Here is a 144,179-nt window from a genome sequence, read left to right as displayed (position 1 = left end):
TAAAAATCCTTGCACTCCATGAATAAAGAGCTATGAGTTACCATTCAAGACCTCATTCTTGAGAAATCTTGAATATAATGAATCATAGAAGTGTGTCAACATTTTAGCACACAGATATCACCTAGGGTTATAATGATACATGATGTATGGAGCTATTATATGTGCAAGATTAGTGAAGTTGGAGATTATGAGATTTGTATGGCATATTAGAAACTCTGTGATGAAGGATTTTTGAAGGATGAATTCAAGATTGTGGAGAGGAAAGGGTTAACACTAACCCTAGATTTTTTGAGAAATTTTTAAAATAGAATGGATAAGGTCTATTTGAGTCAAACTCACAATATGCAATTATGGTTGGAGAATCCACCAGTGGAAATTACAAAGAAGATCATCCATGCTATCACAAGGTATCCCACATTTGAGAAGAAGAAGACCATGAGATAAGGAAATATTTTATTGAGGAAAACACTAAGATCAAGTGGAATGGTTGTAGCATGTCAATATCAAACATCACATATTCATTGATAGAATTTTTTGTACATGTGATAGCACATAAGTTTTACCAGTCAAGCTGACTAAATAGTGTGTCATGTATGGTTGTATACCAAGCCTAGAAGATTGTAAAGAAAGATCATGAATATGATCTTGCCAAGCTCCAATGGTTACAATTGGTAGAGAATATTCTATCAGTCATGAGAGAAAAAAAACTCAATGTGTAATTTTGAATCTTTGATTATGTGCATATTCTTTTATATCCAAAATTCCTTTCCTACTGTTGGCAATGTTGTTTGGGAGCAAGAGAAACTTGTTTCCAAAGAAATAATTGAATATATTAAGAATTTGGGAGACATTTTTTAAAACATTTTGGATGGTTACTTCGATGAGTTCAAGAAGAAGATGAGGAAAAGGACAAGGATTCCTAACTCCTTGGTAAAGAAGTATTACAATGATGTATATTTTATAGTGGACACTAATAAGACATATGTTCAAGCAGTTAAGTTGAGGGTATCCTAGCTCAAACCATTTTCCTACAAAATTGATATCGATGATGTGAGTGCGGAAATCACTACATTTATTGTTGAGGAGATAGATACAAAAGATGAACCCTTTGGAAATATTGAGGAAGCTAAGGCTAGGATAACTATTGATGTGAAGATTTCTTCATCTGATAGGAAGACAAAGAAGATGATAAAAGACCTAGAAGAGAAACTAGGAACATAAGTTGAAGGTGAAGGGCCCTTAATGATTACACAAGGTCTTGTTGAGGACAAAGCAAATGATGATGATGATGCAAAGGAAGAGGAGGAAAGTGCAGAGAAGAAGGGTAAATCCCTAGCACTTGCCTCACCTCAAACTAAGAAGGCCAAAAAAGTCACAATTATTGAGCCTGAGGTGAATAAATTTGTAAAGAAGCTTATATTTAAACCTATCTCTCCTCTTACACAAGTTAGACCAAGGACTAGAGAAGCTATAACAACAGTGTCAAGCCACCTTTGAGAAAAGGAGTTGCAAATATTACCAAACTAGGTGAAGTTTCAAGTGGCACAAGCAGTGCAAAGAGAAAATTGTCAACAACCAAGAGTCAATCTCAATAGATGAGAAGGAAATTCATTGCACCAAAGGATACTGATGAGGAAGATGAAGAAAATAAAAAATTAGATGAACCTAGTCATTGTCGAGTAGTTGTGGATACAAAGCCTAAATCTATTGATGAGGTATGTGACAACATTAGGACCTCTGAAGACTTATCTAGTTTAAATTTTGAAAAGTTTGGAACACTAAGTGTAGCAAATAAGAATAAGGTAGAGGAAGTCATGCTAGATATGATGGCTAAGTTTAAAGCTACACCTATAGAGATAGGTAACACTGTTCTTAATGAGTTGTATAATAGGATTGATGCCAAATGGAAACATGCAATAAAGAATGAAAGGAAGATTAGGGAAGGAGCACTTGCAAACATAATGCTTGTGTTAACAAATATACAAATTACAAAAAAAATGGAAAAGTATAGAAATAGATTTGTTCCCAGGTATAGAGCATTTTTTGTTTTGCAACATAAGATTGAGGATGTTGTAAAACAAAGTGGATTAGTATGGACGAGAATTTTTGTTTTGACCACTAAAAAAGAAACAAATAAGGATGATAAAGGCAAGGGTATTGGAGAAGATGAACTAGATAATGAGCAAGATGTGTATAATGACCTAGACACACTTGAAGAAGCTATCAGATAGAAGGTCAAAGATAGTGAGAAAGACACTATAAAAATAGAATATATTCATACTAATGAAGAAGATATAGGTGTTTCAATCTCTCAAGAGAAGGGTAATGTATCCCTTATTCATTCAACCACACCTAATGCTCTAGTCTTGTAGAAAATAAAGGACTATCCTAAAATAGGTGAGACACCAATTCAATTTGATGATTTCAATGCACAAATCTAATAGACTCAATAACTCCAAGAAACCATATAGGACACTACCATATCATACAACACTATACAATACTATCGAGCAATACTTTTCTAGTATCACATGATACTTCTTATAACTACCATGTGATACTTTCTAGTATCGTGCAATATACCTTTATACTACTGTGCAATAATATCCAATATCTCGTGATATACCTTAATACTACAGTGTGATACTTTACTAGTGTTGCATGAAATAATTTACTATTGTCGTGTGATACTAGAAAGTATCACATGACATTACTTTCTATATTTGTGTGATATTTTTCTAGTATCACCCAATGTTGAACATTTATCACCCAAGATTATAAAGAAATAGCCTGACAAATAATCAGAAGGGGAAATGAGTTAGAAACTCCACAGTAGGGAATATCGAATCCACAATAGTTGAGGAGTAAACACTCAAAAGCATAAGGAAGATCGCATAAATCTAACATCTCAACCATAATATCTAATCCAAGCATCTAATGTAATTATGTGTAAAGCAACATCGCAGTGAACATACATGTGCATAAATCAACTATCTTTGTGAACTAATTAACATAAATCACATGGAAAAATACTCTAAAAAATACGAAGAACCATGTAAGCATCCAACTCCAGAACTGAACATGGAGGAAGGCCAACTATATATGCCAGCCCCCAGTAGTGGTAAAGGTAGCTACACCTCCCAACCATGTGGAACCCGTAGGCCCACTCCCATTATGTTGATGGAGATAGTGATCTAACCACACACACACAATATAGTCACCCATGGCTAATACTCACACCAAAGAGTATAGAGGAGTGAAACCAAGATCATGAGACAATGCAATACAATAGGTCTTGGTCAGACACTCTATGGATCTACCATGTAGGGAGTCTAGTCGAGAGTAGATCACTTGGCATCATGGAGCCTAATCTAAAAACCCAATGGAAACACTCCCTCAAGAGGCCATAGTGTTATATCATCAGATGAACCATGCAGACATTAGGCTCTTATATAAACCAATGAGAAAATACCTTTGAATGAGTCATATAGGTATGTAACATTTTCTTATCTTAGTTAATTAGCCACATATTTATTTAGTTATCACTTATTAGAAAATTCTTCATGTATACCTCACCAGGAACATGACTCAGGGTTATGAGAGAAGCCCCTCCACTGGTCTACCCTACATACCCATGCTCATCACATGATGAGTGCTTGTAGGCAAGCAGTTTCCCAACCCAACCTCAATGAACATAACTCAACTGACACCCAACTGGGAGCTCAGAACTTGCAAGACCTCGATAAGTGCACACTCACATTCTCGTGTGTGGTTACACCAACTACATGATGATCATAAACAACAAAGGTTGGATTAGAAACATATAAAACATAAGTATAACCGATCACTCAACTGGCCTATGTCCGAGAGTACAAATTCGGCATGAATCCCAATAAAATACATCTATGGTCAAATAGATATCCCTACGAATAATTTAGATCCACAACCAACTACGGTGCCAAGAAAACCTAAGAAAGTTAGGCAACATGCAAATTGAGGCAAAAATTAAATATGCCCAAAAACCTCAAAATTAAAAATCATTATGTCATTGGGCACAAAAACCAAAAATATCAAATAAAGTTTGGATTTGGAGCTCATATGTGAAAACAGCCAACATAATAGCTCGAAACCCCAAACCCCCAAGTCCAAAAAGCTACAAATGCTTGTACTCATCCAACCGGGTACTAACATGCAGAAACAGAGGGGAATACTAGTTCTCAGCCTCCAAAAATTTTACTACCAAAAATAGACTTCAAAACATAGCAAAAGCAATAAAATGGGAGAACCCTAGCTCGCAGCCAAAAGGGCTAAAATAGGAATGCATGCAATAAAATAATCGCTCGGTAGTCACCGTCAAAAGTCTTAAAAAATGAAGGCCTCCCCGAGATGGATCTAGCGAGATCAACCTCGCGACAATCTCACACCTATAGCTCCTATAGCAAATAAAATGGTAAATCCTTCAGAGAGGATTTTGGAATTTGCTCTCCAAATTCCTATTTGGCAAGTGATAAGTGAGGAAATAGTTCCCTTTTGGGATATATATTCACTTTTAAAAGTGGAATATAATATTAGGAAATTGACTGGCCCACTAAAACTACCCTTTCTCAACCTAGACAAAATTGGGTAATTCTAATTAAATGGATTTCAACTACAGAAAAGCTGTCAAGAATTAAAATAATTAAATCAAATATAAAATTCCTAAAACTATTAAATCACAATATTCCTTAATAATTTTCACGAAAGATGCAAACCTCTAAATGCACAAACATGCTCATGGGTCTAATCACATAATACAAATGAGTCAGAATTTAATAAATCATCAGAGGGTTTAATTAATCAATTAAATAGGAAATGTCAAACATACAAGGATGACATTGGCTAGGTAAGAATATTCGAATCATTAACTCCATGTGCCACTGTTGGGGATATAAATCTTGCACACTACACAACACGATCAAGTGCAATTGTATATAATAATATAGCCAAAGTGAAATGCATTAAATCACATTAATAACCATTTATTTAATCACATTAAAATAATCTATTTAAATCACTCACTGCATCATAAAACATCCCAACATAAGAATAAGTAAATAACCATAGCATCAAATCAAGTAGCTAAAATCCAAATAAGTCCATCATATAATCATAAACAAAGTATATTTTTGAATACAAAATAACTAGATATCATCATAAAGCATCGTGTCACATCAATAAGCATCATCATGCTAATATGATCAAATTGAACATCATAGCATCTAATATTTATGATCTTGGTAAATCAAAATATAGCATCTGACCATTAGGTCATCTCGAATGTCCTCAAATATGAGTATCAAAGTATCTTTCAAAACCAAAATATAACAAGGTACAAAATGCAAACATGGGAGGCACTAGAAGTGATGCATAATGGTTATTTCGCAAAAACAAGCGGTCTTTTAGATCTAGTTGCCACTTTTTAAGTCTTCAACTCTGCCCATGGTGTAGTATCTCCCGACACCTACCAATATGCCTTATATTTTAAGGTTAAAATAGTAGCACATCATGTATTTTTAGACAACACACTAGGCATGTAACAAACCTAACATGTCACACATGTGAAGATTGATCAACTTTAATGATATGGTATGCCATCTAAGCATTGATTGGCCCTATTAAAAAATTTATTTCGGCCTCCTTACTACCTTTGGGTGGTAGGGACAAAATACTTCCGAAGTGTGAATAAGCATTTGAAATACTTAAGTACCTGATTTCCTTGGTTAACAAATGTTTGATGTCTCCCTCACAAGTCTTTAGATTTTGGAAAATGACATCCCATCTTACTGTAGGGCCCATTTGCCGTTGCACCAAAAGCCATGACTGTTAGTGAACATGGAACACCACATAATTAACCACCTGTGGGCAGGGGAGCACGTCGCATCACCCAACAATCTCCCCCTCGACGCGCATACCAAGTGCTTACGCGGGTCGAGAAGGCACCGGGAAGATTTGAACCCATGACCATGCCAAAACCAGGCTCTGATACCAATTGTAGGGCCCATTTTTCGTTGCACCAAAAGCCATGACTACTAGTGAACATGGAACACCACATAATTAACCACCTGTGGGCAGGGGAGCGCGTCGCATCACCCAACACTTACAAGATAAGGTTATTTCACTCACATTAAAGTGTATTTTCTTCTAGTACTCTCGTATTATGTTATGTATAGAACTTATAATGTGTTCCTTTCTATTTCAGGTTTTGGTTTGCTTCTAATGTGAATATTTAATTCTAATGCATAACCAACCCTAGGAATCAGAACTTGGAGTATGTTAATATGTAGAATAAAATATTCTTTCATTTAAACATGTATTGATTCATGTTTGGTTGTGTAGGTATAATGACTTCTTCATCTGGCACAAATTCTAACATTGGAGAGTTTGAAGAAGTTGAAGGAAAAGTAGGAAATGAAGAATTTCCTGCTAGTAAGTTTGTACAAAAAGGAAAAGGTCCTCCACATGTCAAAGATAGACACCCTGATCAAGCATACTATTAACACTAATGTGAGGGAGTTGAGATAATTACATGAGATTTGGGAAAACCTGAGAGCCTAGAAGAGAAAAAGGAACACATTGGCCTTTCAAGTTACCACCTTTAGACTAGTATAAGTTAGATATTTTCCAAATCCCTTCTAGTTCCCATAGCTTATTGTGTTTTTTGCACAAAATTATAAGTTAGATAATAGGATTATGGTATGGGCAACACATGAACCCTTCACCACTTGTGATACAGATTATGTTGGGATGGCACTCTACATCCTATACTTGGGAGATTCTCATAGATAAAGACAAGAAGATGTCCATATGGAGTATAAGAAAGAAGAATCAAAGGCATGTAGATGGTTGAACACTTGATGGCTAAAGAAACTACAAAGAAAAGTTAGAAAAAGACCACTATCACTCCCTTGGATAGATTTCAAAGAGCCCATCTAGACCTAGATTTTTTACTTGTGCAAGGCCTTTGGGGATAAAAGTGCCAAGTAATTCATTCCTTGGATGTATGATTTCATTTATTTTATTAGAGAAGTGGGCAAATTTTGATTGGCACGCCATCATCTCCAGCCACATCCACCAACAGCTAAAGGGTTGAGAGAGAAATAAATGTTTCTACATGATGTCCTCTATGTTGTGATTATTGGTATGGAATACACCTAGTTTGTGGGGTCTAAAAATTAAAGGTACAATGACACTAAGCTAGAAGGTTCTACTCAATGGGAGTAATACCCTCAATAGCTTTTTGATGCATGTTTTTCTCATTTTCATAACTTGATAATTATTTTGTGGTGGACTGGATGATCAGGATCTCCAGAGATATTGTTGCATGCCTCTCAAAGGGGCCAATGAAGATGATTGAGGAATGGGGTGCTTACTTGATTTAGAACCAAAAGATAACCTACATTTCAGTTGTCAAGTTCACAGGCTAACCTTGCTTACTACTGCAACTTTGTAATAATAGGATTGTCATGTTGGAATTTTGTAGACAAGCACTGGACATACACCATTTGCACAAATGAAGAAGATTGCAGGTGCCCACTTCCCTATCAAATGAAGTGATTATACTTGCATATTGGTTAAGGAAAGAGAAGCGATCAATGAATGGAGTACCTACAATTTTGATAAGTTTTAGTTTACTCAAGTGAGTTTTGATTTGCAAGGGCGAATAAAGAAATCAATGCCCAAGCATGGGGGACATCATATGCCTAGCTTAGAGGATTGTTGGAAAAAATTTCAAGATGGTTTTTAAGTATGATGAAGGAAATAGAACTACCTTAGTGTCAAGAAAATGGCAACCTATTTCTTGCAAACCTTCCTAAAGCACTTCAAAGATGAGGGCAAGATGGAGGCATTGTATATCAAATAGAGGGTAAATAATCCTCTATTTGAAAGACCTTGGAGACCAAAAGAAAAGAGTCATGGGTCTAAGGGTGTCTCTAGTTCCACCCTGAAAGGAGGAGAGATGGTAAATCACATAAAAAATTTGGACGATGAGTAGGAGTTGTAAGTATTGGAACTCCTTGCATAAGTGGTTAAACTTGGCAACCCTTTGATGATGAATGTCAATGAGATTTTTTATGATGGAGAGAAGAAGAACCTTGTTGAGGGAACATAGCTCAAGTCATAAGTTGAGAAAAGGGTGAAAGAGGATTCCAAGACAAGCAAATGTACAGCTAGTCTGATAGGCAGAGGAAGAAATACTCTACAAGAAAGAAGAGGAGCATCTTCGATGGGAAGAAACAAAGAAGAAAGAAGAGGAGGTATGCGAAGAAGAAAGACTCTTCGAAGAGGAAGAACATTCCAAGATAGAAGAAGATCAACTAAAGGCCAAGGAGGAGGCCAAGAAGAAGCAAGAGGCTACAGAGAGAGAAGCCATCAAGAGAACAAAGGAAGTAAACTAGCAACACAGTGTGGCAATGTTATCATCCACACCACCGATGATTGAACTTGGTGGGGTATAGCTAGAGGAGAATAGACTAGAAGTAGTAGTTTTGACAGGGACTCCTAGAAGATCGGCCTTAGAAGAAATGAATAAGAAGAAGGAACTAGCAGCGGCCTTAGAAGAAATGAATAAGAAGAAGGAACTAGCAGCATTAGAGACCACCAACAACATGCAACCGGATTCTAGGACAACTGGCCCGCTCCTTCTCATACCACGGGATTGGGCAATCCTATCCCAATAGAGGAAGAGGTGTAAAAATAATTTACCCTTACCATTGTCGAGTGAGTTAATGGCTGATGCAACTCTACCTTCCGTGAATCCAAAAAGGAGCCAAGACACTCTATAACCTCTGGAGTGGACTGGCAAGGTAGGTTATTACTAGTATCGCAGTTACTCTAGAAGGCTCGGATGAGTCAAATTTGACCTGACAAATTATAACTTACATGATATTCCCTTGGAATGAAGAAATGCAGAGATAGAGTTTAACCTGATTGATGAGGTCTTTCGTGTAGTTTGAGACTGGTATAACTGAGAGGGTAAGAAGAAGAAGGCCTTAAAGGCCAAAAACACCAATCTAAAGGTGCTCCACTTGGATCTGGCGTTGCGCATTTTTGTGGCATAGCCTGTTACATCAACCTTATAAGTTCCAATCTAACTGGGGGAGGTTGATAGTTTTAGGATAATGAAAAAGAAGGCATTGGTGGTAGATGATTGGATATGTGGCCAGCTAGAAAAGGTGAGATGCCTCCTTAAAGAGTCCCTTCTATTATTTTTCAACAGATAAAAATTGTAGGATGCTTGGGCGGGTCCACTATTGAATGGCAGAGAGATAAAGAACAAGTCTCAAGATAGAGAGACACCCTTGATGAAGTTATAGGCATCGGAGAAAGGACCGAGGATATTTAGGACCTGCTAGATGAGTTTTCAAAATTTGTGCAAAAGGCCACATTGGTCCATCGATGGATGGAAAGAAGGTATGCCCCAATTGATTCTTTACTCGCTAAATTTGATGAGTACACGGACAGAATCTCCTCCTCCGCAAAAGATTTTAACAATAAGGTGATGGATGATCTCACCAATTTTATAGTGGATGCTCATGAAGGCGCAAAACTTTCTGAATGCCTGAAGTAAAGCATAAAGGAATTGGACAACCAATTGGAGGATATAAGTGCACACCTTAGTTGTATAAAAAAATTGATGAGGACCTACTCAACAAATTTTTAGGGGCCTTTGAGAGGTTTAAGGCGTCCTATGGGTGATGAGGTTTTTATTCGCCCATCGTGCAATTCTGTCATTCTTTGATCCACGGTGTTCAAAATTCTAGAGCCCAGAGCCTAGTATTATTTATTCATTTATTCTTTATGATAGACAGTGTTGATGTTTTCCTCAAAGTCAGTTGTTTGTCATCCCAGAGTTCCTTGTGAAAGATGGCATACCATAAGTGAGATGGTACAGTCTCATATGAATGTGACAGAGATGAGAGACCACGATCTATGCAAACTACCTTAGGTGCCAACGAAGTATTTAAGGTTGCTTGTATATGGTGGTACCGAAAAAGTGAGACTTGGGCTGCATTTATGGAGTGGGCGGATCGAGGATACTGGATCAGATAGTTTGGGCATACATGCAAGTGGTGATCCTCCTTAGGGTCCGGATCCTCGGATTTCCCTTCCCCTCTTTCTTCTTCTTTTCTCTTCTCTCTCGTTCGGTATACTTATTTAAAGTTGTACAGTTTCCATAGGTAGGGTAGGTTTTTGTATGGATGCAGCTATCTTTCCTACAAACTGTACAATTGATCAATTTTCAAAAAATTGAAAACATCATGGATTTTTTCAAAAATTTCAGCATTTGATCTTCATGATCTGCATAGTTTGTAGTCGAAAACAATTTTTTAAATGGAAAAAATATCAATAAATTTTTGTGAATCCTTAAAAAAAAAGGTTGAACTTTGTTTTGTTGTTAGTGCATTTTGTTTGGAGATTAGCTTGTCCTTTTTGTATAAATAGAAGTTTGTTTGACCCTTCAAGGGTCGGTAAAGTTGATGATTTTGCTATCCATATGCTTGCACTTTGAGTATTTTGCACTTCCAATTCTTAGCTTAATAGTAAGGGCCCGTTTGGCCACGGACATAGGCATGTAATATTGGGAATAGGAATGGCTATTCCAATAACGGCTATTTTTTGGAATGGGTATAAGCTCATTTTAGAGGCAAAATGGGAATATATATTCCTATTCCCTATTCCAAGTGACGAACCAAATAGAAAATAGAAAACGTATTCCAACTTTTCTATTCCTATTCTAGCAACCAAACAAGCTTTAATTGAAGTAAATTTGATGCTTCCTTGGAGCATGGATGTAATTATCACACTAGTGATGCTAGCTCCATTGTAGCTACATTTAGAATAAAATATACATATTGTGCTTCACTCTCAGTGTCCTTTATCTTAGAATGTAGTGACATGTTTCTATTATGTTTATGTTTTCATCATTGGCTTGCATAAATGTATGAATGATATTAATTTTCTACTTGTAATGACTTCATTTTAATGCTTTCATGTATAAATAGTTGTTGACCAACCATGTGTTAAGTTGGTTACTCTCATTCAAGCATGTATTGTTGATGAAAACATAATTAGAAGTAGACTATAGTTAGATGGCCTTAGTTCGCTATTCCATATTTTCTCTTTCTTTGTTAAGTTAATTTTTTGTCTCCCGGATATGATATATTTTGAAGTCCCCAGCATTGTGAAGAATACCAACATAAGCCTTTGAACTTTAAATAGTCACCTCATCCAACTTAGCCAAGCCACTCACGATCAAAACCCAATTACGAGGCTCTTAGGAGTTAGGAGGATTCATCCTCCGATAAGCTCCTCCAAGAAATGTTTGTTGGCACAGCTATGTCTGGTGACTTTTGTTAACCCTATTGGTGTAGTGTGCAAAAAAATTGCATCAACAAATTGTTCCACCTATTTTTTGAATTATGAGATAACTTCTCAACTAGTAACACAATCTCGACTTTGTGAATTCTACACACCTTTCAAAATAAAAATCTCCAAAGACCTAAAAGAAACATTCCTCCCGAACAGGTCAACCTATTCTTTGAAATGTGAGATTAGAAAATTAATTGTAATTGAATGCAATAGCCCACATTAAAAAGTCTCAATAGAGTACAACACAACACCCAACGAAAACAAATCCAAATCTTTAAGATGTTCTAACATCAAACTCTTGGGGTTAATTGAAAAATGAGCTTCTCGCTTGCCTAAAACTCATCTTCAATTTTCTCTTAACCAACGACTTACCTATTCATCAACTCAACAAGTTTAGAGGTATTTTCACATATTACTTTATTGCCTCAATAGTTGGTAGTTTGTACAAGTCTCCTCTACAAGATACCACAAGATTCATTCAATAGACTCATCATAATCACTTCATTACCTCAATAATTGATGGTCTATGCTAGTCTCCTCTACAAACTACCTCAAAATATGTTAATCAATCTAATTGCAAATCAATGTACTGATTCAAAAAATAGCATTTTTTTAAAAGTCTCTTTGATAAATTACCTCAAAATGTGGTGCAAATACCACCTTGCAACATCAATGTTAAGAACCTATCATGAACTCAAGATGAAGATGATCTAATTGTACACTTAGGAACAACCAACTTTTGTAAACTTCCCCATTCCCAATCTTTGTAACCTACCTCAATTTGGTGCTTAGTCAATCAAAAAATCCTTGAATTATTTATGTAGTGCTTCCTAGCCCTTTGATTTTCTCAAAAGTCATTATATACACTCAAAACATATATTTTAAAATATCAACCTTAACTTCCCTTCCAACTCGGCTCTTTTCCTATACATACTACCCATCCAATTCTCCTTGTTTAATTACAACATTTCATTTATTGCACTATGATTTAGTACTTATCCTTTGCGATAAAATTCCTTGTCATCCCTTGTTTAATTGTGGTATTTTTTTTTTATGGTATGCTCCACATATTTCTATTCTCGCTAAAACATAAATAATTGTTCAAATACAATTTTCTAAATGTGACAAAGCCTTCGTACTTTGGTCTCAAGATTCTTTTAATAGTTGATTTGATTCCTTTGCCATGTTTTCCTAGTCAAGTACCTACATATGCTATTCTTTTCATTTTAAATCAAAATGCTTTCTAAATATTCTTTCATTATTATCATCACATACAATAAAACTTGCATATTCAAGCACATTGTCATCTTCATCCTAACATTCTTTATTTAAAGAAGCCTCAAATTCGTCCACAAGTTTTTTATATCAAATGAAACATCACAAATGAAGGATACAATTTCAAATAGTCATTGATGTTTTTTGCATTTATCAAGAAACTAATATGACTAGCTATGTTGTCCTTTCAACCTAAATATCTCATACTAGCAAGGTATTTTTTTGTCAACATGCTCAAGCTTTCTTCTAGATCTTCATCCTTCTTATGACCTTGTCAAAACTACCCAATTTCCTTTCACTTCTTCCAAACTCTTTTTGATATTCACAAATAATTTCTATGCTTGCTCTAAATCCTTGTCTATCATTTTAAAATCCTTCAATTATTTGTATGAGTATTATTATCCATTCATAACTCTTTCTATCTCTTCTAACAATGCTAAACTACACATTTTAACTTTCCTCAATTCTTCTTCTAAAAATTCTTTTTCACAACTTAATTTTTTACTTTGCTTCTTTTTCACTTTCCCAATTTTTCCCATTGAAACAAAGAATCCAAATCTTTCAAAATTAAGATGACAAACCGAGTTTCATACAATGATCTAGTTCTCCTTGAATATTTAGCGACTTCTTTGATATCTTCAAATATTTCTCTATCTTTTGAAAATACAATCAATTGATATGCTAACTCACTATTATTCTTCTTGATTTGATCTAGCTACTCTAACCTTCCCACTAAGATCATCTTGCATTGAAGCACAGTCAACTTCATATTACATTGAGCCCTTGATCTTCCTACTTTGACACTATTTTGATGCAACATTGTAGGAGGCCCCAAAGGAGGACGATCCAACCATTCAACTCTCATAATATGATAGAAATCATAGAGAATACAATAAAACCTAGAAACCATGCTCACAAGATACAAGGTGAAAAACTCTAAAAGGGAAAAACTTAGCCTTAAAGATTCGTCTTTAAAATATAGATTTCCAAAATAAATACAACTCCCATTAAGGCTTCTTACATGTTAAATAATCTCCCAAGATTACAAAAAAATACCTTAACTTATTATGCCCTTTTCCTTTGTACTAAATACTTCTTTCTTTATATCCCTTTGATTTATTCACCTCTATCAATGGTTCTTTCTTTCTTTTTTTGCACTCCTTATTCTCATTCATACAACTACTCTTCTTTCCCTCTAATGTTCAAGATAATTTGTGTCAAACATAGGTCATCCCTAAACTCTAGCTCACATGAAAGATGTAGTCAAGCAAACACACCTAGACTCCAAATTGCATGTGGTAATTTAGGAATGACATAACACCGTGCAGTTCATATCATAGGCTCTACTAGGCCCAATCCACCTTCACTTGTTTCCTCTTTCTAATGTGCATGCCCCTTTGCTAGCACAAACTCCCAAACTTTCATAAAATTCTTCCTTATGTAAACTATTAATAATGTTCCTACTTAGATGCCATAGGTTACCTTTGCAATAACCTCAAATCTCCTAAAACTTGGATCTAACATTCCTCCCAACTAGCTATGTCTATTCTCCAAACTATTCCAACATAATGTAGTAGCTCTCTATGGCGCTCCATAATAACCTATGACACCACCCATTGCCAAAGATTAATCTAAATATTTTGGGTGGTCATGTATCAAAATGTTGGTTAGGTTGTTCCTATCATTCAGTCAACCATTAGTCAAAATTGTATAGCCAATATTTCTTTTATAAACTTTGTATTGTTTCTCCATCAATAGCTTTGTCATTTAAGAACATCCAACAAAAATGCACTCAAATCAAAAGCGGTAAGTAATGTATCTTCTACATGATATTGTCAATATCTTGACAATTAGTTCCAACAAGGGCCACTTGCAATGTAGAAGATTATGTTGTTGAAGTACCAATAATTAATGATTAACACCTTGCTCATTCAATTTTTCTCAATTCTACATGATATCTTCAAGGAAATTTCTGGCGCTAGAAGAGTAACATGGAATAATCGAACCATGAATATTTGCATGTGATGTAAATGGTTAATTATAACTACATAGATAGACGAAGTTTTACATTCGTCGACCATTGTAAGAGCACACTACTTCCATCTAAGGAGAACTTTGTATAATTGTCATTGCCACTACAACCCTTTTCTTTCTAATTTCCTTTCATAAAAATGAGTGAGTTTAGTTTTCCTTATTTTGAAGGAGAAAATTAGCTTCTTGTGTCGCTTAAGTAAATCACAAATTGAAGTCTCTTCTAAGGATCCTCACTAGCAGGCCTGGAATTTGACACTCACCCTTACCTGTCATATGATTTTTCTATGACGGTTTGAGTATTTTAATGTCTTGCATTTTACGCTTCAACAAAATTATTGATTGTCAAATATCTGTTGTGTAGAAATAATTAAAATTTTAAATATTTTATTAGTAATAATATAATATACAAAATGTAAAAAAAAAATTAAAAGTAAAGAGTTTAAATGAATAATAATATACAAATAGAAACTTCTATTTTAACTAAAATTATATAACATTAATAAAAATTTATAAATGTAAAAATCTCAAACAAATTAAAAGAGTTTCTAAATTCATATATTTTACTTTTTTTAAATCTAAATTAATATAAATACATAACAAATCATATAAAACATTTTTAGAATTAGTAAAACAAGTTTTCAAATCATATATTCTTTTTAGAAATATTTTTCATGAGAAATTGAATATTATATAATAGATATAGAAACATATATATTATAAAATAAAATAATTTATGATATGTATTTGTATCATTAAATAAAATACTAAATTGACTATAAAAAATTTTGATGGTTTATTAATAAAGTTAAATGTCATATTTATGGTTTTATAGATATTTAGACTCAATCTATACATTCTTGTAATGTTTTAAATGTTTAGCCCATCATATACAAATTAAAAGTGCAAAAACAACCAACGTGACCATCAAATTCTAGGCCGTAATTGATGTCTTCTATCATCTCCTATCAATATTAATTACAAATAATTGATTCTACTTTCTCCTACATTTCCATTCTTCCAAGCAAGGTCCCAACCTTCCTACCACCAATACTTCTTTGTGTCATGCCATACTTCCCCATGCCATGTCTCCAACCAAAAACTGAGTTTCTGAGCTTCAAGTTGTTGGAAGAAAATAATAATATAAACAGCTAGGAATACCCCTTTCACATGTTAAAACTCTTCTAAAATTAGCTCAATATCACTAAAAAGTGTTCAAATCACAATAAATTACAAGAAATGCTATTAATGTGTTGAGGATGAGAGTTGGAAGAACAAGAGCTACATTGCAGCATATTTTCTGACAAATGGTGGCAAGACAAATTTAACAAACAGAATAAGGATTCTTGAATTTGACATGATAAGGATATTTGAATTCCATATGATATTAGTTGCAGGTAAATTCATTGTAGCTAGTTTGTAGTTGTCCATTTTGTATTGAATATTTGACCAAAAGTTTATCTCAATAATCATTTTCCAAAAGACTTTTTGTCTGCATGTAACCAGTGTTAAAATCTAAGTAAGTTGATAATGAACAATTTATCATAATCGAAGGGGAATTGAGAGAAGAATGGGGAATGAAAAAATGGATACAAGTTTGAATAACCTAAAGAAACAAGCCAGAGAACTAGGTAGTTCTGAGCCAGATTTAGCCAAGCGGGGAGTGTTGACAAATCAACCACAAGAATTTGGGGAAACTATGGAATTTGATGCTACCAATGCTACTGCAACAACTGCAACTCTACCAAACAACATGGATAAGTAATCCATTCGGAACCCTGGGTCTGGAATTTCTTCTGTGCTAGTGATAATAGATGGTTCTTTATTGAACATGCATGGATCTTTTCTACACAAACATGGTTCTCTTTCGAACATGCATGCAATGGAATCTGACTCATTTTATGTGGGGGAGAGCTCCAGGCTTTAAAAAGTTAACAGTTGTCTCCCACGAAGTCATGATCGCCCTGTTCTAGTTATTCCTCCAAAGGCAATGATGGAGGGCATTGAGTACTCAACTAAGCATGCTTTGATATGTAAATTTCTTGGTATTCGAAAATCCTTATCGGCTCTTGAGGGATGGATTCCTCATTCATGACAGGTGGAAGGAGATATGGAGATCATGTTGGTTGGGAATAGTTATTTCTTTTTTGTTTTCTCTTGCATGTCTGATCGGGATCGTGTTTTTGAAGGGGGTCCTTATTTTTACAACCATGTGGGGTTATTTGTTAAACCTTGGAATTCAGGATTTAATTTTGTTGAGGATCTCCCCTTAAATGTGCCAGTGTGGGTTTGCCTGCCATGTCTTCCTCTTGAATTCTGGGGAGAAGACATTCTTCGTCAAATAGTTGCTTTGCTTGGCAAGATGGTTGTGATTGCGCATCAATCCCTTGATAAAAAGGTTCTCTCTTATGCAAGAATCTGTGTTGAAATTGATTTGAATAAACTATTATCAAATTCTATAGAAATTTGTCTTGGGTCTTCTTCCTAGGTGCAGCAATTGGACTATGAATCCCTTCCTTTCCGATGTCAGATATGTCATGAGTATGATCATTTGCAGCACCAATGCCCTTAGGTCTCAGCTTCTAAAGGGACAGATAGCTTTGCTATTGGCAATGATGGTGGTTAATCGAACACTACATGAAAAGGTAAAGCTCAAATGGATAACATAGCTAAGGGGCATGCATAAGCAGATAATGCAAGAAAATGAAAGACTCGATTGAATGATATTGGTCCGGATAAAGATGTCTTTATTCCTGTTTGCCCACATGCTAAAGGGCGTGGTCAAAAAAGGTCCTTCAAAGACCAGCATTCATATCCTGGTTTTAATTGATTTGAGGTGCTGGAAAGTATGGTTTTAGAGGAGGGTATTCCTCCTAGTATCTCATCTAATCTGGTTTGCGATGGGGAAGCTCTACCTCATGATTCTTGTGAAGCATCTCAAATTGTGATTCGTTAGCCAAATGTGCTCCCTATTAGTCCTGAGTTTGGAGCTTTGGTGACTCTTGTGATGCTTCAAAATAATGTTGGTGTTCTGGTGGACTTAGCTCAAGATGTGCTAACATCTAGTAAGGGTAAGGGGTCTCCCTTCCCTTTGGGTTTGCTGCAAAGACCTGTTAAGAGGGTTTCATTTACTCCTCTAAAGAGTGGGCATAAAAAAAACCAAGAGAAGCTCAAATTTATAGGAGATGTGTTGATAGAGTCTAGGGCTGTGAAACCCTTGGATGTGCATTTCCCCCATCCTACTCAGTGATGATCATCCTTGCATGGAATGTTAGGGGGTTGAATAGCATCCCTAGAGAAAAGGCTATTCACAATTTGGTGATTGATCATTCTCTAGACATTTTTGTGTCCAAGAGACTAAGATTTTAGTGGAGTCTATGGACTGATTTGCCTCTAGTATTTGGCCTCGTGGGAAATGCCAGTGTGTTGGGGCTATGGGGACGGTTGGTGGTTTGGCTATCTTTTGGGACCCTTGAAAATTTATCCCCATGGTTGGGTGTCTTCTTGTTCAGCTCTATCTATGGTGGCTTCTTCTATGGATTTTGGTGAGGTGATCTTGATTACTAATGTGTATTCACCTATCGATTTTGTGGGAAAGGTGAAACTCTAAACACATATTCGACATGTTAGAAACTTACATACTTACCATCCTTGGGTGCTCGCATGAGATTTCAATTCAGTTTTAAGTCTAGAAGAGAAGCAAGGTGGGTTGGCCTAGTTAGGGCCTTCATCTAATCTTTTCCGTCAGAATATAGATCTCTTGCATCTTTCTGATATTAAGCCCGCTAATGTTCTCCTTACTTAGAATAATAAAAGGACTAGAGTTTATGCTATCTCATAACATCTTGATAGATTTCTAGAAACTTGCTTTTGGATTAGTAGTGCCCTCACTCCCTCTTCTAACATTCTAGACTAGAGAGGTTTTGATCATTGGCTAATTCAATTTGTTGCTTATGGGGTGATTATTCCTAAAAGTCCTTGTAAGTTTAAACTCATGTGACTTCGGGACTCCTCTTTTTATGATCTTATTTCTAGCTAGTGGAGGGATGGTGCCGCTGCATTTGGTACCGATATGTTTCCTCTTTCAAAAAAACTTCAATATGTCAAAAGGCGGCTCAAGAGATGGAACAGAGATTGTTTTTGGAACCCTCATTCTATGAAGAGGCTCGCTCAGGAGCATCTAGATGCCATTACTAAACCGATTCAGGATCTTGGTTTCTCAGAGGATCTAGGTAAGGTTGAATCCCTTGCTTCTAGAGATGTAGAAGAACGAGAACTCCAGGAGGAAATATTCTAGAAGCAAAAAGCCAAGGTTGATTGACTCCAAGAAGGTGATAGGAACATTGCCTTTTTCCACAAAACTGTGCACTCTCATCGGAATCAAAGCTATATTTCTTCTTTGGTTAATTCTGAAGGTATCCAGTTATCTTCCTTGCCAACTGTGTTCCAGGAGGCTACTCAGTACTTTTCTAACCTCTTCTCTGAGGATTCTCCTCCTATTGATAATGAAGAGCATATTATTTTGTCTTGTATTCCCACCCTTATTTCTCAAGAAATGAATGATTATCTTATGCGCCAAATCGCTTTTTGCTGAGTTGGAGGAAGTGGCTTTGGTATGCCTAAGCTCCTAGTCCTGATGCCTTTCCTATTGAATTCTTTCAAGAATTCTTGGACATCATTAATTAGGATTTGCTAGAAGTTGTTAAGTAATCTTATTCTAGCAAGAAGATGCTTCGAGCACTGAATTCTACTTTCTTAGTTCTTATTCCAAAAAAAGATGGGGCTAATCAATTGGAATTTTTTTCAACCTATTGCTCTATGTAATGTGGCTTACAAAGTTATTACTAAGTTGAATGCTAAGAGACTTAAAAAGTGGTTGCTTACTATTATCTCAGGAAAAAAATGGAGGTTTTTTTACAAGAAGACAAATCTTAGATGGGGTAGCTATTGCTACTGAAGCTATCCACTCTATGGCTAACTCGAGGGAGCAATCTATGTTTATTAAGTTGGATATGGCTAAGTCCTATGATAGAGTCAAATGGAGCTCTCTAAGGAATTTTCTTCTTTCCTTTAGCTTTAGCTCAGAGTGGGTGAGTTGTGTCACTTCTTCCTCTTTCTTTGTTCTTCTTAATGGCCAACCTTCCTAGTTATTTGGTGCTTCTAGGGGTCTCTGCCAGGGTGATCCTCTTTCCCCCTATCTTTTCATTATTATGGATGAGGGTTTGGGCGAACTCATTAAGTACCAGGTGTCCCAAAACTCTATCTAGAGGTGGCCCTTGGGGAATGGTTTACCTTCTCTTTCTCATCTTCAATTTTTTGATGACTCTACTCTTGTGGGAATTGCTCGAGTCAAGGAAGCTAAAGCCTTCCGACATACTTTGGATATTTATTTGATGGCGACAGGCCAAAAAGTTAATGAACACAAATCTTCTATATATTTCTTTAACACTCCTAATCCTATTTAACTAAGGATTGCTAATATCCTTAGGTTTTAGATTGGTTCGCTCCCTTTGACTTATCTTGGCATTCCTATTGTTGTTTCTAGGCAACCATGACTCTTCTAACAGAATTTGATCAACAAGCTTCGGGAGAAGGTATATAATGGGACCCATAGATAGCTTTCTATTATTGCTCATGTTACCCTTTTTCAATTTGGTATTCAGGCTCTTCCTATTTGTAGAAGCACGGTTTAGGTAGCTCCTATTTACTTTCTCAAAGAATTTGATGTTCTTTCACGACAATTCCTTTGGAGTGGTAATTTGAGTAACTCTAAATGGAGTTTGATTAGTTGGGAGACTATTTGTATGCCTAAAAAGGAGGGTGGCATTAGCCTCTAATCTGCTATCTTGAGTAAAAAAGCTTTCGCTGCTAAGCTTTACTAGCAATGGTGCTCTAGACAAAATCATCTCTAGGCTCATATAATTACTCATCAATACTTTAGAGGCATTGAACCTTGGTTTGTTTCCACTCTTGCTCTTAAAGGTCGTGGCTCTATGGTGTGGAATACTCTCAAGATTTGGTGTTCAATTGGTTAAGAGGGGCCTTTTCTAGATATGTAAAGGAGGCTCTAAGGCTTTATTTTGGTCTGATGCTTGGGATGGCAACCCTCCCATCTTTTCCATTTACCCTCATCTTCAAACTCTGTGTGATTCTTTTATTGTTGTTGGATGGGACAAAGTGGCTCATTATAAGACTCCTTATCAACTAAGTCTTGTTGTCGGATATAGATGGAAGTGCCCTTCAAATTGGAGCCTCATGGAGCTTAGAGGCGGACTACCAGAATCTTTCTAGGATTTTGGCTTCTAGGAAGCGATGTTCTCTATTGGGGCCAAATGTTTTAGCTTGGGGCAGTACCCTATTTGGTAAATATTCTATTTCTGTTGGGTAACAGGAGATTACTGGACAACTGTTAGGGGATGTTGAGGTCCCTTGGTGGAAACAAGTTTGGAATAAGTTTTCTTGGTCAAAATGTAATTTCTTCATGTGGTTAGTGGCTCACAACCAGTCTCTTATGTGGGATAATCTTTGTAAATGTGGGCTCCAAGGCCCATCTTTTCATGTGTTATGTGGTAATGGAGAGGAGTCTATCTCTCATCTCTTCGTCCATTCTTCCTTTTCTACCTAGTTATGGCATCTTTGGTGGAGTGCTTGGGGTTGCTCTTGTCTGCATGCTTCCTCCTTGCCAAGTTTTTAGATCACTTGGGGAGTGCCCCCTCCAAGACTTCACCTCTTCAAGCTACACGGATTGCTCGTCCCTCTTTTATTCTTTGGCATATATGGTTGGAGAGGAACCGACGAATCTTTCAAGATGTCCGGATTGGTATCATGCATCTTTGGTGAAAGGTTTCCCACTCTCTTCAAGAAACTATTTAGGCAAAGTGAGAGTTAGATGGAGGTATGGATCCAGGTAATCTTTCTATTTACAAACATCTTAACTTTCATTTTCAGGATGGGTTCTCAGGGGCTACAGACCATTTGTATCATAAAGTTCCAAACCATCCTAAACATCAAGGGAAGAGATAGGGGAACCATGTGGGTCATTGGTCGCCTCCTCCACTCAGAGTTCTCAAAGTCAACACTGATGGTTCTTCTCAAGGGAATCCATGTCTTCTTGGCATTGAGGGTGTGACTTGATGCAACTCTGGAGAAGTTCAATTTCTTTTTTCAGTGCATAAAAGTTGTCATACTAATAAGCTCATGGAGGCTCTGGCCATTTTACGTGTTGTGGAGCAATGTTGTTTGAGGGGATGGCGCAAACTTATCTGTGAATCTGACTCTCAAGTGCTGGTGAATTTGCTTAATTCACAATTGCTTGAGGATGTTAGTTGGCAATTGGCTGCAGTTGTTAATCAAACTCTTCTCTTTTGCACTTCTCTAGAGTATATTAGCTTTAACTACATTCCTCGAGAATGGAACAAAGTTGTTGATTGTTTGGCCAAATAGGCATCTGATCATGTTCAGGATTGGAATATTGTCGATAGAGGGCAGCTTCCCTTAGATCTGTCTCTTGAGTTAGATGACCTTGTTGCTTGGTATAGAGCTCCTTGTTGAGCTCTCCTTTTTGTTTCTCATTTTGTCTTAATAAATTTTTACCCCTCTTTTAGTTCAAAATCAGAGTAAGCCAGCATTCTGCCAAAATGTTTCTGGTATCACGCATTCATTGGTCTCTTGGGATGGTGGCAAAGTAGTTCTATTTGTTACCCTCATTGATAATAACCTTTTGTTCTTAATTTGTATGGTTGTAGTGAGTGTTTCGTTCATTAGTTAGATCGAGTTCTTGAAAAGAAAAAGAGAGACATTGCATTATTGTTTGATCCTTTGAATTTTTCAGTATATGTATCGGAGCTTGCAAAGACCTAGCTGTTTGTATTTCATATTCAAAAGTTGCAAGCGAAAAATTGTCACCGAGTAGATACCTCTTTCCGTAAAATGTGCGCATCGTTACCGTTGAAAATCGGTTGAGGTTTTGTTTTCAAAAAGAGATCCGGTACATTCCTGTAGGGTTTTCAAGGCTGGAAAGAATTAAAACTGATCGAGAATATTCTATATACAAAGCCTTCCTATAATTGGCTTAAAAATATGTCAAAATTGCTGAATAAAAAGGATTGAATATTTTGTGAAAGATATTTTGAACTTAATAGTGGTACCTCTGCAAATTGAAGGCATAATTTTTTAAAAGTTATTGTGAGCCTTTCATTCATTAGCTATCTCGATTCTTGACTGGAAAATAGCAACATACCATTCTTTCTTGGTCCTTTCGATTTTTTAGTGCGAGGATAGAGCTTGTTAAGATTTAGTTACCAACAAGATATTTGAGTTGTTCTTTTGCATCAAACAGTTTAATCTAGAGTGGAACCAAAAAATGCGAACACTAAAAAATATAACGCACATATGCATTTAATTGAATGAAGGTCGGCAAAGGTGTGCAAGAACAGTGTACCGACATCATTTAAAGGATAACGAAATTTATGGTTGGAGTTAAAAACACAGTAAGGACAACCAAAATTTCATGAAGGGTTGAGGAATTTTGTTGCTTTTAACATGTATAATCACAATTGATATTTGTAGCAAAAATCGCTTCAATAAGCAATGCTTCTTTACACAGGCTACACTTTCTAGTTGTAAAGAGTATATTTATACAGATTAGGGCAATGGTAAGGCAATTTCTAGATGAAGGGAATTAATATCCAGGTCGCTATACATGGCCTGGAACAGCAGCAGCGATATATCACAATCAAGCACCGTTAATGTTATCTGATGATTTCATGTCCTTGATAGTACAGAGGAGCAAATCTTCCTCTTTATCCAGTCACAAGACCTCACCAAATGATATAACCAAAGACATACCTGATGCCAGACAAAACCAAAACAATCCAAGGTTAACAAAACTTGCATTCCAACCCCTAAAGTGTGCCATAAAGAATCAATGCGTTCAACAACATTGTTAAATTTTTACGTTACTCTCATGATATTATACACAGGAAAGTATCATTAGATGACATGATCTCAGAAAAGCGAGAATCCCATAGCATGTGTTAATTGTGCTCTGTTTATTTAATACTTGAACATAAAATAATGGCATGACGTAGCAAAAGATGCACAAGACAATAAAAACATGCAACAAACATGATGACTGCTGAGGAGAGCAATATAACATAATGTCAAGTTTCAAATGACAAAATTAAAAGATTCCTTTGTGCAAGAATTTCATCAAAACAGATCCATCGTCAAATTACGACAATGTAGTTGGTCAATCGCATTCGCTCATTCCATGCGAAATTCACAATGGCATGTAAATAGAAAGTAAATGTTACAGTGCATTAAAAAGGAAACACAAAGAACAGTTATTAAAATTGAAACAATATTCCCCAAAGACTCTTAACTAAATGAACAGTTAAAAACAGTGAAACAATATTCCTAAAATATCTACTACCCATCTGATACTATTCAATGTCCTAGTCTTTCAAACAAAATACTAGTGTGCCCCACACACAACACTGCCATGACTAAAACTAAGCTCGTTGAACCATGCCTTGTGTCCAAAGCTTCTGAAGGCAAAAATGAAAGGGAATTCGACTCACTGCCAACTATATGAAGAAACCTCTGGAAAATATTGTTCACAGGAATATCAAAATAAGAGGAATAAAGATTTCAGCCCATGCAATCAGGATATGGCCTAAAACATGCATCTGGAGCTTTCCAACTCTGCAGCATAAGTCCCTCCATAACATTTATGCTTATTTGTTGTCCCATAACCACCACCAATGGTATACCCAGTTTGGTTTGGATGTCGAAAAGGTGTAGGCAAAAGAGGCTTTGGATCCCTCGAGGCACAAGCAGGCAGCTATTGCACATTTAAACATCTAGACTAGGGAAATAGCAGATTGGAGAGAACAGACAATGAATAACAGCAGAAAGAATTCAACAAACAGCTTCAAGCTCTTCCCATCCCCACTCTGAGCTCATATTTAATGCTTATTGCCAGCACAGCTCTTCCTGCAGCATTCTGTCCAGAACGATTTGTCAATGGTGCACACTACATTGCCACAATTACCAAGTCAATAAAACCCTTTTGGGGCCTGCACAAATAACAGAATTATCAAGCTATTAAATAATAAATTTATGCAAACTCTAGGCAAATTAAAAAGAAAATTACTTTGCTGGAAATTTCAAGCCCTGAAGCTAACCTTGGTTAAATGGTTTGATAGCCCTTAAGGTCTTTCCTGTTTCTGAGTTTAGAGCTCAATCAAAGGTAGAGTAGCTGAACCATTTTAGAAATTACCTACCTATTTACAGTGTTAAAAATTGCCCTCTTAACAACAAATATTACCCTATAAAGTTCACAACCTAAAATCTTTCTCTGTAGAGCTCAACTACTACTGCATGAGATAACAGAACATGATGTCCAACAACGTATGGTTCTACTGTATAATATCCTGCACTGCAATTGCCAGAATATCCAAATGGATAAGAACAGCATTCTGGAGGCCACCAACCAATGTCATAAGATAAAGTGGGAAACCCATTTGGCTCATTGAAAGTCTTCTAGTACTTCACTCTGTCCCCAACTTCAAGCAAACTTCTGCGAAGGCTCAGAAATCTTCTCTGTTTAACAACAAAAAATCCAAAACTAAAGCTATTAGATTTCCACAATCCATAAGACATATGATGTAGTTTCTGGAATCGATTGTGTAGGAAATCTTTGAAAATCAACATTTTGAACCACTCCTATGATCCATCATCGGGATGCAAGAGAGTAACAGAAGAAGAATAATTATGCATCCTGATGATGGATCACTGAGTGTGATCCGAAATGTTGATGTTCAAAAAATTCTTAAACAGTCGAATCCAGAAACTACAGCATAAATCACAAACTGTTCAACATATGTTTAAGAATAAAGACTAGTGTCATGAATAACCATAGCCACTTCTTAAAGTACCGACCTCTGCAAACATATTTATAAAGTGCAGTTCACAATTTACAATAGAATACTATGTTCAGTACTATTTACAGATTGAAACATCTGGGGACAAATCCATCTTCCATAGGCATCTTCCAAGCTCTAAAAGAAATCGAAGTGGTATAAGGTAGCATGCAGTTTTGTTTTTCCAAATGTCTTCAATCACATTGTTATGCATTAAATTACTTGTTCAGTTTTCAATTTATGAAGAAAGGAGAATAGAAATTATAGAATGCTTCTTCACGTGGTAGTCAGATAAGGTTGTTTCCCTGAATGGTGGCACCTTGGACCTCTTGATGTGCATTTCATGACCCACCACTAGTAGAACAAAATATTGAAATATGAATATCTTATCCTCTCCTGATCAAAATCCCATGATGCTGAGATTGTGAAAAGATCAAACAGATGACACCAAGGTTCCTTCCCTGTCAAGTTTGTTGAGTTCTGTAGTAGCTGCGAGATAGATTCTACCTGATAACAAATCTGTGCATCGCTTCGTTCTGCTCATGCTGTAAGATATCTATCAAGTTCCTTCACTTGCTGTTGTTCCCTATCATTGTTCAGCTGGTTCTATGTATGCAGTCCTCATCTTTCTTCCTCACAACTGTTCTTCCTTATTGTGTGTGCAGTTGAAATATTCGCAGATAATAAATCTGCCTCAGTTTATTAGCTTCGTCCATCTGGGCTACATTCTTCTTGGCACCTGTCATCTTTGTCATCAGGCCTATTGGCATCCACATAGCAGCGATCTTTGGTGGTTCTGCCAGCTCATTCTCCTTGGTAATGGTTGACATTATTTCATCCGTTAGTTTCCTTTTGATCTAGAGCAGCTTCCTTTATGATTGGTATCTTTTATTCTAGGGGCGAATTTATTATCAGGTGTGAGCTTCAATGTTTTCCTCAATGAATTAATAAAAAACAAAAGAAGCCTTGGAGTCTATAACAGTGGTCGTTTTTATTATCTTTCCTTGTATCGACAGTCTTATAAATGTTCAGATATAATTGTTTTTTCCTTAATATGTGATATAACACCAAAACTGGGTGCTTATGCATGGTCGATTCATGCATATTTTGTGTGAAGCATCTTCACCATGGGAAAAAGGTTTTTGTATCTGTCCGTTAAATTGGATCACACTGCAGGTTCTGAGATTAACGTTTTTTTATCATATGAAAGTATTTTATCTTTGCAATTCTCTTTTTTTTTATTTGATAGTGATCAGTAAGATACTAAGAACGGAGTGTATTTGATGTTTTATCATATCGCTCACTCATTGAGTTTATGATTGAGAAGATACCTGTGCATATCGTGTATCATTCTCAATTGATAACTTCCGATCTAAGTTACCGATGCGTCAGCTCAGGAGGGGGGTTCAGATGCAGATGCAGACTAGTGTGTGGATGTGGCAAGAGGCATGGTGGATGCTAGCAGGAAGCGCCATTGTCTCCTACGGATGCACGCGGGGTGCTCTGGAGAGCATCCAGAGCATCTAGGCGCATCCCATGAGCATCCGGCTGTTTCCACCGCCTAGTCACTTAAGTGACTTAAAAAACATGTGCTCTAAATGGTTTTTTTTGTTTTTTTCCCTTCTATTTGCCTCACAACCCTAAAACAGCCCTAAAAGAGGCCATTCATTGCCCATTCTTCCCATTTTGTTTTCAGCTCTTCTCATTTGGTCTCCATTGTGAAATTCTGAAAGCAAGGTCATTAGTTTTGAAGAGGATCATTCGTAGGATGTCTATTGAGCTTCCACAAAGGACGAATAAGCATCTAAGATAAGTATTCGATCCATTTCATGATTTTTTTTAGTTCTTCATGAATTTTTCAAGTTTTAGGAGAAATTTTTCAAGATATTTTGTTTTTTTTGGTAAAGAAATGAAGTTTTTTTAAACATTTCTAAGTTAACTTTTTCTATTTTCTTATTAGATTCATAGTTTCTATTGTGCAAGAATGGCCACTACTGATAGTCAAAGTTCAGCAGTAGGGCAAGAACGAAGTGATAACTTCAATATTGATGTGGCATCTCCATTATGGAGACGCACCACAAGATTATCACAGGTTTCCGAAGGTGGGTCATACATTTCGAGATGCAATATATGTCATAGTAAACCATTCAACAGCTCATATTCTTGGGACAAAGCTCATTTTATGGGCCCTACTAGTAAAGGAATAGCATTGTGCAAGGGAAGTAAAGATGGAAAAAGGTTGAGCGATGCACAGTTAGCCAGATTCATGAAAGAACTAGAGGCCGCTGATCGTTTAGTGAGCAAATCAAAAACAAGTTTGTACAAACCTTCATCTACAAAGAGCAAAGTGAATGTGCCCATTGATCATGTTGCATCCTCCAAACATCCATTCTTGGAAATGGGAGAGGAGGATGATGAAGTAGAAGTTATTACTCACAAAAGAGGTCCGTTGGATAAAGCATTCAAAATGAAGGCAGGAGAGATTGTTGATGAAGCAATTGCACTTTGCCTTTATGCCAATGGTCTTCCTTTCAATTTAGTAAGATCGCCATATTAGAGGGAAATGGTTGCATCCATCCTTAGAGCACCAGCTGATTACATTAGCCCTGGGTATGAAAAGGTGCGTACTACTCTTTTGCAAAAAGAAAAGATTTCTATAGACAAAGCTCTTCAACCAATTAGGACATCTTGGAAAACTTCCAGCATAACTATTGTATCTGATGGATGGAAAGACACAAGAAACCGACCATTGATAAATGTGATTGCAATGCCCCCCAAAGGAGCAATGTTTTTTAGGGCTATTGATTGTGAAGGACAAGTTAAGGATTCACAATTCATTTCTAGAATTCTTATGGAGGCAATAGAGATGGTGGGTAGTGAGAATGTGGTCTAGGTGGTCACAGATAATGCCATGAATTCTAGGGGTACAAGTGCTTTGGTTGAGTCTCAATATGACCATATTTTTTGGACACCATGCACCGTACACTATCTCAACTTGGTCATGCAAAAAATTGGCACCCAAATAGATTGGGTGAAGCAAATATACCAAGAGCGAGAGGAGATACAAATGTTTGTGACAAACCACCACATGTCACAATCTATATTCAGATCATTCTCCAAGTTGGAGTTGTTGAAGGTAGATTTAAAATTGTAATTATTTAGTTTCATTTATTTATTTATTTTGAATAAGTTTTATACTCATGTTCAATATCAAATTTCTTGTTTATAACTTCGTTTTATATTTGATGTCATATTGCCAACTTGCTTATATGTAGCTGAGACTAGATTTGCATCTCATACTATTGTTCTAAAATGACTCCTCAAGGTGAAATCAGCATTAGTCCAAATGGTTATTTGTAATCAGTGGGCTATATGGAAGGCTTCAAATTCAGAGAGAGCCTTGAAGGTCAAGGGTATGATCTTGGATGAGCATTAGTGGGCTCGTGTGCAATTTGTGTTGGATTTCACCGAGCCTATCATGACTATGCTATGCTTTGCCGATACAAATGCACTTTGCTTGGGGGATGTCTACAATGGCATGGACACCATGGTAGAAAAGGTAAAGCTTTCCATACAAGCACATGAGACTAACCCCACAGAATGTGAAGCCTTGTGCAAAAAGGTGGAGGATATCATTCATCATCATTGGGAGAGAATGACTACCCATTGCACCTCCTTGCATATGCCTTATCTCCAAGGTACTATAGCCAGGAAATACTTGCTATGCCAGATAGAATTGCACCATATGCAGATGAAGAAGTTGCTGTTGGGTGCTACACTACATTTGCAAGACTCTTCCCAGATGATGGAATACACAAAAAGGTGAGGCAAGAATTTGGCTTATTTGCTTTAGGATCAAAACTTACTCCATATGCAATAAAGAACCAAAATGACATGGGAGCTATCACATGGTGGTATGGTCAATCATTCAAGCATCTACAACCTCTTGCAATCAAGTTCCTCTCACAACTAAGTTTTCATTTATTTATTTATTTCTAGCAATTGTATTCTACACTTTAGTGTTTAACATTCTCTAAATTTATTTTCATTTGTATGTTTAATTTTAAAATTTTAAAATTTTATGAACACTATTCAGGTTGTAAGTTCTTCTGCTGAACGGAATTGAAGTACATACTCCTATATCCATTCAATGAAGCACAACCAGTTGGGCTCAAAGAAAGTTGAGGACTTGGTTTATATACATACCAACCTGCGTCTTTTGTCACGTGAGGAGGATGGATACAAGGAAGGGTCAACCAAGCTTTGGGATGTAGCCCCTGAATCTACAAACTTGGATGCAACACTTCAGGATCTTACTGTGATGACGGATGATGATGTTGATAACATCATACCATGTGCATCTAGCACAATTGAAACCATGCACGGTTCAAATGAATTTGCAAGTGTTGTAGCAGAAGGAGATGATGAGAATGTGGAATTTTTTAAGAATCTTTATGATTCTGAATGACTGAATGTAATTTGTGAATCTTGAGCCTTGACTCTTGATTGATCAACATTGAACCATGAACTATGTTTTGATTTTGTAATTCAAATTGCATTGGAATCTTGATGTTTTGATTACTGTTATTTCAATTTGATTATGATAAATTATAATGATTCAATGAATGGTTTATTTTTGTATATTTGATATTTCTTGTATTTTTTTGCATACATTGTCATAAATTATAGTTGACAACTTTACATATATATATATATATATATATATATATATATATATACTTATTTACGGATGCACCCAAACGCATCCAAAATCCCCAAAAAAAAAATCCACGCATCAGCATCAGAACCAGAATTGATAACTTAGCTTCTAATCACTATTTGTTTATAGTATATTGAAATCACCAAAGAATGACAGAGATATTGTAATTGTATTGAGAAGTCAAATAAACGATCGATCTTTCTATGGGCCGGGTTGTTTCCCTTATTGAGGAGGGTTTTTCCTAGGATGATAATTGTGTATTTCATTATTATATTTCTGATTTTTCATTTTTATAATCTGGTTCTAAAAACTCAACATGGTATCATTGCAGGTCTAAAGTAATTTGATCCAAACCAGAAGGTTTTTTTTCTATTTTTTGCACTCAGTTTCTATCTTGTCTAATTATTTTCAGTGTGTGAAAATGGTGAATGGGTTGAAAGTTGAAGATAGGTTAGATGGCTCTTCAAATTTTGCCTCTTGAAAGCCAGGATTCTCATTGCTCTTGAAGAAAATGACCTTTTTGATTATGTAAATTCTGATGTTGCAAAGCCATCTAATGATGCAGAAAAAGTTCAATGGAAGAAGAACAAGATTATGGCTAAAAAGATCATGATTGACTTCGTCAAGGATCATTTGCTTCTTGTTATCTCAAAATTGGAATCAGCCAAAGAAATGTTCAACACTCTTAAGGATTTGTGTGAGTTTAATAATACCAGTAGAGTTCTTGCGTTGAGGCATCAACTGCTGCATGTAAAAATGGAAAGGGGTGATTCAATTGTTTCATACTTCATGAAAATTACAGAATTGAAGGATTGGCTTAGTGAAATTAGTGAGACATTTTCAGACAAAGATCTTGTCATGCTTGTCATGAATGGACTTCCCCATTCTTGGGAATCTTTCATGCAGCCCATTAGTGGAAGAGACGAGCTTCCAAATTTGACAGGCTGAGACAAGATTGCATTCAAGAAGAATTCAGATTGGAAGCAAGAGGTAGTGGTCGTAGAAATCAGCATGAAGACAATCATGTACTTCAAAAAGAAAAGGGAAGAGAGGAAACTTCACGAGGTTTAGAGATAAAAGCTTTCAATATTCTCCAAGCTCCGAGAAAGGAAAAAGGGATTTCTTCAAAATCCAGTGCTTTACATGTGGCAATTCTGGGCACAATGTGAGAGATTTCTATTCTAGACCAAAGACTCAAACTACTGCAACAATTGTAGCAAACTCTTCTCAAAAAAGAGTCAGATGAAAATTCTGAAGGATTTTTATTTGTTTTTGCACTTTCTAGCAATATTCCTACCAACAACAATACATGGTTCATTGACAGTGGTGCATCTCATCACATCACTGGCTACAAGGAACATCTTCTTGACTTACAGGAAAAAGATTCTCATCTTCAAGTCATAATTGGTGATGATGTGAGTTATTCAGTGAAGGGTTGTTGAAGTATGATAGCTATGGTCAGATATATATATATATATATATATATATATATATATATATATTGCTTGAAAACATCTACCATTATATACTCGATCAGAATATCATAACAAATACCAAGTATATTGTCAAATCTGTATTTACAGATTTTAATTGACTAGCAGCAATCATTCCATATCTTTCTTGGTGATTGAATGCGGGTATTAAAACAGATTGAGTCTGATTATATCTCCTCCCTGATCGGCAATCTCATGTAAATTATTATTGTTGTTAAGAAAAATTAATAGATAACCCTGATTAGTGATCAGTTTTGTCGTAGCAATGAATTGGTGCATTCAAAGAGGTATGTCCTGAATGGACATGTCTCCACCGAGTCAAGACTTGTCCATTCATGGACGTGCCCATTCAAAATAATATATATGACTGACCCGATCTGCCTAGAAGATATTGAAATCAATTAATATCCTATCTAGTGCAGATCAAGGATGAAGAGAAATATTCAGACTTACAATATTTAGTATTTATTAATATGATATGTGCATCACATTAACCATTGACATAAGATCAAAATATATATTTTCTGATTGAATTCTGCAAATAAGAATTCATAGATTATGATTCATCCAATTCTAAAATTGAAAAGACATCCATTACTATAATGTGAAATAAATTTAATCTGCGTTTACATGGTATCAGAGCTTTGCTAAGCAAGATCTGATTAAACTTGAGATATCAGATTATTCTCCCTTGATATTACAGTCACATCTCATTCTTCATAATGTCAAGTGTGATCAGATTTGAGGATCATCTTGAAAGTGCAAACAATTTCACATCATGGAAGCTTAGAATTATAATGATACTAAAAGAGAATAAATTCGACTCATTTGTAAAAGAGAATAAGAGAGAACCTGAAAATGACCCAGAGAAAACTCAATGGACCAAGAAAAATGAAAAAGCCATGAAACTTATAGGGTGTGTAATTAGGGATCGTATGGTACCTATATTGGCAAAACTGGAGACTACATACCTTATGTTTAAATCTCTTAGTAGCACATTTGAAATAATAACACAGGCAGAACACTTTCTCTCAAAAGGCAAATCAATCATATAAGCATGAACAAGGGAGAATCTATAAATGCATATTTCATGAGAATTACTGAGCTAAGGGATCAACCATCAACAATTGGATATGAAATTGATACCAAAGAATTAACACTAAGAGTTTTAGGTGACCTACCAAAACTCCTAAAATTTGATCGGTTAAGATTTGACTGTCTACAAGAAGAAACAAGACAGATGACAAAAGCAAACAAACAAAACCTATAGATGAGGATATTCGTGTTTTAAACACAAATTCTCATAAGAATAGAATAAGAATTTCAAAAGAAAGAGAAATTTTCATGGAAAAGGTTCATCCAAGCAGAGAAAAGATATTTCCCAAATTCAATGTTTCAGATGTGATCAATATGGACACTATGTAATCAAATGTCTTAACGGAACAAAGAAACAAGCATCTTTTGCTAAGGTTGGAAAGACAAATATAGAACATGATCTGAGAAATTTATTTTCAACTCAACATTATCAAACCAAGTATCAAACAAATTTAACACTTCAGTGATTGATGGAGCATCAAGGCACATCACAAAGTTCAAAGAACGCCTAGATACTATGGTAGAAGAAACTGATGAAGAAGTAATAATTGGGGATGATTGTGCACATCCAATAAAAGGGGTTGGAACTTGTACCATCAAATTGAAATCAGGCATCTCTATTCAATTCACTAGGGTACTATTTGTACCAGAAATTAAGAGTAATTTAGTATCCATAGCTGTCCTAGAAGAAAATGGATATAGGGTTACCTTCATGGATGGGAAAGTTTTGGCATGGCCAAAGAACTCTACCATAAAGAAAGCTCAAACCATAGGTATAAGGCAAGGATACCTATACAAACTTTGCATAGAGACAAATCAAGGCCTCATCCATGAGACTTCTGACTCAAATGAGATCTAGTATCAAAGATTAGGAGATATTTACTTTCGAGCCCTAACCTCAATGGAAAATTTGCTAACAGGACTACCGAAACTAAACCAAACTCATAATGGGGCATAGTAACACAGGGACGCGTCCCCCCCTCCCTTTTGCCCCATGTCATGGAGATGGGGACACTCTAGGGACTTGGGGACTCCATTCCCCCATCCCCAATGGCACCACCAAATTTGGCCACCTCCACCGAGGATGGGGGGACGTCTATTTGTTGATTTGACTATTTATGTCCAATGTTTGATGTTCCAATTCAATGCACCATTCAACTATTTACTCTTTTGTATCGTTATATCTTATATTGCAATACATATTTTCATTACTAGTATTTTAAGTACCATATTTATAGTATATGTGGACCCATGTCTGGACCCTCCATTGGAGGATTTCTATATTATGTAATTTTTGTGGATGACTTCTCCAAAAAGACCTAGATATACTTCCTCAAGTGTAAAGAGTCAAAGGAAATCCTTAAATGATTTAAGAAATTCAAAGCCTTTGTAGAAAACTCCTTTGGAAAGAGAATTAAAATACTGAGAACAAACAATGGGAAGGAATACACCTCTGAAACTTTTTAAAAATTCTATATGAGTTTTGGGATAAAGAGGGAGTTTATTATACCCTATAATCCTCAACAAAATGGTGTTGTTGAGAGGAAATATAGAACTATTGTAGAAGCTGCAACAGCAATGTTATATGACCAAAACTTACAAACCTCGTTTTGGGCGAAAGTGTAACATCCCGAATTTCCAGCCTTAACTAATAACTATCATATCACAGAACATGGTTACTTTTCCATAATTCATGAGCATGAGAAGGTAGTTATATAGCTAATTTACATGTTCATATGAAAGAGATTAACGGTTATAATCAGATTAACTGAAATACCTTAACTAACAATTGAAGGAGCATTCGATCAACAAATATGATGAATATAATTGCCATTGTAACCAACCGTTACTTAATGGAAAGATAAGTCCTTTTCTATTAAATTCAAATGATGAATACTGAAGAAAATATTTGTATGATCTACATCCAAGTTGTCTACTTTTAACGGATATTTTATTTTTATGTTACTCAAGTTTAGTTTAATATGAATTTACCATGTGACAGTTATGCAAGTCTTGGCATTTGGTGGAGAGGAGAAGCACAGCTAATGGATTAACCTCCCAACCATGGACCCTCAAGTATCCCCACACAATATCTACTAAGAAAAGCCCTCCCTACCTTGGGATCAGGTTTGGGACACCACTGTCCAACCACTGAGCATCCCGGTGTAAGAGTGTCAACCCACCACTCAACTTGACAACAAGACATATATAATGGACTACCATGAGCTAACTAAGTTGAAAACACTTAGATTACCAACATATTTGTTATTGATTGGTCTTTCTCTTATCATGCAAGGATAACCCATGGTTCAATAGTTATCAGTACACTCCCTTCATTTCAACCTTGTTGGTCTTCCTTGATGAATTCCTAAGGTGATTATCTAAGCATTGTATAATCACAACCAATTACATTATGCCTGATCTGGGCTTAACAATAAATTTTTGATGCTTGTAATTCATTCCTGGCTCTTCATAGGAGTGGTGTCTATTATCTCAATGGGCATATAGCAAATATCTTTGTATAAGCTTGCACTGTTTGGATCTTATTCCAAGTTAAGCAACAATTCTGAAAGGAGATGTTATGATAGGTTGTCACAGCTTTGCTTGATCTTGAACGTACTTGTAAAACTTAGAAAAAAATAAAATAAAATAGTTCATTTCAGAGCAAGGCTCTATCTATGATAAAGGTGCCTTCTTAATTCTGGGCTAAGGTTTATGAGTCTCTTATATCAATTGTAAAGAACAAAAGGATAAGCAAAAGTATTGCATGAGCTAGCTGTAGTAATACTTCCTTGAATGCTGAGTCAAACGCTAACCAGTGGCTGGTAGACATAAAACCAGGGTTGTATGAGTAGAGAATATTTGGTGCAACCTCTAACATGACTCATGACATTTTTGTGTGTGTTCTAAACAAGAATGCCTAACACAGTATGGCAAGATATGTGCAAAAGATTTCACATTGAATTGATCACACAACGATGATGTGTGGTTCAATAGTCAAGGCAAATGAAATAGCAATGATATGCGATTATGAGGTAGTATGATGGAATCACAAGCAAAATGAGAATGTGAAAACAATACACATTGAAATGCAGGCAGTATGAAATTGTGATATCACTATATGATGTTTCGAATGTTCTCAATATGAACCATCGCTCAAATTAAAATCTTTCTCACTTGGTTGCATGTGCAGTTACGAGCAAGAAGGTAAAAGGTGGCAAGAAGTTACAAACAAAGAGTTGTCGGCTACATATGTGACAATATTATAAGATTTAAATTGGCCACCTAAGGAAAGGTATAAGGGCTCGATGAAAGAATAAAGAATACGGCTGCTTATGATATAATAAAACAATTGCCAAGGTTGGAAAAATAATTTCATACTAAATGTCTTAATATAAAAATATCATACTATGCCTACCTATACTTGTGTATGTACGTACACACACACACACATATATATATGGGTGATATTCTAACAAACATGTCTAGTGTATACATCATATTTTAAATGGGCATATACGTGTGTCTCATTCAAATTTTCGCATACATTCATATATGTGTATATACATATGCAAGTGTATGTAGATACCATGGTACTATTATATTGAAACATAATAGATATCACAGGAAGCTCTGAGATAAATCCAATTTATAAGGTAGCTCATGGTCATCCATATGATACTCTTGCTTGCCTAGTCATTTATACCTAGCTATGGTGGTTTATGACTCATGCTTATTTTCCCAATGATAGGTGGTGCCCCTGTGCCCAATTCCTTCTCTAGGAATACTTCTCCCCCTCTTCCCCGCATTCCTACAAGTGAGAATTTGTCATGTAACAACATTTTGTTCATCATTTTATGAAGTCAAAATTATCATAACATATGATCATATTAGCCATCCATATCCAATTCATATATTTTCATAACGATTGACCAATATTCAATTTTCCCATGAAAACATAAGGAATAACCAACACTTCATTATCACATGAAACCGTAACAAATAACTAATTTAACCAATCACTCAACTTCGCATGAACCTCAACGACTATAAAGGAACATTTAAAATTGAGACAAAAGTTGGGATGTAACATTCCCTCCCCCTTGTGTTTCATCATCCTCAATGAACTTTGCAATTTTTATCACTAAAAGAATATTCAAAATACAAGATATATATATATAGCATCATGAATTCATCTCATTTCATATTTTAATAAAAATCTAAACCATTATCAAAATCAAGGTCTATCATTCCCTTATCTCAATGCTTTCAGATAAATGCTTACATGATACTATAAAATCAAAAGCAAACATGTGTTCACTTCAATATCACTTTGAATTGGTCATGTTTTTGGATATTCTATTTCATATTTCCTGTCACGCTCATGTAGACACTCACAATATTTTTAGTTCAAGTCCCGTACAAGTAGTTTGTGTAAGAGAAATTTGTTCCTCAATGTTGAATCTTCAAGAGCAAAGTAATCATTCAAAAATTTGCAATTCCTTAACTAACATGCTCTAGATCATAACTTGATCGTAAGTAAATAAATCACTCATACATACTGTCTAATATATGGTAATTATTAAATGAGTAAAATCATCCTTGTAGGCTCGCAAATCACCTGAAAGGGTTAGTGGATCCATGTTTCCATTTATGTGACCCAGGCCTTCATGCCCATCTTATCACAATAATATTTCAATGGAAATAATTAAATCATTACATGATAGAAATATATTTCATCTCTGAAATAATACAAGTTCTACAAGTTCTTCATCTTAATATGGTTAAGCATCCACATTTCATCAATGTAATACAAGTGTGCTCAATGTAAACATAAGCATCCCAATACATCATGATAATGGAATCAACGTAGCATGTGAATTACACAATCTATAACAAGCATCCAAAAAGGTAACCATATGAAAAATCATAATACACCCAATCAAGACCATTCAGGTCATGATACCACATTATCTACATCCCAATCTCCCAACCATTGGATTGCAAGTCCTCAAATGAAAATCTTGAGATGGGAGTGTGGCCCAAACACTTGTATGTTCTATCCACAAAACATTCCAACCGTGGTTCAGACCCAGGGTCCGATCTTTCCACAAAACTTTACATTTCCTTGGGATCCTACCTAGAAATCCCAACCATATGGTGGTTGGTTCCTCTTCCTTATCCATAATCAAGCTCATAATAATATGCTTTGGATAAAATAGGTTTCATGAAATGTCTCATATCAAAAACAAAGTTCATAGAGATGTGTTTCCACAAATTCCATCTTCCCATGAAGGTCCATAAAATGTTTAATAGCATCAATTTATATCATATAACTTGTTTATTTAATACGTTGCATTTCCAATCTATGCACCTATGTGCATACTAATTTAGTTTGATCATTTTATAGCAATTGGGACATAATTCAAATATTTAGATGCAAGTAAAAAAATATTGGCAAGTTCTCCATAATCCACTCCTTTACCATTCAATCAAGTTCCATATTGAAAAACATCACCTTTTAAGCTGAAAAATCACAAGTATCTGAAATAGGTTAGTCATATGTGTCATCTAACATAGGGTTCTTGTCGAGTAAGTAGGTCATCCAGGTATGCTCGCCAATCACTTATAAAGATTAAGGAATCCACTTTCTCTCATGCCCATTTTGTCACCACAATGTTTCAAGGAAAAACTTAAGTCAAACAAAAGTTACGTCCTATCATAAATAAGCATTGGTGGTTTCATCTATTCAAGTGTGCTTACTCCATACAGGAGGACAAAATGTGAGGTATGGCCTTCTCACTAATTAATCATCAGTTTACATCACATAACCAATGACATATATTTATCTCTAGCCACTTCGAGATAATGGTTCATAATTGCAATTCAAGTGTAACAAATGGTTTTTCATAACAAAATAGAATGATCGATAGAGCATTTTCCTCAACTAATACCTGAATTCCTTTTCATGGGACATTAAATGCTTTCAACGATCAATCGAAATAATTTTAAATAATGATTAACAAAAATAACCATAATAATGATTAATTGAAATAATTGTAACATTGATCATCAGAAATAACTATAATAATGACTAATTGAAATAACTGTAACATTGATCAGCAAAAATAACTACAATAACAATTAACTGAAATAATTGTAACATTGATCATCAGAAATAACTACAACAACAATTAACTGAAATAACTGTATCAATGATTAACTAACTCTTCCTACATACAAGTAAATGCTTAACATGAAAAGAAGAACATACAAGTAATATCCGATGAGTCTTTAGTTGGTTGTGTGCAAGCCTCAGCTTTCGGTAAGAGAAGCATTGACTTAAGCTTAACCACCCAACCTCAAACCATACTTATCCCCACACAATCTATTGAATTCATAGTTCCAAGAATCATGGCGATTCATGCGATTCACGCGATTCGGCGATTCGATTCAAGCCAAACGATTTTTTGTGAATCGGTGAATCAAATCAGCGATAAAGGGTTTATGAAATAAGTTACTAAATTTCAAGGGTTTTTTAAATTTTCCGATTCATGGCCGATTCGATTCCGATTCATGGCCGATTCGATTCCGATTCATGGCTGATTCACGATTTGATTCGGCCTTGCCGATTTCGATCCGATTTCAATTCTTGTTACTTTGATTGAATTACAAAGGCCCTCCCTACCCCGGGATTGGGCTTGGGATAGTTTTAGTCCAGCCACCTAAGCATTCCAGTGTTTAGGATGTCCACACAGTTATGGACGGACATGTCTGAACAACTGGCACCACTGACATCAAGTGATCATAGATCGCAAACATGCCTTTAAACGACCTTGGCCAAGGTTTTCTGATAGGTTCAATGACTTGATCACCACCGCTCAACTTGACAACAGGGAAACAATAAAATGGACAAGCATGAGCTATTAAGTGAAATTATTTTGAATGTTATTGTCTCACATCTTAATTTTATTTGTATTTCAATGCAAATTCCATCTCACCTCTTCGCCTTTTTCATGGCTATACAGCTGGTGAGTCCTAGGCGCTCAGATCTTAGAGCAATCAGCTTTGTCTGTTGATTCATGAATGTTATATATTTCCAACTTATCACAATCTGTGATTTGAAAAATGTGTTCTTCAAGACTTGTAGAAAATATCATTTGATACTGATTCCAGTGGCATAAATATATCATGATTTCATAACATGGTTTCTTGGTTTTTATTTTCCATAAACAAACTAACTTAGAGAAGGTCAATCCTATGATGTTAAGTAAAATGATTTGCATCATGTTGTAAACTATAGCTTACTGTTGTATAATTAAAATGCAGTATCAACTAATAAAGAAAACGTATAGCAATACTTGGGTTTCGGTTTACCACATAACCTGATATAATATGGAAGGAAAGATGATGTCTTGTTGGACGCTATGATTCGACTCTTCCTTGACATGATCTTTAGACGCCAAAAACCAGTACAAAATATGTCATGTTTTCAGCAGGAAGATTTATACAAGGCAGAAAAGAGATTGGCAATAGACATAAAGATATATCAGATGGTATTGCAGAGATATCGGGTGGTAGATGGAAGTCGGATGCTTGGAAAATATAGAAGTCGGATGCTTGGTAAATATAGAAGTCGGATGCTTGGTAAATAATATGTCTCCTCCACCTCTCTCTCGACTTCTTAAATAAAAAAGGTAATGTGTCTCCTTGGCTTCTAAGAAGCTGTAACATAAAAGGAATATCTTGGCTCTTGAATGCCAAATAAAAATGTCGAGTGTTACAATCGGTTTCAAGTAAGAAAAAGAAATAAAAAAGATGGAAAAAGATTTGAAGGTTATAAATTGAAAATAATCATGGTTTATATCTATCTACATGCACGTAGATATAATTATGGGGTGACATCATACTATTATAAAAGAAATAATAATATCATAGTGTCATTTTATTCTTATATCTATGTGTATGTACATAGGTATTTATTATAATTATGTGATGGAAAGATCAATCAAAATCCTTTGAGGTACGTATTATATTTTAATTAAATTATTTTATGTTTTAAAATGTTTGCTTAATAGTTCATGCGGGTCCTTCAATTGTATCCTAAAGTTCAAGTCGCTAGGTCCTTACCAAGGCAATTTAAGGTCATACCTGTCATCCTGATGATTGGACTAAGCTAGTATCCCATTCCGTTGATCTCATTTAGCAACGCTTCCCCCCTTCATCTTCTCCTGCAATCACCCATGCAACATTTCCACAATAATAACAAGTTCCATCATAATTTTCATATTAACATTTAAAAGAATTTAATTAACCATGATTCCAAATGCAAGCAACTGCTAAACATCACATGACAAATAATGGATAACGACCATCTTCATTAAACAATCAATACAATGGGTATAAATAACTACCTACTTCACATGATTATGAAAGAAAAAATCCGTTCAATCTAACAGCTATCAATAGATTAAAATTAGGTCAAAATTTGGGATGTGGCATGAAGTCCAAAAATCAATAACAAAATCATAACTACCATTTCATATGAACAGGAATGTAATTGCATAATGGATAGTGCTGAAACTGAGATAAGCATGCAACTGAAAGAAACAACTAGTTACTAGCAAGGTTGAGACCACACCGCATCAAGAGAAGTAGAAACCGGTTTGTATAGTGCAAGTCTAGGCACCTGGACCTAGTGTAATCCTCACTCATTCTATACTGAGAATGACCCTTCATACCTAGAACAAGGCACGTGCACCATTTGGTCCTACCACCTGAGCATCCTGGTATTAGTGTCTTCCAAACAGCCAACTAGGCTATGGATACCTTCCATCAACCTATCTACCAACTGCTAACAACCTGACCTCTAGTAATCACAGCAACAACCATCCCACTTAACCGACCCTGACCAGGGATTTCCAAAGTACACTATGTGCCTGATCACCCACCGCTTGACTTGACAAACAGACTATATTCCAATTATGTTATTTTTCATATTTCTGATTTATCTTTTTGATTTTTGCAGGTTTATTTATCTGTCCAGTTCATATGGACTACACCACTCATCTAAGCCCTTCTTGGCTATCCTGGATGATCTCTGGTGGGATTTCCAGCCTACATTATAAAATATTCAATTATGCAAAGTGAATACTCATCCTTTCTCATTCAACATTATATTTTCAGCTTACCTGCAACAATGTTGGGCCCAAGGTTCAGTGTCAAACCCAGAGCTTTGATACCATATGTAATATCCCAATTTTCCAGCCTTTACTAATAACTAGCATATCATTGAACATGGTTACATTTCCAAAGTCATGAACATGGGAAGGCAGTTATACAGCTCATCTACATGTTTATATGAAAGAGATTAATGGTTATAATCAGTTTAACTGAAATATCTTAACTAACGATTGAAGGAGTATTCAATCAACAAATATGATGAATATAATTGTCATCGTAACTAACAATTACTTAATGGAAAGATGGGTATTTTTCTATTAAGTTCAACTGATCAATACTGAAGAAAATATTTGTAACCGTCACATGATAAATTCGTATTTAACTAAACTTGAATAACATAAAAATAAAATACCTGTTAAAAGTAGATAACTTGGATGCAGATCATATCTCTGTCTTGTGCAAGTCTTGCCATCTAGTGGAGAGGAGAAGCATTCCCAAGGGCTTAACCTCCCAACGGCGAACCCTTAAGTATCCCCGCACAATCTCTATTCAAAAAGGCCCTCCCTACCCTTGGATTACGCTTGGGATACCACTGTCCAATCATTGAGCATCCTGGTGTTAGAGTGTGTTAACCACCCGCTCGAATTGACAAGAAGACCTGTACAATGGACTACCATGAGCTGACTCAATTTAAAACACTTCTATTATTTGCATATTTGTTACTAATTTTTCCTTCTCTTATCTTGCAAGGATAACCCATGGTTCAATAGTTATTAGTACACTCCCTTCATCTCAACCTTGCTAGTTTTCCTTGATGAATTCTTGGGGTGACTGTCTAAGTATTGTATAATCAAAGCCAATTACATTTTGCCCAATCTGGACTAAACAATAAATTCATGATACATGTTATTCATTCCTAGGTCTTTATAAGAGCGTTGTCTCTTATCTTAGAGGGTATATAGCACATACTCATGTATACACTTGCACTGTTTGGATCTTATTCCAAGTTAACCAACAATTCTGAAAGGAGATGTTATGATAGGTTGCCATAGCTTTGCTCGATCTTAAACGTACCTACAAATATTAGACAAAAATTAAATTAAATAGTTCATTTCAAAGCAAGGCTCTATTTATGATAAAGTTGCCTTCTTAATTCTAGGGTAAGGTTTACAAGCTTCTTACATCAATTGTAAAGAACAAAGGATAAGCTGAAGTATTGCATGACTTGGCACTAGTAACGCTTCCTTAAATGCTCAATCAGACTCTAAGCAGTAGCTTGTAGACGTAAAACCAGGGTTGTATGAGCAAAGAAATATTTGGTGCAACCTTTAACATGACTCAGAACACTTTTGTGCTTGTAATCTCAACAAGAATGCCTAAAACAATATGGCAAGATATCTACAAAAGATTTCATAGTGAATTGATCACACAGCGATGATGTCCGGTTCAATAATCAAGGCAAATGAAATAGCAACTATATGCGACTATGAGGTAATATGAAGGAATCACAAGCAAGATGAGATTGTGAAAACAATACATGTTAAAATGCAAGCAGTATGAAATTTTGATATCAGTATGATGTTTCGAATGTTCTCAATATGAACAATCTCTCAAATTAAAATCTTTGTCTCATTCGGTTGCATGTTCGGTTATGAGCGAGAAGGTAAAAGGTGGCAAGGAGTTACAAACAAAGAGCCATTGGCTACATATCTGGCAATATTATAAGATTTAAATTGGCCACCGAAAGAAAGATATAAGGGCCCGATGAAAGAATAAAGAATATGGCTGCTCATGATAAAATAAAACCATTGCCAAGGTTGGAAAAATAATTTCATATTAAATGTCTTAATATAAAAATATCATACTATACCTACCTATACTTGTGTATGCATGTATACATGTGTGTATATATATGAGTGATATTCTAACAAACGTATCTAGTGTATACGTCAGATTTTAAGTGGGCGTATGTGTACGTCTCGTTCGAATCTACACATACATACATATATGTGTATATACATATGCAAGTGTATGTAAATATCATTGTACTGTTATATGGAGGCATGACAAATATCACAAGAAACTCTGAGATCAATTCAATTTTTAAGGTAGCACATTAGTTCTTAGTTTTAATTAACGCTTGGTGATTTTTTCTTTTGTAATACACATATTGACTGGGTTAGCTCATGGTCGTCCATAGTATACTCTTGCTTGCCTAGCTATTTACCCCTAGCCATGGCGATTTAGGACTCATACCTATTTGCCCAATGATAGGTGGGGGGGTTGTGCCCAATTCCTTCTCTGGCAATGCTCCCCCACCCCCCCTCACCACGTTCTTGCAATTGAAAATTTATCATGGTAGCAACATATTGCTCATCATTTTATGAAGTCGAAATTATCATAACATATGACCATATTAGTCATCCATTTCTAATTCATATATCGTCATAACAATAGACCAATATTCCATTTTCCCATCAAAACATAACGAATAACCAAGACTTCAAAACCATGACAAATAACTAATTTAACCAATCACTCAACTTCACATGAAGCCTCAATAGCTATAAAGGAACATTTAAAATTTAACCAAAATTTGGGATGTAACAAAAAGCTTCTAGGACAGCCATCTACATTCAAAATAGATGCCCCCCCTCACACCTGGAAAACAAAACTCCTAAGAAGTTTTTATTAGTTAAAACTTGACATAAGTCACTTAAGAATATTTGGCTGCCTTGTTTACATCCTTGTGCCTAAAAAGAAGAGGTCAAAACTAGAATCTTCTAGAAGGAAACAAATTTTTGTGGGCTATAGTGAAACATCAAAAGCCTAAAGGATATACATACCTAGACAGAGATAAACAGAACTAAGTAGAGATGTCATTTTTGAAGAAGCCATTGCCTTCAAGAGGGTAAAGAGATAGAAATTCAGAAATGAGATAGAAATTCAGGATTCACCTAAAAAATATGGAGGAGGATCCTACTCCTGAGTTTCAAAGGGAGTATCCAAAAGACATCACAAATGAAAAACAAACTGCTCCTAAGATGCAGAAGGGGTCTCAAGAAGAGAGTCCAAATAATAACAACAAAAAGAGACAACTTTGGGCTAGAAGGATGATTGACAAAGCTGAAAACTATGCAGCACCCAAATGAACTTTCAAAGAAAGTAAGAGGCCCAACAAATTCTCAGGTTATGTTGCCTTAATGAGCGAAATCATTAACTCAAAACCTACTAGTGTAACAAAAGATCTCAAGCATCAAGTATGAAAAGATGCTTTGAAAGAGTATCAATCCATTTTGACAAATAATATATGGGCTATAGTACCTAGACATAAAGAGAAATATGTTATCTCTTCCATATGACTCTTCAAAATCAAACATGTTGCAGATGGCTATAGAGAAAAGCACAAAGCACATCTTGTTGCCAGAGGGTTCTCACAAAAGGAAGGTATTGATTATGAAGAGACATTTGCACATGTTGCTCGATATAGTTCTGTTAGAGCAATCATAGCTATTGCAATAGCTAAATGTTGGAAGATCCACCAAATGAATGTGAGGACTACATTTTTAAATGGGACTATTGAAGAAGTCTATCAGAACTCTATCTAGAACAACATGAAGGTTTTGTGATTCATAATGTAGCCTCACATGTATGCAAATTGAAGAAATCCCTATATAGGTTTAAACAGACTCCCCAAATCTAGTATGGAAGAATCGACGACTATCTTATGGGACTAGGGTTTACAAAGAATGATGTAGACCCAAATCATTATTTTAAAGTTATTAAAGGTGATATGTTAATTAATAATAATCCTATATGTTGATGACCTGCTAATTACAAGGGAAGATCACCTTATTGTCCAATGTAAGAAGGATTCGACATGAAGGACTTGGGCATTTTACACTACTTTTTCAGATTGGAAGTCTGGCAAAAATCTAATGGTATTCTTATAAATCAAAAAAAATATACTATTGATCTTCTGAAGGGATTTGGAATGTTAAATTGATGTCTAAACCCATGGAAACCAACTTACATAAGTTGAAAGAGGCAGCAACGAAATCTAGATTTGCAGATCCTACTCTTTATAAACAGATAATTGGATCACTGATGTACCTAGTTAAGGCTAGACAGGATATTTGTTATGTAGTGAATGCTTTGAGCCAGTTTATGTGTGAACTGCGAGAGATACACCTTGTTGTTGCAAAGCATATATATTAAATGTGCATCACATTAACAGTTGACATAAGATCGAAATATATATTTTCTAATTGAATTCTGCAAATAAGAATTCATAGGTTAGGATTTATCCAGCTCTGAAATTGAAAAGACATCCATTACTATAATCCAAAATAAAATTAATCTACATTTACAAGGGTACCGGTTCTACTTTATTAAACTAGATTCTGGAATTCCTCTTCATCTGAGTGATGTATAATTTGTACCTAGCATAAAGAGGAATCTGATTCCATAACAGCATTAGAAGACAAAGGATATCATGTTGCATTTGTTGATGGCAAAGTGTTGGCATGGAAAAGGAACTGCAGTATTCAATCAGCTAGTCAAATTGGAGTCTGCCGTGATAATCTCTACAAGCTTTCATCTCATCCTCTGCGTGCTCTTGCACTTAATACTTCAGACTCAAATGAACTTTGGCACAAGAGGTGTGGGCATCTAAATTTCAGGACCCTGACCTCTATGGAGAAGGTTATAGTTGGTCTCTTGGAGCTGAACCAAAACCATGAAGGGATTTGCTAAGAATGCGCTCTTCATAGCCGTTAGACTAAACAGATTTTTCTTTCATAATCATGTGAAGTAGGTAGTTATTTATATCCGTTGTATTAACTATTTAATGATGATGGTCGTTATCCATTATTTGCCAAGTGATGTATAGCAATTGCTTGATTTTGGAATTATGGTTAATAATTAAATTCTTTTAAATGTTAATATGAAAATTATTATGGAACTTGTTATTATCGTGGAAGTATTGCACGGGTGATTGCAGGAGAAGATGAAGGGGGGAAACATTGTTAAACGGGATCAACGGAATGGGATACTAGCTTAGTCCAATCATCAAGTTGACAGGTATGACCTTAAATTGTCTTGGTAAGGACCTAGCGACTTGAACTTCAAGATACAATTGAAGAACCTGCATGAGCTATTAAGTAAACATTTTAAACAAAATAATAATTTAATTAAAATATAATACGTACCTCAAAGGATTTTGATTGATCTTTCCACCACATAATTATAATAAATACCTATGTACATACACAGATATAAGAATAAAGTGACACCATAATATTATTTTTTTTTTTATAATTGTATGATGTCACCTCATAATTATATCTACATGCATGTAGATAGATATAATCCATAATTATTTTTCGATTTATAACCTTCAAATCTTTTTCCATCTTTGATTATTTTTCTCATTTGAAATCGATTGAAACACTTGGCATATTTATTTGGCGTCCAAGAGCCAAGACATTTCTTTTATGTTACAGCTTCTTGGAAGCTAAAGAGACATAATATCTCTTTTTATTAAGAAGTTGAGAGAGGCAAAAGACATCTTTTTTCTTCAAGCACCCGACTTTCCTCTCATTCTCGATTTCTTTTTCTACCATTCGATACCTTTGCATTTTATAACAATGCCAATCTTGGGTTACAGTCCGCCTTATGTTATTCTTTGCTGAAGTCGTGATTGTATTTCACACTGTGGTTTCGCCTGGAAAGCAATTAGAAGAAGAGCTGATACATTAGCGTCTAGCAAGACTCTAGACATTTCTAGATTATACAAGGTCATGTGATTAATCAAATTCCAAATATTGTTATAATTTCATTAACAATTGTTATTGCATTTTGATTACCATAGTAGTAAGCTGTAATTTATATTCATCACACTTAAGTATCATCAGAGAGTTATTTACAATAAATAATAGTAAAGTATCCATGACATGGAATCATGATTTATTTTTGCCACTGGAAATCAAAATCAAATGATATTTATTTTCTACAAGTCTTAAAGAACATATTCTTTCAAATCATAGATTGTGAAAAGCTGGAAACATATAATATTCATGAATCAGTTGAGAATCAACGGACAAAGCCGATTGCTCTAAGATTCCGAGCACCTAGACTCACCGGCTATGTAGCCATGGAAAAAGTGAAGAGGTGAGATGGAATCTGCAATGACATGGAAGTAAAGTCAAATATGATACAATAAATCTAAATAATTTTATTTAATAGGTCATGCTTGTCCATATTGTTGTTCTTCGTGGTGATCAGGTCAATGAACCCATCAGAAAACCTTGGCCAAGGTCGTTTAAAGGCATGTTTGTCATCTATGATCACTTGATGTTAGTGGTGCCAGTTATTTACACATGTTCATCCATAACTGTGCGGACATTCTAAACACCGGAATGCTTAGGTGGCTGGACTAAAACTATCCCAAGCCCAATCCCAAGGTAGGGAGGGTCTTTCTAATTCAATAGATTGTGTGGGGATAAGTATGGTCCGAGGTTGGGAGGTTAAGCATAAGTCAATGCTTCTTCTCTTACCGAAAGCCGAAGTTTGCACAACCAACTAAAGACTCACCGAATATTACTTCTATGTTTTTCTTCTTTTCATATTAAGCATTTACTTTACTTGTATGTAGGAAAGGAAAGTTAATCGTTATTCCAATTATTACAGTTCATCATTGATACAGTTATTTCAATTAATCGTTATTATAGTTATTTCTGTTGATTATTGTTACAGTTATTTTTAGTTAATCGTTATTCCAAATATTACAATTGATCATTGATACAGTTATTTCAGTTAATCGTTATTATAAGTATTTCAGCTAATCATTGGTAGTTAAAAGCAGTTAATGTCTCATGAAAAGGAATTCAGTTATTTGATTAAGAATTTGTTGGGGAAAACTCTTTATCGAACGTCTTATTTTGTTATGAAAAATCGTTTGTTACACTCTAGGTAAGAATATCAAGAGCACTTTTCATAGTAGTGAAAGTAGAGATAAAGATATTCTAGATTTAATACATTCAGATTTATGTGGTCCAATTTTTGTTGCTTCTCTCAGTGGTTTTTGGTATTATGTTAGATTTAAAGATGATTATTCATGTAATTTAAAGATGATTATTCATGTTAAGTGTTGGATATATTTTCTTAATTCAAAAGAGTCTGATGAGATGTTGTCTCATTCTAAAGAATTCTAGGCACTTGTTGAAAACTCATCTAACAAAAGGATTTAAGATTTTAAGGTTCGATAATGGAGGAGAATGTCTTTGGTATATTTCACGATTACTGTCTTGGTGTTGTGATGAAGAGGGAGTTTGTGTTCCCTATAATCTCCAACAAAATAATGTAGCTGAAAGAAAGAATAAAACAATTATTGAGGCAACAAAGACAATGATTCATGATCAAAGCATTCAAACTTTTCTATCGGATGAGGCATGCAATGCAGCTGTTCATATTCAAAACCATAGTCCTCATCAGTTTCTTGACAACATGAACACTGAAGAAGTTTTTACAAGTATCAAACCAGATATTACTTATTTCAGAAATTTTGGGTGCCCAATTTATATTCATATTTTGGGAGAGAAAAATTCAAAATTAGAACCTTCAGGAAAAAAAGGTATCTTTGTCGGCTACAGTGATTCTTCAAAGACTTTTGGGATTTATATTCTAGGTCAAAGACTAATTGAAATTAGCAGGGATGTTACTTTTGATGAAGATACAACTTGCAAGAAATCTAATGAGTATATTGAAAATGATGAGGAAGGTTTTGAGCGTCCTCAAGATTCAATAATGGCTGATCTAATTCCATGTCCTGAAATTCAGAGGGCGAATGTTGATGTGGATGATTCAGCTGATCTTGTTGATCCTATTGATACTGCAGCAGGTCCAAGTTCTACTTCAACAAACAATAAAAGACCTTTATGAGCCAAAAACATTATGGAAGAAGTTGAACAATATGCAGCACCACATGGCACCTTCAGAGAAAGTAAAAGACCACATAAGTTTTTCGGTTATGTAGCATTAATGAGCCATATTATTGCATCTGAACCTTCCAATGTTGAAGAAGCTTTTAATCAGCAAGCAGGGAAAGATTCCATGATGGAAGAGTATCAGTCAATCATTAAAATGATGTAAAGGATATAGTTCCAAGGCCTAAAGGTATATCAGTAGTTTCTTCTAAGTGGTTGTTTAAGATTAAACATGTTGATGATGGAAGTATAGAAAAATAGAAAGGTGGATTTTTTCTAGAGGTTTTTCACAAAAGGATGTCATGGACTATAAAGAAACCTTTGAGGCTGTAGCTCGTTACACTTCCATTAAAACAATCATTGCTATTGCAGTAGTAAAGGGTGGAAACTTCATCAAATTAATGTAAAACCAACCTTTTTTAATGGAGTATTTGAAGAGGATGTTTACGTTGACCAGCCAGAAGGCTTTGTCATTCACGACAAGGAGTCTCATGTGTGTAAACTAAAAAAGGCCTTATATGGACTTCAGCAAGCCCCTCATGCTTGGTATGAAAGAATTAATCACTATCTTCTACGCTTGGGTTTAATAAGAATGATGCAGATCAAAATCTATATTTCAAGGTAGATGATGACAAAGTGTTGATTTTTGTACTTTACCATGATGGCTTGTTCATTACTGGTGATGATGATTTCATTGTTAAGTGCAAGAAAGAACTTTAGAATTTCAAATGAAAGACTTTTTCTTATTGCATTATTTCCTTAGACTTGAGGTGTAGCAAAGATCAAATGAAATTATTTTAAGTCAAGGTAAATATACAATAGATATTTTGAAAAGATTTGGAACGTTAGAGTGTAAATCTATGATTACTCCTGTTGGTTTCCAAAACCGCAGATTGAAATCCTACAAGTCTTGCCAACTCAATGCTGGGATATCCAACTGGTTATGGCCAACTTGACGGAACTGAACTGTGTGGTCCGAGTTCCTTGCACTTCTGGCTCTGCAAAACCAAGGCAAGTGTACCTGATCCTAAACAAAACACAAACCCAAGATCCTTATAGCAGATCAATTAGAATGTGAATGCAACGAAAGCTTTCCTAATGGCAACAATTATAAAAAACCTTAGTTACCGGATTCGTGCCCTAGAGGCCGGATCCGGATTCGAGTCCGATCCGGATCCGGATTCGTGCCTGGATTCGTGCAGATCCGGGCAGGATCCTTGTTTTACACAGTGGATTCGTCAGGATTCGTGGCCCAAGAATCCTGACGAATCCACTGTGTAAAACAAGGATCCTGCCCGGATCTGCACGAATCCAGGCACGAATCCTCAAGGATCCAGTGTGAATCCTCAAGGATCGACAGGTTTAAGTGAGTCTAAGTTATTTAATATGACTTTTTTAAATATATTTTTTTGCTTTCTAGTGCTAAAATGACCTTTTTATGCATTATATATACTAATAAATGAGAGAAACAAACAAATATATATATATATATATATCTGTTACTAGTTGGGGCTTGGGCAAGATCAGTAATATATATATATATATATATATATATTCACGAATCCTAATCGGGAAAAAAAAAATCACGAATCCACGGATCCGATTCACGTGCCCGAATCGGATTCGTATCCCGAATCGGTAACTAAGTAAAAAACCTTTAAACTTGCAACTGAATATATGATTGTTTTTAAATAAAAGTAATTATTATAGATGATTGCAACAAATGAATATATTAATTCTTCAAAGGAAAGATGTGAAATAATTGCCTGCGTATGGATTGCGAATTATGAAAAATATAAAGACGGGTGCTGAAGAGCGATAGAGTCAGTATTATAAGTTTAAAACATGCAACTTTATAAAATTCTACGCACATCAATTATAAACAATTTAGTAATCAAGATGCGACAGATCAAATATCTAAAATAGTCTAGAATGTATTTTAACTCCTATGGTAAGGAGACAAACTAGACATAGATTCGGAAATAATTAAATATTTCTCAATATCTATGATGTTCGATTTTAAAATGCTATAATTGATCCTATCCACTTAATTACCATATAAATTATTTATAAAATTAAAATAATAATTATAAAGGACAAAACTATATAATATTTTAACTCTAAAGCTTCATGCAAATAAAATAAATATTTCTTAGTGATCATGTCAAAAATAAAATTGCAATGGAGACACTCCTTAGGGATGATCCATCCAATCCAGTTTGACTCTAGAATCGCATAATAATTTATTCAATAATCCACAATCCACAGGCTTAGTTCAAAAAATCATTTCTTTACCAATGAAAGAATATAATACATCAAATGCATAATATGTTGAGTATATAAAATTTTGGAATTGTATATCCTTATTTATAGATTTTAGAAGGGTGTCGGTTGCTTTTGAAGCATTACACCTCTTCATAACAAATTATTGAATAAAAAACTTTAATATAACTTTTACATAAGATAATCAATAATTTGACAATTTTATTTCCTTGTGCCCTCGGAAATAATTAGGATCAATATAAAATATAAATACTACCTAGGTCTTCTATTCTCTAAATCCATGCAAGCTTTCCACCAGCAAGCACATCCTGCAACGAATGCATAATAACATTAGATAAAATTTATGCAAATGATTGGCAATTGACATATAAATTCCATGTTCAGGCGGCTATCCATTATTTCCAAATATCGCTCCTTATTTAAGGTATTGGCAAATATCAAGCAATGAATGGATGATGGGTCAACATTATGACAAGGTTGCACTTATTATTTTCATCCTCCTCTTGCATGCCTGACCACAAATTTAAGGTGATTTGGGTGACCTCCACTTCGATCTTCATTTGATAACTAGCTTCCTCAATTGGTTCACGGTGCACAAGCTCCCTCCTTTTCCGTGAATATCTCCAGACTTGAAAAAATGTTGTTACTGTGTATGAATTTCAAAAAAATGTGTTCTATATCATATTATGATAGTATTAGTTCTACTTTGTTGTGTTAAACTCCTGTTGATATATATGTATATGTGGAACATATATTATTCTTCCTTTCATGCCGTGATTGCTATGGGGCCTTCACCTTTGCGATGATGCTTTAATATTTTGCAGATTTATATAGATGGCACATTTGAAATACAACATGCCTTCGAAATCTTGTTAGTTATATTTTCCAAAATACTTTGATTCCATCATGTTGTGTATCGATAACCCTCTTCTAAGAATTATCAAATTCAATGAGACTCTAATTCTGGAATCAATGATTTACTCTGGTGTGGATTAGGCAGCAACAAAATTGTATTTACATCTGAATACCTTGCACAGACCTGATGATTATTAGCCTTTAGTTGATATATTCTGGAACTATATACATAATTCATCTTGATAACAATTCCCACCAGCCTTTTATCATTGATGGACACGTATATTGCTCAACGATTAAGCCCAAGTATGTTAAGTAGACATTCACTGCAAGGATATATGAAATCAATAATATTTTGCCATTAAACCATCTCTGTCCAACGAGCCCTGCATATAAACATACTCCGGATTCATATTTGTTCATTCTTCAAGATCGAAAATGGAGACTATAATTTTGGGCTCCATCAACTCCTATGGAAGCAAATATGAAAACATTACATAAGGATGTAGTCGTTTCTGATTTAGTTGACCCTACAATATACAAGGAGCTAATTGGATCCTTAATATACTTGGTTAACATAAAACCCAATAAATACATTAAGTTAGTTTATGTGTGAACCAAAACAAATTCATCTGGTGGCAGCCAAACATATCTTGAGATATGTTCATGTTATTATAGGATATGGATTAAAATATTCCTCACGTGTTGAGTTGAACTTACAAGGTTTCTTTGGTTCATATTGGGTAGGGTGTGTACCTGATAGGAAGAGCACTTTAGGGTATTGTTTCAGTCTTGGCTCAGTCATGGTTTCTTGGTGCAGCAGAAAGCAGTTGTGTGTGGCTCAAAGCATAGTTCAAAATAGCGTTGATAAGTGGCCGATAAATCAACTTCTCGCGAGAAGTTTGGAGTGGCAAGAAAATACAAGTTTTTTGTGCCAAAATCTCAGCCAAGAAGTTGGCGATATATCGCCGAGAAGTGGCATACTTCTCCCGAGAAGTTGAAAAAATCTCACGAGCAGCCCAATGAGATACCATTTAGTAGCTCATTTTAAAATTTGCGGCCTTTGGAGGAGAGGAGAAGGGTTTGGTGGAGAGAAATAGTCATTGGAAGCCTTGTAGATTTATTGCAAGTGGATTTGAAGTGGATTCAAAAAGATTTTTGAAGAAAATAGCCATTCAAAAGAGGGTGGTTTTGCACCAAGATTGGATGACATTCAGGAGGAGGGCAGTGAGAGTGAGGACACTTAGGGCACTACAAGTGAGGATATAGAAGAGCAGTCATTGCTAGCGCCAACACCAACTACATCTAGGATGGATATTAAGACACAACTACAACCACAGCCACAATGGACTGCTAAGGTAAGAAGAAGACATAGACTAATTTTATATTGTACTTGACATGTATATTTGTTTATCTTTTTACAATGACAATTTGCTATTTTTAGTTTGCTTCAGACTTCAGAGTCTTTAATTATTGTTGTCAACCATCGATATTCCACATGAGGATGAGATTTTGTTATGTATTGCATTTATATAATATCAAGATCAGCTTTTTTGGTTTGTTTACGCATTTACTAACTCGTTAAATGCATCTCCTTATTGAATTTTGCAAAAAAATGCATTTAAATTAAATTTAAGTCATTTTTTAAATTCCCGATATTTTCCCGAGAAGTTACAGATCTATCTTCGATATTTGCTGAGAAAAGCTTTTTTGCCTTGCCAATAAGTGGCAGAGATGAGATTTTGAACCATGGCTCAAAGTACAACTGAAGTAGAATACATTGCAGTGTGTATGGTTGCAAAAGAAGTTACCTGCCTTCAGTAATTACTTACAAATTTATTTGGACAGCCTTTGGGACCTACATAAATCATGTGTGATAATTGAAGTTGTGTGAAGCTTTATGTGAATCTAATGTCTCATGAGAGGTCAAAACATGTGGAAATCAAATATCATTACTTAAGGAACATGCTCCAAAGAAAAGCCATTAAGCTTAAGTATATTTCTATAAAGGAGCAGTCTGTGGACATTCTTACCAAATCACTTTCAAGAGTGAAGTTTTGCTACTTCTGAGATGAGCTTGGTATAGCGTAAAATGATTCTTTTGTTGAGAGAGAATCTAAGCTTCAATGACTATGCATATTGTTTATGAGTTCTTCTTTATAAGAGAAGTTTGGGGTGCAATCCCTTGTTAATGAATTCTTCTATATGAGAAGTTCAAGGTGCAATCCCTTGTTAATGACTTCTTCTTTCTGAGAGAAGTTCAAGGTGAGATACTTTGACCCATCCTCTACTAGTAGGCATGATGGAGGTTAGAAGTGTGATTTCATGACTCTTGTTATAAGCTACTTTGTTATATTGTTATAAGCTAGAAGAATCCACAGTGAATATTATTATATTGAGATTATAATTTTATTTCATCTATGATGAAACTTACTGTTGACATTCTCTCTTATTGCAGCAAAATGCACTTGTCCTTAGATGGCTCTCTAAGGATCTCTCTCTTGCTGAGAAGTGTTGAGTTATGTCGCAGCTATAAAATAGATTCTACCTAATAACTACAATCACCCAAAAATGGTCATCTAGACTATGAATCCCCTTTCTAGCATTTTTGCATAACTTATCCATTGCTTATCTTTGATCAACTCCTCAAAAATTTAATTCAATTATAACCTATGGTTTGACCACCTTATCCTAAGTCTTTATTTAATTGAAAGAACTTGCTCCCTTTTACTTAAATAAAATCCCCAAATCCCACTTATTCTAAGTGTGCACATGAAAAGCATTATTCCTATTTTAAAAATAAGAGGAAAAGGCATTTTTGTCTACACTTGAATGCATGATTTTCTATGTGAGAGGAATCTTCTATTTTCAAAATAACTTTTTTCTCCTTCGCACCTCTTTTGCCTCTTAAAGTCAACCGTTGATCTTGCTTAGCTAAGATTCTTGTGCACATGGATCACTCAAGATGCATTCTCCACCCTTGATTTGCCTCTTAATCTCAACCGTCCATTTATCTTTAAAAGGGAGGGCTCTCTCCTCATTTTCCAACCTTATGCTTTTGTACTAACATTATGCTGCAGGTTTTCATATGGCTTTTCGAGCACTTGGACCACTCATCACACCCTTGGCATTCTTGCATTGTTGAAGCATCTTGCATCTTATCATAGCATAGTCTTCATCATAGCACAGCTCTTGCATTGTAGCTTAGATCTTTACTTTCTTGCAAGTAGATTAAGCTTTGCTTTCCTTATATTGCATCTCTCATTCTAGAGTAGTTTGAATCTCATTTAGTTTGCATCTTCATTTGAATCTTTCATTCTATGGTGCACCTTGCAAGGGTTGCATAGCTGGGTTCATTTTAGAGCCACTATTTCACAGCTCTTGCATGTCATAGATAGGAAGCTATAAGCCACCTCTTGAGATGCTCTTCATCATGGGTATTCTTGAGAATAAAGGTTTATAGAAATACGTCCACATTTTTTACATACATTTTTGGCACCCACCGTGCGGCTAGACAGCCTTGTCTAGCTCTATTTCTTGCATTTTCGTCACTTTTTCAGCTTGCTGGTTCGGATTTTACTTTTACAGACTAAATTATCATACAATATGTTACCAGTGATTGTACGATACATCTTGTAAAGCAATATGATACAGAGCCAATTAAACTATCATACTGATATTCTGCACTATATTGTATTGCAGTTCTACAAAGTTTCGTATTGTTTGATACAGAGTATCGTATTAGGTAGAAGTATCGCCTATACATACTAGGAAATACTGTACGATACTGTTGCAGCCAAAACTATTGTCCAGTCTATTTCAGTTGCTCATTTCGGGTTCTAGTTTGCATTTTGCATTTCCAAGCATTTGCATTTCGGTTCTCTAGTTTTCTAACAGCTCCTAACAAGTGGTCTTGCGTGGTTATTTTCAGTTTTTGCTAATCAGTTTTGTAATGGCTTATTGCTTGCTTGCTTACTAAGGACATTGCTAAATCAAAAAGGGCTACTAACATTGTTGTAGGCTGCCTAAGAAAAAAAGAAATTGTGTCTTCTATTTCATTTTTATGTGCAGCATATACTATTTGTTTCCTTTTCTTAGGCACATAAAACCCATTAGTAGTGGTTCTTTGTTGTTAGGAGAGTATGCTCTTCACCTTTTACGTGAATCAGAAATCTTGACCCATCATTGAATCAAGAATGTGAGTGGGATACTCCACTCTTTGGTGATTTTAATTAACTTGCTTGACATGTTTGGGGGAAACATTAGGGAGTAGGAGACTATGTTCTTCACCTTTTAGGTGAATCAAAAATCTTGACCTCTTGGTGTGGATCCATGTTGTTAATCTCCTAATGAGATTCATACCTTTAGAGGCCTTGCTATTGGTGGAAAGATACCAATAGGACAACTTGAAGTGGAAACAAGCAAAACTCGGCTAATCTAACCCACTATAATCACAAACCTCTTGACAAAGGCGAAAGCCTTGGGGGGTGTAACACTTGACTTCACTTGGTGAGATTACTTGCAAGACTATGGGACCATGAGGAAATCACTAGGTGGGTATGCTTAAGGTACCCTTGTGGCCGTGAGGTCCATTATTAAATCCCGAATCGAGAACAAGGGGGGTGTTGCAAACTAAACCCTTAATAAACACTTTAGGATTTAGAGGCCATGTAATATCCCCACTATTAGGGTTAGTTTGGGACAAGTAATACCTGCAAAATAATTGTTAGAATCACAATTAAAAAACTAACTCTATTATTCTACCCTCTATATTAACCCCAATTTTAAGGACGTCTCCAAATCGGGCTTCCTAGCTCATAGCTACCTCATCGTCTTCCTGGTAGTGCAGCCCTTAAGATTCTTCTTGGACGGGCATCCTCTATCCAAGGTCAATCACATATGCATATGTTGACATCATCAGAATATTCTGGCACAATGATTCTCAGCCATAGCGAACAATGGAGATCTTAATATCTCACATGCTCTATGCTTCGAGTCTCATTTAATATCCATGGTGTTAACCCCATGAGCTAACACAATATTATCCACAAGTATGATTTATTAATATAAATAAGTTCATAAACATAATTAAACAAATATAATCCAAAAACATACCTTTCTTGCCTTATTCGTTTCCAAGAGTCACAACCTTTCATAATACAAATCCTTTGAAAAGTCACTACACTTCAAAGTTATAATCTTTTCAAAAAGTCACAACACTTCATAAGTAAAATCCTTTGGAAAAGTCCCAATACTTTATAATCACAATATTTTCAAAGAGTCACAACTATTCATAATTATCACCCTTTCGAAGGTTCAGGTCCTTTCAATATCATTGATACCTTTTCAAAAAGTCAATTCCTTATTTTCTTCATATTACTTTCCGTTTCCGTTTTTCCTTTTTGAACTCCTATCTTCTCCTCTTTCCCCTCCCCTCTAAAATAAACTTTTCCCCCCTTTATATCTTAATTTTAAGGAGTCATGTCTATTTTTTAAACATCTCTTGACTTTTCATTAGATTTAGTTAATTCATGTATTATTCTATGTTATATTATTTATTTACTTACTTATTTGTGTTTATTATTATTTGTTATTAAATTTTATTTAGAAAGTTAACATACTTTCTACAATAATGTCTCTTATATTTAATTTCTTTATTTACTCACCGAAATTTTATTATTTTTTAATTATATAAAATATCATACTAAATATTATTTCATTGATAATATAGATTAAATAATTATTATTTCCTAGTTTTATATTTTAATATTAGTTTTAATATAACTTTATTATCATTATTTATTTAATAACATTGCATTATCTAATTATTATTAAAATTGTATCTTAAAATGGGCATATGACAGGCCACCCTTTTAGTCACTCAATATCTTGGTGCAAGGATCGATCCTAGTGGACTACCCGGATCACCCCAAGATTTGACTCGCCATATGTGTCCCTTTGGTTATGTTAATAGAACTTCCACGACAAAGCCAATATCTATTGTGGGCAACCACTTTGTGTGAGGCGAGGGGGCATCAAGTTGTGGCCCAAGGTATTGAGTAATAAACCGTGACCTTTACGTAGATATTGTTTGGAGTGTTTTCGAATGAACTAGACCCGTGGAAATCAATTGAACATACACATGATGGTAGTTTTCATAGGGATTTTTCTTTAAAATCTCCTAAGTGTTTGTATTGGCAAGGTTGTTTTGTCCCTTTTTTTCTTCAAGACATGTGTTTGTGCCACAATTGCTTTCATAAATACTAAATTGCTGTTACAAACTGAAATACACTCTACTACAGCTGTTACATTGCTTGAACAAGTGGAAAATTGAGTCAAAACATAGGTCCCTTAAGCAAGAAATCACAAACGTTGTCTTTGTTGAACTTTTATCATATTACCTATCTGAGAAGTATCATACAATACTTCTAGACTCGCAAAGTGTCATACTATCATACAAATTTTGTCATACAGTTGTTTTGCATTTTATCATTCTACTTCCTGAAAACTATCATACTGCTATAAATTTTCGTCCAACTATACTACAAACTATTGTACAAAACTTGTTGCTTAACTTCTATCGCACTGGTTCTTGCACTCTGTCGCCTGAACTTGTTGTTTGCTCAAATTTGACATTGCCTGCGTTCTAGCTAATTTAGAGGTAGTCCATACTTGGTCATAATGCGTTCCTAGGCTGAAATCTACATGTTTGGCTGCACTCTAGGTTGATAAAGATCACCTTAGCTCTTTGGATACACACTTGATTTAAGAGATTGTTCACTTGTCATTTCTGCTTACTCCATCTATTTTTCTATTTGGGCTTCTTGCCTAGCTCCTGGCTTGAGTCACTAGTGTCATAAGCTGCTTGGACACTTTTGACAAGCTATCTCTCATTGCTACCCCTCTCTTGACAAGTGAACATCTTGATTTTCTAAGTTTGAACTCCAAACGCTTTGTGTTATCTCATCAAGCTAAAGACTAAGCTATTACATGTCGATTTCAACTAGGGTTCAATTTGGTGAAGGTAGTCGTACTTCTTTTAGCTTTGAGAAATTACCTTATCCTACTAGACATTCACGTAAGCAACCGTTTGAAGGTGAACCTATTTTTGACAAGGTTGAGGAAGATAAGTCCGCCACTTGGTATGATCCACTTAGCCATTTTGGTAGTTCTTTTAATAACCCGCTTGATACTCCTAGAGCTGAAAATGACGTGTCTTTTACCATGAATCTGGAAGAGAGAAGTCATCGCTTAGATAGCTACTTTCCTTACAGGAGAGAAAAAATTGAGAAGGGAAAGAGAGCTTACCAAGATGAACAAGAAAGGTTAGAACAAGAAAGACTTGAACAAGTGAGACACATAACTTCTAAAGTGACTGCCCATATCTATGATGAAAACAATGCTCATGCTTTTAATGCTTATAGTTTTGAAGGTCGTCACACAATAACTTTTGAAAATCATACTACTAATGCCACTTATAGCAATCCTTTTGCAATCTATGCTAACTTTGGCAACAATACCCATCCAAGAACCCCAAGATCACATATTGAGGGATATGTATCACCACCTAGACGCTCCTATCAAGGACAACCTTCACATCATGAGAGTGAAGTAGACAACAATATGACTAGTGAAGAGCACATCAAATTTCAACAAGATGATTACTATCAAAGACCTATGCTTAAGGCCTTGGAACAAAATCTAGATCAATATTTTCAATACATGACTTTTAGAGGTTGGAAATTACCCGATGACTTCAATATCCAAAGGATAATCCGAAAGAGAGAACCCATAGAAAGTGAGAGCTTGAAGAAAGAAGTCCAAGAGTTATGAAATGAGTTTGCATGCATGAAGATGGAAAAGGAGAAACCTCAAACTTCATTTATTGAAACCATATGTACGCTACCTTTTGACAAAAGTCTTTATATGATGCCTTTTCCAAGGGAGGTGGAAGTTCCTAAATATGACAAGTATGATAACAATGGGGATCCACACGACCATGTTAGACAATTTTACGCACTTAGCATGGACTTTATGCATGAAGACACGTACCTCATGAGGCTATTTCCAAGAAGCTTGAATGGACAAGCCATGGAGTGGTTCACAAAAATCTCTCCTCCTCTTAGGTCTTTTGATGAGCTTGCAAAATGATTTTTTCAACATTACTCATACAACATACAACACCCCATAACTATGCTTAACTTATGAAACATTAAACAAAAACAAGGGGAACCTTTTGTCACGTATTTGCAAAGATGGAGAAGATTATGCTCTAGGTATCCTCGACAAATCCCCGAAAAATGAAAAAATTGATATCTTCATTAGCACTCTTATACCCGAGCTACATTATGATCTTAGGAAACAAGTGTTTCTCACATTCAATGACATGATTGAGAGTGTGTATCATATTAAGGATGTTGCTATCAAGAAAGGTGAATAGTCCTAAACAAGGATAAAAATGGCAAATGGTAAGGACAAAGGGAAACCTTGGAATAAGAATAAGTTTGTTGTTAACAATGGGGTTGATGCACCTAAGACCAAGGAGCTTGCTTTCAACTTAGCGAATGCTATCTTAGCTACAAAACAACAAGAGGTTACAAAAACAAATGATTCAAGCAAAACTCAAGCTTATGACAAACCTAAGTTTACTCGTCCTCCTAAGTCTAAGCGTAACTTCACTCCATTGGCTAATTCATTTGATGTGATCTTAAAGACATTTGATAATAAGATCACTGCTTTACTAGACAACTCAATCCTATGACCCCGCAGTTAAACCTTCATGGTGGAGGGATGATCACTTTTGCAACTATCATAGGAACAAGGGTCATAATACTGATAATTATCTTAAGCTTAGTGACATCAGACAAGATCTCATTGATGAATAAAAGGTTAGCCTCGATGGGTTGGTTAAGAACTCGGATCACAAAGTTTTCAAACACCTCTTCCAAAGTATGAACAAGGAGAGACATCCAACGCAAACAAGAAAAACATTGGCGCAAAAACAAACTACACATACACAAACGCTGACAATGTTATACATGTGCTTGAACCCGTTGGTGAAGAAAGCGTCTAAATGATAAAGCCTAAAATTAATGAGAAACCTAACTATGATATGGATGATGAAAGGCCTAAAGTGATCTTGAGAACTCTAGAATCTTTGCAACACTTCGATGACAATAGACCTATGGTTTCACTTAGGGTTGCGGATTCCAATTCCTCCTATGGTGAAACGCTAAACATTGTTACTAGGGATCAATCCAAAGTTATCCTTAAGGTTGTTGATAATCCCAAACAAGCTAATGCTAAACAAGTGGGGTCCTCCTCGAATGCTAAGTCTACTTATGATCTTGTGGACCAATTGCAACATACTCCCTCTCAAATTTCTATTTTCGAGTTGCTAGAGTTATCTCCTTTGCACAAGGAGATCCTAGAAAAGGCTTTACGCGTGGCCAGTGTTCCCACCAACATTGATGCAGATAAGTTCCAAGCTATGGTTAATCACATTTCTACTCCACATTACCTAACATTTGCAGAAGAAGATGATAAAGTGCTTAGCCACCTCCATAACCTTGCATGGCACATTAAAGTCCACATCTATCGTACCCAAGTCAGACGAGTGTTGATAGACAATGGTGCAAGGTTAAATATTCTCTTTTAATGTTGTTCAACAATTGGGTCCTTTTGAATTGTCCATTGACGAAAGATGCAAGAATACAATCAAAGCTTATGATGAAGTTGAACACTCTAACGTTATCATTGTGCTTCCTATTCGAGTCGGTCCTGTGGAAAAAGATGTGGTATTACAAGTTCTTGACATCCCACTTGCATACAACATTTTGTTAGGTAAAGCTTGGATACACAACATGCAAGCCGTTCCATCAACTTTCCATCGATGCATTAAGTTCCCCTTCAATGGTACTAAAGTCTTGATTCTTGAGGATAATACTATGTTAATAAACACGCTTATTGTTGTTGAGTCCCTAGTTCCAAATAACAGAATTGCTAATGAAATTAGATCCTCACTCGCTGACTATGAGCAAAAGCTAAAAAAGATGAGCATTGGTGTAGGAGAATATACCTTATATTCTATTGCTACATTGCCAATTTCTCCACACTCTCATGGGAAACTGTCTGAACACATGAAGCTCTCATCCTCAGCTATGAATATTTGTGGCACATTGTCCAATCCTCGGTCCCGTTAGAAGATGAAAAATAAGAGCAAGCTATTAGGGATTGGATATATAGAGAAGACAACCTCGTTGATGAGGTTGTACTTACTACACCCATTTCTCCCAAGAAGTATGAAAAAGGCTATTAGTTTCTCACAAAGATGGGTTACCCAGGACATGGACCTTTGAATGATAATAAACGCGCTCTTGCTGAACCCATGAGTCATACCAATGGTCACAGAAGTAAAGACAACTAGATTGGGTTATGGGGTTGATGACAGTCTTCCTGTTTATGATGAAGAACTCCCTACAGCTAATGATTCAAAGAATTAGATTCAACCTATAGCTACTACTATTCCAGAAGATGATTTAATCCCTTCTACCTCCATCCTTTGGGGTGAAGACAAGCTACCTAATGATCACACTGCTAAGGCTTCCACTTCTAGACAGCTTTAGTTTGATGAGCCTAACATAGAGGATCCTAATGGAGAATGAATCGGAGGAAATATTGTTCGCCTTATAGCTCGTAATCAAAGTTGCGAGTGAAATGAATATGAATGGGATTCTCTTTTTATCACATCTCACAAAGTTGGAATAGATGTTGTACACGCCTATACTAGCCAAACCAACCTCGTTGACGAGTCTTCGTAGGGTTTGCCGAGTTGAACTCTCAACTTGATCTAGTGGACCACATTAATTTTCCTAGATCTTATCCTGATTTGGGTATCTTTGAAGATTTCCCTTTAGGTCCTAACTCTCTTGTCACTAGAGACAATTCCTTTCATATCAATAACCTAGAACCTTCCACTTCATTATCCCTTGTGCACCCCGACAACGGTGATTGGTCTATACGAAATCACCGCCCTGAATTACCATCTTTTCAAAACGACTATGAGGTCGCTTGTTACATAAATGTTATTGAGCACGTAGTCTCCTCCAATAGTGAGCTAGCTATCAATATGACTAAGTCAAATATCGAATACCTTACTCACAAATTGAAAAGAAAAATGAAAAAAAGGAGTTCTAACAGTGAAAACCACTTTGTGGTGGTGTTAGAGCGCCGAAAAATAGTAAAAATAAAGATGTATCTGAGGGTGGAAACCTCTTTGAGATGCTCGAAGATGAGGTACTTGGTAGTCTGCCTAGCTATTCTCAAGATAGGTCATCAGTATTGATTGAGCCTACATAGCCTATCAACTTTGGTACAGAAGAGTCTCCAAAGATTAAACATCTAGCCCAATCACTGTCAGTTGAAGAAAAAGAACAACTCACTCAATTTTTCCATGAAAAGAAAATCAACTTCGCTTGGACATATGCAAACATGCACGGTCTTGACACTATTTTAATCATGCATCACCTTTCTATAGCTCTTGGTGTCAAGCCTATTAAGCAAAAATTGAGGAAAATGCATCTGCATGTTGCCCTATTAGTTAAAACTGAATTAGAGAAGCTTCTAAGCACCAAATTTATAAGAGCTATAGACTATACTGAATGGATATCCAATATTGTACTTGTTTTAAAACATGACAAGTCCATTTGAATTTGCACCGACTTTCAAGATCTAAATAAGGCTTCCCCTAAGGATGAATTTCCACTCCCAAACATTGATATGATAGTGTACATAATTGTGGGTTATGAAATGTATTCCTTGATGGAGGATTCTTGGGCTATAACCAAATAAAAATAGCTTCAAAAGATCAAGAAAAGACTTCTTTCACTTGCGCATTGGGTATCTTTTGCTGGAATGTCATGTTGTTTGGGCTTAAGAATGCTAGTACTACCTATCAACGAGCTATGACAACCATTTTCCATAATATGATGCACAAAAACATGGACGATTATGTAGACAACATCTTAGCTAAGTCTAAACAAAGAAATACTCATTTGGATGACTTGAGTTTGATATTGGACTGTATGGAGCAATTTCAGCTTAGGTTCAATCCTAAGAAATGTGCTTTCGGTGTTACCTCTAGAAAACTGCTAGGCTACATCATATCTACTAAGGGCATTGAAGTTGATCCTGAGAAAGTACAAGCTATAATGGAAATGCCACCTCCTAGAAACATAAGTCAATTAAGAAATCTTCAAGGACGTCTACAATCTATTAGGAGGTTTATTTCTCAGGTGGTCGATAGATCGCAACCATTCAATAAGAATCTGCATAAGTGATCTACATGTGTATGGAATGGAGAATGTGAAAAGAATCTCAATCGGATTAAGGAATATTTGGCCAAACCTCCAACCCTTATGCCTCCTTTTCCAGGGAAGCCTTTGATCTTATACATTTCAGCTACAACTACTTCTCTAGGGGCATTACTAGCACAGTATGATAAGAATGGAAAGGAGCGCTATATATTATATCAACAAAACCTTAGTTACTTTTGAGATCAATTACAATAATATTGAGAATGGTTGTCTTCATGTTGTATTTGCATCCCAAAAGCTGCAACATTACATGCTAGGTCATACTACACATTTGATTGCAAAAATTGATCCTCTTAAGTACCTCCTAAGTAAAGAAAACTTGCTAAATGGATGATGATTCTATGTATGTCGAATGTAAAGCCATTAAAGGACAAGCTATTGCAGACCAACTTGATGATTTCCCACTCCAAGATAATTCTCCCATGCAGATAGACTTCCCAGATTCACCTATTATGTATGTTATAGAAAGGACTTGGAAAATGTTCTTCGATGGATCCCATACTCAAACTGTTGTTGGTGCTAGCATTTTGTTCATTACACCTCATGGCTATATAATTCCTAAGCCTTACAAATTGTTGTTCCCTTGCACAAATAATATAGCAGAATATGAGGCTCTCACAAATGATATCAAACCGGCTAATGAATGGAGAATTACCAAGCTACACATTTAGGGAGACTCACAACTTATCATAAATCAGATCAACAATGACTATCAAACCAAGGATGACAAGTTGATTCCATATAAGAAAGTGGTTGATACTCTACAAAACTACTTCATCTTTGTCACCTTTCAACAAATTCCTAGGGATGAAAACAAGACTGCAAATGCTATGGCTACTTTGGCATCTATTTTACAATTGCAAGAACATGAATCTCAGTTCGAATTCCTGGTGGAAGAGCTACATTACCCCACCTATGATTCCCCTGACAACCGAGTCATTTGCACTGTCATTGGTCATGACTCTTCTTGCTATACTACCATTTACTCCTACATCTGAGACCAAATTGTTCCTGATAACCTCACTTGGAATGAAAAATGCCAACTCATTCGCAATGCTTCCCATTATACCCTCATTTCTAGTGACTTATATATAGGCAGGGTCTAGATGGAATGCTCCTTAGGTGCTTAGAGACAAATGAGTCTAGATGGGCATTAGCTGAAGTCTATGACAGCATTTGCAGGTCTCACTCTTATGGCCTTGCGCTTGCTTGAAAACTGCTTAGGGCTGGTTACTATTCGCCTTCTATGCAAGCATATGTCATGTGTTATGCTAAGTCCTATAAAAAGTGTCAACTACATGGTAATTTGATTCATGCTCCTGGATGTGAATTGATATCCTCCATCACGCATTGGTCTTTTCAGCAATGGGCCTTTGCTCTAGTTGGCAAAATACATCCTAGCTCTTCAAGTGGACACAAGTTTATTATCACTGCTACAGAATACTTTCACTAAATGGGTTGAAGTTGTTCCACTTCCTGCCACTACAAGAAAGCATGTTGCTTTGTTCATATTGAGACATATCATTTGTCACTATGGCAGTCCCTCCTTTATAGTCACTGATAAGGGAGAACAATACAAGAACAAGGACCTTAGACAAGAAGTTCAAAATTAAACAACATTGGTCCTCTATCTACTACCCTCAAGGGAATGGTCAAGTTGAGGCTTCAAACAAGACATTGCTGAAAATACTGCATAGAACCATATAGAACCGTACATAAATCTAGGAGAAATTGGCATCTGCAGATCAATCTTGCACTATGGGCTTATAGGACTAGCATACGCACACCTATTGGAGCTACACCTTTTGCTCTAGTTTATGGTTTTGAGGTTGGTTTACCTTTAGAGGTTGAGATTCCTTCCTTGAGAGTCTCTTTGAAAGGGCTAATTACTAATGAAGATTATAGAGCTATGAAAATACATGAGCTTGAGGTCCTAGATGAATGTCGTAAGGTTGTTTTTTATGATATGAGAGCATATCAAAAATGAATGTCTACTAGCTACAATAAGAAATTTCATCCTAGGGAACTTCAAGTGGGGTGATCTTGTACTTAGAGAAAATCCAAAAAATCAATAGAATAGAGAACAAAAGAGCAAGTTCGAATCTAATTGGTTGGATCCCCACATGGTCATTATTGCATTTGGATCCGGCACTTATGAGCTCTCTACACCTAAGGCAGAACAGCTCCTCAAGCCCATCAACAAACTTCACTTGAAGAAATTTTATGCTTAGTGCTCTTGTTACTCAATGCTTGTACGTATCTTATGATCGTGAAAAAATCCAAAAAAATGATATATGACGCTGAAAAAATCCTAAAAAGTAGAAAATGTCCTAAAAAAATGATCATCTTAATGAAAACCTAGCAATAGGCACTTTGATGTATCACCAAAAAAATCGAATATCGCAAAAATACAAAAAAAATCATAAAAAGTCTTGGAAAAAAGAAAATCCTGGCAAGTGGTGAAAACCTAGAAACAAGCGCTAGTTAAGACCCTTGCACCTATGTCTATCAGCATTTTGCTTTGCACTCACGATCCATTCATCTCTTGCTTTTTGCCTCACCTAGCTTGGAACTAACCCTTGTCTACGTCTAGGGGGCACGAACTGTATAAGCTTATCAAGGTCCCCTAGTTGAGTTGGTGTTTCTTTGGCAGCTCGCTAAAAAGTGTTTTTCAACACTTCCCTTGACATTGAGTGTTTCTTAACACTTATCGAACACTTTAGCTATAGTCTAAGATGTTGCAATGCTTTTCATTAGCAGACTTGAGTCCTAAGGAGACAGTCATGTGACTTCCACACACGCACTGAAATACTAAAACTGGCTGAGATTTGTTGGCTTAATTTTTCTGTGTTGTCTATGATGATTCCTTTGTTGAGTGTTCCCTCCCTAATAGTCTCTCAAGGATGTCATGGACTAGACGACTGAGGGCATGGGGGATGTTTTATTTTGCTTTCTGCATGTGGGTATACCTTGTTGATATTGGGTGTCCTAAGAATCTTGCTTGTCCTACTTGATACTTAGGATCTTTCAGGTATCATGCTTGACTATTTTTTGCACGTGTGCGCCTATGGTCATCTCGATATTTTGTCTCGATGCGAGGATAATCTTGCTATACTAAACCTAGGGAGTCTAAATGCACCGTCATCTTGACCTTTATGTCTTTGCTGCATAGGTCGGGTTCCCACATTTCTATCCAATATAGATCATATTCATATCCTCATAGTTAACAGTAGTGATGATTGTATGATCTTCTGATGTCCCTAATAAGGCTCGATGATAAAAAATAAGACCTACCTATATAACCCTTGCAATTGCACCTTTGCATACTAGTTTGCATTTTAGGGTTCATTATAGCTTAGTTTTGCATTTGAATGTTGAGAGTCTTCTTTAACTTCTATTGACATGTCAGCTAACTACGTTCATCTTCTCTCGTTTCTCCTTGATCATATCTTGTCATCTCCTTTTGGCTTGTGCTCGCCTCTTTGCTATCCTATCATCACAAGGGGTTAATCTCATAATCACATCTAATCTATCCAAATGCTAAGTTTTCAAATCATGAGCTAAACATATGAGAGAGAAAACATCAATACATCCATGAGCATATCAACATAAGATGAGCATACCTGAACATGAGCATAAATATCAACATCACAAGGAAACATAAACATAAGTGTTGAAACATAGAAATGCATCCATCACATGAGCATATAAAAGAGACTAGTACACAATGCTAATCTGAAATCCAGAATCTCATATGTATAAATGGTGGAATATCAAGTATACATCCAACATAAGTACCAAATATGGATAAATGTCTCTCGATAATACATCAAAACAATCACAAGGACATAGAGCCCAAGGACCTAAGACTAACTCCCTCCCTCGTGAGTCTGATGTCGTTGAGGGGGAGACACCTAAGTCCTATCAGGTGGCTCCGTTGCTCCCTCTGATCTCCCAGCCCGCTCTAAGCAATCAAGGAGTCCCTGTCCTAGAGGCACAATAGCTATGTACAATGTATAGTAATAAGCAGCTCTCGCACCATGGCGATCCGCCTCTCGCCTCATTATATCTCTCTCCCTCCTGTACTCCTCACTACAAACGCGCTCATCTATGAGGCTGATTGAAATATACCTGTGACACAAGATTTATACGTTAGCATTGCTATCAATAAGGCTAAGTAAACATGACAAATAACAAGATGGTCAACAAACTCACTAGATCTCTGTGGCATAGAACTCAAAGGATGCGGTACACATCCTCCAGTGTGATAGTGGCCTCTCCGATGGGAAGATGAATGGCATAGAACTCAAAGGATGCAGTACACATCCTCCAGTGTGATAGTGGCCTCTCTGATGGGAAGATGAAAGGTGTTATGCTCCCTATGTCACCTCTCTGCCAATGCTGTCAGTAGACCAAGGTTTGCCTGGATATGGGGCAACTGCAATAAACCTCCCAAACCCATGGATGTCAATATAGCTCTCTCCGCATCATCTAGCTGGGGCACAAGCCTCAATCCCACCGCCTCAAGTGCCCTAATCAACAGTGTTGGAAACACCTCCTACATAGCAAAAACACACAAACGTGTCAATATCTATTAGATGAGAATTAGAATGAAACCAGAAAGGCCACAACTCAGCTACTCAAGCAAGCAACTAAGTCCTAACTTCAACCAATGATACAAATTCTACATAAACTTCATTAAGTGGCCGAACAAGTATCGTATGATACTTTCTTTTATACCCATACAATACTTTCTTCTAGTACGATACTTCATCTAGTATCGTACAATAAATGGGTGCATCCAATATAACAATGCTCATAATAGGGATACAATACAATCTAGGTGCCAGAAATATCGTACGATGGTTTTTTAAACTATGATACAATACTTTCTAAAGTATCGTATGATATGTTTTGTAATCCTAATAAAACCCTAGAAAAACATGATAAAATGCTCAAAATAAATCAAAAGAAATGCTCGGATGACGGATACTTACTACTGGACTGTATTGTGTAGGTCGATTGTGCAGCCGGTTGCGCTCAAATTGGTGTCTCGATCGGAACTCTCCTCTAGGCCATCGTTCTCTCTCTCTCTATGCTCTAAGCTCTCAAAATCAAATAAGACAAATGATTTAAAATGACCCCTTCGACCCCTCACATAACCTTTTGACCTAATTTTTGAGCTCCTCAAACTTGCGCAAAAACTGTACCCCTACCTAATTTTGACGACCCGGAGCCATTTTCGAGATCAAAATCAAAATCCAAGTTCATCTTGTTGGTCAAAATCACATTTTAAGATTTCTTCCTTCTTTTATGCAATTGGCTGACTTTATAAGGCTTAATCTTTAAATCCTTCTAAGGTAATCATCATTTCTTCATCATTTGTGCTCTCTTCTACTCTTCTCATTCACTCCATTTCATTTCATTTCACCTATCTTCTTGCTTTGACCTCATTCTTATGCTTTACCTTTTTTGATCAAACTCAGTCAAACTGGGGCATCTCTTCATTGCTTGTTGGTCACTCTTTGGTTTTACTCACTTATTTGTCATCATAGACTTCACTTTATCTCGATTAGATCAAATCTAGCTCATTTATGCGTCTCCTCTATCTTATTTCAAATTCGATCCCAAGGGGGCAAGATTATTCTATCATTGCTGCAAATTGTCTTTTTTGCTATGGCTATCTATTTGCTCTTGATCTATCTACTTGCTTTGGCTACTTTGCTTGACATATCAGTGCTCGTCTCGAGTATTGATATTGTTTATCTTTCTCCTAATGTTCAGTTTTGTTGCTAATTGATTGTGCATTTAGGATCTTCTATCTCTCTATGCTTTGCTCTTTGAAGTTACATCTCTCTATCACCTGCTATCTTGTTGTCTTCATTCTTTGACGTAATGTGTTCCCATATCGATTACACATTAGTCAAAGAGAGGCAAATGTAATCACCCAAAAATGGTCATCTAGACTATGAACCCCCTTTCTAGTAATTTATCCATTGTTTATCTTTGATCAAACCCACAAAAATCTATTTATTCGATTATAACCTATGGTTTGACCACCTTATACTAAGTCTTTATTTAATTGAAAAAAAAACTTGCTCCCTTCTAATTAAATAAAATCCTCAATCCCACTTCTTCTAAGTGTGCACATAAAAAGCATTATTCCTATTTTAAAAATAAGAGGAAAAGGCATTTTTGTCTACACTTGAATGCACAATTTTCTATGTGACAGAAATCTTCTATTTTCAAAATAAATTTAATTCTCCTCCACACATCTTTTGCCTCTTAAAGTCAATCATTGATCTTGCTTAGGTGAGATTCTTGTGCACATGGATCACTTAAGATGCATTCTCCACCCTTGATTAAGCCTCTTTTGCCTCTTAATCTCAACGGTCCATTTATCTTTAAAAGGGAGGGCTCTCTCCTCATTCACTAGCCTTATGCTTTTGTACTAACGTTATGCTGCAGGTTTTCATATATAGCATTTGGAGCACTTGGAGCACTCATCACACTCTTGGCATTCTTGCATCATTGAAGCATCTTGCATCTTATCATAGCATAGTCTTCATCATAGCATAGCTCTTGCATTGTAGCTTAGATCTTTACTTTCTTGCAAGTAAATTAAGCTTTACTTTCCTTGTATTGCATCTCTCATCCTAGACTAGCTTGCATCTAATTTAGCTTGCATCTTCATTTGAATATTCCATTCTATGGTGCACCTTGCAAGGGTTGCATAGCTAGGTTCATTTGAGAGCCATCATTTTATAGCTCTTGCACGTCATAGATGGAAGCTATAAGCCACCTCTTGAGATGTTCTTTATCATGGGTATTCTTGAGAATAAGAATTATTAAAAGTATGTCCACATTTTTGACATACAATAACAAATCTTTGCACTATTTGATTCTTATCGTGCCATTAGATATTTCTCAAGTTCCTTCAGTCGTTGTTGTTCTCTATCATTGTTCAATTGGTTTTGTGTGTACACAATCCTCATCTTTCTTCCTCTTGAACTCATCTTCCTTATCGTGTGTGCAACTAAAATGTTCCCAGATATATATTTTCCTTAATAAATTAGCTTTGTACATCTGGGTTGCGTTCTTCTTAGCACCTGTCATCTCTGTCATCATGCTTATTTGGCATCCATGTAGGAGTGATCTTCAATGGTTTTGTCAGCTAGTTCTCCTTGGTAACGGTTGACATTACTTTATTTGTTACTTTCCTTTTGATCGAGAACAGCTGCCTTTACGATTGGTACCTTTTATTTTAGTGGAGGATATTTTTTATCGAGAGTGAGCTTCAACATTTTCCTCAATGAATAAATAAAAAATAAAAGAAGCCTTGAAGTCTATAATGGTGGTTGATTTCATTATCTTTGCTTGTATCAACAATCTTATAAATGTTTGTAAAAGATATAATTGTTTTTTCTTTAATATGTGATATAATGCCAAAACTGGGCACACGTGGTCAATTCATGCGTATTTTGTGTGAAGCAGCTTCACCTTGGGAAAAGGGTTTTTGTATATGTTTGTTAAAGTGGATCATACCGCAGGTTCTGAGATTAGCATTTTTTATCATACAAAAGTTTTTTTTCTCTGAGATTCTCATTATTATTTAATAGCAATCAATAAGAATGAGTGTATTTGATGGTTTTATCATATCTACTCACTCATTAAGTTTATGATTAAGAAGATACTTGTGTGTATCGTGTATCATTCTTAGTTGATTATTTAAACTTCTTATCATTGTTTGGTTACAGTATATTTAAATCATCAAATAATGACAAAGATATTGTAATTGTTTTCAGAAGTCAAATAAAGATTAGATCTTTCTGTGGGCTGGGTTGTTTCCCTCATTGAAGATAGTTTTCCCCAGGATAATAGTTGTCTTTCATTATTCTATTTATGATTTTTCATTCTTATATTCTGGTTCTAAAAGCTCAACAAAGTTGACCATGGATAAGCTCAATGGTTGATTTGATTTTTTGGTAATCATGAGGGTCCGTACATTTGTGTATTGAAGTTGATTTTTAAACCATACTAGATGAGAAGCTATCAGAAGATGTGGCAGTAGAGTACTTCTTTTTGGGTTTTTCAGAAATATGCAGAAAGCAGAGGGAAATGGGTTTAGAAATTCTACTCTAATCTTAAGGGTGTTGACAACAACAAATAGTGCTTAGATGGACAAATTTCAAAACAACTAAACTCTGCTTCGCTAAGGAAAACTACAACTGCGCGAGAACTAGTGCAATCTTCAAGGGGCTATGTAGATTATTTTCATATCACAATGAACACCATCAAACAAACAACACACATTAAATGACAGAAGTTAAGCATAAATAAAAGTGAGGTTCAAGATAACTATGCACAATGACTTACAATCAAACCGTCAAAGGAGTGTTGATGTGAGCTTTGTTCCACTCATAATTCCAGGACTATGTGAGTCGGAGTCGGACTCATCTAGTCCAAGCCAAAGCCCACCAAACTGAGCCACATTGCCTCTGACCTTGGACTCGACAGAGTCCACATGGACTTGCTGAGTCCCGAGCTTAGGACTCTCACTGGCAGCAGCACACATAAGGTGCAAAAATAAAATAAAATAAAAAGGTTTAAGGATTTGTTTTTTCTTTGTCTAACATCTATTTAACCTAAAATGGTCATTACATCCTTTGCTAACGCTTGTGATAGAGAGAAAAGAATTAGAGAGGAGTATTGAGGTTTTAGGAAAGAAATTAGCAAACCGATTGGCTCTCCCATATTGATTGCTGATTATTTGTGCAACTTTGTAGCTTGCATTTTAGCATTGAGAGGAGCTAAAGGAAGCATTTGGAGACTTCTACAAATTTACTTGTGTTTCCGTTGTTTGTACAAATTTGAAGAGGTAAGTAACAAGTTGCATTTCTTTATGTTGTTTTGTAAATTGTTTTCATTCATAATTTTTACTTTCCATTTTGTTTACATTTGTTTTAGTCTCTACTTCTAGTATCTACTATTTAGATTTATTCAAATTTATCTTGATGACAAACTTGATAAGTAAGAAGGAAGAAGGTTCTACAATTTAAAAATCTGATTTGATGCTAATTTTTTTCTATTTATAATATATTCATATTGCAGCAACAGCCAAATTTCATTGATATCATGACTTAGGGTGAGCCTTGCGGAAGTGGAACTAGGGCTCCATATGACCCTGATGCAAACCCAACTGCAATAACAAGAAATAGGGGTTGGAAACATGCCATCCTAGGCCACAAAAAAGGAGTTGTTATATGTTGGCATTGCGGTGTAACATATAACGAGAGAGGCATAAATAGATTGAAGTATCACCTAGCACATATACCTAGGCATGATGCTAAAAAATGCAAAAAAAATCCCAAAATGTTATGCGAGACATGCAAGCTCTTCTAGAGAAAAAATGGAGAAAAGGGAATTGAAAAAGAAGCAACAAGAAGAAATGGCACAGCTAGCTCAAGAGGGATCTTCTAGTTTTCGTTCTCCATTATCTCCTACTCCACCTACTACTGTTGCTGCTTCTACAAGTGTGACCATTGTGCCTCGCATTCGTAAGAAAAGATCGACACTTGATTTCATCACTGTTCCACACACGGTTCCAAGTGCACAACCATCGCTTGAGAGTATGGGTTGAAACAAGGAGAAGCATGACAATGCAAAATTGGCACTTGAAGACTTCTTCATCTGCAACAACATTTCATTCAATGCAGCAAGATACTTATTTATTTAATTTATATGTCTTACTTCTCTTGCTTTCAAGAGACAATAATATGCTTATTTTGTTTATTTTAATTTGTTTTCAAATTTAATAGTAGTATACTAATTTGTTTAAATTTTATTTAATTTTTTTTAGGTCCCCTTATTGGCAAATTGTAATAGATGTTATTGTTTGTGGTCTGAGGTTCAAAGCCCCTAATGCTAATCAGTTAGGAGGCCCTATTTTGACCCAAAAAGGGTGGCTGATGTAGAAGGTGCAATTCAATAGCAGCGTGAGGTGTCGAAGATGAAGGGTTGCACCAGCATGACTAATGGTTGGACTAATAGAACGAGTAGAACACTACTCAACTTTCTTGTCTCCTCATTAGGTAATTGTAGACATTAGAAATTTAAAAGTAGAACTTGTACTTAGAAATTTAGAATCTTGATTAAGTGATTAAGTTTTTAAATTATGAATTAGTGATTGATCATTGACCATTATACTAATTTGTTTCTTTTTCCTCAAGTGCCACAGTTTTTTTGAAATCAATTGATGCCACAAGAAAAACAAAGAATGTTGAATATCTTTGTGAGGTAATGGATGAAGTGATAAAAGACGTGGGTAAGGAGAATGAGGTGCAAATAGTTACAGATAATGTAGCAAACTATGTTGTTGCAGGTAAGCTTCTTATGGAGAGACAGCCTCGCTAATTTTGGACTCCTTGTGCTGCTCACTACATTGACCTCATGTTAGAAGATCTTGGTAAACTCCCTTGGATAAAAACAATTGTAGCGTAGGAAAAAAGTCTATGAAAATTCATATATAGTCATACATGGGTTCTCAACCTTATGAGGAAATACAGAAATCAAAAGGAGTTGTCTCGTCCTGGGGTCACTAGATTTGCAACCAATTTTCTCACATTGCAATCCTTGCTTAACTCAAAGGAAGGTTTCTGAAGCATGTTTGTGAGGAGTGGATATCATCATCATATGCAAAGACCATTGCAGGGACTAATACAGCTGATCGCATTTTTTATGAAGCTTCCTTTTGGACACCGGTCGCTAAGATTGTGAAGGTTATTTTCCTTTTAGTCCTCATTTCAACCTTTTTGTTTATGAAATTATGTTATAAATTAGTGTTCATTTTCAAAAACAAAACTTAAAGCTGATTGTTTCTCTTTCAAATTTCATAATGAATGCAGTTCATAGAGTTGCTTGTTGTTCTCCTATGAATTGTTGATGGAGAGAAGCCTTCAATGGGATACAGTTATGAAGGCATGGATAGGGTGAAGGAGGCCATTCGCTCTATTTTTGCAAGGAATCATGATAGGTATGGGCCTATATGAGATGTCATTGATAGGCAATGGCACAATCTACTTCACAGCCTATACATGCAATTGCCTGCTTCCTTAATCCGGCATACCAATTCAGCTCACATTTCAAGGCCAATGATGAGGTGTGGAGTGGCTTCTATGATGTTGTAGAGAGAATGTCACCTGATTCAAGAGTTGGAACAAGTGTAATCCAGGAGATTGAGATATTTTAATAAAAGCTCAACGGGACTTATTTACACAAGAGTTGTGCAAAAAATATAGGACAAAACTGAAGCCTAGAGAAAATCTATGATTCTACATCTTAATTTCTGATTCTATTACCATTCTAAATTAATAAAGTCAAATTTATTGAATTGATTTAAAATTTTCTTGTTTCAAATGCATGGTGGGAGATGTTTGGCACTAAGGTGGCAATTTACAAAGGATTGTAACTCGCATCTTGAACCAGCCATCTAGTGCAGTAGCATGCGAACACAATTGGAGTCTATTTGAGCATATACACTCGAAGAAGTGCAATAGGTTGGCAGTACAAAAATTGAATCATCTTGTCTTTGTTCACTACAACCTTCACCTTTGCCATAGACAAATCCAAGGCACCGATACATCACCGATTGTATTAGAGACTGTTGATCCACATGCAGAGTGGAACAAAGAGATTGTTGATCATGTCTTTGATGATGAAGATGTGGAGTGGGTTGATCAAGTGGATCAAGAGGGAGAGGCAGTAGCGCTGGCAGTCAAAGAGGCTAGAGCGCAAGGAGATCTAGTGTAGGACCCTGAGGCTAGGAGTGATGGATCCGAGTCTGATGATGAGGGTCATGTGGATGAGGATGAAGATGAGGATGAGGATGCCCTTGAGGTTCAGTCTCAGACTCAGGCAGAGAAGATGGCTCTAGAGTCTTCCATGACTTATCTTAGGCGTACTCGTAGGAGGACATAGGCTACTATGAGCCTTAGTCTTCTACAATCTAGCTATTATTTTGATATATGTTTTGAACTTTTGATTCCATGGATTTCATAATCCATAAATATTGTAGACATTTGACACTGCAATGACACTATGTTTGTAAATTTATATTATGTTGTTCAGTTTTTTTCCTTCAGAAATTCGCTTTTATACTTGTGTGATCTATGCAAAGTTGTGTATGTGTATTACGTAGCTTCTATTTATCTCAATTATTGTGTATTTGATGTTAATTGACTACAAGATGCATGAAAAAATCTTTAAATCCTTTAAAAATTTAGAACTTTATGAGTTTTTCGATTTTTCGAGTCCTTGCCGAGTTTGGTCGCCAAGTCCGAGTCCGAGCCCAATTTTGACTTTCCAAGTCAAAGGTGAGTCCAAGTCCCATAACTATGGTTCCACTATAACATGTAGAATCAAATACCCAATGTTTCAAGATGAAACATAATCTACTCAACCCTCTCTTGATATAAGGTCATCTCTCATGCTAAGCTTGGAAAGAAAGATCATGAAGTGACTTCAAGGTTCCATTAATTGTGGATACTCCCTCAATGTTATTTGTTGGTAATTACTTAAAAAAAATTCGCTATTCATTCAATGATGTCAACTCGTGCACTTTTAAAAATTTGGCTTCACAATGTGCAATGAAAATATATCCAATTTTTCCACTTCAATTTCTACTTGTACTTTACTATGAATGCAAGGAAGTATGGATGACTTGGACTCTACTAGATGTAGCTTTATTAGCAGCTCCATCCACCTAGAACAAGCTTCTAAGGAATACGCAAATCATTTTCAGATCCATATCTTCCCCTTAATCCCATCAAATGGATGTAAACTAAAGGTTGCTAGTGGCCCGAATTTGTCGAGTCAATTATGTAAATATCCACAATTATTTTCATTCAACTAACCACTTCAACATGAAATAAAATCCTAATCTAAGCGAGATATGCAAAGAACCATACAATACTCCAAAATGGTCATATATCCACCATGAAGACCAACAATGAATAGAGAACAATTTGGTAATACTTTGGCACCATTTCTCCAACATAAACTTTCTTATAAACCATGTGAGCAAGCCTTAATATAGGGAGCTCAATTACAATGAATGGTCAAGATTAATTTAAAACCAAAGGCCAAGATTAAACCACATTAGTCCTAATTAAGGTTTCCATAACCATAGCTACAAATACTAAATCCTCACCCAATTACAATCAGGCAACACCATGTGGACCAATTAGAAAATTACATCACCTTCCTATGCCAATGAGAAAATAGATCAGGCATAACCATTTGATAAGATGCAGCAACAAATGGGCCAGTAAAAAAATTGCAATATTTTGTAGGCCAATGATAAGAGAGGTTAGGTAGAAGCATGTAGAAGCAGACAAAGTCACCATTTAAAGAGCCAATAAGATAATGTCACTTGTATTTGCACAAGCCATCTTTGAGAATATCTTTGATTTGTCATTTTCCTTCTTTTGATAGATTCAATGAATCTAGACACAATATGATAAAGTTCTTCCACTAGGACACTTGGCACGTTCTCATTGATTTAGGATATGGCTGCCACCTCATCATTTTTTAACGTGCAAGACAAAACACCTCTTGTAAATAGTTGTGAAGTTTTAAATGATAATTTCAATAAGACTTAGAAAATTATCACAAACTTGCTATTTTTAATTTCTAATAACAAAATTTAATTGAGTAATGCAAATTGAAATCTCATCTATTATCATCAAATTGATTTGCAACCAATAATAATCATCAGCACATAAAACGTTGTTATTTTCCTTAAAATCGATGCTAATTATTTAAATTAAAGGACTCCTTGAATAAGTTAATCTGAATGGGCTCCCCATTGGTTGAAATTAATTTATATTTTTTGCAGAATCGAGGGCCTTGGAATAATTCATTCAATGTATGGCCCTTTGCAACTTCAAATTGATTGGAAAATATTTTGATTTATTGTCATTATGATTTATTTTCCATTAATTTCAATTGTCCATTTCTTAAAATCAATGTCATTTGTACAAATTAAATGCCACAATGGATGAATTAATTAATTCATATTTAAAATCAATCCATATTTTGCAAAATCAAGGTAAGTTTAATCTCATCTCAATTTAAAACCAATTTTCATTTTGCAAAATCAAGGCGAACTTGGGTCTTAATTTAAAATTGATCTTTAATTTTTTAAAGAGATGCAAATTAAGTCTTATCAAAGTTTGAAATTAATTTTCATCCCAACTAATGTCATTAAAATCAATCTCCCTTTGCTTAATATTATTAACTATTTAGTCCAAAGCCCAATGCAAGTAATGCAAGGTTTAATTACATTAAATGTTCATCTTGTAATGGTAAATTAGAATTTTAATCCCTAATCGTGCATTATCTCTTTCTTTGCTTATTCAATCATAAGATGAGAAGGTGCTCCATCAATCTTTAATTTGAGATGAGGAGAGGTTTAATCCCTCTTTGCCATGGTATGAAGAAGAGTCTCATCTCGATTTATGAGGAACCAAGAGTAGACTCATCTCCATTAGCTAGGAATGAAGAAGAGTCTCAGCTCCCTTTGTGAGGAACGAAGAAGAGTCCCATCTCCATTTGCTGGGAATGAAGAAGAGTCTCAGCTCCCTTTGCTAGGAACAAAGAAGAGTCCCATCTCCATTTGCTAGGAATGAAGAAGAGTCTCGGCTCCATTTCACTTAGGCAAATTTAACTCAAGATTTTATTTCAATTTCTCACTTCTAGACTTAACCAAATTTTTTGATATTTTCTCCATTTTGACAACTAGCCAATTTTTCTCAAATTTTGACACCTAGTCAAATATTGCCATTTTTGCTCATTTTTTCCATTTAACACTCTATAGAGGCTTCCTACATCCTAGAATGTTACGAACCCTGCTATACTACCTAGATCTAGCAACGGAAGAGGGGATCCCCATTTCTAATGTGGCGATGGTGTGAAAACCTCACAACAAGTATGAACCATGGAATTCATCAAACACCATCACACTCTCCATTGTTATCAAAGTACTTTATTTAACAAATCTAATCTACATGAAAAATAGGAGAACAAGCAAGCTTTAAGACACATCAAATGATCACCAAACTCCAATGAAAATTATATTGTCTCAATAGCTCTTAACAACAATGTCAAAGATCCATTGCTTACAAATGAGAAATGAGGCCTTTATATAGGTCCTCTATTACAAGGGGAGGCAAAGATCAAAACAATATCCAATGGCCCACATTATGCCACCTCAACCCCAATTAGGATTAGGGTAAAAAGAGAATTTATAATTAATGAGGGGGTCCATACAAACCAATCAAAAATAAAACCTCTATCCAAGTGAGTAATAGATTATTCTTGATTCCATTCCTTGATTGTAGAAGTTTGACTTGAAGAACTTTAACTCGCTGGTAGAGATGACTGGTTTCCATATCAATCTGATGGATGCCATGTAAGCTTGGGTATTTTCTAACCACGCCATTTTGTTACCCAAATTCAACTTTGATTACTTCCTTGACCTTTTTCGTCCTTCCATGCGTCTACTTGGGAATTCATCTTCCTGAAATGGAATGGACTCTTGTAATGATGATTTTGTCATTCCAAAATTTCTCCACACAAAATTGCTTGATCATGGCCTAGTCTTTCGAAGGAAAATCAAGATGTTACATTCTTCCTTCTTATATCTGCACTTGAACTGTGATCTTTGAAGTCCTGAACCCTATATGTTTTGAACTAGGTAGCTTGAAACTCAAGTGTCTTCAACACTACAACTGGAGCTCTAGAACTTGAATATCGTCCTTGATCATGCAGAATTGGAATTCTTCCTCCTACAGGATGAAATAATCTACATAAGAATCACATAAAAGAAATCTTGTCATATTTTCTCTCTCTAAAACTCTCTCCAATATTCTTTTGTCCTATTCTCTAATTCCTCAAACCATCTACAAATCCACCTCTCTAGAAAGAAATTTCATCTCTTAAGAAATTCCATCTTCAAAATTCTTGAGCCCTTATCCTCTCTCTCCGCAAATCACATTCTCTTTCTTCTCTCATGGGTACACATTTGATTCATTTGACTTCCAAAAAATCAATTTATTTTCCAATTTTGCCACTTTTTTTGTTTTTTATTAATTAAATATTAAATATTATTCAATATTTTAATTCACTTTAGATTTTAATCCAAAAATCATTTTATCTTTCAGTTTGGCATTTTTTCACCTCTTCGGTTACTTTTCAAACTAATTAATTAAATAGTAAATATTAAACTTAACATTTAACCAATTTTCAATGTTATTTCCCAAAAAAAAAAAAAACTTATTTTCAACTTCAACTTACCTATTTCAACTTAGAGTTTAATTTTGTCCTTGACATTTCATCCTAGGCCCAAATCATTTGTCGTTGTGAAATTTGAAACTTTTGACCCATTTTGACTCACCATTTAAATTTGGACACAATCAAATGATTTGCACCTCTATCCCAATTTTTCTTCCCCCTCAACAATTTTTTGAATTTTTTTATTGATCATTCTAAAGTTTTAATGTTTTCCATGACTCACATTTTCTAGGGTGAAGGATCATTATTTTATTTGTAATTTAAAAACTTTCCATGCCCATATTTGTATTGGTCTCAAGGCTTACATCATAGATTTCTTTCCAAGCCAAAATTTTCTTCACCGATGCTAAAATGTGTGCTTGGGGCACGCTATGGGTTCTACGACGAACACCTCATTTTCAACTCTCCCTAATTAGAATTTGCACTTGGGCATAGTTTGACCAAAGGTGTGGAGTCTTTCACTTCGTTTTATCCTTCATTTATGTAGAATAGCACTCAAGCGCATTTTGGCATTGGCTATGGATTTTCTTTCCAAGTAAAAATATTGTTGCTTCTTGGTCTTAGTGCATTCAACCCCAACTTACGGGTGGTTTGGGAATTATTGATCCTAAAACCCAAGGGTTGTGTCTTGTTGCGAAATGGCTTATTAGAGCAGCAAAGGGAGATGAGCTTTGGAAAATACTTGTTTGTAATGAGATTTGTCAAGCTACAGCTAAATAATAAATGGCAATCTATCAGCTGGTCTGATAAAATTATTATGTCTCCTTGCTTTAAATTCAAAGCCTCTTTTCCTTTGCAGTCCATCTAGAAGGCTTGGCACCAAATTTGTCACTTTCTTCATTGGAATGGTTCTTCACTCCAACATGGATTTAGCTTTGCTTCATCTTCAATATGGTGGAACAAACTCGTTAACTATCATAATCAGCTGCTTGCTGTTTGCTTTCCTAAATATGCTTATTATTTGTATAAGAAAGGTGTGCGACAATTTAAAAGACATACAAGATTTTAATCTTTTGACTGGTCTTCATGGCTGAAAATCAGTGAACAATTTGGGCTGAATGCTAAGTTTAAAACTTTTCTTATAGTTGTGCAATCATCGGTTCCCCCTGAGTTAGTCATGAAAATATGTACTCCTAGAGATTGCTACTTTTTTAAAGACTGGAAATGACTGGCTACTTCTCATTTTCAGCATTTATATTCAGTCTTTGCCTTCTTGAGGTTACTTCCTCATCTTAACCATAAATGGAAATATTCTGCTAGAAGATAGAACAAAATGACTGCACAAATATGGAGATCCAAAACTACACCCAATTGTTAGCTTGGAAAGTTGCATCATGTTGTGAGGTTTTCATACCATCGCCCCAAAACTTTGGGGACCCCCCCTTTTTCGGGCAGGCCTTGGCAATTTTTGCGGGTGTTGTAAGTCTTTTGTTGCCTTGTGAATTTTCGGAGTTCTCTAGAGGTTTTGAATTTGGTAATTTTACACCTTGGACGTCTTGGTCTCTACGAGGGATTCAGTTTATTTTCACCTGGTGCTAAACTTGATTTTCCTGAACATGTAATTTTGCCCTTAGGCCAAACAAAATTTAACAACATTTTTTCGATGGTTAAAATAATATCTGGCAGGACAAATTTGCAAATTTTGGACTCAGATGGATTTTTGAAAATTTGATATAATTGTATAAACTTGAGCATTTTCAAAATGAATTTGTGGACTTAGTTGTTTCTTTGATGGTGAAAAGAAATTTTTTGATGGTGAAATTGAATTTTTAATGAAATTGAATTGCCAAATAAGGATTTATTTTAATTGCAAATTGAAATTGTATAGCAAAAAATTGAAATTGGATTGAAGTGCAAAATTTGATTAAGTTGATATTAAATTGCCTAGAGGGGGATTTTGAAATTTTAAAAGTAAGTGAAATTGAAATTAAAATCATATTTTTGAGCTAAGTGTTTGTAATTTGAAAATTTAATTTGGCCCCCTTTCTGTGTTAAATTCAATGTATTTTAAGGCCTAAGAGCTATGAAATTCAAGATAAATTATTGGATCCACAATGGGGAAGGTTTAAAGCTATATTTGAGGCCTACATGACTTTTTTTTTAAATTTCAATTTTAGGGCTTATGGTAATTTCGGATTTGGCTAATTTAAACCCCTTATTTAATTTAAAATTCCCTCCAGTGCAAGTAGGCCCTATTCAAGGAGTCAAAAGTTTGTATAAGAAGAGGCCCCTCTTCATTTCTCATTCCAACTTCTTCCATTCTGTGGAGCAGCAAATTTGTTTGGAGGGGGAGCATGGTTGATTGTGAAGTCTGATTTTCCGATTTTTGACAGCAATTTTCTGCCCTAGCTAGGTGAACTTTGCAGGCAGCAATTCTGATTTTTAGGGGCAATTTTCTGCCCTAGTTGGCCGAAATTTGTAGTATGGCAGAGTTTTAAAGTGCAGACCCAAATTTGCAGCAGAGATGCAATTTTAAAGGCAGAATTTTGGAGGTTGGCGAATTTTGCTTGGATGGTTTGCGATTTCTTCCTAGGGCAATGATTTTCTGCCCTAGTTGGGCGATTTTGAAGGTCTGAAATTGGTTAAAAGGCAGCAAGGTTGTCTTGGAAAGTCTGATTTTTGTAGAGTTGGGCGAATTTCACAAGGGGTTACAATTTGCATGAGATCTGATTTTGCATATTGGAGAATTTTCAAGAGAGACAAGGTTGGTGAATTTTGATTTTTGCTAGAAATTCATTATTTGCAAGGAGGACTGAATTTTCTGAGATTAGATCTGAACTTGAAGAGGCCCGATTATTGGTAGAAGGCAGATTTAAGGTAAGATTCTCATTCATTTTTAGAAGTGATTATTGGATATAAAGGCGGATTTTATTCCTTGTTCTTGCTTGGTCCATTTCCCTTATCTTCTTCTTGCACTATTCATCCACCACTTCATCATCTCCGTTGATAGGCTGAAGCTGGGAGATATAATTGTAGATTTCATGATAAGACACTTGGAGAGGCAAAAATAAGCTAGACCACCCTAGGATTGAAGTTGGGAGATATAAGTGTAGTCCATCCTAAGGTAACGAATAGGCAAAAATAAGTGATAGTCCCACTCCTAAGATTGAAGTTTGGAGATTGATAAGTGTAAAGATAGGATTTGGAAAGGCAGAAATACGCTAGATTCCATCGATAGAAAGAAGTTTGGAAATTGATAAATGTAGTCCATATCATTTAGAACGAAGAGGCAGAAATAAGTGTTTAGGATGGTAGATGTTAGTGCAAGCAAAAACCCAAAGGGAACGAATACCAAAAAGGACAAGGAAGACATGATACCTTAGACCACCTTCTTCTTGTAAGTGAGGCGAGTAAGCAACACCAACAATCGGCATGGTGAAAATGGTATAGTCGAAAGGCATGACAATGGTAATGATGGATCAGGCAGCCAAGTTCTTTCAGGATAATCAAGATGCTTACTTCATTCATCTAAGGTAGAATTGGTTACATGAAGGCAAGAAGGGAGTTACCAAGCCGTCAAAGCTCACCCAGTTAGATTTCAAATCGGAGTATGGTGACCTTATTGTGCTTCTCAGTCAGATCATGGGGATGGCTCAAAGAATGCAATTCAAGAACTAGATGTACTATTTTATTGATGAAATTGAAAATGGAAAGAGAAAATTTGATTGGGCTAGAATTATAAGTGGAAATTTAGAGTTGCAACTTAGGGCAGTGCAAAATCAAAAGCAATTCTATATGGGTTTCTACCTCTTTTATTTGATTTAGAGGCGGTGAAAATTGAAAAATGAATCTCAAGGAAGAGTGAATTTCAAGGAAGAGCAAATTTGGAGGAAGTGATTTGAAAATATTTGAGGCTAGGCAAGGCTTGGCTATTCATGTAAACCAAATTTGAATAGGAAGGTTAGAAAAGACTAGGAAGGTTAAGGAAGGCAAGGATAATGAAGGAGGAAAGCGAGACAAAAGGTTGAAAGAGGTCAAGTTCGATTTCAAGGTGGTGGCCAATATTACAATAATAAATAAGACGTCTATTATTAGTTAATGGTTATCTTGTAAATATCTTTAGCTTTAATTTGCTTTCGTTTTTTGCTTTCTCTGGAATAGAATGTTTCTATTCTTTACGATCGTTTCCTAAGGAAACATCGTCTCATTCTTTTGTATAAATTGACCTTTCGGTCTCTGTTAATAACAAGCAAGTATTTACCAATTACCTCGTAATATGGTATCAGAGATAAATGCTTAAATTTTTTTGTTAAAATTTATAATTTCTTCTTGAAATTATTTGTTTAAATTTTTCCAAAATTATTTCAGCTATTTTCTCCAAAAACCCGCCTAGGTTTTTCTGTCTAGAGAAATTCTGAACTCGGGTCTACAAATTGCATGAAAATCGTGGTCGTTTTGTACCATTCTCAGCAAATCGCGATTTTTTTTTACACTCCATTTTCGCATCTTCAGCCTGCACCCGCGCGATTTGGAGGCTCTTGTTGTAGTTGCAGGGGTTTATAACAACCGCGCGACTAGCAGACTCGCGTTTTTGGGGTGAAAATCTGCATGTTTCTGTATCAAATCTTCATGCTCTTAGCCATCTCAGTCTGTCATCGTGCTCTGGGAAGCAGATTCGACCATTTTTTATCAAGAAATCTGAAGTTTTTTCAAGCTTTTTTCAGCTAGGGCCATTTTTTTTCAAAACCCTAATTTTTGGGGTCGAAAACATATTTTGTTTGCAGATTCTTTGTGGGTTTTTCGAGAGCTCAACTGGGTTGTCGTCCGTTTTTTCTGGGTGCCTCGATTTTTGTGCCTCAATTTTCGAGCCAACGGATTTAGAAAACGACAGCAAATTCCTTCTGGGTTTTTCAAGCTCTCTTCTGGGTCATTCTCTAATTCTTCTGGGTCTTCCGTATTTTTTTCTCGAAGAACGTGCCTTCACAAATTTTCACAGTTTTTCATTGAAAAATGTGCCATGGCATCTCTGACAAATATTCTGCTCGAGCATAATTCCAAATTCAATGGTCGCAATTATGAAACTTGGAAGCAACGCATCATCGCAATCTTTGAATATCGAAACACCGATCAACTTGTTCTGGGTGTTAAGCAGCGTCCGACTTCTCCAGGTCCTGATCAAGATAAATGGGATCTGAACAATCGAGAGGCAGTAATGCTTCTCAAACTCTCCGTAGCTGATGACCAGCTTTCTCAGATTCCATCCGGCAAGACAGCGACCGAAATCTGGACACATCTCAAAGGTCTTCATGAGACTTCCGACAAGAGCAGAGCCTTCTTTCTGAAAAACACTCTGTTTTCTATTGTCATGGATGAGCACACCTCGCTCCAGGCACACCTGAATCGGATTCAGGAAATCCGTGATCAGTTACTTGCCATCGATCGCAAGATGGAGGAAGAGGATATTGTGGTAATCACTCTTCGGAGTTTACCAAATTCCTATGAGCATTTTATCGAGACTCTCAACATCACATCTACTGGTGTTGATCTAAAGTTCACTGATCTCTGCACCCTGCTACTTCAGCAAGATCAGTGGAAACAACAGTTTGGTAGCAGCTCCAATTCCACCTCCACTGAGCAAGCCTTTGTTGCGAAATCCTTTCAGAAGGATAAGGGCAAGTTTCAGAAACCATCTCAGCAGAAGTCTTTTGCTCCAGCATCCGATGGTACCAAAAAGAAGAACATTCAATGCAACTATTGCCACAAGTATGGTCACATGAAGGTTGCATGTCGGAAACGCTTAGCTGCCCAGTCTAAGCAATCAGGTTCGCAACCCAAAGCGAACAGTGCAGAGCACACTGAGCAGGCAAAATCTGCCTTTTATGCCTTCATGGCTAAAAGTCTCGCAGATCATGTGCAATCATCTGCCTGGTACATTGATTCAGGTGCCTCTCGACATTTCACTCACCGCAGAGACTCGTTTACTGACTACCAGCCTTATTAAGATTCTGTTATCTTTGGTGGTGGAGAAGAGTACACAGTTGTTGGTAAAGGCAACATTCAAATTCAGTCTGTTGGGAGGAAGCTCATATTCCTTGATGTGTACTACGTTCCAGGGATGGAACTAAATCTACTCTAGGTCAGTCAGTTGCTGAGACATTCTCCACACTTGGCAGTCACCTTCAGTTCACATCAGTGCACCATCACTGATCGGGCGACTAAGTCTATTGTTGCAGTTGGTCTTGAGGATCATGGTCTTTTCAGACTTACTGATTCTGGTGATTCTCAGGACTTAGCTATGGCTGCTCGGCGATCTTCCATCAGCACACTTTGGCATCAGCGATATGGGCACTTAAATGTGCATTATCTCTCACAACTTGCTCGGGATGAGCTTGTTCTTGGTTTGCCAGAGATTCAAACCCAACACCTTGGAGTTTGTGACGCATGTCAGGCTAGGAAGCAACATCGCACACCTTTCCCCAGTGTCGATTCCTGGCGAGCTTCTCAAGTCCTTCAGCTTGTTCATGCTGATATCTGCGGCCCTATGGCCACTCCTTCTGTTCTTGGGTACAAATATTTTCTGTTGTTTGTAGATGATTTCAGTAGAAAAATGTGGGTGTATTTCCTTAAAAAGAAATCCGATGCATTTACTGTATTTCAGAAGTTTAAACCCTTAGTTGAAAAAGAGTCTGGGAAATCTATTATTACTCTTAGATCAGACAATGGGGGGGAATTTTGTTCTAATGTTTTCTCCAGCTTCTTGGATACACATGGCATCCAACGCCAGTTCACCACACCCCACACGCCACAACAGAACAGTGTAGTTGAACGTCGGAACAAGACAATCACCGAGATGGCTCGTTCCATGCTCGAACACAAACATGTTCTGAAGCATTTTTGGGCAAAAGCAGTTAACACTGCAGTTTATCTGTTGAACCGGTCACCCACAGTGGCGGTCAAAGGTAAAACTCCGGAAGAGGCCTGGTCAGGTCGCAAGCCCAGAATCAGTCACCTAAAGGTTTTCGGCTCTCTTGCTTTTGTTTGGATCCCTGATGCTTCACGCACCAAGTTGGATGCCAAAAGTCAGAAACTGATGCTTGCTGGATATAGCAGTCTTCACAAAGCCTACCGCCTTATTGATGTTGAGACATCTTGTCTCATATACAGCCGCGATGTAGTCTTTGATGAGCAGCGAGGACCATTCATGCCTGTTTCTCTTGTTCCTGATCCAGTAAACCAGCCTATGCAAGTTCATGATTTGGGAGTTCGGCTTGCATTAGGTCCACCTGATGGGAGGGCTCCAGTAGCTCCTCCAGCTCCAGTCCTGCTAGTGATACCTGTACAGACACCTTCGGCTTCTCCTGCAGGATCACCTCGTTTTGAAGATGCTTCACCTGAGTTTGATCCAGATTCTTCTGATCAAGATCCTGCTGATCAAGCATCTCCTAGTACTATTGTTGGTCATTCTCCTCTCCGGCCTAAGTGGTGGACTAAGACACTTGTTGATCTTCATGATGATGAGCTCATTGATGGGAGAACTGCTCGGAAAAAGAGCAAAACTACAGATTCTGTTAACTTTGCTCTTATGGCCAACATTCACAGTGTGTTTGAACCTCAAACATATTCCGAGGCTAAAGGAATTCCAGAGTGGGAACAGGCCATGCAATCTGAACACCAGAGCCTGCTGAAGAACAACACTTGGGTCCTTTCTGATCTTCCCCCAGGGAAGAAACTCATTAGCTGCAAATGGGTCTACAAAATCAAATACAAATCAGATGGTACTTTGGATAAGTACAACGCTCGTTTAGTGGCAAAGGGATTTTCTCAGCGTCAGGGCATTGATTATGAGGAGACCTTTGCTCCTACTGCAAAGATGAGCACCATCAGATTAGTCCTAGCCATGGCAGCACAGTTTGGCTGGAAGGTCCATCAAATGGACGTAAAGAGTGCTTTCCTAAATGGTGATCTCCATGAAGAGGTCTACATGACGCAGCCTCCTGGTTTCAAGGTTGTTGGTAAAGCCCATCAAGTTCTCAGATTGGTAAAAGCTCTCTATGGTTTGAAGCAGGCCCCTCGGGAATGGTACATCAAGATTGATACGTACCTCAGTGATCGAGGCTTCAAGAGGAGTTCTTCAGACTCAAATCTATACATCAAGACTACTGACAGTGACATCATCCTTCTGGTTATCTATGTGGATGATCTAATCATCACTGGCAATTCAGCATCTTTGATTCAGGGAATCAAACAACACTTATGCCAGTCTTTTGATATGACTGACCTTGGGCTCATGCATTATTGCTTAGCTGTTGAAGTTTGGCAACAGTCTTCTGGTATATTCATCTCTCAATCCAAATATGATAGGGCCTTGTTAGACAAATTCCGAATGCAGGATTGCAAACCTGCATCTACACCTATGGAGAAAGGTCTCAAGTTATCAGCCAAGTCTGATTCTCCTTCCGTTGATGATACTATGTATAGGCAACTAGTAGGCAGCCTCATCTACCTATCTGCTACTAGGCCTGATATCAGCTTCGCAGTCAACTATATTTCACGCTTTATGACAGCTCCTAAGGCTGATCATTGGATGGAAGCAAAGCGTGTGCTTCGTTATGTGAAGGGCACTTCTGATTATGGACTTCTATATTCTCGGAGTTCTAATCCTAAACTCAGTGGGTTCACAGATTCAGATTGGGCAGGCTCTGTTGATAATAAAAAGTCAACATCTGGATATGTGTTCAGTTTGGGATCCGGTGCAGTCACATGGACCAGCAAGAAGCAGTAGGCAGTTTCTCTCTCTTCTACAGAGGCTGAATACAGAGGGACTGTTAAGGCAGGATGTGAAGCTGTCTGGCTTCGTCGGATGCTTGGGGATATGCAGATGTCACCAGCAGGACCAACTACTCTGTTTGTTGATAACAAAGGCGTTATCAAGTTAGCACGGAATCCAGTCTTCCATGAACGAACCAAGCATGTGGATGTTCATTGTCATTACATACGACAGCTGGTTGAAGACGGGACTATAGATCTGCAGTATGTTCCTACCACAGATCAGACTGCAGACATTCTCACCAAGCCTCTTGGTCCTGATAAGTTTGTCAAATTCAGAGGACAGCTTGGTCTGTTAGATAGATTAACCATTAAAGGAGGGTATTACAATAATAGATAAGACGTCTATTATTAGTTAATGGTTATCTTGTAAATATCTTTAGCTTTAGTTTGCTTTCGTTTTTTGCTTTCTCTGGAATAGAATGTTTCTATTCTTTACGATCGTTTCTTAAGAAAACATTATCTCATTCTTTTGTATAAATTGACCTTTCGGTCTCTGTTAATAACAAGCAAGTATTTACCAATTACCTCGTAATAGCCAAGAGCAAGACTCTCAAACTGCAAGGAGGTTCACATCTGAGCAAGCCATCGAGGCTAAGGCAAGATTACCCCAAGTGCATGGAGACCTCACCCTTTCAAGGTCAGAACATCAAGTACAAGCAAGTTCAAGCGGTGATGAGAAAGTTTCTAAGGATGAGCTCAAGCATCCAAAGGCTTCACCTTATCTCAGAGATTAAATAAATTTATAAGATAAGGTTGATGAGGTAGCAATTTCCTGTGCATGTAATCAAATCATGCCAAGTGTCCTATGTTCTCATTGGCTGACAAATTATTGTAATTTTCTCATTGGCCCACAAAGTTGGTGCCCTCATGTAATTGGTTGAATGATGGTAACCCTACTTAGGGTTTATAAGCTTTAATCTTGGCCCTTGATTTTGCCTCTTAATCTTGGCCACTCGTAATTTTGAGCCTCTATATAAGGCCATTTTGTTTTCATTTGTAAAGGAGAGTTATGTTGGAGAATTGTTGCCAAAATACTATCAAAATTGTTCTTTATTCATTGTTGTGGCCTGCATGGTGGATATAGATGAACATTTTGGTGTATTTGCATGTTTCTTCTCATCTCTCAAATTAAAGTAGGATTTCATTTCATGTTGTTAGAGTAGAAGTAGATGGCTAGTTGTATGGTGATGTTAGTGAATGTTTGATAGGGATCTATATACTAGGCCACTAGCATCCTAGCAGCTTGTTAGGAAGCCTTGTGTAGTAATCTAGTCTGATCGCTCCCAAGTTCTACTTACATTTCATCTTTCCACTTGTACTTCAAGTTGGGTTGGAAGATAGGTGTTAGTGTGAAAATCCTAAGAGTATCCCTTAGAATCATTGCACCAATGGAGGTAGTGTCACTGGCAAGCTTTCATTTGGTTGGATCCCCGTCCATTTGCTACTTTCTTCATTCATAGGAGTAGTAGTAGAGCAGTAAGCAATTAGTGGTAAGAGTAGTTGAAAGTGAAAGTGATCAAGGAGAAAAGAACAAGTCAAACAAAGCGAAGTACCACCAAGTTATCTTCAAATGAATAACGTAAGCCTGCCTACATGATTAACCAGCAAATCACATTAATATCACTGAGTTAGTATCCACAAGTGTAAGGAACCTTGGAGTTTTCTAATATTCTTCATGGGTATTTACTTTTCAAGAGAGGGTTGAGTGTTTGATATTCAAGCAAAGTGAAGTACCACCAAGTTATCTTCAAATGAATAACGTAAGCCCGCCTACGTAATTAACCAGCAAATCACATTAATATAACTGAGTTAGTATCCACAAGTGTAAGGAACCTTGGAGTTTTCTCATGTTCTTCATGGGTATTTACTTATCAAGTATTCAATTGCTATATGTTATGTAGTGGTATAAAACTGACATCAACACATCACAAGCTGGCTATTAGAGATAAACTAAAATTCATCAAAGTTCAACCTGCCACTTGCCCCTATTGTTCATGCATCTACAATATGAGACATATATTTTGGGACTGCCCAGTTGTTAAAAAGCAATGAAGTGCTATTTTCAAAAACCTTTCAGCTATTTTCAATCATAAGCTGAACTAGAAGGAGGATCTACTTGGCCTTGCGTTACATGATGATATCATTGCTGATTCAGTTAGACAAGCCATTGTAAGACGTATATGGAAGTCTAGATGCTCCGCTATGTTCTCAAGTAATCATTCTCAGGAAACTGGGAATCTAGTGCTTTAACATAATTTTTCAGGTTGCTTTTTTGTACTCACAGCTTCCAGTATTGGCTAAGAAAAATGCTTTGGCAGCAAGACAGCTTCAGCAGATTCGGGATCAAACGTATGGGCTTCAAAACACCTGCAATATGAAATTTTGTAATTTATTTCAGGTATGTAATATTGTTGTCACTTGTTTTATATTGTGTTCTAGTTACGTTAAAAGAGTGTAAGAATTGTCCTTCAATTATGTATTTAACTTGCCATTTGATGGGCTGGCGTTAGTTTTGCTATGTATTATATTTACCTCTTGATGGTCTGAGTTATGTACAGAATCCTTGGCTTTACTGCTTAGTTATATAGTGAAATATAATTCTATTCAGCTACCTCTTGGTAGCTTATTCTTCTTAAAGATTTGCTTTGTTCAATATAAAAGAATTCCTCCATACGTTTAAAAAAAACGGGTTGAGCGCATATAGAAACTAGTGCTGATGTAGCCATATAGTGGGGCATGCCAACCTGAGATTTATTCAGATATGTTCTGAATTTCTTCTTCCTTTATTCCAAGTGAGTCTTGTCTTGTGCATGGAATTCGTGATGATTTTCTTTACACTTAACAAGTCATCTTTAACAGATTTCTCAAGATGTGATCATGAAGAAATGATTAGTCCATTGAGCCTTTCCAGCTGGAAGTCCTGTTAATGCTGCCAAGTATGAATCCCATCCGTTCACAATGGTGTATGAGTCACTTTCATGCCTTCTGATTTTAGGTTTTACACCAAGCATGAGCCTTGATGCCATCAATCCCATCCATTCACAATGGTGCATGAGTCACTTTCATGCCTTCTAATTTTAGGTTTTACACCAAGCATGAGCCTTGATGCCATCAAAGAGTTGATATGAACCAAGAATGAATGGCATCCATTGCTACATTTTCCACCGTGAACTCCTCTTTTGACAATATCTAGGAGCATCTTGAATGAGAAACGCGAAAGGCATTCTCCAGCCAAACTAAAATAGCAAGCACCTGCCAAACTATCTGTGCTTGAACCTATTGAATCCTGGTGGACAACTTCCTTTTGCAAATCCATGACTTCATAAAGATTGTGCCTTCAGCGAATTCAAGACTTGGTTATTTAATCATTTGGGGAGCTCCTTAAAGGCCAACAAAGGACTGCATTGGAATGCTTGTTGAGTGCCTTTGGAGCTTGGAGATTTGCCAAGGATGATAGCACTTGGGTAATTCTTGCCAGTTTCATGCTGGGCTCATTTAGGCTTGTATCAAGGATTTGCAGAATTCCCATGCTTTTCAGCTTTTCATTCTTGTGCATTTGATGCTATTGAGCAATGTCCTGGCCTTGTGGGGACATTTTGAACCAAGGCCCTTTTCTTTGACCTATGGAAAGAGCTTCAAGAGTCACAAAATTATGTTTTGCTTTATTCCTTGCTTGAGTTGTTCCATGCGATGGAACCCTAATTTTAGCCACAGATGTCAAAGGGCTCCGTAAGCAAGACCTGATTGTAAACGTAACTATTATCAATGTCAAAAGATGATTCTGAAAATTCTGATGTGTGAGCAAATTTGAGATCTGAAGGGCACCTAATAGTATATAAGGGATAGTGGGAGATTTAAGAAAATAATTATTATTGTTATTGATTCAATGATTCTAGAGACAAGCAAAATCATGTCAATAGCAGCGTTCATGTCAGCAGCAAACAGAAAATTACATGATTAAGGTTTCATTCTCCAAAAACAACATGGGATCATACCTAAGGACCACATATCTTCCCACAATAACATAATATCATGCCCCTTCTACATTCATGTTGACATTTATCGAGAAACCATATTTATACCTCATTCAATCAGCTGCTATCACAAAATTGAATATTTAATAGGTGTTTTGACACAATTGGAGTAACAGATTCATCAAAGGAGGCATCTGACTGTCATACAAGTCATAGAAAATGTTGTGAGAGCTTGACTTCTTTCACTTGTCATACCACAAACCTGAGATCAACACCAGACCAGCTTTCACGGCAAGTACTAGCAGTTTGTAATGGTATAGTTCCACCTCTACAGCCTGTGACTCCTGTTAGCGTGTAACAAAGCCTACCTCCCCTATTCGAAACACGCAGAAATTCCACTCCAGCATGGTGTATTCCCCAGTTTGATGACACACTACAAAACAACTCAGCCTCTCTTCATTCGCATATAATAAAGTGACTAAACACCAGAATTGTATCTCTTCAGCTGCTAAAATACTTGAAACTTATTGCTGTTCTCCATCATAAACTCTTCATATTAAGTCCACTGATAATTTGGTAGGCACTGAAATGAACTTCCTCCATATGCATTGGTTTGGGTTTGCATCCAAGCAATGAGTCCAAGGATTTCACCCGAGACAGGGAGTCACTAGTAACCAAGAAGAGTTGTTTTCAGAAACCAAATTTGCATACCGTCTCCAGTAGCGAAATCCACCACAGAGGAATGAATAAACTTGAAATTTTAAAATTGGAAGGTGTATATCTGAAGCTCCAAAAGGGTTGTGACTATTCAGTTCAAGTAGTCTGGATTCCGAGAGTTCAGTCACACAGTGATCCAGAGAATTACAAAAGAGATGCTGCAAATGCTCCGTGGCCAGGGATTCCTAGACTGTGGTTAATAGATGAACGTCATTGGAGGACTATGACATGAAAAGAGATAGTGGTCACAATCAAAAGGAAGGGTTCAATATATAATTTTAGAAAGTACATGAATGGTTTCTAAAGTTGAACATCTAAGTCTATCAATAACAGATATACAAAGCAACCATTTCTTTTATCATATCCAACAATGACTATGAGACGCTACACTAGGAGATCATGGTGGAAATAGGCCCAAGCACCAGCGTTATTAAGCAAAACTCTCATCCAACAGAAGAACGTCATTCAGCAAAAGTCCATAAGGCTTATTACAAACCCGCAGAAGTGGTGAACGGAACCTATCAAACACAAAGAGGGCAACGATGAGTGTCCAGTGTTGAATCAATATATAAAACAGCAACAGCAAACATGATCTCATCGCTTTCTGTCTGAAATTCAATTCAGATACAATACAGTGCCAGTTATTATTATTAGAAGTCCATATCATGAACCTTGGCAGAGAATACAAACATATCGTACTCTAAATAGATTACTGAAGACGGACATTCAAAACAATGGAGGCACACTCTCGATCGCTTGGAGGATGCTTGAAAGGCTTGTAAGATGCATGGGCATTTGAAGTGTAGGATAAATAGGACTCAAAAAGGGAAGCACTACAAGGGTAAAAATAATGTGCGTAATACTATTGAAGAACCAAATCCAAAAAAGAAACAAGTAATCCTTTATCTTTGTCAGCGGCTCGATGGGAGGTTAAAAATGCAAATATGAAAAGACTCCTTCCAGAATACTTGACTCTATTTATTGATTGGTAGATTAATCTAATTAATTAACCGCTGATGACAAAATAAATTATATAATTTTGAAATTTACATTTACTAAAATAGGATTATCTGCTCTTTTGAAAAGATGCAATGGTTGAGGAAATGCCTCTACATTTGCCTATAAATAAAGCAGAAAAAAGAGCAATTGGGAAGAAATGCAATCAATATAAATATAAAATATTACAAGGACAAGCATCATAAGAAAGATGCAGATCTGTAAGGAGAAATAAGGAGTAAAACTGCTAAGTTGCCAGTTCGGATTCGGGTTCAAGATTTGGGTTCGAAGTTCGTTCAAGATTTTTTTGGGGTGGGTTTGAATTGGTTTTGGACTCATCCGTACAAAAACATATCTTTTATATATGTATGCATGTATGTATGTATGTGTATATGTATGCAGCAGAAAATAAGTTCATACACCACTATGCTAATAGTAAAGCAACATAGCAATTTACACCACCATATATATATAAATATATATATATATATATATATATATTAGTGTTTTAGTCCTAATAGCATTTGTTCTCTTTGTAGCCTTTTTTGTGGTCTATTTTAGGGTTGGAGGATTGGATTGACTAAGATGGACCAGAAAAACTTAAACAAAGTAAAAAAATTCCATTTTTTGGTAAAATTCAGCCTGGGAACTGCTGCAGATTTGGCAATTTGCCATAGAAACTGCAAAATTTGTGTTGGGTTCGTCTAACAGAATTTGGACAGACTTTTGCAAGAATATGATAAGGACCGGACTCTGGGCTTGCCAAGGAAGAATTTGGTAACATAGTAAAAGATATGACATGTAACGTAAAATCAAATATTATATTTTAATGATCAATAAAATGCCCCTTTGGTCTATTTTTACTTGAGGCAAAGAGATTACAATTATGACGTTGATTTGTCCTTTATGATCAATAAAAAGATTATTGAATTATTCCGACAAGGCTTTCTTTTGCAGTGGGTATTTTCTGCATTTTATGTTCAGCAAACAGAGATGGTGTGAAATATACACGTGTTTCCTTGTCTCTTGCTATTCAGACTTCCCACCTGAGGCGCTAAAATCCCTCTGGCTAACATAGAATTGCATAGAGCTCAGGAGTTATTGATGATATTTTGGATAAATATTGTCTCATAAAATTGTATGTAATAGTCTTCATTGTGATTGACTCTGTTGCCCGAATGAGCGAAGGCACTAGTCATTTAAATCATTGGAATATAATTATCAGATCTATAGTTGAAGTCAGAAATTTATATACTTCCTTCTTGCAAGCGCCTAATCAATTATTGATTGTTAAGATTGTAGCTTCAGTCCGATGAATTGACCTAAAGATAATTGCTTTGTGGTTATTGGGAAATCATCATTTAGACAAATATATCTACTTAAATATATACATTCTATCTATCTATCCATCTATCTATCTATCTATATATATATATATATATATATATATATATATATATATATATTATCTAATGATGATTAACCATAGAGACATGTCACTTCAGGAGACATGTCTCCTCTCATATTTATAAGTCAAATCTGCATTTGGAACACACTAATTTGATGGCAGTGTTATTACATTTGCAGAAACCAATCCATGTTACTCAACTGCAAATGTAACAAAAGAAGAATTGGAGACTGCTATATGTAATGGGAAGCAGAAGGGGAAGAGCAGATCATTTACGCAGTAAAAATTATTGCAGTATGACAGCATCCAATCACCATTTTAGGGGAGACAATTGACAGCCACTTCAGAGAGAGAGGAAAGCGGAATGGACAGAGACGGAAGAACATTAAGAGATAAAATTGGTTGTATGTTTGATAGTTCCGAAATCAACATGAAAGGAAGATTGCAAAATCAAAACACAGTCAGCCAGCTATATCATCATTAAAAGAGAGAGACCATTATCTGGAACGGAATCAGCATCCAGTCAACCATTAATAAAATTAGGTGAATAGCAAAGACATTAAGGAGTGTGCACCGTTGTAAAACGAAAGATAAGGAAAAACATCGAAAGATAATCATCTGGGCAGATGATAGGACTGTAAAAGAGCACAGAGAAAAGACCACAGGTATAGAGTGCCCAACAGCAAATAGGATTAATGGGAATAAGAACCCAGTCAGTGGCACCAAACAAATTTAAAGCGCACACCCAGTAAACATGGAGAATATACTCATATATGTAATACTGTCAGTAATGTATAGGGCATCAGCAAGAAGACTACTGTGGATTTGGCACCTTAACAGAGGCTATCAATTCAGCAAAGAATCATTACAAGCATCAACCTTAATCTACAGAGAAATGAGAACGGGCCCATTGGCGTTGATTGCAAGTGATGTGGAAGATCACTTATGCGATATTTCCACCTATTATGAGCATATACATGGGAGGCACTGTGACATAATACAAGTTCAATACTTGGGATTAATGCTTATCTCTGTAGCTCAAAGAGTAATCGGAGACCATTGAGAAAGAAAGGCAATACATTTACTAAGTCGGTATAATAAAAGAAAGATACATGGAACCAAAGACATAATTAGGAAAGAAAAGCCCGCATCTTAATCAGCGATCCAGATCATCAAATCACAGTCCATCAAACATACAAATCCATATGCAACAGCAGAAGAAATAAATGTATATATACTCCACAGTATCATTGACTGGAGGAGAGGAAGGGATGCGCGATAACAAGAAGTCATATACTTAGAAAAGATGATCAAATCATTTGTACAAAGAAAAGATAGACTAAGCAACTAGCAGGGGTAAATTAGTGGAGGAAACAGTGATACAACTACACTATAAACATTAAGTCTGGAACACCTATAACCAATTAAGGAAGGAAATTACAAATGGGTAGTCAATTCAACAGAATCCTTACTAAGATCCATCAGTATCAAACATATCGCATTCACATATAAGGAAAATATAAGGAATAAAAATTACCTTCAGAATTAGTATCACATCATTTGCCATATTAAAGTAATATTCGCAACAACCAGAATATATATTTCAGATCAGAATCTTTCATATTCTCCTTCACATCAGGCAGGATTTTAAAGGCCACCCCATTCGAATATCACTATGGAAGGATTGATCCAAGCATATCTATTTTGGGATGCATTTTCGAGGCTTTGATTTGCAAGATTATAACGATAGGAAGGGCATTGATTTGGAGAAAAATGTCGTTTAAAATGAATAAGAATAGGGACAGTTCGTACAATACAACCATTCATTAGTATGAGGTGCATCATAACTAAAATGGATGGATTGATAGCTCATTAATAATCAATTTATGTAAATAGATTGATTATGAAGGTTTTAAGCCGTCAGAAGCTGCGAGTAGCAGATACAAATATCTATATTATTGGCAGATCGATCAAAGCATAAATAACATTGGCAGCAATGTATGCAAAGCAGAGGCTCACCTGTCTCTTGACTCAAATTCTTAAAGCCTACATATACAAGGAATGACAATTATGTGCCCCAAGAAATGTGGTCACATGAACCTCCATAATCATAGAACGGGCAGAAAATGAATTTGGTGAAAAGGTTTCAATTTCAGATTAGTGCAAATGGTAGGCTGTTGTATGCCCTGCCAATGCTTGATTGGAAGTTGTTGAAAAATGTTCTCCTGGCAAACATCTATGCATAAGTGGGCAAGTGGGACAAGGCTCAAAAGAAACCAGATGCATAGGCAAAGTTGGAGAGTTAGGCTTGGAAGATGAAGTCAGCATGACAGTTTCCAGATTGAATATGTCCTCAAAACTAAAATCGAGTTTATCTTTAAAAGCGTGGCAAGGAAACTAGTTGTAAGAATTGCAAAACGATTTCTGCATTACAAATAAGAACATTGTTCTTGTAGTATTGGTGATGAGTATAATAGGGCAATGAATATAATTTTTTAATAATTCAGAACACAAGAAAATTGTAAAGATGCGGTGCGTTTTATATCTCAAGAATGTGAAATCAATTGATTGTGGTATGCTACAACCACTATGAAATATATGAAGGTTTGATTTCAAATAGACTAAGGCTCTGAGATCTGTTCAACAGAAAGAAGGTTGTCATATTTGATACGATGCAAAATTACTCATTGAAGTCTGTGGGAATTTTACATTGTGGGGGGGTGAATAATTACCTTAACCAATTTTCCATTCCCATTCAAAGCATTTTTTTGATTTGATACATATGGACCTTCATTGGAGAAATTAATATCAAGGATGTTGATGTATAGATAAATATTTATTATTCTTAAGTATTACATTTATCTACTCATTATAGTCTCTCTCTCATTTGTATTTCTATATGTACTATATGAGCTATTTTCCTTAATCTTTTCATTTGTATCTGAAGATGAACTTGTAGGAAAAGATGAATGGTACATTAGCTATATTGTGCAGACTCAATCTCATGACAGTAGCTCCATAGAAGTTGTGATCTATAATTCATTAGTCATCTGATGATCAAGCTAGATAAAGCAACGTAGGAGCTCAGAAGATTGATACTCAAAAGGAGTCTGAAAAATACATGTGTCTGACTGCATGATTTTGATGGGCCTACCCCTATGTACATCATGAGGAAATAACGACATCAATAGAAAGTCGGAAGATTGGTATCAGATTCAGAGGGAATTCAACAAGCATCCTTAGGCAAAGAGAGCTTCTAAAGGAGTAACTAGAGGACCTGACCTCCCAAGATCGTTGTTCAAAAGGAGAATTTTGAGGTGCGATCCCTTGTTTGAAGTAGAATTCTTTGTAATCTCCTCTATGAGAGAGAAGTTCGAGGTAAAAACCTTTGTTCCACCCTCTAGGAGCAGCTATGGTGGGTCCACCCTCTTGCTTGGTTCATGGTGGATATCATGTGAGTTACTACATGATGTTGTTGTGATGTCGTGAAAGGTGACAATCTTTCATTTAATATATGTGTGAGGCCTCTATTGTAAGGTGACTATTTAATAGCTTGACCATGTTATCATGATAGACTTCATTAAGTTGTCCTGGAATTTACTGGTAATAATGTTAACAAAATGTATCATGATCAACTACATTAAATATTTGTCCCGGAATGAGCCAAAAATCATGATATTGTGGTTGTTGTGTTGTATTCTTGATCCATTGTCATGATAGACTACATTAACTTCCTGTCTCGAACTGTGTTGGAAGTCATGACAATAAGTAAATCATGATAGTCCTGGATTGAGCCGAAAACCATGAGATCGAGACTGACTATCTGATCAAATATGTTTGTGTCCCGGAATGTATCAGAAATCAGATAGTATATATTCTAAAAAGGGATATAATTGTATATAAGCAATTTTTTATGCAAACTTGAATATGAGATTATTAAGATTGAGAAAGTGATCATATCCTCCCTTGCTAAGAGGGAGTGTTAAAGTAATAACTTTGGTTGGATCTAATATCAATATATGTATATGCTTAATTTACTTCACATACTAATATCTCATGCTATTCAATACCTTATGATCATGCCCTGATCAAACTGTATATATTAATATATATACTGTAATAGTTCCTTTCATGTATCAAGCATTGATTCATGATATTAATGATACTATATTTGTTGTTCTTGTTATGTTTTCTATTAGACTATATTCAGTTGTTGTCCCGAAGTGTCGAAGATTAGATAACGCACATCTTTCTAAGATATAACATATTCTTTTGGTAGGGATCAAGGATTTGATGCCAATGCACATACCAAAAGAATATAAGTATGATGAACATCATATGATTGATAATTCTTATTGATTCATACTTCAGTTTATATTGAAAGATAATATCTAAGTTGATAGATATATGTTGATATGCCATTCAGGAATATTATATTGAGATCATATCTCCCCATATGCTTGAGAGAGCATAATGTGTTCTATATCAATCCTCTCTAGCTAAGAGGGAGTGTTAAGATTGTAGCTTCGGTCGGATTGAATTGACCTAAAAATAATTCTTTTGTGGTTATTGTGAAATCATGATTTAGAGAAATATATCTACTTATATATGATATTATATAAAATATATATACATGATATATATATATATATATAGTGTTGTTAATATATTATCTAATGATGATTAACCAAAGAGACATGTGTTGGAAACAATTCTTCAAATTGTATGTTGTCATTGATGTTACACAAATGTCAGTATTAACCGAGCAATATCGGTATTATCAAAGTAGTTGGGCAATGAAGGGTATTCATGATCAACCGAGCAGTGGGGCAATGAAGGACTCTCGGTATTAACCAAGCACTTTGTTGATGCGAGTTTTGTGTCACTACATAACATATTAGTAATTGGATGCTTGATACAGAATATCAAATACACAATTCCTCTCTTGAAAAGTTATCTCTCATGGGACATGAGTATAACTCCAATGTTCCTTACACCGTTGGATACTCGCTCAGTTTTATCAATGTGATTTGCTGGTAATCACATAGGCGGCCTTACGTTTTCTTGTTTGAGAAAAATTTGGATCTTGGTGAGAAAATGGAGATGGTGGTTCGGTGTGAATGCTAGATGATGTTGATGGCGCGATGATGGCAATGTAGGGTGAATGGCGATGGAAGGTGAGAATACCGATGATTTGGTTTACTTCTCTAACTAACCTCTTCTAAGCATGAAATTTGGCTGCTCAACTACTCCTACTCCTAAGAATGGAAGGTTAGCAGATGGACGGGGATCGAATCTAATGAAGGCTAACCAGCGGCCCTACCTCCATAGACGCAACGCTTCAAAGGAAAGTAAACTAGATCACCACACAAAGCCTCCCAATCTTAATTGCTTTAGTGTAAGCCTCAGTTAGCGTTGTAGGAGCAGGATTCGCCATCCTTGTGAACATAGCCGTCTGGCTGTCTAAGGCACTGTAGTATGCTTCCAATGCACCCGCCTCTGTTATTGTGTAAGGAGCTTGCAATCTCGTGTAAGCCTTATGGAAACGATCATTGAAGGAACTTATTGACTCTTTATCACGTCTCCTGATGTCCACAAACATTCTATGTAACTCCAGTGGTGTGGTGGGCATACCAAACTTTGCAATAAAGGCTTCCCTGAGTTGAACCCATCCCGTTATTGATGATGCTGGCAAATTGACAAACCAGTAATATGGTTCCTCACTCAATGAATAGGGGAAAAGCCTACATGCAACATCTTCTTCTTGAATTCTTCTGTTGCATAATGCCTCTTGAAACACTTTGATATGCTCTTCTGCTGTGCGGTTAGGGTTATTGACAAAAAACTTGGAGCAAAAAACCTCAGGATTCTTAGGTAGATCATGGTACTGTTGGAATGAAATGGGTGAAGCATTGTTTTGAATCCATGGTGGTTGAGCCATTGTTGGTTGATTGGCTTGAACTTGAACTTGAAATTGAACTGGCGAATTAACCAAAGCTTGGATTGTTTGACCACTTGAGGAGCTAGCTAAGTTTGAGATATCAGCTACCTGATGATTCCTTGACCTTTTGGGAGATTCTAACACAAGTAAGTCTTCTTCTTGGTGTGGTGTATTTCTCAATATCCTCTGTCTCTTATCCGATATCAATCTCTCAAATCTTTCAGGGGAAAAAGATCCAATCTTTCTATCCAGCTTGAATATAGTTCAGACCCGACTCAAGTGATTCTCTAATTCGAGTTTTCTTTGATAATAGCTTGAGCTTGTCTTTGCGCCTTTCTTTCTCTCTCAAGCTTCCTTTCCAATTCTCTTTGGCGTTCCAACTTCCTTTGAATTCTCCTTTCAATAGCTCTTGCTTTCCTTTCTTCTTGATTCAATACTTCAATGGTGTCCAAATACTCTCTGGTGTTTTCACTTTCCTCCCAAGCAATTGAGCCCAAACTGGCTACAAGGTGATCTTGAAGTGTTCTCCAAGTTGCTCTAGGTTGATTTGATCTAGGAAGCACCATTCTTCTTCATACTTATCTTGAAAGTTTCTCAAAAGGGAAAATTTCTTGCCCTCCTTCTAGCGCCAGATAATGTTGATGCGAGTTTTGTGTCACTACATAACATATTAGTAATTGGATGCTTGATACGGAATATCAAATACACAATTCCTCTCTTGAAAAGTTATCTCTCATGGGACATGAGTATAACTCCAATGTTCCTTACACCGTTGGATACTCGCTCAGTTTTATCAATGTGATTTGCTGGTAATCACGTAGGCGGCCTTACGTTTTCTTGTTTGAGAAAAATTTGGATCTTGTTGAGAAAATGGAGATGGTGGTTCAGTGTGAATGCTAGATGATGTTGATGGTGCGATGATGGCAATGTAGGGTGAATGGTGATGGAAGGTGAGAATGCCGATGTTTTGGTTTACTTCTCTAACTAACCTCTTCTAAGCATGAAATTTGGCTACTCAACTACTCCTACTCCTAAGAATGGAAGGTTAGTAGATGGACGGGGATCGAATCTAATGAAGGCTAACCAACGGCCCTACCTCCATAGATGCAACGCTTCAAAGGAAAGTAAACTAGATCACCACACAAAGCCTCCCAACCAGCCGCTAGGATGCTAGTGGCCTAGTGTTGACCCCTATCAAACATCTACCAAAGCTACCATGCAACTATCCATTTTATTTTACTCTTACTCTAACAACTTGAAATGAAATTGCTTCAACTTGAAAAGAAAATTTAACTATGTGGAAGTAGAAAACATGCAATAACACCCAATGTTCTTAGTCAACATGCAATGAAAAAGAGAGCACTTTGGTATTATTTTCGCAACAATTTCTCCAACCCCCCCCCTTTACAAATGAGAGCCAATGGCCTTATATAGAGGTCCAAAATACAATGGACGGTAGAGATCAAAACAAGATCGACGATCCAGATTGGATCCAAAAACCCTAATTAGGGTTGCCACCCCATCGGCCAATGAGAAGATGCCACCTCATCAATGGACCAATGAAAAAAGTGCAAAAGTGGCAACCAATGAGAAGGCACCAAAATAGTGGCCAATCAGAAACAAACACTTGTCCTATTCTAGAAGAAAGAGAAAGTTGCCACTTGGGCTTACATAAGATGATCTTCTAATATAATTCTTCCTTTTTCTTTTGTTCTTTTAGCTAAGGCAATGAACTTAGCCTTTCGTTAACTTCTTCCATAGGAGGACAAGGTGTGTGCTTCGCTCGGAGTTCTGCTGACTTTGCCACGCTGTTTGCTGCTTGTAGTATCCTTTCGTGATCCTTCTCATATTCCTTTGCAAACCCAATAAAAGCATTGAGTGAGGAAAGGGTGTTCAGATGTTTCCTTTTGACGGCAGCCTTTCCTAACTCATCCAATCTCGATCCAAATCCTGTCTCACTGACATCCTCCTCTCTAATACCCTCAAAATCAAGCGCCACCCCATCGTCGCTCATCATGGTCGAAATGGAAGTGTCGATGCTTGGGCCGTGTTGTGCAATCTCATCATGAATTTCTTCAAGTGTTCTGAATCTGGTAGTCAATGCGACATACCAAGATTCAACTATGCTCAATCCTCTCTCATCAACCAACCGGGCTCTTTCCAAATATGCCTCCGGTAGCCTAATGAACGCCTGCAGCCTAGGAATAACCAAATCCTTGATGGGAAGAAAATTCTTCCATTCCTCTTCAAATAATCTGAATTTGTTTCTAACAGTCACCAATGACTGGAATGTTGAGATGAAGGAGGGCAAGAAATTTCGCCCATCTTGGATTGTATCATAGATCCAATCCCTTACTTCATGTAACTGAGCTGATACCTCTTCTGAATTGCTCCCGCTGTCTTGAAGAAGGGCTGCCTGATGCAGCTGTTGGATTGGCTAGCAATCTCTCCAATATTTGTTTTCGGCCTCCAACTTTACTATCCTTTCGTTTGCCTTCCTCAATCTTTCTCTGATTGATGCTATGCCTTCCTGAACCTCCTCACATTCCATATCATCTGTATTTCTTCCCAAATTATGTTCTACTATTTCGTACTCCCGGGCTGCAATCTCATCCGCTGCCTTATTGACTGTTGGTATAGCAATCTGAACCCTTCGGTGACCATCACTGTCGCTTCTGATTACCCTTGCCACCGTATTTGCCATCTGTTTTTGGTTCTCGCTATCATCCTTTTCTATTAGTCCTTGGATATCATCAACTGCGTGAGCCATTACCACCTCGCCTCTCGGCATAAGCATTTGCCTTAACCATAGTGGTGCAGTGCATCTCCCCAAATCCGGATTCGGTTCGACCAACAAAGCATCACCAACGGCCTTAGACGCCTGACTTATCTCTTCAATATCAATCGGCCCATCTTCTTCTCTACTAGTTTCTGCCATATTTCCTTGCTGGTTCTCCGAGAGATGGGAGTACTTCGTACTTTCACTGTAGCCACTTGATTCCGAATCAGAGCTCACCTCCACTGCGGCCCCTTTATCACTCGAATTGACCTCTTGGCTTCTAGCCTTAGTTATACTCTCCCTTGACGGCGCTGCCCGCTGTCTCTTGGCTGGAGGTTCCGAACGTTCTTGGCTTTTCTCTACCTCCAAAGCCCTCTTCTTGCTATTTCTAACTGTCTCCGATTGCCGGCCACTTCCTTCACCCTTCTGTTTGATTGATTCTACTAGACCTTCCTTCGGTTTCATCATCTCATAAGTAAGGAGAACCTTTTGTCTTTGTAGCTTTCTCAACTTGGCATTATACCACGACTCGGTATGCATACAATCTAGCAATTAAGTAAAACAGATAGGATCCCATGTAGAATTGCCTTTGGTTTTGAACTGTTCTAAGTTGCAATTCTAAATTTTCATATGATCCTAGCCCAATCAAATTTTCCTTTTCCCTTTTTAATTTCATCAATGAAGAAGTACATCCAGTTTTCGAATTGCATAGCTTGAGCTAGGCCCATGATCCGGTTGAGAAGAACAATGAGATCGCCATATTCCGGCTTGAAATCTGCCACTGTAAGCCTTGTTGATTTGTTAACTCCTTTCCTTCCTTCGTGTATCCAATTCCGCTTTAGATGTGAGAAGTAGGGCTCTTGGTTACCTTGAAATGATTTGGCCGCCTGATCCACCATTACAACTGTCATGCCCTTGCTCTGGGGAATATTAAATGTCTCTTCAATTGCTTGTTCGCCAATGTTGGCCAACACTCTCTTCCCTTCGCCAAAAATGATGGATTTACTGTCTAGATCAAATCTGGATGCACACTCCATAATCAATTCCGGACAAGGCAAAGTAGGAGGAAAAGCTGCTGCATGTACAATTCCGCTCTTGTATATCCTCTTTGCCAAGGGGGATTGTCCTTCCTTTAGTCTGTCCCTCATCCGTATCATGTCCACTGTAGCGATATTAGTATCGGTTATTTTCTTCATTTTCGAGAAGAAGGAAGTTTTGGGCGTCATATCCTCTTTGTCTTTCTTAGCGTTTGCCCGCTTGGGATTCTTACTTCCACTATCATCCTCCATGCTCGTCGCCCTATTACGGGATGGTAGAGTGGTGGACCAAAAGGCAAGAAGAACCAAGTAGTGCAATTCTTAGAAAAGAGCGAAAGAATGGATGTCAGCTTAAGCACTCCTTGCAACTCTAGATGATGACTTTCACCTTAACTAATAATCTTACAGCAACTTTTCGGAACCCGGGATATGACATCAAAGAATTACAAATCCCTTTGCAAATTAGAAAACAAAGCCTCTAAGCTTATCCAACACTTGCCTTCTATGCAAAAATCAAACTTTCATATGTATCTCTTCTCCCAACAAAATTGCCCAAATCTGATATAAAAATTGCAGCCCCTCTAGAAAATCAGAATTTTGTCTTCCACAAATTTCAGCCCTCACAAAATTCGGCTCCCACAAAATTTGGCTAAGCATGAAAAAAAATCTGCCCTTCCACAAAATTCGCCCAAGCAAAGAAGGAGCAAAATCTGTAAAATCTGCCACCTAGGGCACAAATCGCAGCCCACAAAGTGGAGCAAAAATCCCCAAAAACGCAAAAAATCTGGCCCTTAGACAAATCGCCCAACAATGGCAATGGAGAAATTGCCCAAAAATCGCCAAAAAACTGCCTTCCACCAATTTCGCCCAAGTCTAGAAATCTGCCCTTGCTTCAAATTCGCCCAAGCATGAGGAGCAAATGAATTGATGAAAATGAAATGGGAGGGGACTCCCTTTATAGCAGCTTTCACCTTCCTCCCAGGCTGGCCGACTTGGTCCTATAGAGGAAAAAAAAAAAAAAAAAAACCAAAATTAAAGCTAAGTTAGTGGCCCATTTTAAATACTTTGCCAAAATTTTAATTTTCTAAAATGAAAACTGCACTTTTAATTTACTAATTAACCACAAATTGCAAAACGAAATTGAATGGTGCCTTGGGGATGCTAAAAATTTCTATTTAATGAGGGTTTGCTAATTAATACATCCTTGAAGTTGAATTTTGGCTAACCAAAAGCCATTTCTTAATATTAATTTACCAATTTCATTAAATACCAAAAGCTTTCAAGGCAAATTTAATCTATTAAAACCAATTTTTGCAATTTTCCTCTAAATCGATTTTGCTAAATAATTAAAATTTTATGACAAAAAATAAAATTGCCTCTAGAGTAAAAATCGATTTTGCAATTTAACTTCATCTTACAAAATTAAATTCTATTTCACCAAAAAAAATAAGATTTTCCAAGAACCTAAGTCTAACGAAAAATTTCTTTATTTGAAAATCATTCAAATTTACAATTAAATCCAAATTTTCAAAAGAAATCGTCTAAGTACAAAATTCACACTCTTATCCTGCCAAGTTGAAATCAATTTTGAACTTATTCGGCCTAAGGATAGAACTGATAGCTCTGGAAAATCAAGTTGAAACCGGGTGAAAAATACATCTAACCTTCTCCACTGGCCCTAAAGGCGATTAAAAAGGGGGTCCCCAAGATTTTGGGGCGATGTGTGAAAACCTCACAACACACTTCCAGTATTAACCAAGTGGTTAGGCATCAAAGGAATCACTGTGTTAACCGAGTGATTAATCCCAATATTGACCAAGTATCAACAGATTACACGACTAGTTGGATGTTTAATGGTTATTTGAAAAGGTATTCAAACCGACTTGACAAAGCTTATAATATATAAGAGAGATCAAGAAGTGTAATGAAATGTGAAATGATGTGGAACAAGATGGATATGTGATCGAAGAGCAAGCAAGTGTAGAAGATAAGCAGCAAAGAATATTCTGATCATTAAGGATCCAAAGGTCAAGCAAAAACAGAAAATTGAATCTGCAAAAGAAGTTGCTTCATAAATCAGGTCAAATTACTGTTACCTTCTAACCATTGTAGCAATGAAGAAATCTCCTAACAGAGCTGACTTAACAGTTAGATTGTAAATCCTTTAACACGGTGACATTTCAAAATTGAAGTGTTCGAAGACCTCTAACCAAGCCACTCCTAACAGGGTGATCTAAATCCTCTAACAAGGTCATACTTTACAGTATGTATTGTAACCTTTAATAGGGTTGGCTCCTAACAGAGCTCACTTCAAAAAAGTGAAAAATATTATAACTAGTTGCGGGTTTTCCCAAATTGGATTTCCACGTTAAATCTTGGTGTCATCTATGTTCATGTTATTTGTTTTATGCTTTATGTTTCTGCAACTAAGTTACTAAAGGTTAAAACAGATTAATAATCATAAGACTACTTTGTTAACCAAGTTACAACAAGAACTTAGTTTTTAACCGAGTTGGGTAAAGAATTGAATTATCAGTGAAAAGTGTGATTTGACATCTAGCCCTCCCCTCTCAGTGACTCTCTTCATTTCCAACAATTGGTATCAGAGCATTTGGTGCTTGCAGGAAAGGTTTCAAAGACCTAAGTGAAAGATCAAGATGTCATACAGAAGGGAGATTTCCAAGTTTAACTGAGAAAACTTTTCAGCATGGCAGGAATTGATAAAGCTACACCTATCAAGCATTTGAGATATTGGTCTATTCTACTTGGAAAACAGATATGTGCCACCACCTAAACCTATGACTGTGGAACAGATGAAAGAGGCAAAATATCACAATATAATGATGATTGATAAAGCTTCCTCTCTCAACTATTATGAATTTGATAAAGTTAAAGATTATCCAACTGCATTTGAAATGTGGGAAAAAGTGCAAAAAGTCTACGGAGGTGATAAAAATGTGCAAAGAGCCAAGGCAGAAACTTTAAGAGGCAAGTTTGATCAAATGAAAATGAAAGAAGGTGAGAACATTGTCCAATATAGTAAAAGAATCAAAAAAAAGTGTGACTGCAATCAGAGCTGTAGGAGGAAAAATAATTGATGAAACAGTGGTCAACAAGGTACTAAGAACTCTTCTTCCTATTTATGCAATTAGAGTTTCAGCGATTCAAGAGATGAGATGCAATTCCAAAAAATGATATAACCTTGGATGCACTTGTGGGAAGATTGACTGCTTTTGAATTGTATAACTTTGATAACTATGTTCCTAATCCTAGCAACTTTGAATCTGCATTCAAAGCCAAACTAAATCTTGGTAAAAAATGAGCAAACTCAAAAGGCAAACAGGTTGATAGTGAAGAAGAAGATGATATTGATGATGATCTTAAAGTCCTTGAAGCCCTACTTGTAAAAAGATTACCAAAAGGGAAAGGTAAATTTAAAGGCAAAGTTCCATTGATTTGTTACTCATATGAAAAGGTTGGTCATATTGCTGCAAGATGTCCAAACAAAGAAGAGAAAGATGAGAGAAGAAATAACAGGTTCAAAAGCAAGAAAGACTTCAAGAACTACAAGGACTACAAAGACAAAGGTAAGAAATCTTGAGATGTATTAGATTTCCACAATCCATGCTAATGCTTTCAAATTTATGCATTTGATTGTGTAAGTTTTTTTACATCAACATTTCGGATCATACTACATGATCCATCATCAGGATGCTAGAGAGAAAAGAACATGTAGTATGATCCGAAACGTTGATGTAAAAAAACTTACACAATCAAATCTAGAAATTTGAAAGCATAAGAAATCTTGTTACATTACTAAAGATTCTGATAGTGATGATAATAAAGAAGTAGTCTATATTGCTATTAAGGATGAATCTAATAATGAGGAAAATGAAAAGATGGAACTTATTTCTCCTGTTAGCAAAAATGATACATGGATCATAGATAGTGGTTGTTCTCATCGCGACTGGTGACAAAACTAAGTTTGAACATTTAGAACACTATGATGGTGGAAGTGTTAGGTTTGGAAACAGTGAACCATGTTATGTAAAAGGAAAGGATTCATAGAATTAACTGAAAGAATCAAATGTGGCAATGCCTACTCAGTTGAAGGACTAAGACACAATCTACTTAGTGTGGCACAGCTAAACAATATAGGATATAGAATTCATGAATGGCAAAGCTAAGCTATTGGATGGTAAAGGAAACCTGGTTGGGACTAGCAATCAGACAAAAGGTAACTTGTTTTACCTAGATCTTACTGTAAATACATGTTTATTGGCACAAATAGAAAAAAGTTGGCTATGGAATAAAAGGATGTGTCATGTTAACGTTGATAACCTGGTTACCATAAGCAAGAACAAAAGAGTAAGAGGCATACCAAATCTGAAGAAACCTGAGATGACCATCTGTAAACAATGTCAAATTGGAAAGATGAGTAAAATAAGTTTTAGAAGTAAGACTTATAATTCTGAAGAAGTTTTGGAACTAGTTCATACAGATCTTTGTGGACCAATAGGTATAGAAAGCTACTATAGAGACATATACTTCATTCTATTTGTTGATGACTATTCAAAAATGATAACAGTATTGTGTTTAAAAGATAAATCTGATGCTTTTCAAAAGTTCAAATGTTATTTGGCTAGAGTTGAGAAAGAAACAGGAAAGAATCTGAAATGTCTGAGATAAGATAGAGGAGGTGAATTCATCTCAAATGAATTCAATGAATTCTGCAATGAGAAGAGGAATCAAAAGACAGGTATCAGCACTTGAGCACCAAAGCAAAATGGTATAGCAAAAAGAAGGAATAGATCCATCATGGAGTGTGCACTAACACTAATGATTGAGAAAAATGTTGCACCAAAATACTGGAGAGAAGCAATCAGCGCAACAATTCATAGACTAAACCGAGTTCAACTGAAGAAAGGTATAGACAAAACACCTTATGAATTATGGTATGGGTATAAGCCTAATGTTTGTTGTTTCAAAGTATTTGGAAGTAAATGTTATATCTTGAACGATATAAGGAAAGGAAAGCTTGATGCAAAAAGTGATGAAGGTATATTCCTAGGTTACTCCAATAAAAGTAAGGCATACAAATGCTTGAATCTTGCTACTCACAAAATTATAAAAAGTGCACATCTGAAGATTTATGAGTCTACCAAAAGAAGTGAAGAACAGAACAGCAAAGAGCCTGAAGACTATAGAAAGTTTGTTTATTATAAGGAGGAACTTGAGACTTTACCATAAACAATTGGAGTTGAGCAACAGCAAAGTGCACCTACCAAGTCACTTGCAGTGCAACCCGAGTCATAGACAATACAACCCGAGTTGCAGTCAATTCAGATAATGCAACCCGAGTCACAGGCAATACAACCCGAGTTACAATTAGGTCAGCCAGAGGAACCCGAGCAAAAGGCAAAAGATCACAAGCATGGAGAACCAAGTGAACCTAGTTCAGAAAACAAGAAGGAAAGAACCAAAACTTGCAAAATACGTCAGAAGACATCATGCACTTGAACTGATAATTAGAGAAGAGACAGATGGCATACTGACAAGGAACAAATTAAAAGGTACATGCTTGCTTAGTGAATTTAAACCTAGATCTGTAAAAGATGCTTTAGAAAATGAAGGTTGGATAGAGGCAATGAATAAAAAAATTGAGCAAACAGAAAAGAATAATACCCGGTCTCTTGTACCTAGACTTGAGGATAAGAATGAGATTGGTTCAAAATGGATATTCAAAAATAAGTTAAATGAGAAAGGAGAAGTAACAAGAAACAAGGCAAGGCTAGTATGCAAAGGTTATACACAAGAAGAAGGTATTGACTATGGAGAAACATTTGCCCTTGTTGCAAGACTTGAAGGAATCAGAATACTACTAGCTTATGTTGCACATAAAGGATTCAAAGTTTATCAGATGGAAGTAAAATCAGCTTTCTTTGAAATGTCTATGTTTAGAGAGATAAAATTCTTTGTTGGCCTACAAGTTCATCAAATGAAGGATGGCATATACATCACTTAGTCAAAGTACATCAAGGAAACATTGAAAGCATTTGGAATGGAAGATTCCAAACCAATTGGAACACCTATGTCTACTAGACATAAAATGTCAAAGAATGATGATTCGAAGGAGGCAAATCAGACTACCTACAAATCACTGATTGGGAAACTTCAATATTGTTGTCGGTAAACATTGTGTAGCCAATGGGGTGGTGTCGTCGGTAGATTTTGTACTTTGTAGCCAACATCATCAGTAAATAGTTTGTAGCGGACATATTATGTAGCCGAGGGACTCCTTCGGGAAGGTTCGGTAGAAAGTATTTATACCCTGTCTGGGATCATTATAAATCATCTTATCGCATCCTATCTTATTTGATGCTCTATATGTAACCTGTTGGCATATGCGAATAAAAGAGTACTGTTGTTGTTGTTCGTGTTCATTATCTGTGTGCATTTCTTAATTAATCTATGTGGTAAACATTTGGCACCACTGCCCCATGAACCTGGAAGGTGGGAGGAATGAAGATTAATGCCAAATCAGCTTAACAAGGATCGAAACAAGGTCAAGGGAAAGGATGGAATCCGTACTGCACAAGAAAATTTAATTCTGACACAGCAAGCCAAACACAGAAGGAGGTTTCAGAGGATTGCCGACAGACACAGAAGCACAGAAGAATTGGAGGAGACTCGACAGCGAGTGGAGTTGGTGGAAAAAGCAAGGGAGGAGTTTTTGAATTTGTATTCGCTAGGGGAAGAGAATCCAGACGGAAGAGAATCGACTCGCACGACTTGGAGTGCCGAGGGAACACAAGCATGGAGTGAACTATTCGTCCAGGATACACTTCCGCTGGGGGCAACTTCAGAAGATCCTTCTTCACCAAGGTTCACAGCTATTGAGACCGCCAGTGTAGGGGAGCAAACCGCCAGTGTTGGAGAGCAGACCACCGGTGTGGGAGAGCAGACCGCCAATGTGCGAGAACAGTCCGCTGGTGTGGGAGTGCAGACCACCAGTGTGGGAGAACAGTCCGCTGGTGTGGGAGTGCAGACCGTCGGTGTGGGAGTACAATCCGTCGGTGTGGGAGAACAGTCTGCCGATGTGGGATTGCAAATCGCCGGTGTGGAAGTGCAAAGCCACGGTGTGGGAGTGAACAGGGCCAATGTTGCAAGACCAAACAACAACTGTGCACAAAACCCAGTAGTGATGGCAGGACCAAAGGAAAAGTTACCGAAATTTGATGGTGATGGTACGGCCAATCCGATCCGACACTGTAAAACATGCGAAACGATTTGGAGGGCAAATGGCATAACAGATACAAACGAATGGGTGCGGCAATTTCTGGCAACCCTACGGGGTGTTGCAATTGACTGGTTCGCCAATGCAGATCCCCAGAACTTAACCACTTGGGACAACCTTACAAAGGAGTTTACTACCGATTTTCAACTGTTGTGTGACGACAGCGAAATTGTCGCAGAGATATACAATACGAAGCAAGGGAAGAATGAAACTATCCGTGTCTACACCAGGAAATTAAAAGATTTGATAATTAAAATGGAAAATAAGCCAACAAATGGATTGCAGAAAAGATGGTTCGTGGAAGGCCTACGCCCGAAGTTGCGGAAGAAGATGAAAATTGTGCCGCGTCATCATACATAGAAGCATACAACAGAGTGATGAGCTTGGAAAGCAAGCAAAGGACGAAAAAGAAGAAGAATAGTTCCTCTAACTCAAATGATGACGCGTCCTCGGGAAAGGATAGTAGTGATGATGAAAACAGTAGCAAGAAGGTCCGCACCCTACAGAAAGACATGATCTGTATGATGAAGGAATTTAAAAACATGCAGAAGGAGACATAGGGAAGCGAGCTATGGTGCACGGAATGTAAGACGGAAGGTCATACTAAAGGGCTTGTCCAAAGAACCAATTTTGCGAGATTTGCCAGATCATGGGACATTCCATAAAAGAATGTCTCTTCAACATGAAAACCAGAGGACCTCAACAGGTGTTTCTAGCACAGGCAGCTTCCACATCAGGAGGGAACGGAAATGCAAACATTGATGGTGCCACTTCAGGTGGGTACAGGAATAATAGTAGAGGGCAAAACAACTATAACAATGTGAACAATAACAATAACAATGGCAACTAAAGTCGAATTCAGTATGTTGCAAACGGATGGCCGATTGTTCAATGCCGAGCATGTAATTTGTGGGGTCATTTTGCACGGGATTGTACAACAGCAAACACACCGAAATTATTATGCAGATGGTGCGAACCCGGCGACCGTGAAGATGCCAAGTGCCCAAAATTATTGTCGGAACAAATGAAGAGGAGGTTCTGGCAATTACACAGAGGCAAGCAAAGGTGTACCCCAACCCGGCGGAAGAAAAGAGGAAATTGGGGGAAGCGAGGGCGGAAATTGAAAAGGCATCACAAGCGGAGACATCTCAGTTGACAAACACCACCAGCACACCGGCAAGGAACTCCGTGGAACAAAACATCATACGGCAGATCTTACAAATGGAGGTACGGATCAAAATAAGTGACCTTCTCTTCATAATGCCCCAATTATGGACGGCCATTCTGAATTATACACCATTTCCGAAAGCAACGGAGGACACAAGAAAGGACAGCAATGAAGCGACGGCAACAAACCCAATGCTTCTGGCACTCATAATGGGAAGGCATCCAACAGTTGTCGAGATGGGAATTTTGGGAAATGTTTTGACAAACAATTGTCAACGGAGGGTCCGGCGTGAATGTGTTACCGGAGGATACTTAGAAGAAGTTGGGAAAGCCGATGTTGTGGCCACCTACATTCCAGTTGCTCACGACAGACCAGCACGGGATTAAACCGTTGGGAACCTTGAGGGCACAACCGGTAACTATTGGAACGCAACCATTTTTATTGGACTTCGTGGTCATTCCATTGAGAAGAAAAGGATATGATGCTATTCTGGGATAGAATTGGTTAGTGCAAGCAAAAGTAAAACATGATTGGAAACGAAATGCCCTATTAATGGAATGCGGAGGCAAAAGATTCATAATTGACCTACACACACAAATGGTAGGAGAGGAGGCAGTGTCCTCAGACTCGGAAGGTGAAAGTGAAAATGACGACGAAGGAAAGAAGAGAATAGAACCGGACGAAGGAGTATTGAAACTAGAAGGAGGATTGAATGACGACAACCTAGACTCGGTGAATGGCCTTTTCCACTGGCAGATAGAAGACTACGAACTTTCTGAGCTGTAATATGTTAAGGGTCAACGAAGGTGAGAAAAAAGAGGAAAATGAATGTCTGAAGGAATTCAGAGAAGTAGAAGAAGGAAAGGCGGTTACGGCTGAAACTGAAGAGAAGAACATACAGTCTGAACCCAGAAAAAAGAAAAATCCCACCATCCGGTACACGGTAAACAGACCGCACCGAAAGAAAAGAATGCATCACACCATAAAATTAGTTGAAGGGTGCCGACAACAGGGAAATAATCTAGATACATGACAACCACAGACACAGTGGGCGACAGAGGTGACACAGAACAGACGTAAGGCGTGGCATGATAAGCATCTCAAACTCAACAGGTTTCAGCCGAGGCAGTTGGTCCTGAAGTATGACGGGCGGAATGAGATTAAGCCAAGAAAGTTTAAGGTCAGATGGGTCAGACCATACCAGATCTGAGAGGTCAACGACAATGGAGCGATAAAGTTGTGGATGTTGGACGGGCAAGAGGTACCTTAGGCAGTCAACGGATCCAAATTGAAAATATACCGTGCCAGGAAGACTTCGTCGCCATCGCCGTCGCAGAATGACCAAATAACTCCCTTGTCATTGTCGTTATAAAACAGCGATGCCTCGAGGCAAAATTGAGGTGATGTATATTTATTTGTTTTCCGTGGGCACAACCCGTGAACAGCTGCTCCGCAGGCTTGCTGTCCCACGGGTGGTCCCGCGGACCCCTTTCCGTGGGGTTGATGTCCCACGAACCCAAGGCTTCCCCGTGGAGGGCTTCTCGCGGGCTTCTATTCTTTTCCGCGTTCTAATTCCCGCAGGCCTAATACACTTTCCGACTATTGTTCCGCAGGTGTTTTTCTGATTTCCGCGAACTTCTTTTTCATTTCAGCATTTGTGTTCATCTTTCGCGTGCTCTTCTTCCCTTCTCCTACGATCACTGTTTATTGCCGAGTGTTCATCCATGGAGGTTCTTTTGCTGTGGACTTCTTCTACCTTCCGTGGGTGTTGGTTTCCCACCTTTCACGTACGTCATTTAATCCCTTCTTCCATGGACTCTATATGATTGCCAACCTTCCATGGGTAGGCCTGTTTTCGTTGGGGTCTCTTACCTTCCCGTGGAAGTCTTTTTGTCAAGTATCTGGTTCTTCCACAGATCATCCTGGTATCCCCACGGCTTAATTTGTTGTTTTCCGCTGACAAGGGACGAGCAGCAAGTGATTAGGTAGGCGCAGGAGTTTGTGATGGGGACTTCCATTTTCTAGTGGGCATAGAGGAATTCATAAATAAGTTGCAAACAATCAAGACGCAAAAGAAGGGTGACAGGTGATTTGCTATAAAAAAAAATTTTAAAAACGACGACAGATCGAAATAGTTTAAAATGACTAATGTATGATGCCGAAGGCAACGGAAAAACATCAACAATTGCCAAAGAGTGTGGACTCGGAAGAAAATGAAAAAAATGATGTTTTATGTGGCTTCGAAAGTGCTAATTTGGTCTTGGCAGCGAGGGGCGCTGCCCCTCAACCCCGCCCTATATCGCAACAGGGAGCGTGCCTGAGGCGCTGCCCCAGGACCCCCCGGGGGCACTGCCCCTCGACCCTACTGGGAGCGATGCCCCCTAGACCCCCAGTCGCTACAGTTATCAGTCGTGGGAAGTGTGACCAGTTGATGAGACCTAGAGTTGTTGCAGGCATGGAGTGTCTGTGTACTAGAGGCACTTGGAGTAGGTGTTGGATGTGAGGCTCTCTTGGTGGATGCATAGAGAGCTTGGAAGGAGTTGATCATCCAGTTAAAGGCAGTACAGCGACACTTAGCTCAGTGAACCCAAAGTTGGAAGCAAAGAAAGCAGCACGAGTGGCTATCAAGGTCAGCTTGATTAAGGAGACAATATTGTCTTAGCAGAGGCTACAAATGCAGCGTGGGTTGGAGACCAGTTTGGTGCAGGCACGAGATGAATGTGAAAGTGGTGTGACAGAATCAAATCTATCTTGTTAGTCAGTTAATGTATTTTGTTTTATTAATCTCTCTCAGATACTTTGTAATTGTCGTCCGGAGACGACTTTTTCTTTTAGGGGGGATAATGTCGTCGGTAAACATTGTGTAGCCGACGAGGTGGTGTCGTCGGTAGATTTTATACTTTGTAGCCGACGTCGTCGATAAATAGTTTGTAGCGGACATAATATGTAGCCAACGGATTCCTTCGGGAAGGTTCAACAGAAAGTATTTATACCCCGTCTGGGATGATTGTAAATCATCTTATCGCATCCTATCTTATCTGATGCTTTGTATGTAACCTGTTGGCATATGCAAATAAAAGAGAACTGTTGTTGTTGTTCGTGTTCATTATCTGTGTGCATTTCTTAATTAATCTATGTGGTAAACAAATATGTAGTACACACCAAACCTGATATTGCATTGGCAGTCAGCATAGTTGCAAGGTTTTCTGCAAATCCTAAAGAAAATCACATGATGGTAGTAAAAAGGATTTTGAGGTACCTAAAAGGAACTGAAGAATATGGTTTATGGTATAAGAAAGGAGGAAACCTTGAGTTAAGAACCCTCACAGATGCAAATTGGCAAGAAGCATTGATGATAAAAAAAGCACCAATGGAGGAGCATTCTTTCTTGGAAAGAGATTAGTATCTTGGACAAGCAAGAAGCAAAATTGCATTTCTCAATCAATAGTAGAAGCAGAGTATGTTGTTGCAGCAGTTAATTGTTCTAACACAATATGGATCAAGCAATTATTGTCAAGAATGAAGGAGGAAATCAAGGAACCAGTGGTTATCTATAGTGATAACACAAGTGCAATCAATATATTCAAAAACCCTATGATACACACAAAGACAAAACACATTGCAATCAAGAACATTACCTGAAGGAATTGGTTTAAGACAAAGAGGTGAGATTGGAATATGTGAACACCAAGGAGTGGATAGCAGACATATTTACTAAGGCATTACCTAAGGATGCATTTATGCATCTAAGAGGTAAACTAGAGGTATTCCCCTATTTGATGCTCACTAAAGCACAAGATGGTCATGCATCAACCAAGTTTCATTGAAGATCTATCAAGTTGATGCAGATTGTCACACTTCAAGTCTGAAATGCAATATATTGCATATGAATCAGTACACAAGGTACATAGTAACTTCAAAGTATATATCCTTTGGCATTTGATGTCAAAGAGGGAGAGTTTTAGTATCTTAGAAGAAGTATACAGATGATGGAATATACAACAAAAAGGGAGCATAATGACAAATGTACACAGCAAAATGATGACAGGGAGAATTCATTTGGAAGCAGCAGAGACAAATCCAGGCTGAATTGATAAGAATTAGAATCAAACTAAGAATATTATCTAATTGCTCATACTTTTATCATTGTATGTTGACATGTTGTGTTGCCATCAATTGCAAAGAGGGAGATTGTTGGAAACAATTCTTCAAATTGTATGTTGTCATTGATGTTACACAAATGTTAGTATTAACCAAGTAAAATCAATATTAACGGCTCAGTCAAGCAATGAAGGGTATTTAGTATCAACCGAGAAGTCGGGCAATGAAGGACTTTCAGTATTAACCAAGCACTTTCAATATTAACCGAGCGGTCGAGCATCAAAGGAATCACAGTGTTAATCGAGTGATTAATCCTAGTATTGACCGAGTATCAGCAGATTGCACTGGTCAATTAATTAATTAATTGAGGCCGACTAGTTGGATGTTTAATGGTTATTTGATAGACTACATTCAGTTGTTGTCTTGGAGTGCCAGAGATCAAATAATGCACATCTTTCTAAGATATAACATATTCTTTTGGTAGGCATCAAGGATTTGACGCCAGTGCACAAACCAAAAGAATATAGCATGATGAATATCATATGATTGACAATTCTTGTTGATTCATACTGCGGATTATATTGAAAGATAACATCTAAGTTGATGGATATATCTTGATATGCCATTTAGGAATATCATATTGAGATGATATCTCCCCATATGCTTGAGAGAGCATAATGTGTTCTATAACAATCCTCTCTAGCTAAGAGGGGGTGTTAAGATTGTAGCTTCAGTCGGATTGAATTGACCTAAAGATAATTCTTTTGTGATTATTGGGAAATCATGATTTAGACAAATATATATACTTATATATTATATACATTATATTATATATATGGTTATATATATTATTGTTAATATATTATCTAATGATGATTAACCATAGAGATATGCCTCTTCAAGAGATGTGTTTATAAGTCAAATCTGCATTTGGAACACACCAATTTGATGGCAGTGTTATTACATTTGCAAAAAGCAATCCATGTTACTCAACATTGATAACCTTACATAAATATTCAATCATTTCAAGCACTCACAATACTTTATTTGATGGAGTTTGAGGATTTTGCCAACCAAGTATAAATTCGCTATAGAAAAGTTTTGAACTAGGTGATCAAGTTTGGAGTGAAGGTTTACCCACCTAGGTGTAGCGAGGCCTAAAGTGTAGGGGAATTTGGATTATTCTCATTCGTTGGTGAGAACTAATTGAGAAATCCTATCGAAAAAGTGGTAGGCTCTTCGATTTCCACTCTGTGGTTTTGGGAACCAACACCGTGCAAATTTTCTCGCTTCCTTGATCAGGCTTTGTCATCTTTCACTTTTTCTGACCGTTGTTGAATTAACACCAATATCATCTTCAACTCAAGTGCATACAGACCCCTACAAGAGATTTTTTTTTTTTAAATCTTCTATTACACTCAAAATTGCCACATTCAAATTCTCTAACTTGAATTGAGAAAAATATTTCTATGTTGAAACTTAGATACAGAGAACCAAAGTCCAGTTGAGACAGCCAAACTATCACTTCTCAATTGAAAATAAAGAAAACCTAAGATACTAGAGCTAGAGCCACTACAAAAGCTAGAACCAGAAAAGGCCACGCGGACAAAAAGACAGCGGTTTCCCATTAACAATCAGGCGATATGAGAAATGGTCACAATAGAACCCAATCTAATAAACCAGGGCTCCTCATATGAGATTCCATTGGTACCACAAATGTTCAGCAATCTGAAATTACAAAATCGGAAGCTTTAGACAAAATATAAAAAATGGGGATACAAAGGTACAGTTGATTTCATAAGGTCGTATGGAATCACACCTGGTCTTGGCCAGGAGATGTGTGCATAACCTATGATATATTGGTGAAACCTATGTGCCACAGCTCACAAACATGGTCCACCTGTCACCTTCATGCCCAAAACTAAAACCCTAATCGCCAACTGTTGGTTTTTTATGTGCAGCACCTGCAAAGATGGTAATCTCCAAAACCTCTAAAATCCCCAAGACCTGCATTTTCTGTTCTTTGTATTTGTGCAAAGGGTTCTCTGTATTTGTGAGCTCTCTTGCATTGAAAATGAGACGCCTCTAAATCATGCATCAGGAACTTGCAACACGAATATTTTACTATTGATCACTATAAGTTTGATCACAGTTCTATCAAAGATTACATTGAAGCTTAGCCGAAGACAAATTAGCAATCCTATTGGCTTTTCAAACTTGTTTTATCACTGATAAAGTTAGTCCTCTACTATAGTTGCATGGCAGGAACTAGAAAAAGTATGAAAAGTGAAGAATTTTCACCTTTATTGCCATAGACTGTTTCTTTTGCTCTAGTTGGCAAGTTTTAAGTAGGGACTCACAATTACTTGGTAAGCTTATTGCCCAAAGATTTTCCGATTTTTTTTTCCCGAAAAAATCCCCCAAAGTTTTGGGCTAGTGACTCTCGGAGAGTTTGTCTATGAGTTTTTAAACTATGGATGAAATTAACTCTAGACTGAAAGACCCTTAGAGATGCTTTTAGCAAATATGAAAGCGATGCATCTTGTCCAAACATACATAATAGATTAAAAACTAATGGTATTTGCTATGGATTTTGTACAAACATACATAATGAATAAAGAACTAATGGTATAAATTTAAAAACTACAAGGATCCTATATGGCAGTGAAATGTTGTGATGTTTAATTGACAAACCTATTTTTGTTGTTGCCTTCTTCAGTTAAGTTAGCTGTTTCTCATTTATTGTACATCCTCTGTATGTCAATAAGTTTTGTATGTAGCCTTACATGGCTTGTGAGAAACATTCCCGCTCCTAAAAGCCAAAGCTCTTTTACAACTGACAAGAAAACGATACCTTGAGAATACAATTTCAAAAGATAATATGCCCAGAAAACTTGCATTTTCATTATTTTGAACACATCAGGTCATATGGCCACTGAGTATCACAACTTTGCATGTTGGCAGATCTAGCAAGAGGCCATACCTAGGAGGCTGCCAGCTCACGCATGGATTTGTAGAAAGCTCGTTACTACATAGGTTTATGTTTACTGTTGTTTTATCTAGGATTTGCAACAATCTGCTTAAGAAGACAAGTCATTCTTGATGCCATGAAACTATTGGCACTCATTTTCAAGAATTCCATGTTTAACAATCTCCGAGGTAACAGCAAGAGAGACAGTCAAATATTCAAAGGTTTTTGAAAATTGGAAATGGCATACCTGGTGGTACTGAAGTGTCAAGTACAATAGCCAACTTCTCGATGTTGCAGAGACTATGCTCCTTCTACTCCCCTGCGTCATGCATAACCAATATTCTGCATCTGTCTGGACTCTGCACAACCCATTCTAACTTGGAGCAAAGTTACTCTCTATTTGTGGATGCGAATTGACATCAACAAGGAAAGCATGCACCTTGTTATTCAACTCAATCCAACTGCATCCGGGATTCTTTTTTACATTGTTGTCTTTCATCATCTTTCTCATCTTTCTTATACCATCCCATTTCCCTGTGGCGGCATAAATGTTTGACAGAAGAACATAGTTTGCAGCATTCTCGGATTCCAGATTAATCAGTTGTTCTGCTGCCCGCTCTCCTAGCTTTATATTGCCATGTAACCTACAAGCGCTAAGCAAAGACCTCCAAACAGCTATAGGTTTCGTGGACATTGTGTTGATTAAGTCTTCTGCCTCATCCAAGTGTCCAGCACGGCCAAGAAGATCCACCATACAGCAATAGTGATCCACTCTGGGCACAAGATCATATTTTATATTCATGCTATAAAAATAATGAGAGCCAGCATCCACTAAACCTGAATGGCAGCATGCAGACAGCACACCGACAAAGGTTACATGGTTTGGCTTTATGCCTAATGTTTCCATTTGTTTAAAGAGTTGCAGGGCTTCCTTGCTATAACCATGCATAGCATACCCCACAATCATTGCAGTCCAAGACACAACGTCCTGCCTAGACATTTTCTCAAAAACTTTCCATGCATCTTCTATTGTTCCACATTTAGCATACATGTCTACAAGAGCACTCCCCACAAAGACATTAGATTGAAATCCGTTTCTAATTATGTACTCATGAAGCATCCTACCTGGTTGCAAAGTTGCCAAGTTCGCACATGCTGGGAGAACAGTAGCAAACACACCAGGGTCTAAACTTATCCCGGAATACTGCATTTGATAAAAAAGACGCAAGGCTTCGTCAAAACGTTCAATCTGTACATACCCTGCAATAATTGAAGTCCACGAAACCACGTTTCGTACAGGCATTTTATCAAACACATCGCGTGCATCACTCAAACTCCTGCATTTAACATACATATCTATAAGTGCACTCCCAACAAAAATGTTCAACTCAAGTCCACTTCTTCTTATTTCCTCGTGGGCCTCCTTTCCTTGCTGGAGATCTCCCAACTTTGCAAACACGGGCAAAACAGAAGCAAATGTAAACTCGTTCAATTGAAAGCCTACCCTCTGCATTTCATAATAGAGCTTCACAGCATCCTCGCAAAACTCATCTCTGGCATAGGCTGCTATCATGGTAGTCCAAGAAACGTCACTTCGTTCCGACATTTCATCAAACACTTGGCGTGCCTCTAGTAGACTGCCAAATTTGGCATAGATAGAGATAAGCTTGTTCCTCCACGAAATATGTGGACTGATTCCATTACAGATCATGTGGGCATGTACCTGTCTCGCTTCTGACACGGATTTTTTTATGAGACATCTCTGCAAGAAACTTGCATAGTCTGATTGAATTCCTAAAACTTCTAGGTAGTTTTTGAGCGGTGTTACCCTGCTATCGCCGATGGAATTTGCGTATGATGATTTTGTTTTGAGAGCAACTACTTGAAGTCCTATGTTGGAGTTGAAAATAGATGGACAGCTCTGAAACATTTTGATTTTTGTGCGTTCAAAATGAAAATGTCGTATGCATTTTTTCCTGCTCAATGCTTCCTTCATTATCAGCGATGGCAGCCGATGCCATCCTCTTCACTAAACTGGAGAATTTCGAAGTTCTTCCATGTTCCATTATGAGGGCTGTTTTGCTGTTTGTGCTTAGCCCTGCCTGAAATTATTGGCGCCCACATTTTTTAATGCATTAGTGAAACATATAATAACAACAGCAATAATGTTATTAGTCCCTGCCTTAAGGTCTCTAATTACTTTTGAAAACCAAAATCAATCTATTGCCAATGTTTAAAAATATTATTTTTTAATTAATTTATTAACATTAATTCTTAATTTTTGATTGGCTGCTCTCTATTTTTCTAAGGGTAAAATAGATTTATCGATAGCAAAAATTATCAGAAATTAATTTCTGGAAACTTCTTCACTATCACCGCCTCAAAGGCACAATGGCCAACCATATTATGTAAGAGATAAAGTTGTTCTTTCCTATAGTTTTAATTCCATAACCGCAGTCTTCCATTACAAGCAATTACAGCCAAAACAATTGCGTCCAAATTGTAGACAGTCATGGCAATTTCAAAAATATAAACATTAACACCAGAATCAAACATTACCACGCAAATTTCAGAAATATAGACATTAACACCAGAATCAGACATCACCGAACAAATAAGAGGATTTTCCCCAAAGATCACTACATCCCCAACATATATGGCACCACCACGCCTTTCCACAACCTGGGTATTGTTGAATGAGCTTCTTACATGAAACCCTTTTGTCCCCTGCATAGATAGAAGTCGTTGTGTGGGCCATTGCTACTCAGGAAAATGGGATAAGGAGTTAGGAAATGCAAGCAAATCCCGACCTAAGTGCCACCGAAACATATACACAAATTTTGTACAAGGATACTAGTTGTCAATGCACTAGGTGTGTTTATCACAGCAACTCTGCCTTGCTTAATCAATAGCATTTTTATTCTAGTGAACCCTCTGCTAAGTCATCATCATTAATGTTAGACTCCAAATCGTGGTGCAAAGACATAGAACTAAGTTGCAGCACAAACAAATTCCCCTGGCCTATAGGCTCAACATGCCCATTCCACGATCTTCAAAAAAATGGTGAAACCCCCTATCACATTGGTAAGCTATTATATGTGCATGCACAACCATCAAGTTCAAAAAAAATGGTGAAATCTCTATTACATTGCTTAGCTATTATGCATTGCAATGCAACTCCAAATCAACAACTAAATGTCTTTGTAATTTTAGCATCATCATCCCGAAGCTTGGTATTGGTCAAAATGAGTTGGGAGGGGAGGTAGAACAAAAGTGTGTGTAATAGATGGTGCACTTCATTCCAAAACAACCATTAAAACTTAATCCAAAACTGTTGAAATCTCAATTTCCCCTCTTCTTCTTTAATTCTCCATCACCTACTGGTTCACAGAGACTCTGCTAATTCTGTCTTTTCTCCCAAATTAAAATTGCTTTTATTAATGTTTTGTGTGCTCGTCTTTCTCTGAGATAAATAGCTCTCATATCAGAAATGTCTCTACCAAAAAGGCCTTAAAAAACCTTCATTTAAATGTGCAATCAAACCTTAAAGAAAACGTCCTGAAGAGATCATTAAAACATCGATGAAGAAATATGACAAATAATGTCCAAAGAAATGCCATGATATGGGGTTATTGAGACATGTGGCTATCTAGCCAACTAAAACGTATAATCTTCTATCTTTTAACATAGCAAGACAAAGCAAATACAAAGAATTCATCAGATAAATTCCATTGATGAAAGAATGAAAATTAAAAGAGGAGAGGCATGTCTATTTCCTTCATTTTCTTTCATACTACTTTTGTTTTATGTCTAAATTTTGATTATGATACCATACTTATTTATGATGTTTTGTTTAGAGTTGTTTGTATTTATTATTTATATTGTAATTGTTTTTCTTTTATTTATTTTTTTAAATCTTATAAAATCTATTTCTTAATTAGTTTATCATTCTTAAATCATTTTAATAAATTTTGGATAAGTAGATTTGTTTCACTAAAGAAATGGTCTTTAAAAGATTATATGTATGTAGACTATGTTTGAATCTTAGAAGTAAAAATTGTGTCTTATTTTTCTTTTATTAATTTCTAGCATTATAAGCAACTATAAATGAAGTTGAAATGCACTGAAGTTAGGGGTGAGGTGTTATTAAAATTGTATTCAAAAGAGATGTGTTTAAAATAGATACAATTTATTACTAAAATTCATTTTTCCTTTTTCTTTGGCAAATAAGAGAAATAGGACTCATAGGACAATCTAACTTTTTCCATAAGTTTTTTTGGTTTTGATTAATTTTGAAATTACAATTAGTTTTTATTATTAATTTATATTTATTTTTGCTGACTATTTTTCATTTGAATCTATTTTTATCATAGTGTCCAAAACAAAAACAAAAACAAAATAAATTTATATAAAAATCAAAGTCAAAATCCATTCTTCATTAAGGAATAGAAGACTATGTTATATGCAAAAATTGAGAACTATGTTCTGGTTAATAGAAGATTGATCTATGACAACTTGCATATACATTTTCAAAATAACAATGGACCTCAATTATCTGGATACTTAATAGTTTTGTCATTGAAATTCTAGATAAGGTAGCGTTATGATTTTATATTTTATATTTCTAATTATTTTATAGCTTTAATTTTAATTCAATTTAAATGAATATAAGTTATATTTCATTTTATATATGAACCTCCCAATTCCTTTGTGGTGATATGAGCTCTAATTGAATTTAATGTTCCAATTCAACTAGCCAAAACAAACCTAAGATGACAAAACAAATAATTTTCTACCCTTCTCAACTAAAACCTTAAACTAGTCAATTGGTCATGTACATAGTTATTGAAGAACTTACCTTTACTCTTTATTTCTAAATATGAATTTCAATAGCACAAGGCAGGGACTCAAGCTCTTCCAGAGCTCTTGTTCATTAAAGATTTTATATATCTTGATTTTTGGAGGGATGAAATGAGGTTTATTTCTTTTTATATTTTAAAATTTATTTACCATCAGAGTTGATAATTAACTTATTATGTCAATTTATATGTGTTGAAAATGGAATACATCACCCTCATCTCTAGGAACAAGTAGGTTTGCATTGCTATACTCTTACTTGGTGAGCTAAGGTGATCAAAACAATTAGATTGATATAAGACATGTTTTAAGATTTAAATGAAATATTATGTAAAATGTATCCTCAACTTGAACTTATACTTATATCATATACATTGTCAAGTCGACTTGAATATAACTTATAACAATAATACTTCATCTCTTCAATCAGCTAGAACCAAAAAGCAAATCCATTAAACTCAATATGCCAAAACAAGAAAATACTTTGTTAGCTGACCCTGCTTGGTAAACACTAAAATTAAAATGATTTTCCTGTGTCAACCAAGTAAACTGGGTTGACACTGCAACTTTCTAAGCTTTCTTTGGTAATCAAGTGAGCTTGGTTAATGCTAGTTCCATCCAACTTTTCCTTTGTTAACCAAGTGAGTTCGGTTAACACTCAACTTTTGTGAACTTCTCTTCGAAACCCAAGTGAACTTGGTAGACCACTATCTTCTGAACTTGGCAAACACTGGAATGCTCAACAGACACAGGAAACTATCTTCATTGCCTGAGTGAGCTAAGCATACACTAGCTGGTAAATATATGACATTTTGGGTAACATCAAAGACAATATACAATTGATCAATTGTTTTCAACAAGAATACCTAGTGACAAATACAAATTTGAATAGAAAGAAGACAATGGAAGTAGAGGAAGAGGTAACTACACTATAGGTAGTTATATTGGTTACTCTAGGAATAACAAGAACAAGAAGAGAGAAGATAGATCTTGGTTAACATAACATATTTTAAATGTGGTGAAGAATGACATAGGGATTTTGAATGTACATTTTCTAGTAAAAAAGTGGAAAGTAGTAGCAGAAATGCTTTGATAAAGTAAGAATATATTGATGCACCTAATGAACCTGAGAGAGGAGAGAACCTAATGATGAGAAGAGCTTTGTGGAATAATCAATTGGATAATGAACATATTTTGAGGAAAAGTCTCTTTAAGATTAGATTTAAGATTGATGATAAATATTGCAAAGTGATTATCAATAGTGGTCATTCTGAAAATTTGGCATCTGACGAATTGGTAACTAAGCTGAAATTGTAGAAATTGGAGCACCCTAATCCTTATTGCTTTGATTGAATTGAGGATGAACATAAATCCCTAGTAAGTGAATGATGCCTCATGAAATTTAAGATTGGAAATTACTTTGATGAAGTTTTGTATAATGGCATGCCTATGGACTATTGTCATATACTTTTGGGAAGACCTTGGTAGTATGATATGAATTCTTTGCATGATGGTAGATTGAATCAATATACTATTTGGGCTAATAGGAAGAAACAAGTATTGTTGCCTTTTTTTTAGAAATGTGAGGAAAGTCATTGTACTTATGTAAGAGTTTGTTTGGTTGAGGGAAATCAGTTTGTGAAAGATACCAAAAAACAAAATGTTTTCTTTGCTTTGACTCCTAGAAAGACTGAGAAACAAGATGAACTTGAGCATGCACATGAGGTTAGATCTTTGTTGGCTAAATTTCAAGATATTATTTCTCATAATGTTTGCAATGGATTTCCCCCTATGAAAATTATAAGTCATTGTATGGATTTGATACCTAGAGCTAATTTTCCTAATAAAGCATAGCATAGACTAACAGCCACTAAAAATGAAGAATTGAATAGACAAGTACAAGAATTGCATGAGAAAGGTTTGATCATAGAAATTTTGAGTCATTGTGTAGTATCTATTGTAGTAGCACCTAAGAAGAATGGAGATTAGAGAATGTGCACTAATTCTAGAGCTATAAACAAGCTAATAATGAAGCATAGGTTTCCTTCGCCTAGGATGGATGACATTATGGATACATTGAGTGGAGAAAAGTATTTTAGAAAGATTGATTCAAAAAGTGGCTACAATCATATTTAATTAGAGAAGGAGATGAATGGAAAAATGATTTTAAGGCTATTTGTATGAGTTTTTGGTTATTCCCTTTGGTTAAACTAATTCACCTAATACTTTTATGAGGTTGGTGAATGAGGTGTTTCCCCAACTAATAATGTTAGTAACATATGTGAAAGAGTCATATCATTTTTTATGTTGTCATTAATGTCAAGTCTTAATTGGTTAGACATTATGCTAATTCAATAGAGTGTCATATCATTTGATTGATGAAGAGGATTTGAAGAAAGTATATGATGATGTAAGTGTTGATAAGTGTATAGTACTTAATGGGTACTTGAATGAGTTAGACTCTGATAGTACAATGTTGATTTTATTATTTTACATGATTTGATTAAGTGTTGAGATCGTGTATAAGAAAGATAGTTTGGTTAGTGAATGAAGGACCACATGTTAAACTGAGCTACTATACTTCTTGTATATGTAGTTATATGTTGTGTTGTATATGTGCTAGTGTTTGTGAATGTATGTTTGTGTTTGTTCACTTGGATTTGCGATGTGGTAGCACCAATTCATTTTGGTCTCCATGATGGTAGTCCAAAAATACCCTTCTTTACAATTCTTATGTATCTTTCTTCCACTGTGTCATAATTCTACTTCCTTTAGGGAATGATGAAATTTAATTTGGAATAATATTCTTATATTGTTGTTGGAAACAATTCTTCAAATTTTATTTTGTCATTAATGTTACACAAATGTCAATATTAACTGAGCAATTGAGGACTTGCAATATTAACCAAGCATATTTAATGTTGACTTAGTAGTCAAGTAATAAAGGGCATCCAGTGTTAACCGAGCAGTCGGGCAATGAAGGATATCTAGCTTTGAATTGTTAACTGATTGGTCGAGAATCAAAGGACCTCTAGTGTTAACCAAGTGATTAATCTTAGTTTTGACCGAGTGACAACAAAATACACTTGTCTAATAATTAGCTGACTGAGGCTTGAATATGAAGAAGATAGGACCTATCCTCAACCCAAATTCCCAAAAGGAATGATCCATATTGATTAACCACAAGGAAGTGATCAATGCACAAATGGGTTAAGCAATGGAGAATAGGAAGAAAGGAGGAGACCCTATAATCTTGGTATGGAAAAGTATGTACTTGAAATTTGAAATGAATAGAAGACAAATACTAACCTCAAAATAGAGAAAATCTGGAAAATGTTGATTTCTGATGTTTATGTACAAATTCAAAGAATTATGTAACTTGTTCTAGACTGGAATGTCGAGGTGGAGAAAACTTAGAAAAATTTTGTCTTTTTGAATGTAGGTCAACCTCGACCTAGATAGTGGCACACAATCTTACCCTAGGATACAATTGTGCCCCAAAAATTTGAACTTGACTTGCACTACTCTAATGAAATTTTTGTTCGCAGATCTCACAAGTTCGATGAAAAGGGTATCAAATCTACAATTTAATTTGTTGTTCCACACCTATATCTACAAGAAAAAGGGTTTGTTTGTTTGGAATGGGGACCCCAGTTTGGAATCAACCTTGAAATATAATTGAAATCACAATATGAATAAACAAAGTAAATGAAACTATTCACCTTGCTTATATTGAATCCTTGTGGAGGCTTCGAATCCTTGAATCTACAAGTACGGGTGCTCCAAATAAATGTAGGAATGTATGTAGAATGTCTCAAATCAATGACATTATATCTTCAACACCAATCTTGAATGAGTCTTTTCATAGAAAAAGGCTTAGATGAATGTGGATGGGCTCCATAGAGATTGAATCTTTCAATGGCTAACAATGGACCTCCTTGAATTGGATCTTAGATGCTTGAATGCTTGAATACTTAATGGATAGTAGATCTTCACTTCATAGAATAATGGATGCGTAAGATAAATCGTAGATCATAGTTCCTAGAAAAGTAGATGTCAAAATGAGGGAAGAGGGCTTCCTTATATAGAGATCTAAGGCACAAACTTCTAGAGAAGGCTGACATAGGAGCATTAAATCCCAATTAATCTTAACCCCTATAAATGGTTCTAGATTAAATGCAATTTAAGAGTGTACCATTCTGAAACTCAAAACAACCGACTTAAAAGCAGGAAAATGAAACTTTCTAAAGCTTGATATCCTGAAACCTCCATAAATTGAAAATTGGACCTAGGGTTAGGGACGAGGTCAACCCTACCCTAGGTTAGGGTTGAGGTCATCCTTGACCTAGGCCAAGGTTGAGGTCAACCTTGACCTTGACCTAAAGGTTTTCCTTGACCCAGAAAGTCAAAGTCCTCAGTTTCATAGAGAAAGTTGTCAAAAATAGGCTAGAAATAGAGAGAGTAGAATAGGGGAAAGACAACTAGATCCATGCAAAGACGTATTCAAGGTGCTTGACATGACTACAAACCACTTACTCTAAGGGCTAAACACTCTTAACATGGAAATGCTTTCATTTTAAGATGTTACATTTAGCCTCCACTTTAGAAAGAGTATGGACTCAATGCAAACTCTTGGTAAAGTAGATCGTAATGAAAAGATAATCTTATTAAAATCAAAGAGACAAAAAGATCCTCAATGCCCCAGAGACTCAAGTCTTCATCAACTCCAAGATCACAATAAGAGAGACATCCCTAAAAAAAGAGAAAAAAGGGAAAGAGTGTGATTATCTCAGCCAATGAAAATTTATGTCCCATTGTGAACCACACAAGAAAATTGCACAACTAGAAAGATAGAATTGAAGTGCCTAGTGAATGTGGCTACTCACTTCAACCCATGAAGGATTTACCCTCAAGAATATTGTATTCTGTAAGAGTAAAACCAAAAAGAGATCCAATCTTAGGGACACCTTCGACCTTAAGGGATAAAAAATTTTGAAAGTGGAGGGATCAAGAGATCCTAATTACTAATCCAAAAAGGGACAAAAAATAGATTCTTGAAAAATAATATATGTGTATCAAAAAGTGTGTGTGCAATAGGTGAGAAAAGTGTATGCCCCCGCATTAAAGTCATTGCTAACACTTTAATAGGAGTAATGACTTTGATCGAAACATTAAAAACTCCACTAATTACATTTCCACTATGGGATGACCCCAGACGAAGACAAATCAAGGGAAATACCATATAAATATATAGAGAACATAGAAGGGACCTACTATGGGGTTAGTATGATCATAAGATAATATATATGATATTATTGCAAATGAATTGACAACATTCCCCAAAGAAAGTAGAACTACAATCACAAAGGAGGAAAGATCACATAAGAGACACAAAGAAGAATGTTTTCAGACCATGACCTAGAGAATCAGTGCTATCAAGTCATGGATCTAAGAAGATTACAAAAGGAAACATGTATGAACAATAGCATAGGTACAACATAACATGAAACAATATATGAAAGAATAGAGATACATATAGAGGAAGAGTACAACAAGTTTGATTCCTTTATCACCTTATACCAATAGAGCAACAAGGATCGTATAAAAGAATCTAACAACATCAAACACATCATAGGAGAAGCACAATACAATAGACAAACACACCAAAACGGCTACTATGAAGGACTAGCTAATCAAGCACATCGTCGACTCTCCCCATCTTGTTGTATATCATTTAGGGAAGGTGGGTAACTCGTAAGAGGGACTATATCCAACATAGTAGGAATGATAGCCAGTTCCAAACAAGGATCCTCTTAAGAATCATTATGTTCGATAATAGGTGTAAGTATCAATTATGAAGAAAGTGTATCAGGTAAATCAATGTCAATGTCAATAGTTTCATATTGATCATCAACATTAATAAGAGTATCTTCCTCATTTAGATTAATAAAAGTAGGATCTAAGATACAAATAGAATCATCAAAATAAAGCATCTTAACATCATTATTAGTAACAACTTCATCAAGCACATCATGCATAGTTGTATCTGAAGAAGGTAATGTTTTACAAGCTTCAACTTGAGCATGACACTTCTTACAATGTTCATTAGCAGATTGATTACATTTTTTCTTATTTGAAATGTGTTGAGAACTAGGAGGAATTATTACTGGATCCTTCACAAGTTCTATTGGAGGATTAATAGGATTATTAGCAGACTGACAAGCCACTAGAGGATCTTGATTAATAGTTGTAGAAGCCATAGATAAAGGAGGTATGGAAGGTGTAGGCAAAAGACCATGATTAAGATCCATAGGAGGTAAATTTAACTCAAGAATCTTATGATTAGGTTGAGAAGGACATGAATTAGGTAATGAAGCCCAAAAGAAGTCAAGTGTAGCACAATCTTTGGGCCTAGAAGTATGATATAAACTATGATTAACTATCTTCACTTCATCATAATAAACAAAATTAAGACATTTATGAACAGGTGAAGTAACAACATGCATGGAATTTAACCATGACAAACCAAGCTTAACTTGAAACTGATTAGAAGTAGGAACAACAACAAAGGTAGTGTTCACAATTTTTCCACAAAGTTCAACCAGTAAATCAATAGAACCAAATGATGGATAAAGAAAACCATTACAAGTTTGAATCCACACATCAGATGTATCATAAAAATCACATTTCAATCCTTTCATAAAAATATTTTCCTCTATAATAACATTGAGCAAGTATGTAGGATCAACAAGACAACCACAAGTGGGTATCTAAGAAATCTTAGCATAAATATATAGGGGACCATCAAGGGCTTTAATAGTCTTAGAATCATCAAAGATAATCAAAAGTTCCTGAGGTCATTTTATCTTAGTTTGTTGTCAAGGTTTAGGTTGAGGCTTCTTTAGGCTTAGGTTTCAATTGAGGTTAAGCTAAAACTTGAGATTGAAGCTGAGGTTGAGGTGGAGATATAGATTGAACCACATGCTCCACTTGATTAACAACCTGAATAAGATCATCCATCTTTGAATCATACACAATATCCATTAAAGATGGCTAAGCAATAGTATTAGTATCATGTTGTAGGTAAAGGATTCATATAGATTTGAAGATTTTGATTAGGAGGAAAAAAAAAATTATTCCCACTACCATCAAAATTATCAACAAATAAAGCATTAGAATCAATTAAGTCTTGAACCTTATGTTTTAAAGAATAACATTTCTCAGTATCATGACCATTCTAACAATGATATCGACAAAAAGCTTTAGAATCAAAATTAGAGGTCTAATAATGAAGGTAAGCTTTGATACCACTTGATGAAGGGCCACACCACCCTACCAACTCATAACCAAAAATGCCACAATATGAAGACAAGAGATGACAAAATGTTTCAAACAATTTTATTATACTTGAAAATCCAATATTAATTACAATAACATTTCTACAAGATCCCTCAAGATCCAATCCAAGCCCAAGCTAGTCCAGATCCACACTCTAGTAGAAACCTCTGAGATCTCAACTTGTGCTCACAAGCCACCAAGCAACCTCCTTATTTCTAAACCGTAGTCACTATCCCTTCTCCAACTTTATCCAAGATCCAAGTGTAAACTGCCTCACATTCGGCACTCTGTCTACACACTCACAACTCCATCACAATCTTGCTGTAAACTACCTCACATTCGGTGATCTATCCACAGACTCAGGAAAACTCACTCTTCACTTCCTCCTTCTCTTTCACACCTTGAAGCCTTCACACCTTCCAACTTTCACACCTTGAAGTTTTTTCTTCCAAAGCTTTACCTTCCATAGCTTATACTTCTCGAGCTTCTCCTTCTCGAGCTTGATTAGAAATGCTCATGTGCCTTGCTTAAATAAGCACTTACCACCCCATGCATGACTTATCCACAACCTTCTAGAATTCCTCCTACACAATATCCACAACCTTCTACAACTTCCATAACCTTCTACAATATCCATAACTTTCTAGAATTCCACCAACACACCTCGATAAATGGAATGACAACCATTTTTTTATTTTTTATTTTTTTATTTTTTAACTTTTCTATTTTATGCCACCTATGCACCTCAAAAATAGGAATTCCTCTTTTTCTCCTTTTTTTTCTATTTTCTATTTTTTTCTTTCTATTTTCATCACTTTCTCTCTCCTCCAGTTTTTTTTTTTTTTTTTTAATTTTAATTTTTCATTTTCCCATGTGAGATGCTCCTGCATCAGAATCAAAATTAGAGGTCATCATAGTAGGTAAAAGAGGTCAAATAGGAGGTAAAGTAATGATATTAGCAATTAACAACCTATTCATAATAGAATGTATAGATTCAGAAAGAGGAGTAAACGTACAATTTAATTGAAAAGCAGTGGATGCAGAAGTGGCATTGTGAGATGCAACAACAACTTGATCAGCAACTGGACATAGTTATTGAATTTTTGAAATTTATTTGAATTAGTAGAAGCATCACTTTTATCAATAGGAATAGGAGCCATTGGAGTGGTTCTCTCAAATTGACTCACTTGTAATTGATAATGATAAAACGTTGCACAAAGTTGTTGAAAAGAGGTAAATTCAGTAAGCAATATCTTATCTCTAATACCCTCTTGCAAATTTAAAATAAATATACATTGAATATCAATATTAGGAACATGATAGGAAATGTGAGGATGTAAATGATTAAATCTACAAATAAATTTAGTTGAATTTTCCTTAGAACTTTGTTTACAATGCATCAAATCAGTCAAAGATACTTGTGAGCCAATGTTGTTTTGAAATTTTTGAATAAAAGCACTAGCAAGTTGTGGAAATGAATTAATAGAATAAGGAGTCAAGGAACAAAACCATTGTAATGCCTTGTCATGAAAAGTTTGAGCAAGCAACTTAGCTAAAATCCTATGGTCATGAGCACAATCACTACAAAGGATTTAAAATGTTTTAACATGATGAATAAGGTCTCCCTTACCATTGTAATTCTCAAGACGAGGCATATCAGCTTGCTGAGGAATAGGAGTATGAATGATATCTTGAGACAAAGGACTTCCCATGTCACAAGTAGGAATACTAAACTTGTTTTGAGTCAAGGTAGCAAGTTTTTGTTGTAAAGATGACACGGTTTGAGCCAAATTGATAATTGTTGAATCATTAGAAGAAATGGGAGAACTAGCAACATTAGAAACACTAGGTAAAGTGTATGAAGCTATAGGAATAGAAGACACAATTGGAGGAACACTAGGAACTACAGTTGGCATAGGATTGGAATAAGTAAAAGGAACATTATGATAAGAAGGTTGTGATATAAAAAGGGATATAGGAGGAACACTCATAGAGGGAACTGCCATAGTCACCAAAGAAGGAGTATAGTTAGGAACACTAGGGAAAGGAATAGAAGAAGGTTCTACACTAGTGACAAGAGGAAACAACGCTAAATCTTGAGCTTCTTGAGCTAAAGGTTTAAAATTGGAATGCACAAGGTGAGTAATTATTAGCATGAATGCTGATGATACTACTTTTGGGGAGTATCCTAAGCATTAGAGAATTTTGATATGTTGCATTCATGACCATGTTTGTCATTTATGTCAACATAGTAGTGTTTCTGTAGAGACTGGAAGTATAGAAGTCATAGATCTTATGTTGCATAGTAACTAAGTAAGGGTTAAGTGATGCGTAGTTAAGGAAATGTTCCTGAGAGTGTCCTGATGACGTGGTTAAGAGGATGAAGTCTAAGTCAAAGATGTATGATGGTTGTGTTTGAGTTATTGTGAGCAACGCAGAACCAAAGCATCTATTTGGTAGTTTCCAATGTTTGCATTGTATCTTTTAGCCAAGATATAATGAGGTGATGAATAGTCATCCAGTGATAGAGAACACTCAGTTGATGATGTTAGCAAGTGTGCAAGACCTAGAGTCACACGTGTAAAGTTTTATATAGACTTTGAGCCGACAGTGCTATTGTAATTATAATTAATTATATATCTTATTTTAATTAATTGGAAAAGCCTTAAGGCTGACTTAAGGAATTATTATGAAGGTGTGGTATAAAGGAAAGATTTTTTCCTTATTTGTGAAAGTATCAAGTATCTATTGTACATTATATTTGCAAAGTGCGAAAAGGAGTAGAGTGTTGATTGAATGTGTGTAAGCAATCCAAGGGATTATTGGATGCACAGTTTGTGATCTGGTTACAAGATCAAAAGGAGAAGAAGTTTGATTGACAAGACAAAGATAAAGAAAGGAAGTACAATTCATTTCTATTATTCTACAAGGAATAATACAAAGATCATTTGGACAATGAGTTCATTGGTCTTTCCCTTGAAGCTATCTGGGTAGTGGGTCCAGTTGTCTTCCACAACTCCTAACAGGGTTGGCACAACTCCTAATAGGGTTGAAATCTCCTAATAGTGATTCAAAGTCTCCTAACAGGAACTCATATATATACTAAATGTTGTAACAGACTCCTTGATGACGGGCCAAACCACCCGTACCAACTCACAACCAAAAATGCAATAATATGGAGACAAGAGAGATGACAAAATGCTTCATAAAACTTCCATTAATACCTGAAATTCATTAGAATATTCTCCAAATGGAAAAACTCCAAATTCTTACAATATAAGAGAGATTGCTCGCTAAGAGCTTCTACAAGAAATTACATCCGAAGAGCTTCTACTTGAAGAGCTTGTCTTGAAGAGCTTCTATTTCTCCAACTTCCATTAGAAGAGCTTCCATTTCTTGAACTTGATTACAAACGATTATAAGCCTTGCTTAAATAGGCACTTCTAACCCAAGACATTACAAACACAAGCAATGTGGGATAAAAGGTAAATACAACTACCTTTAAATAAATATTAAATTCCCACCCAAATACAACTAAGCACCCAACAAATATTAAATGCATGGTTTAAGGAACTTTCCAAAAACTTCTAAGATGCCACCTACACACCTCGATTAATGGAATGACAACTATTTTTATTATTTTCTATTTATGCCACCCATGCACCTTGAAAATAGAAATTCCTCTTTTCTCCTTTTTTTTTTTCCTATTTTTTTATTATTTTCCTTCCATTTTCGTCACTTTCTCTCTCCTCCATGATTTTTTTTTTTTTTTTTTTAATTTTAATTTTTTTCTCTCTTTTTTTTTTTTTTTTCTAATAATTTAATTTTCCCATGCAAGATGCTCCTGCATCAGAATGCATCACTCCTAATAGGGTCTATCCTCTGATAAGGAATATTTATATTAGTACATCATCTTGTGGGTATGATCCCCACCGAGGTTTTCCCTAGTTAACATATTTGGTGTTATTGTGTATGAGTATCTTGTTGTAGTTTTAGTTTACATTACTCATATGGTTAAGATTGTTTAAAGTTTTTATTGGTGATAATATTCATATAACCGATTTATAACCCCGCACCCTCCCCCCCCTCTCTTAGTTATATCAATGGACTATATATTATCACAATTGGTATCAAAGCATCAAGTCCTTGAAGGAGAAGCTTAATAGATTTGGGAGATTGATGGTGAATCTTTTTAGAAAAGATAGTCCTAGATTTGATGGGGCCAACTATGAAAATTGGAAGGAGAAGATCAAGACTCATCTATTGTGCATGGGTCCGAGATATTGGATCTTGACAAAGGAAAAGAAGAAGATTGTTAAAGAATAAAAGCTAGAAGATTGTAGTGAGGTAGAAAGAGATATGTTCATGTGTAACATGAGAGAAAGATAAGCTCTATTATCAGCCCTTTCAGAGAATGAATACAATCAGGTAAAGTCACTTGAAACATCTCATGAAATTTGGAAAGCATTAGAATCTACTTTTGAAGGTGATGATCATGCTAAAAGAATGAGGTTACAAAGTTGGAAATGTGCATATCAAGATGCTAAAATGATGGAAGATGAATCTATAAGAAGTTATATTGGTAGAATATCAGAAATGGTTGCATGAATTTGATCTCATGCTGGAACCAAATATGATGATTAAATCATATGGAATATTTTGAAAACTTTATCACCACCATTCAAACCTATAGCTTAGATGGTACAACTAGTGATGCCTTACACTAAGGATTTCACCAAGAAAACTTTGCTTGGTAGATTGGAATTAGAGATGTGAGATAATCTGGTGAACTTGCAAGAGTCAAAACAATATTTAGTGCCCTAAACATTCGACCTAATTTGACAAGGAGTGCAAGCACCTATGGAGATTTTGTTGGTAGCAACAGAGCTAATGAGGACAAGAAGATAGAGGAAGGAATACCCCTTCTGGTGAGAAGAGAAAAAGATGGTAAGAAAATCTTTAAGTGTTGGATTTGAAATGAATTTGGTCATTATGCATCTAAATGTCCTAAGAGAGAGAAAAGGTATAAAGGAAAGTTTAATCCTAGAGGAGACAAAGATAAAAATTGTTTATATGCAAATGAGGATGAAGAATCTGATGAAAAAGGTCAAAGTGAAAGTGATGATGAATTAGAATTTGTGGCTATCAAGGAAGATGATCTTGATAGAGAAATTAGAGAAGAAAGAGCCCTAGTTACCCAAGTGGAAAATAAATCTTATTGGATAATTGATAGTGGTTGTTCACATCACATGACTAGTGATATGAATAAGTTTTTTAAGTTCAAGAATCATGATGGAGGAATTGTTAGAGTTGGTAACAATGCAACCTATCATAATACAAGAATTGGATCCATTACTCTTGATGGTAAAACTAACACTGATGATGTATATTTTGTTGATGGTTTGAAGTATAACTTGTTGAGTGTTGGATAGTTGGTGGACAGAGATTATCAGTTGTAGTTTACTAAGAAGACCTACACTATCAAAGACATAGATGGTAAGATGATTGGAACTAGCACTAGATCCAGAGGTAATGTATTGAAGTTGAATCCTACTAAGATAACATGTTTGGTAGCAAAAGTTGATAATAGTTGGTTGTGGCATAGAAGATTTTGTCACATAAAATTTAATAATATTGTGAAGGTTAGTAGTACATTAGAAGTGAGAGATTTGCCTAAGATTATTAAGCCTACTAACATTGTATGCAAGGAATGTATTTTGGCTAAGCAGAGGAAAGCATATTTTCCTAGCAAGAAGTTCACTACCATAGAGAAGTTGGAAATTGCTCACATAGATCTGAGTGGTCTTGCAAGAACCAGAGGATTCTATGGTGAAAGGTATTTTATGATTTTTGTTGATGATTTCACTAGAATGATGTAGGTGACATTTCTTAAAGAGAAACCAGAAGCTTTTGAGAAGTTCAAGATATTTAAGAATAGAGTTGAGAATGAATTTGGTGTTAAGATTAAATGTTTGAGCTCTAATAGAGGAGGAGAATTTACCTCTACAGAATTTAACATATTATGTGAAGAAAATGGAATCAAAAGACAACTATCTGCACCTAGAACACCTGAGAAAAATGGGATTCCTGAGAGAAGAAATAAATCTATAGCAGAGGTAGCTAGAGCGATGCTATTTGAGAATGATGTTTCGAAGACATTCTAGAGAGAAGTAGTGAATATAATAGTGTATACTCCGAATAGAGTATAGATCAGAAAAGGTATGGGCAAGACACCTTATGAACTATGGTTTGGACATTCACCATCAGTCAAATATTCTAGAATATTTGGGAGAAAATTTTATATTAAGAGAGACGATGATATTGGTAAGTTTGATCCAAGAAGCGATGAAGGTATATTTCTTGGCTACTCTTTGAAAATAAAGGCTTATAGATGCTTTAACTGTAGAACTAAGATAATAGTTGAGTGCACAAATGTAAGAATTGATGAGAAGTTTGGAACCAAAGAAAAGAAGATAGATTATAATTTAGATGAAGAATTGGATAACTCTAGAATTGTTAGACAAAATCTTGAAGTTTTCCTTATGACTAACAATGACTTGGAGAATGATGTGCAAATTATTGAACAAGGAGAAGAGCAGAGATCTGAACCCAGAGAAGAGATAAGAGTTGAGATGTCAAATTCTATCGCTAACATAAATCTAACAAGGAATCACCCTCCCAAGTAGATAATTGGAAGTAAGGATAGAGGAGTAATGACAAGGGACAAAGTAAATGAAGAGATATGTTTAATATCTCAAGTTGGACCAAAATGCACAGATGAACTAGTCAAGGATAATCATAGGATCCAAGTGATGAATGAAGAATTGGATCAGATAGTTAAGAATGACACATGGGAATTAGTTCTTAGACCAAAAGACAAGAATGTGATAGGAACTAAATGGGTTTTCAAGAATAAGATGGATGAATAAGGAGAAGTTGTGAGAAATAAGACCACACTTGTTTGTAAAGGTTATTCACAACAAGAAGGCATTGATTATGAGGAAACATATGTTGGAAATATATATGGAGTAACTGAGCGGGGGGGTGGGTGAATCACTTTAAAAAAAACAAATCCACAGATCCCTTAGATGTCTTATAAAACTAGTTATTGCTGTCAAGCAGTAGCCACACAGAAAAATGTTGTAACTCGATAGATGTATGTTAACTTATTAAGCATTCACAAAGATTTAACATGCGTGCATAAAAGAAATAACATCAACACAAGAGACACTAGATTTAACATGGAAACCCAATATGAGAAAAACCACCAAGTAACTAGCTACTAATTTTCACTCTTCTGAAATGAGCCCTATTAGGAGCCAACCCTATTATAGGTTACAATACACATTTTTAGGTGTGACCTTGTTAGAAGATTTAATCACCTTGCTAGGAGTGGCCTTGCTAGAGGACTTAAGAATAATTCAATAGAATTGTCCACCTTGTTAGAGGATTTACAAAATGGCTATTAAACCAACTCTGTTAAGAGATTTAGGAATCAGTGCTACAATGATGAAAAAGTAACAATGAAGTGACCTAAATGAGATGCAACTAAACTTTGTTGTTACAGATATCTATTCTGCTTCACTAGATCCTCTTTGATTGAATACAACTTTGCTACTCCTCAAGGATATTTTATCCTTCTTCAAAATTCTCTCACACTTTCTTCTTCACACAATCAACTCACTTGCATGCTCGTTCATTACAATTTAGAATTCACAACTTGACCTTTTATTTATACCTTACAAATTGTCAAGTTGGCTCATTTACAAGTTACAATTACCAATAATCATTACATTAGTCGGCTGCAAACATTACATGAAACAATTAAACTTTATTTCCAAAAATAATGAAATCCTTCATTGGCTGACCTTGCTCAGTAGACACTACTCCAGAAATGATTTCCAGTGTTAACCAACTGAAGCTCGGTAGACACTGCAAATTCTGCAAAATCCTTTGGAGACCGAGTGAACTTGGTAAGCACTAATTTTCCTTCGCTAACCTTGTGAGCTCGGTAGAAACTAACATCTGTCACAAAAACCTTTGACATCTGAGTGAGCTCAGTAAAAACTATTTCCATAGAGTAACATTCAGGAACACTCAGTAGACTTTGTAATTCGCTTTGCTGACCAACTGAGCTTGATAGACTCTGTCTGATAACTGATATGACATTTGTGTAACATCAAAGACAATACAAAATTGAACAATTGTATCCAACAACATATGCACCTGTAGGAAGAATGGAAGTAGTAAGGATGTTCTTGGCTTATGCAACAAACAAGAAATTCAAGGTTTATCAGATGGATGTCAAGTCTACATTTCTAAATGGAGAACTAGAAGAAGTCTATATTAAGTAGCCTGAAGGCTTTCCTTTGTCAAAAGAAAAAGACATGGTATGTAGATTGAAGAAATCATTTTATGGTCTAAAGCAAGCACCAAGAATCTGGTATGCGAGGTTGGACAGTTACTTGGCAAAGCTTGGATTTGTTAAAGGTGCAATAGACTGTAATTTGTATCTAAAAGAAATTGAAGATGGTTTATTTATCATTATAATATTTGTTGATGACATCATTTTGGAGGCAATGATGAAGCTAGTGACAAATTTGTTGAAGATACGAAGAATGAATTTGAAATGAGCATGATAGGAGAAATGAAGTTTTTCCTAGGATTGTAGATTGTGCATAATAATGATGGTATATTCATCTCACAAACTAAGTACTTGAAATATTTGTCAAAAAGGTTTGGTTTGGAAAGTTGTAAACTTGTTGGTACACCCATAATAATTGGTCATAAGTTATCTAGCAAAGATGAGACACCTATAGTAGAACAAAAGAAGCATAGATCAATGAAT

At 36.3% G+C, this 144,179-nt stretch overlaps 1 pseudogene across 8 annotated transcripts; it reads right to left on the bottom strand.

The window, feature by feature from the left end:
* Positions 1-23,087: 23,087 nt before the first annotated feature.
* Positions 23,088-125,319, bottom strand: LOC149561571 (pentatricopeptide repeat-containing protein At2g03880, mitochondrial pseudogene; annotated as a pseudogene). Of its 8 annotated transcripts, XR_016363830.1 has the most exons (4): positions 123,384-125,319; positions 41,100-41,179; positions 24,903-25,320; positions 23,877-24,794 (listed from the first exon to the last, which is right to left on the bottom strand). The product of XR_016363830.1 is annotated as a pentatricopeptide repeat-containing protein At2g03880, mitochondrial pseudogene, transcript variant X3 (transcript). The 8 variants fall into 8 exon arrangements; XR_016363834.1 differs by lacking the exons at positions 23,877-24,794; positions 24,903-25,320 and adding an exon at positions 23,088-23,562; XR_016363833.1 differs by lacking the exons at positions 23,877-24,794; positions 41,100-41,179 and adding an exon at positions 23,088-23,562 and having other exon boundaries at positions 25,212-25,320.
* Between the last annotated feature and the right edge of the window lie 18,860 nt (positions 125,320-144,179).

The sequence above is a fragment of the Cupressus sempervirens genome, chromosome 4 (genome assembly GCF_028749045.1).
Source record: "Cupressus sempervirens isolate cs-2001-9-10 chromosome 4, ASM2874904v1, whole genome shotgun sequence".
Lineage (NCBI taxonomy): Eukaryota > Viridiplantae > Streptophyta > Pinopsida > Cupressales > Cupressaceae > Cupressus > Cupressus sempervirens.
Note: the sequence above shows the minus strand (reverse complement) of the source record. Positions and strands in the feature narration are given on the sequence as shown.